The sequence below is a fragment of the Ictidomys tridecemlineatus genome, chromosome 13 (genome assembly GCF_052094955.1).
Source record: "Ictidomys tridecemlineatus isolate mIctTri1 chromosome 13, mIctTri1.hap1, whole genome shotgun sequence".
Taxonomy (NCBI): domain Eukaryota; kingdom Metazoa; phylum Chordata; class Mammalia; order Rodentia; family Sciuridae; genus Ictidomys; species Ictidomys tridecemlineatus.
This window is the reverse complement of record NC_135489.1, coordinates 84,092,099-84,236,277: the sequence shown is the minus strand read 5'-3', so window position 1 is coordinate 84,236,277 and position 144,179 is coordinate 84,092,099. Positions and strand designations below refer to the sequence as shown.

The following is a 144,179-nucleotide window of genomic DNA, read 5'->3' as shown; positions in this document are numbered from 1 at the left end:
TCTCTCCGTGTTTCTGAAGAAAGGGGAGATACCCTGGAGGGCACAAATGCACTTCCTCAACCTCCTGATTTCCCTGGTTTTTAAATTCAAGACAGAAGGGAGGAGCTGGGATCATGTGCCCTGAGAGACACATGCTGCCTCCAGCAAGCACCTCCTTCACCCTTCAAAGTGTGACTATTTCAAAATTTGGGCCATAAATAATTTCTCAGTGATCATGACTCATACTGCATGCTTTCTTCAGCCCTTGGAGCCTCATCATTAGGCTCCTGACCTCCTATGTTAGTTGTATTCTGCCTTGAGCTTCTGGAAGGTGGGGTCTCACTCCTGCTTTATTTTTCATAACACTCAGCATGCAGTGATGGCGTTCTGGTTGTCCTTTACAACATCCCAGCACCCTCTCAACCAGTCTGCCTGCCTCCACTGGGTCCAGGATCATCTTATCTGACCCCTATTCACAACTGAGGTCATCTGAGTGATTTCTCAAAGTGACACAACACAGCAAGCCCCATTTATACTTCTTCGCAGGTGCCCCTCTGACTACAGACATTAACTTTCTTAGAAGGTGCCTTCATCTGCACTCAGACCTAGTCTTTTTCCTTAGTTCACTTTGAATCCCAGGTTCTGATGCACAGGAAGTACTCAACAGGGTGAAAAATAAGTGAATGTCAATTTTCATAACTAGACTTGGATAATTTTCTTGAAATGCTTACAACTTGTCTTAATAGATCTGGTCTCAGTTGATTCTGTCTTCACAGAGGTAGGCATAAGACTTAGATATAAATATTGTCACATGACCTTTGTTTTTTCAGTTGTCTTTCTGGAGCCCAGAGCTACCCTGTCAGTAGGAAATTCAGTCTCTCTCTCCTTAAAAACTCCCCAGTCTTCAAATTTTCCAAGAACCTCAGGGGTTAGTCAGTCTAAAGCAGACTCTTATTCTAAACTTCTGGTGGGAAGCTGGTCAATTATCATGAAGGTTCTAAGCTTGTCACGTGGTATCTGAGTTGAACAATGGTCCTGCTCAATCCTGTATCTGTGAAGCCAGGTATCCCAAGCTTCCAAGGGTGGCCCCATCCTGGACTGGAAAACTGTAGTTCTTTGGTTTCACTTGTTCAGTGAAAATCAGCCCAGTTTCTCCCCCAACCCTTTAATCCCTCCAGGGACTTTTGCAATGATATTCCTCCTAAGAATAGAACAGATAAACTGCTGGGATCCATTCTAATTGTTTCCCTTACCTCTAATTGCAGAGAGAAGGTTGGTGGAGGGTTTTAGCCTCTGCTGTCTGTAGACACCTGAATTTCTTGGGTAATTCTGTCCACTTTCAACTTAAATTATACAAATGATTGGGGCAACTTCTTGTCACACTCCTCTATCCAGGTAAAGAGATGACTATAGGTGTAACATTTATATAACTATGGAACTATTGGAGTTACTTGTAGGTCTGACTGTCTTTCTCCTTTTTTATTGGCATCAGGGATTGAACTCCGGGGCACTCAACCACTGAGCTACATCCCCAGCCCTTTTTAGAGACAGGGTCTTACTGAGTTGCTTAGTGTCTAGCTGTTGCTGAGGCTGGCTTTGAACTCATAAACTTTTTACCTCCGTCTCCTGAGTCACTGAGATTACAGGCCTGTGCCACAGCACCTGACTGGCCCGCCCTTCCTTCCTTCCTTCCTTCCTTCCTTCCTTCCTTCCTTCCTTCCTTCCTTCCTTCCTTCCTTCCTGCCTTCCTTCCTTCCTTCCTTCCTTCCTTCCTTCCTTCCTTCCTTCCTTCCTTCTTTCTTCTCCTTCCTCTCCTTCCTCTCCTTCCTCTCCTTCCCTCCCTCCCTCACTCCTGTACTTCCTTCTTTTTTCCCAGGGCCTTATGCATGCTAGCCAAGTACTCTACCACCAAGCTGTATCTCCAGCCCTTGCTTTTCTAGAAATGGATAAATATATGAACTGTCAGCAGGTTTTCTGATAATAGAAAAGGGGACAATAGGTGGAGCATAGTGACACAGGCTTGTAATCCGGGGCCATTTGGGAGGCTGAGGCAGGAGGATCACAAATTCAAGGCCAGCCTAAGTAATTTAGCAAGACCCTATCTCAAAATAAAAAATGAAAAGAGCTCGGGATGTACCTCTGTGGCAGACTGTTCCTGGGTTCAATCCCCAATACCAGATGGGAAAAAAAATAGGGCATACAGATTTAGAATTTCTGCATCTCCAGTAACTCTCTCAACTGTTCATGAAATTACTCTTTAAAATTAATAGTGATTTCTCCAAATACTTTTATTTTAGGAACAATAACTTATACCATAAAGGCAGGCAGAATTAGGGCAATTGAGCACCTTTTGTCCTAAAGGTCCTTTCCTGATAGGCCAAGGACATCATGAATCTAATAATTTACCATTTTTTTAAAAAGCACATGGCCTACCAATCCAATGAGACAAAAAGAGATTCATTCTGAGGTAAGGATTAGGCATTGCATGGTCACATTTGAGTTGGAGAGCATGACTATGAAAACAATAAATTTCAATTAGATGACAAAGTTAGCCATAGGTCACAATACCAACAGTGTCTTTCTCACTAAGAATTGGTAAAGGCAGACTTAAAATTCACCTTCTGTTTGTTTAAAACAGCTCTCTGGAATCCTTCCTTCAAATGTATCCATCCAATTGAGTTTATATAATCCAGGGCAAACCACCCCCAAATTGAGGCTTAATTTATTGAACTGCAGTGACTCTGAAAATGAAGATCTGCCCCACGTATTTTTTTCCTGGTGCTGAGGATTGAATCCAGGACCTCCTGTATACTGGGTAAGTACTCCACCATTCAGTTACACTCCTAGCCTCCTTCCCACTTTTTAAAAAATGTATAGTTTTAGTTGTAGTTGGACACAATACCTTTATTTTATTTATTTATTGTTATGTGGTGCTAAGGATTGAACCTAGTGCCTCATATGTGCTGGGTGAGTGCTCTATCACTGAGCCACAACCCCAGGCCCTCCTCTCCACTTTTTACTACCTCTGAAACCCAAGTGTGATTTACAAGTGTGCCTTGCAATCAATGGCATCTTGAATTTAATGCAATAAAGTAATTCAATGTCATAATTGAATCCAATGGAAATAATTAAATCAAATATTTTAAAATGTAAATAGATAATCTAGAAATTGTCCAAGCACCCAGGTTCCAGCTCCAGGATCAGGATTTGATCCTATTACTGTGTAGGCAGAGTAAAGCAGAGACCCAGAGAGCAGTGATATTCTTCAAAGGGGGAAAAGCAGTTTGCTGAAGGTAAATATGAAGTGCTATAGTTCTCAAATGTGGGTTCTTCCCCAGAGCCCAGCACTAGCAACAACGGCACTTGTAATTCTCAAGTCATAATGCAAAATTCTCAGGTCTCACCTCTGTGCATGAGTTGGAAAATCAACTCATAGTATAGCTAGCTTAATGAGACATTTAATCAGCATTTATTCAGCATATCTGAATATGGAGGAAACTAGTAACATACTAACATTTCAGCCCAGAGTTAAGATGGTCATAAAAGCTAGGCATGGTGGCCCCTCTTGTAATCACAGCAGCTTGGGAGGCTGAGGCAGAAGTATCACATGTTCAAAAGTAGCCTCAGCAACTTAGTGAGGCCCTCAGCAATTTAGCAATACCATGCCTCAAAATGAAAAAAATCAAAAAGGGGTGGGGATATGGCTCAGTGGTAGAGTATCCCTGGGTTCAATCCCCTAGTACCAGAGGGGGAAAAAAAACTAAAAGGAGGAAGATAATCCATAATCAGTGCAGGCAAGCATTTTAAATTCACTCAGTTCCTAGTTTCTGACTCCATATATGTCAACACAGTCTCTAACTCAAAAGTTTGTTTCCCAAGTGGCTGGAATACAAGGGAAGCATGAACCCATCAGACCAATATGGCATGCTGCCTACCTGTCAATACAGTTCTCACTCTAAGAGTATATATGTTCTTGCTCTCATATTATGTGACTTCTGAGTGTTAGTAACAGCACTGAATCCAACTGGGTTCTAAGCAAATCCAATTGCTGGACCTGGAAAACTAAAAGTTTGTCTCTGCAATTTGGGAATATTATGAAGACACAGCTCAAAAGGGCCCACTACATACCCAAGGCATTTAAATGGACAATTTACCCTGTGAAGAGAAGTGGAGAGTTAAGGGCAATTAGGTCAAGATTGCAAACTGGCATTCCTCAGACCAGATCTGCCCCACAAATGTGGTTTGTTTGGCCCACACACATTGTTTGAAACTTGGGAAATTTCACATACAATTTTGGATTTCTTCCTCTCATAAGAAAGCTAAAGGTTTGACAGTAGGGAGCCCACAAGAAGATGCTTCAGGGCTAGCCTGCACCTAGCCCTGAAGACCAGGGTCCTAAGGTCCTTACTGTCATACTTGGCCAGTGTTTCCTTTGTCATGCCTGCCTAGTGCTGGAACATTTGAGTTTGAGGACCACTGTCCTATAAATCCATTTTTCATGAAAAAGATGATTATGCTAATTTGAATCAAATAAATTACTAAGAAAATTAACTATTTACTTCATATGTTTCTAGCTATTTGTGTGTACATGTGAACAGGGATATAGAGGCAAATTATCTTTCAAAATAGACACAGGTTTGGGATAAAACTTGCCAGTTAGAGTAGAAAGACTAACATAATTGGTCCCTAATCTGCCACCTACTAATGTAAAATTATTCTTGAGCCTCAGTGTTTTATGGGAATAATAATATCTAACACACACAGGACTTATTATGATGCAAAAATTGAATCACATAATATATACTCAAGTTCCTGACCCCACAGAACCTCACAAATATTAGTTGAACTGAATTTTGATAGTTTTATTGACTACATTTTACTTTAGGAATTATTCTTAAGATACACTTGGGAAAAAAATGGAACTTTTGATAGCCTTACATTGTGACGAGATAAAGGAATTGACATTGATTGACTATCAACTATAACTGAGGTATCATGCTTTACATACATTGTCTTATGGAAACCTCACGGCAATACCAAGAATTAGTGCTGACCCTCTTATACACATTAAAATCCCAGGGCTCAAAAACGTCCAGGTATCTTACCCAAAGACAACACAGCAAGTCTTGGTAACCAGGGTCCATCTTACTCCAAAGCTTTTACCTCACATGTAGTTACTTTAATGCTTTTCAAGGGCCTGATTATAAGAATTACTGTCAACTGGTTAAAAACACAAACGCTCTGACTCCTTCCCAACTTTACTCACTTGGAGGAATCTATGGGGAGTTACCTTGGAATCTACATGTTTTATCAGAGCCCAGAAAATTCTTAATAATAGCATGATTGAGAAAGCTAAGACATAGTGGAAGTAAACAAAAGAACTGATTTGTATTATACTCAGTGGAAGAAAGAAGAAATGTATGAAGGAAGGGAGGATGCAAGAAGAGAGGAAGGAGGAGGAAGAATGGAAAGAAGGAAGGGAATGAGGGAGGGAGGGAAGAAGAAGAAAGAAAGTGGGGAGGAAAGTAAGAAAAAAGAGAGAAAAAGACCCTGGGATTAAAGTCTAGAGCATCTGCAGGACCAGGAAAACGCACTTAGTTAGATGGACACTTTTTCTAACTGCAACCAGCCTGTTTACTGCAAACCTACCAAGCCAACCAACAGGAAGCCTAGCTTGACACTGCATAGGAGTAAAGCACTTTGAACTACAGACATCTTGTACACCAAATTACATACTGTGATACACACTGTATTTGAGCTGTTCCACAATACAGAAGCCAATTATTCTTGGCACATACTTCTGTCATGCTATCCAAATCACCATCCCTCACATGTGGAACTGTGCCACATCAAACGCACCGAGTCATAAATTCCTTAAACTCTGAAATGAAAGTCCAAAACTAGGGAAAAAGATAGTTCACTCTGCACAACATGTAGTAGAAAAGATGCATGCTTAACTTGGGGCTGCTGGATCTATTATGAAAAACTGCGACAGCAAAATTCTGCCTGAGCTTTTTTTCAGGGTGTAAACGGAATTCTTCCAAGGTAATTCAGTGTAATCATTGCATCAGCAAATCTTAGTAAAGATATTTTATTTTGGTATTCTTATTTTCTTTTAACAAATACAAGTTATTGTCAAAGGGAATAAATGGGTTTTTTCAACAAACATTTACAACATCACCCTTCCTTGGCCATAGTACTTAAGATGAATTATAGCATGTGTGTATGTTTACACACACATGTATTATGTGTTTGTGTGTGTGGCAGGGGTGAAAATTGGGCATGGGAAGATTAGAAACAGGACTTAGGGCAAAAAGAATAGGTCAGTATCTGGACTTTATCTCCTGGTTTGAAGAGAACCCTGTATTGTGCTTCCCAAAATTCAACCTTAAAAAAAGTTAACAAATTAGGGATTCAGTAAAGTAGTTCCCCCTTATCCAAGATTTTGACTTATGTAGTTTCAGTTACCCATAGTCAACTGTAGTCTGGAAACATTAAATGAAAAATTGTAGAAATAATTCATGTTTTAAGTAACTTTTATTATGGCATATTCTTTTAGTTGTTTCTAATTTATTATTACTTATTGTTCTTAGTCTCTTACTACATCTAATTTATAAACTAAACTTTATCCTAGGAATGTATTTATAGTAAAAGAGTATTGTATATATAGGTCTTGGTACTATCTGTAGTTTTAGGGTCCCACTGGGGGTCTTGGAACATATATTCCATGGCTAAAGGGAGATTACTGTTTGTGTGTGTGTGTGTGTGTGTGTTATGTAAGCATACCTATACTAAAACAAATTTACATAATATAATTTCCTGTGTGTGATAACACTTTTATTTTTCTACTCTATCCCATTTATTCTTTTCTAACAGCTGGTTGTGACCCATGAAGTTGATGCCATATGCATGAATAGGCTGTGACCCTCAGTTGAAAGGCACTGTCCTAAGAAACATTAATCATTCAAAAAAAAATCTTTACTAAACCTTGTATGTGCCATGGGTTATGCTAGTCCTTTGGGTACAGCAGTGAAGAAAGTAAACAAAGTTCCTCCTCTCATGGGTGAAACAGTCATTAAAGAGCAGCAACAACAAAATGTGCTGCACCCTGAGAAGCTCTGGGAAGGAGACCTCACTGGATCGGAAGCATTAAATGGCCCTGCTCCTGGATGCTAAGACAGGGAAAGCCCCATGTAAGAGCAGTCAGGCAGCAGTAAGAGCACTGTGACCTACTCATGCTGAGCACCAGAGGATGCAGGAGCCAGGCAGCATTAACTGGGCTGAATGACCACTGTCCAATCACATGGCCAGATGTATGGGCTGGAACAAGGCTTCCCTTCCTCCCTTTCTTCCACCTTCCCTCCCTCTCTTCCTTCCACCTTCCCTCATTTCCTCCTTTCCTTCCTTCCATGCACACCTATGAATGCCCCACATCACACCTATGGATACAGCAGACAAGAGTCATCCTCACCAGCAAACAAAATATAAATGGAAAAATGGGGCAGTGGTGTGGAACTGATTGTAGGAAACTTCATACACTATATCACTTCTCTTTTATGAATTTAGATTCTGATATTAGCTGATTTGATTAAATCACCTTTTCATTGTTGTTTTAAAGTACTAGGGATAGAACCCAGGGATTTGCACATGTTGGGCATGTGTTAAGTGAGCTACATTCCCAGCTCTTTTATTTTGAGACAGTGTCTCACTAAGTCGCCCAGTTTGGCCTCAAACTTGGAATTCTCCTGCCTGACTCTGGAGTAGCTGGGGCTACAGGGGTTGAAAATATATCAGTAGACTTCTACATTAATTCTACTTCACAAATTTGTTAAAATTAAGGTTCCTTTATTCAATTGGAGGTATGCTATATTATCAGAATAAAACCAATCAACCAAAAAAATCACTTATAAAAATAAAACCCTCATTATTATCTCATGGAGATGGTGTCCTCCCCCCCCCATCCATTAGCCATTGAAGCTCCCAACAACTCAGCTATTTTACCTGTATTATTTATTTGTTTAGTTCTAAGAACTACAAAGCTAAGAGGTACATTCTGTTAGAAAGGATGCCCCAGGATACAACAAAAGCAGATTAACACTGTTAACGTAGAAGATTAATCCCCGAAACAGATGCCCCTGTTTGACTCCTGATTTTTATTATTTGTGTGACCCTGGGTTAGTGTTCAACCTCTCTGTGCCTCAGTTTCCATGACTATAAAATAAGAACAATGGTGTATCCAATCTCACAGATTTATGGTGAGATCACGAAAGTCCTTAAGATAATGTGGCACATGGTCATCACTCAGTAAATGGCATTACTTATCAAGATATTGAGCGTAATTAGGCTACTGTTAACTGTTACTACCATATATGAGGGAATTCTCTCCTCCTTTCCCAGGAAATTACTTTTATATTTGATTTTACATTTCATCTTTTATATTTGATATATCCTTCCCACCCCCACTTTCAATATTCATGTTTTAAGGAAAAAGTGTGGAAGGAAAGAAAGTTTCAAAGATGATATAAAGATTCAAGTCTATTGGTTAAATGAATACTAGACCATAAAGGACTACAAAAAAAATTTTTCAAAGAAGTATATGTTGAGGCAGAAAAAGATTCATGACATTTTGTTAAGCAAAATATAAATGTATGCAAACATCTTGAAGTCTTGGCAGCACAATATCAAGCTGGTATGAATCATTACTAAAATATGGAAATTCCTTTCTCAGATTAATGTGGTATATTATCTTTAGTGGGTGACCATTGTGAACATTTGGGGCATACAAAGACCTCATTTGATTCCTTCTTTATGTCAATCTATGTTCCAAATGAAAGGGTCACTGGGGGGTTGAGGTCTGAGTTCCTGATAGCATGTATATTGTTGTTTACAATTAAGCTATGTGCATGTTATGTTTTCCAAATGTATCATATATACTAAGGAAAGTCTGGTAATTAGGCTACTACATTAACTGTTACTACCATATATAAGTCTGGTGGAACTCCCTGACCTTACTTGTCAAGGTTTACTCCTCAGGAAACCCACACATTTTGCTGAACATTTTTATCATAGCATTTTATAAAGCCACAATCTATGATTACATAAGTAATACTACAATATAGTGTTTTGAGGAAGAATGTTCAAGATATTGTACAGTCAGAGAAAACAAAAAGTAATGATGTTCCGAAAGCTCATCCTTCAGATTTGTACAATGCATATGCTGCATGCAATTTACATTGAATGATGAAGGTGATGAACATGTTTTTGCCTTCTAACCCTGATTTATCGAACTTGTGCCAGCTCAGACTTGCGCAGACAGATTTTTAAAATAACATCCACCAGGAACATGTGCAAACGTGCTCCATGAACATCTAGGTACATGCATTTTACTACCTTTCCTTTCTTTTTCACTCTTGAGTGCTTTTAAGAATCAGCATCATGGCAATAAAAGGAACCCACAACTGCCCAATTATTGAATTCTAAAGCAATGTGTGCTGGAAACACCCCTCCGAGTAAGTTTTAAGAGGGTCAAAGGAAGATGCTCTGCACGTACCACACGGGCACAGGAATTCTGTCGAAAGGAGATACCAACACACAGCTGCTCAGATGATGACTCTGCAGCCAGGCAGAGGTGGGAGAAAGAGAGAGCTGGTCTGACAGGCACAACAGCTGGCAGGGCTGGGGGTGGGGAGTGACAAAGTGTAAAGGCAGGAAAGAACAGGAACAAGAAGGGTTTCACACATGCTGCTGAGATAGACCTATTCCAAGTTTCTATGTTTCAAACACGTTTTTTTTTTTGTTTGTTTGTTTGTTTTGTTTTTAGTTCAAAGAAAACAGCACTTTGCAAGATGAAAGGTTGCTTACGGTACCTAGTTCTAAATAATTAACAGCTGTTGGTAATTATTCAATATAATCATTAGCAACAATAATGGTAAGACTAAATACCAAAAAAAAAAAATACTTTACAGTACACAGTGGCTCTATGTGCCAAATCCTTCATCTGAACTTAATTTCCCTACATTTAGTCCCTATTATTTCTTTGGTTTCCTGGTACCTGTACCCAACATTCTGGGATTCCATTTCTCAACACAGGAGCTATAAAATTCCAAAACTGCTCCCGAGTTGAAATACTCTCACTTATACATGCCAGGTCTTATTTGCAAATTAGTCTACTTTGGAGTCTCAGTGCTACTCATTATTCAATTTATTAGTAGATTAATCTTCCTAGGAAAACTGCATTTGCCAAAATATCCTATGCCCATCTCTGTTCAAACACTGCCTTAAAATTAATGTCCCAAATATCTGTTAGGCCAAGGCTTTGAGGTCTAAATTCCTCCTAAGGTCTCATTCAGATGGACCCTTTGCTACAGGACTGACCCACTTACACATGATTCAACATCTGTGCATCACATTTGGGGTGTCTGCTCCTATTTATCTATTTACATTTTCTATCTCTATGTCCTAATTTAAACCTTACTTTTTCAACGAAGCATTTCCTGTCTAGGCTAATTCTCAAGATCTTTTTTTCTTCTTCCTCTTTTTTTTTTCTTTTTCTTTTTAGTGGTGGTGCTGGGGATTGAATAAAGGGCCTCATACATTCTAGGCAACTGCTTTACCACTGAACTACATCCCAGCTCTTATCTTCCTCCTTGCAGTACCTACATGATTTATTGGTCCTATTATTTATTTGAGAATTACAGAATTGTTGCTGTAGTGGTTATGCCAGCCAGATCTGTATCTTGTCAACTGGTAAATGTTCAAGATTTTTACAGGAGAATTCTTAAATCAGTAGTACCTTATAATCGGCCACGGTGGCAATATTTACACCAGAGGAATGGGAATGGGCAAACATTACAGATCAGGGCTTTTTGGGTTTATTTTGGGGGTAGGTTTGTGGAAGGGAGCAAGGAGGAGAATTGGTGGGCTAATATGCAACAAAATAAAGTTCCTAATCCAACTACACTTCCTACCCTTAAAATACACTTTCAACTCCTTACCACACTCTACTGTATACTTTTATTTTTTTATTTTCCCACATTTTTTGGTGCTTTATAATTGTACATAATGGTGTGATTTGTTGTTACATATTCATACATGCACATAAGATAACAATGTAATTTGGCCAATATCATTTAGGAGTATAAATGATATTGGCCAAATTGGCCCTTTACTTCCCTTTATCCCTACAGTAGAAGTTTAAATATTACCAGAACTAAATAATCCATGGCCTCTCAAGATATTAAATTCTAACAAGAACATGTGTCCACATACACAAAGCAAATTAGAGGCCCTGTAGCAGCTAGCTGTATGTCTTGATCTTTGCGTCCTTCATGGTATCCAGCATAGAGTACAACGAAAAGCATCCAGTTACCTTTACTGCTTTAGCTTCCAGGGTTTTGTGTCATCCTTTAATTTTCAGCCTTCTTCAACTTAATGGCTATTCCTCAATCATCTCACATATTTTTTACCTTTGCAACTTTTCTGAGACTACTTCTCTGCCTTGGCTGGTCCATGCTGATTGAAGCCCTCCATTCACTATTTAGCCTTTGTGGCTTTAGCAAGCCTCCCCTAATATGCATTGCATTTGGATTGTGTGTTGATTTATCTACCTCTGCACTATACAGCAGTGAAATAGAATTAAGGCGCTTCTATTTCACATTCAATCTTTTTGCCAATTTTCCAGATATTCATTTCCCAAAAACCAATAGATGTTGCCTTAGGTCCTATGGCAAAGGCATGATCATACTGATAGTATTATACTTAGTTTCTAAAGAATAATCAACAAAAGGAATTATTTGATTTATGTGTTTATTTAGGCCTTCGCCTATGTCTCAGGGTTTATCTCTAAATTGCACATAGTCTTCCCTCTGTCTTTAGCATTCTAAAATAATTATAAAATTCTTTAGATTCTAAAATCATCTCTAATGCTTTCTTTGAGTTTAACATTTTGTCAGCAAATCATCTTGTGATATTTATTTTCTCTGTCAATTCAGGTGATTCATCGATTAAAAATAATCAACTGCTTTACCACCGAACTTCATCCCAGCTCTTCCTCTTTGTAGTACCTACATGATTTATTGGTCCTATTTGATTTTGTAATACCTACATGATTTATTTGAGAATTAAAGAATTACTGCTGCAGTGGTTAAAATCTAAAACTCTTTTCAGGTTATCTTTAATTTCCTTCTGCAATCTGCTGTTTATACATACTCTTAATACTTTATTTTGTTAAAACCCACAAATTCTTTATTCTTATACTATTGTTTTGCCATCAAACTATTGATTCCAAAATGTATGACCTTTCTAATTCATTTGAAACATCAATTGCTAAGTTTCCTAAGATTTTAATATGGGAGTTCTTAACATTAGCATCAAACCAAACGTTTTGCCTTCATTTCTAAAGCTCTAGTGCATTCCAGACATTATGTCATCTAATATTTACAGATAGGAAATATGCATGCCATTGCAAATCTGGAAACTACTGGATATGCAGGCTCATGTGTCAGATAGACTCTAAGTGACTCATTTTGGAAAAAGCCTGTAGCGAAGCAGTATGGCAAAGCCCCGAGGTTGCTTAAATGTCTGAAGGCCTTGAGTCTAAATTTGGCATTACTGCTCATAAGCTACAAGATCTTAGATAAGTTACTTAAATTCTCTAAGCTTTCTCATCTGTACAATGGAAAAAGGCAGCACTGTTTAATGGACATGGTCTTGTCTTGAATGTACTCTGGTATTTCTAAAACAGTCAATTCATTAATGCATAACCTTTATAACTTTTGGAAAATATAATCAAGAAGGAACAACTTTTCCAGAACCCAGGCTCTGATTTTGCTCTGAAAAGGGTCTATCTTTAACTAAACATTTCTTTCTAGGTCTCTGCTTCCTTATTTATATATTAATCGTGGTTGATTGATGAATCAAACTTCGCTATTTTTCCTTTCCACTTAATTCTAAGAGATGTTTGCCTGCTACAAGAACTAAGTTCAAACGCTGAGGCACAGCCTATAGTACAAACATGTGTAACCAAAGCCACAGTGCTCTCAATGCTTCTAGTGTTGGGTTACAACAGTTATAGGAGGTTGAGCTGTTTTGTTTCCATGGCTCATTAAGCCAGGGTTAGACAGTGTCCATAATCAAATTCAATGCACTTATCCTTGCCTCCTCCTATAAAGTAAGGCCAGACCCTCAGGCAAAGACAGACTTGAAAAAAACGTCTCTTGCAACCCCTATGTCTGTGGTAATTCTGTCCATAAAGGAAATTAACACACCTGAAAAGGATTACATTCTTTTTTTCCTTTTCTCAATGATCCTCTTCCTAAACCTTCCTCTGTCAGCCAACTGCCAGCCCCATTTGATAATTCCCATCCTTCATCAATCTCAGTAGTTTCCTGATACAAATTAGTGTTCAGTGGACCTAAGCCTGATTACAGACATATCCAGACTCTGGGGACTTCTGCGCTTCCTGTTGGGGTGCCTGGAGCAAAGGGCACCTCAACATCACCAGGGCATCTCCACCAACTATAGCCTGGGAGTGTTCCAGGAATGAGAGAGGGAAATTGGGAGACAAAAAGAATGCCAGGGAGGAGGAAGGAGGGAAGGCATTTGTATTTTTGTATTTTGTATTTTCCATCTGGATGGAAAATATTGAAAATCACAGGTAGGATGGGATTGGAGATGGCAGACATTGACAGGAACTCAGGGAGATGGTTCAGAACCCTGGCATCAAGGCACAGGACAAAATGGTGAAGGGAAAGGAAACAGTTGGTCCTTATTGTTGTGACAGCATTAAATTTAAGTCAGGGTGGGTTTTTTTTTTATTTTGTTTTGTTTTGTTTTGTTCTTTTTAATCTTTGGTGGGCCAAGGAGTCTTGCAGGAGGCTCTGTCCCTGCTTAATTGTCCTGACCTCATCAGCATAATAGAGCAACCCAAATATTCATATATTGAGAGCCAGGGGCTCTGAGCCTGTGATGCACCATTCAGGACCCTATCAGATCCCAGGACTCACATTCAGAATCTTTTCCTTTTATGACTATATAAGAAGGTGGGGGGAGAAGAAGAGGGAACAAGGAGGAAGGGAAGAAAGAAGTAAGGAAGAAGTTAAAGATTCCATTTATGAAATGGACAAAGCAAAATTTCAAAAAAAAAGCAAAGACAAAATAAAATGAACAACAAAGGAAAACAAAAATTAGCTAATGTGAGCCAAGTTAGAGATTTACCTGTATCCTTTAAGCAAACACAACCAAAATTCCTACATGGATAATAACTCGTCTTTCACCATCACACTAACCAGGACAGGTTACATGAACATAGTAAATGTACCTTGCAAAACTCCTTCCCCTTTTATTTACTGCATCACAAGAAGTCCATTTAATGTAACCTTTGCTATTTTTCAAGATCAAATGGGATGAAGGAGTGGGTTCTACCTTAATTGTGATTTATGTTTTTGAAGGAGAAGTTGTTTAACATTTTTTCCTTTTCAGAAACAGGTCTTGAAAAAGAGACTCAATGACTACATGTCTTTCTCACGTGGCTGCTTCTCATACCAGTCCATTTGAAATAAGAGTTTTACATAATGCAATTTATTAAATCCACATTTCCTGCCAGAATTTGCTTTATATGCATATGTTCTTTTGTTTTCCTGCTAACATTTCCACAACTCAGAAATAATTCTTTCTGGTATAACTGAAGGATAAGGATATGAAAATCACATCAGCAAAAGATTTTATGGGGTTGGGAAGCTGCCAATCGATGCTGTAAAATAAAGTATGAAGCACAGCTGATATCATCAAGTCTATTCTGTGTGGTTTTAATATTGCTGGGGGGGGGGAGGTGGCAGGGAGTGAAGGCAGAGCTGCCGGAACAATTGGGAGAAGGAAAGAGAATGAAAACATTAGATTAATTATGGAATTTGAAAGCCAGGGCAATTTACACTAAAGAATCGTTTTCAGACTTCTTAACCTCCAAGACATTTTCCAGTCTAGGTAACCTTTTTGAATTACAGCTGGAGATGATGTTCTTGGAGCTGCCTCTCAAAGCTGAAATCATAACACAGGAGCAGTGTCCCTTCCCAAACCCACAACTTTGTCATTTTCTCAGACACACACATACACACACACATTTATATTCTCTCTCTCTCTCTCTCTCTCTCTCTCTCTCTCTCTCTCTCTCTCTCTCTCTCTCTTTCAAGACTCCTCAGTACTGTGCATTTGGGGCTGTGTTGCTTTGTAGCAGCTCCTTTGAAGTGTTTAATTTTCCTCTGGTACTCTATTCATCAACACACATTTAAAGCCTATCAGTTTTAGTTCAGCAATTTCATCCTCAGTGGCTTATATTTTCTCCTGTGGTTAGGGCCTCTGTCCAGCACCTGGGTGGCACAGTTTATTTTATCTGAATTCAAAAAGGTTAGCAAAATTAAATATTATTTTTCTCCCTCCCCTCCCCTCTTACACCCACCACCCGCGATTTAGGCAAAAGAGCCACTGCAGCAAATTGTGAGTGCATGTTTTGTTTGTGTGTGTGTGTGTGTGTGTGTGTGTGTGTGTGTGTGTTTTAAGTTCAGAAAATACACAAAAGAAAGAAGAGTTCCGTTGGAACCATTGCTTCCCCTTTGCTTCTTTCCCTCCCCACCCCCCCACTCGCTAGCACTGGCTTTTAATTTTCAAAAGCACTGATATTGCTTGGTGTGGTTTTGATAGCTGGGGTGCCATTCTCCCTGATGATGACTCTGCTGACATCAATGGCATTCTTATCGTGCCTAGTGCGACATCAAAAACCAGCCCTCAGAGGCTCCTCTTGTTCACAGTGCCTGAGCTCTCAGCAAAATGTGGACCGGATTTAGAAAACTCAAAGGACAGCTCTCTCCTAGCAAGCGCTGAATTCAGCAAGAGAGCCAGCTTCCTGGGCGGCTTGCGGGTTAAGACTTGGTTCCTTAGTGTCCTCTGCTGCAGGGAATCTCTGAAGGAGAAGGGACTGCTAAGTGGAGCAAGGTGCTTCCTCCTTGTCTGACCTTCAAAGATGTGTGTGTCCCTACACCAAGGATAGACACTTGTGGACCCCACTTTCAATCATTTTCTGAATTTAGCCAAAGCCTTTGGTACAAGGTGATTTTCCCTTATGGTGGCCAAGACCCAGTCCTTGAAGTGCTCCTAACTTATTTCCTGGGTCAGAACCAGAACCTAGGTCCAGAAATCAATCCCACATTTACTTTGGACTTCAGCAAGTACATCCTCCCCCTTTTAATAAAGAAAAAAAATAGTTGGCAATGCAAAGAAAATCATTATAGCTGAATAATAATGCTAACAGCCGAATATGAAAACAGTATCACTGAGAAGTAAACATTTTACTCTAAACATCCATGACTTTAAGAAGCCCGATCTCCAAGGCTGAATTTACAAGAGAATCACAAGATACTAAATCCATTATTCACTTCCTACCCAGTGGTTTGGACACAGCTATTAGGGTGATGATGAAACTTTCTCTGCTTGCAGTGGAGACTAACATGGTCCAGATCTACCTGAAACATTTCAGAGATGTCTACAACTCAAATTGAGATGTTTAAGGAGTCAAGGTCATTTGGCATGATGACAGAATGGTACATATGTAGGTAGATTTCATTTGCCTGGTCTTCCACACAAAATTATCCTGGAATCTACTAACCATATTATGATCATCCCTCTAAGATTATTAAATCTCCTGTGGTCAGCTTATTAGGAGAAACTGTTCCAGAGAAAGGTGATTTAACAGTATACAAAAAGGACTGTCATCAATTCCTTTTAAAAATTTTGGAATCAAACATTGAAGGGATACCAGCGTGCATCTTGTTCAACCCTTAACCTTCCTGTGGGAGACTGAGGCCCAGAGGATGTTTTTGTGAAGTATCCAAAGTTACACAGCTCTTAAGTGGCAGGAGTGCCAAACTTAAGCTTTCTCATTCTAACTGGAATGCTCTTTCCACTGTCACATTGCTCAGGATCATTTAAAACCCATGGACAGACCTAAATGTACTTGCCTAAGAAATTTCCATATTTATTTAAACAAAAACAATAGTTATAAATTTCTTGATTAAAGTGGATGTGGGTGAAAATTCAAGGATATTCCTTAACTTCTTTGAGCCTTATTTTCTATAGGTGTTAAATATGAATAATAACTCTGCTGGTTATTGAAAGAATTAAAGATGTTGTTTACTAAGTTATATCACAATACCTGGCACACAGGAGAAACCCCCATAAAGGATAATAATACTGATGAAGTGTGGTGAGCTGTTTCTGTGAACTGTGGTTGCCATTACAAGATGGCACTGATAAGTGCCGTGGCCTGTGATAAACAACTCCTTATTTTGGGAGAGTTGGAACATAGCTGTAAAACACCCTATGAGAAAGGTCCACGTGGCAGTTGTGTATTGGGGCTTGATGTGCTTTATCAAGGCTGAGGCGCTCGGGTGAAGAAGTAGAAGTAGAAGTAGAAGTAGTAGTAGAGGTAGAAGTAGGAGTAGTAGTAGTAGGAGTAGTAGGAGTAGTAGTAGTAGTAAGAGAAGCTTCCAGAGACACAAAATTAAAGGCCTGAATAAACTGTTGAAAGAAGAATCCTGTGTCGTGTCCTCTTTGCTGGCGAGGGGGTAATGGCAATGAAGAGATAAAAAAAAATGAAAATCATAAAATTGTTAAGGCCTGATAAAGTAAAATAGAAAGAACAGATGGAGTTTGGTTTTTTTCCCCCTTGTAACTACAGTTAGATGCTCAGTGCCATTGAAATGAAAAGGGCAATATTTCTTTAAGAATTTTTCTAGTTAGAAGTTAATTATCTAAAATGAATATATGAGCATGAATTTGCACTATGAATTTCCACAAAATAGGGTAGAATTCATTTTACGCTGAGTATCTGATTACAGTTAGATGTCAAGTAGCTACAAAACCCAATTTTGTTCATTATTATTTTTATTTGTTATTTTTAGATATACATAACAGCAGAGTGTATTTTGACATATTGTACAAACCTGGAGTATAACTTATTCTAATTATGATCCCATTCTTGTGGTTGTACATGATGTGGCCTTACCCTGGTTGTGTATTCATATGCAAGAATAGAAAAATTATGCCTGATTAATTCTACTGCCTTTCCTATTTCCCGGCTCCCTTCATTACCCTTTGTCTAATTTAATGGTCCTAATTATGTTCTCAAATGTTTATTAAGGATTATTTTGAAACTGGTCTGTGATAGCTACTTTAAAGGTAAATTATTAAGGGCTGAGCCAGTTGCTCTCTTTTCCCTGAGACAAACTGCCAATGTTCATCTAGGTGACAAGTAGCTTTGTATATAACAAGATAGGAAGCCAATTCAATTGCTTGAACTTAAAAGCAAACCCACATTAAAGACACAAGTGTTTTGGAAAGCCTAGCTGTCCATTTGTGAGACATCACAGCATCCCATAAAGCATATTTTTGCTGTTTACCATATTATGGCAGGATTGAGCTCATTTCATTAATAGCAACATTTATTAATATAAAAATGCTTTTCTCTTCACAGGTCAATAACTTAATATAAAATAACAATATTGTTTAAATGCAGAAACAAATGACTGTCACGTCTATTTAATTAGGTTCACCCAAATTTCATAAGGAAAACCAGAGAGGACTGAGCAAGTTCTAGATTGAATATAAAACAGGGGAACTCAAATGTTGAAAGAAGAGAAAATGAATCACAGAAAGGAATATTCATCTTTATAATTTAGTCCTGAACCAATCAGTTTTGCCTGAGGTGTTGAAGGAATAAAAGCTCCTATTTATAACAGTCTTTAGGTCTTATCTACCTAATAAAGATTTTCACCCAGTCAATATATTAATAAGTTTTAAATGTTTGATATATCTTCTGCTTCTTTCAAGCAAATGGATGAAAAGAGTTTAGTCCTATCTAACACCTCTGAACTATTAAGTAAGGTTACAATGCAGATTCAATCCTGTTGTTTCCTTCCTCAAAATCCTCCTGTAGACATGCTCCATGCACCTAACCAGCGCTCCAGTGGGCAAGGATGTTTCAATGTGAGAAGAGGTACCACTTTCTAGTTCATCCAGCCCAGTGATCAGCCCTTCAGCTTCTATCTGCCCAGAGATGGTGCCTCTTAAAGATAAACAAAAAGTGCTTTAAACATAGGAAAAGCACAGGGCCATCCCATTGGGTTTCTGTTTAAGGCTGATTTCTAATTTGGTTTCATTCTCTTACAGAGCCTTGTATTTTGCCTTCATGGTGCTTAAGGCATTTCAGTCAAACATTTTGTTTAATGTTTCTTTCCTTACTAGAGTGTCAAGTAAGAATTGTGACCATGTTATTCACCTCTGTATTCCTGTCAAAGTGCCCAGTACACAAATAGTTGGTCAATAAAAAATTGTCACCCAAAGCTGTGTTATATCATGTTTAATAGCTGCTGTTTTGCACAGAAGTAATTTTTGAGAGGATATGAAATAACCCCATGTCCTTATGGAAGACACTGCCATGGTTATTTCCAAACAAAATGGGCATGTGGTATTCTAAAACAAAGTTTTACTGGCTCTTAGTGAAATTTAAAGTAACAATAATAAGGCCAAGGCAACACATTTGCCTGCATCAAAGATTTCTGCACATCCCTGTGGAGGATGATGGCTCTTTGGGTTCTTACTATTTTATTATATTAAATGTATGTAGTATGTAGGATCTACTACATGTAAGCATGGCTTTAGAATGTGGTAGTTGATCTGTTGAAAATAGCTTTATTTGGTAAAAAATCAAGAGGTGGTAATTTCATTTGGGGCTCTATAATTTTTTATTTTGAAATTCCAAAGTCTGGGAAGATTAGACTCAGTAGAATTTCCCATCAGAAATCAGACTTGAGGGCTTTTGGGTGATGTGTCTTAGAGGCTCCAATTTACAGTCCTTCTTTCTTCTACTTCCCTATCCTTCATTTTGCCTCTTTTCTTACTTTCCACAGTTAGAAAAAAACTTTATTATTTTCAGTGTGCAATTCTTATAGTGCTTGTTTTCACTATAGGTCCAGTTTACTACCTTCCCCAGTAATACATAACTTATTTTACTTTAAGAGAAAATATTAATAATTAAGTCTTAAAATTGTTATTTGTAGCTTGGCACGGTGGTGCATGCCTGTAACCTCAGTGGCTCAGGAGGCTGAGCCAGCAAGACTGTAAGTAATCTAGTGAGACCCTGTGTCAAAATTTAAAAAAAAAAAGGACTGGGGATGTGGCTCAGTGGTTGAGTGCCCCTGGGCTTAATCCCTGGTACAAAAAAATAAATGAACAAGCAAAAACAAAATCATACAATTGTAATAAGGGGCCTGACACACTTAGAACTCACTCCAGTATTGAAGATAAAACCTTTAAAGATGAAAGTAACTAAGTTTATTAGCATACATCGGACTTCCCAATAGTGTTCCAAGGCATGGGAATCATTAGTGAACCAAAATACCAACTTTCCTCAGTCTTTGCTTCAAGTAGTGGGATGCTAGGTTAGTTGTTTAGTGTTTTCTGTGTCACTGTGGCTTGGCTCCCTTGCTTTGGGAGCTGGTGGAACCTTTAGGATGTAAGATCTAGTGGGAGGTCCTTAGCCCTTAAGACAGATTGTGGGTCCCTGGTCCTTCTATCTTTCTTTTTTGTTTGCTGACTTATGGTGTAAACAGTTTTACTCCAAAAAATGTGCTCCTCACCATTGCTGCCTAGCATTCCTACCAAAGGCCTGAATCGGACAACTTGGTCCTGGATTGGAACCTCCAAAACCATAAGCTAAATAAACTTTTTTTTGAGTTAACTATCTCAGTATTAGATTAATGATAAACTGACCAATACAAGGGAAGACTGAACACAAGCCACATCCTTTATTTATTATTCTTTTCATTAGAAATGTAATTATCAATGTGTGCCATTTTGGAAAGTACTGGCCTAAATAACCTTTGCAATGATTCAACACATCTATAAGTTGAAATTCAGAATATGACATCTCAAAACCATTCATAGAACCTTATTCAATGGTACAATAACTTTTAAAATTTCATATTCCATTACAACACATTTTCAGGTGCAGTTTAAAAAATAGTTAATATAACAGAAACATGCAATTAATGAACACACAAAAATAACACCTGCTTCATCCTTCCTTTGCTATTCCTGTTGCATGTACACATATGAACTCCATGGCATTGATGGCCTATTGGTAATAAAAATATCCATCCACCTGATTGTGAGCAATGGGATTTAATTCCAGCTTGGCTGCAGAGAATTATTACCTGAGGTCAAAATGATATACTAGAAACAAAACCCATAAGAAGTAGACACAATCATCTTGTTGAACATGTTCAGCCTGCTTCAACAATGGTAGCAAGTAGAGACTGGTCTGCTCAAAGGAGCTCTTCCATAGCACAAATATTTTTTTTTTATTTTGCTGAAACTAATATTATAAACAGCGTATGTCAAAACATATGTTGGCATCAAACATTCTGCTCATCCAACTCTGTCATTCAATTCTGTCATTACTTGGAGAATTGAAAAATTCACCTCAAAAATTTTTGTCTGTCTGCCTGTACACACACACACATACAACTATTCACATAAATTTTTAAAAAGTCTGAAACTTTTGTCATGTACATGAAACACAAAAATAAAAAGTTGAGATTTTGCTGTAAGTGTGACACAGTAAAAGAGAACTCCCCTTATTAATATTATCTCTGGCAAGGATTCATGCTTTCTAGCAGGAATAGTAAAAAGGATGCTGATTTTCCAGTGAGGAGACAAATGACTTTGGAAATAAAAAGACCTAGTTTCAAATTCTAGCTTTGCAAACACATGCAAGTGCATCATCCTATTTGAGTCTCAGTTTTCTCATCTGTACCACAATGGAGACCAACAAGTTGTGAACATTCAAAAAGATGATATCCAACACCCACTACAAATAAGGTTCTCAAGCAACAGAAGACCCTGCATTAGTGTACAGCACTACATTAGAGATAATAGAAAAGTGTAATTTAACAATTCTCTGGTCTGATCCATTCTGATTCTGTCAGTGAACCAGATGTGAGTACACAGTCCCTGTGTATGTCCTTCCCAGATCAGCTCTGCCCAACCCATCCCTTGGGCATAATCTACTTTCCCCAGTTTCCTGGTCAGGGAGCCTTAATAAAGCCTTAGTCATCCCTGCATTATTCTTGTCCTCTTTGCCTGTGCATCCTGGAGGTGAAGGGCCTGGTCTGGGCAACCATCTCTGACTCAACAGGAACCATCCAGAAACAAGTAGGATACATGCAGGCTCTGGTTCTGAAGGCACTTGTGGGTGGCTCTGGGAGTATGAGAGCCCGTGGAGCAAACTTTGACCAATGAGAGACATAAAACACATGGGCAGAAAATGTGCTCCCTGTCTCTCCCCCATACGACATGTTCTAAGACACAGTGGTTTTATGTAGTTTCACAGGGTATGCCTCTTGTAACTTAGCAAATAGTGAGTGGTGTTTTCTGTGAACATGTGACAAGCGTATAGTACACTGTCTTTACTTACTCTCTCATCTTCCCCACGGCTAGTCCTCTCACCTTCAATCCACTTTTGCTTTCTTGGGATTGTATCACTCCACCTCCCCCATAAAGTGTTAGCATAAAAGGTATGTCTAGGGAATTCAAGCTAAGAGTGTAAAGTACAGAAAAAATATGAAAGAGAGAGAGAGAGAGAGAGAGAGAGAGAGAGAGAGAGAGAGAGAGAGAGAGAGATCCATAATACTTAACATCAATGATACTGATCTATAATTCCTTGGATTCCTCCAGTAGTGGAAGCTCTTATAGTCACATTACCACCTTATTGACAAAGAATACCAGATAAAATCTGTTAGAACAAGGGGCCTTTGAGGAAAAAACTACCATTCATTTCATTCCACAGGGTCTAATTTCAATTATAACCCAAGATAACACGTTTAGAGCTACTCAATGCTGTCATATAAAGAGGAGGAGAAGGGGGGAGAGGTAGAAGAGAGAGAGAGGAAAGGTAAAAAGGGTAGTATTTCTCTTTGAAAAGTTATGTTCCTTTAAATTTAACAAAAAGGTAACAAGATGTTAAAATGCAACTCTGATAATCTTTCCTCCAGAAACATTTTCACATTTTATAAAAAAGACTGTATATTGAGGTTCTGAAAAAGAAAACACAGTTTTCACATTAAGCATAGATTCTCCTGTCTGGCATTTCTCCTTGTGCTTGTATATAATTATTCATAACTACAGTTTTTTCAAAAGGGGACCCACAGTAGTTGTTCTGACTCATTCCACATTCTATGGCCCTCTCACACAGTGGTGGGCTTCAATGCCAAGACCCCTTGCTACCATCGTCCTCCAACTTACATGTTATACTTTTCTTCTTGTGCCTCATGGCATCAAATGCATGACCTCTAGATTGCAATTCGGGCTCCTTTCATCCTCATTTTCTGTATTTTTATGACTGCTTTTTGCATAGGCACATTTGCTGAGTTGGCGCCTCACAGGTGGTTTGGTTTGTGGCATATTTTAATAGTTATGAAACCATGGGCTCAGATATTAGGTTGCAAGGAGTTACATAATGCATGTGTGACCCAGTGAACCAACAAGAGGATTTTCCTAAGACCCCAAGTGACCCAAGAAACTGACATTCTGAAGGGGCTTCTCTTTCCTGAATGTCCCTTAAAAATGATGTGCTTGTCCTGAAAAGTGCATCCTTACCATGAAGGATGGTGGTCTGTGGAGAGCTGATCTGGTAATCATTCAACTATACTAAGCACATTTATTTCTGTTGCTATTTGGTTGATTTTATTTTGATTTGGTTTGTTTTCTGTTCTTAGCAATCAGGCCATTTTATGAGCACTTTGGCAAGCAGTAATAATAGTTGTTTTCTCTAGGAAATTCTTAACATTTCAAACACAACAATATTATAAACATTATAAATTCAATTAAACATAGTTCCTGGTTCTAGATTAATGGTCATAATCATTCTTCTCTTCTTTTTAGCACTCCTGTTTAATTTACTTGGAAACAAAGAAATAAGTAGGAGGCTTCAGTGATACTGAGTTGAAATTCTGGGCCTAAAAAAAACAGCTCTTTCTTGTCTAGGCTCATTTGTAGGTTACCACTTCTAGAAAAGTCTGCCATTGGCCAGAAGGATAAACTTCAAATAATTTATTATTTATCTCATTATTCTCCACATATATCTCCTATATGCCAGTACTATGCTATGTGAGAGAGATACCATATTGCCAAACTGCAAAATTCCTACCCTAAGATAACTTGCCATAAAATTTTGTTAAAATATACATTTTGGCATTCATTTTCCAAATCCCCATTATAATATGAGGAGGAATAAAAAGAAGTAAATTATATCATTCACGTATTTATGCATTCATTGTCTGTTAATTCAAAAAATATTTATTGAGAATCTACTTAGTGATACAAGATAAAAGATACCAAGGGGTGTCAAGATACCACCTGAACAACATCAATTTCATTGCAAAAATATTGTTTAAATAAAAGCACTACATTAAATAAAAGTTAAATTAGAACAAAATAAAACTTACTAAAAAGGGGCATTCATTTTCTTAATATACCCAGAACATTAACATATTAATACAATGTTGAAGCCTCAAAAGATAACTAATTTAATGAGCTTCTCACTGGGGGTATGTGGGGGGGTGTTGAAAGTAGCCACCAAACAGATGAAAAAGTGATCAACTTTGTTTAAGATTAGATTGGCAAAATATATCATTTGCGAATGTTTGTCTAGGAATACAAGATTTGGGGTTTTTTGTTTTGCTTTGTTTTGTTTTGTTTTTTAGTGCTTGGAATGGAACCTAAGGCCTCACACATATTATACAAGTACTCTACCATTGAGTTGCATCCCCAGTCCATATTCTAGAATTTCTTATGCTACTGATGAACTTGGAATGGATGTAGTGTTTTTTAGGAGACAGTTTGGCAATGAAAGTCTTAAATTCAGTTTCATAGCTAAGAATTCATTCAATGAATATACTCACAAAAAAACACAAAGATGTTCAGGTACAGGGATACTTACAATGTTACTGGTAGTGGTAAAATGTCAGAAAAGATCCATGAGACTACCAACAGAGTTAAATACATTATTGCACACAACACACATCAGATAATAGGAATATGGTAGATCATCATCTCCACAGAAGGTCATAAAAAGAACCCTAAGATACTTTATTAAACTTAAATAAAAGCTTGGTGCAGATTAGTATTTGCAGTACTCTCTCACAGAATATGCAAGAAACTATGAACACCTCACTCTACACAGCCATGACCATGCAATTAGGGTTGGATATCGCCTGTGCCAACCCTAATTGCTTGCTTCCCTCCACTTTCATCTAATAACATTTATTTTAAGTAGCCCTCTCTCTGAGAGATGTGCTGCTCCATATCTTTGAATATTTAGATACAGCTAGAATCAGGAAGAAGCGAGAATCAGTACATTCTCTCAAAGGATTGAGGATCTTAGAAGAGTAATAAGGAGAAGGTAGTGAGATTGGTGTGCCACAACTTGCTCATGACTTACTCAGTTTCAGCAGTAAATGCCCCATAGTACAAGAAATCCCTCAGTCCCAGGGATCAGCAGGTGACCCTGTCTGCCTGAGGTTTCTGCCAAGGCTTATGCAATGACTGTATCATGGAAGAAAGCAGGTGCTTATGTTCCTGCCCATGCCCCAGCTTCCCAGTACCTCTGCCATACAGCCTGATGATTAGGATTTCTAATACTGGTCATTTTCTTGAGCTTGGGTATAGTTTTACAGGAAAAAAGAAACTATTGAGAAAAAACTGAGAGGCAATTTGAATATGAGGAGAGGAAGTCATTTGTGGAGCTAGGAATAATAAATCAAAAACAGTTTTTGAGGCAAAAAATTCATGTTTATGGATGGGGAGAGATAAAGAAATGTTCCTTAGAAAAATTAAAATGGGGTTGGGGGTTGGGTTGTGGCTCCGCGGTACAGTGCTTGCCTAGCATGTGTGAGGTACTAGATTTGATTTTCAGCACCACATAAAAAATAAATAAATAAAAATAAAGGTATTGTGTCTATCTACAACTAAAAAATATTTTTTTTCATTCATTTTTTAAAACTTTAATTTGATATATGCCAACAGAATGCATTACAATTCATATTACACATATACCCAAAGTAGAGTCACATCCTTCATATCTTCATACATGTACTTAGGGTAATGATGACCATCACATTCCACCATCTTTAATATATTTTTTAATTGAAATGTTATCTGTAAATTAGTTAAATTTTAAAAGGGGGTACTTTAAGAGGGTACTTTCACAGTAAAATAAATCAAGTGGATAAGAAGATATAAATCAATGCTCTGTCTGACACTTTACATATGACCTACAATATGCTCTGGTGGGAATAGCTGACGAATGGCAGAAGAATTAAATTATTGCCACTTGCAGGTGTGTGCTGTGTTCTGTACATTTATCTATAATGAGGTTAAAAGAAACGTCCCAAGGAATGTCATTGTTTATAGTGTGCATGGAAGATGGAAGCCAAACACTGGAGTCACATTATTTCACCTTTGTCCCTGAAATTACATAATATTTCAGTCTCAAGAAGAACATTTAGCTGTTGAGCCTGTTCCTCATTGTGTTGGTATTCAAGCCACATCTATGCTACAGTAACCATTTACTGAAAGAAAGCTGAACACATTTCAACCTGATCACATTTTCTAAGACTTTCTTATAGAAAGCAAGCCTCTTATTGTTTACTAGTTATTTAGTCTCTTACCTCTAACATTTATGCCCATTTAGGGGGTGTGGGTGATATTGATGCCCAAAGCAGCAATATATCAGCAGCTACACTGGTTTCTAAAAACCATATTTGTTTTTCTCTGGCTCATTCCTTTTATCATTTAACCAACATTTTCTGGGGAAAAAGTGAGGTTCCAGGGCTTCAAAGATGAATATGACAAGAGTCCTCTTGAGAGTTGAGGAGACAAATAAAATCAACTAATATAATGACACTGTAAAATGAAAAGGGTCTGTGAAAGATCATTGAAGTACAGAGGAGGAAATATTAAACTCTGGAGGAATCAAAAACTTGCTATCTCAAGGGGGAGTAGGTACTTACAGTTTCTGTAAAAGGTGGAAAAGAATTTCAAGGTGGCACAACAATATTAGAATGATACTTATAGAGGTGTGGGTGAGTTGGACTTGGCCAGGATATTGTGAACTGCAGACTGGAAAGAGGGCATGCATGAGAGAGGAGGGACACCCCGGTCAGGTGGGACCACATGAAGGGGAAAATGTGAGAATAAAAGTGCTTGGCCTTATTGAGCATTTATTTTGTGCCAGTTCTTTTATAGCTAACATCTCATACAGTGACCCCCAATAACCTTCTGACAATGTGGGTCCCTCCATCATGAAAATGAGGAAACTGAAGATGAACAAGGTCACACTGGGGCTAGCCACTATTTAAGGCCAGGTATATCTAATACCAAAGGCCCGGGTTACTTTACCACAGGACACTTTTCTAGATGAAGGGTAAAGAAGTTGAAGCTTTACTCTGAAGACATTGCAGACTCTCTGATGGATATCAGTGGGAAAGATATGATCAGAACTGCATTTTAGAAAAAAAAAACTCCTTAGGCAATCATGTGCAGGAGGAGGAACTGGGGGTTTTCTCTAAGAGGACTGTAAGAGGACATTTTTCTTCAAAAAAAATTCAGTATCTACTGAGACACCCAAAAGTTTGAAATGTAAGTTACAAAACCAAGATGACGAATCCTAGAAACTGATCCACCCTAAAGAGGGTAGAGAAGGGGGACTGGAATTGGGATAAACAAATATTACATTTCTAAAACTAAGAAACATTGACCAAAAATTCATGCAGGTGCAGCCCCATGTGTACAGCCAGGCTGGTGAGAAGACAGCCATTCTTAAGGGCAACATCTAGAGTTGCTGGGAGCCATGAAGCAGTTGTAACTTGCATGTGTGTGATTACTGCAGAGGGCTGCACTTCTGTCCACTGATCATCTTGCTTTAAAAGCTTGAGAAGTTGACTGGGCTAAGCACTCTCTTGAGGTGTATGTCTCAATGTGTCTATAAATTTCAGTCAAGTCATATCCTGCAAATTGGGTCTAATTAACAAAGTTAGGAATTGAGGGTGGGGTGCTGTGAAATAGACACACAGGGATGAAAGAGTTAATGTATATCTTGCAAATTTAATGGTAATTATTATGCCTTTGTGGGTTGAAAATGTAAACCCTTATGTACACATTAAATTTTGCACAAATGAAAGTGGTAAAAGAAGAATCAGAGAATAAAAGTTCTTAAACTAAGAACTACTTTATTATAAGTTTGAGTAAAAACAAAAAGACTTAGGACTATTTTTAAGAAAATTAGGGGAAAATGTTTCAGAAAATTTTGCTGCTTGATCTTTTTCAGAATAGCAGTAAAATATCTGTATTCTAGTAGATACAAGCATTTGTATTACAAGATAAAGTAAACCTTTATCATAAAGACATGAGTACATAAAATGGATAGAAAGTAATGTTTCTTGATGTGACATTGTCTTGAAAAGATAACCCACTGTCCCTTGTCATCTTAGGGTCAAGGATGCCGTCATTCTTTTGATACTGGGGATTGAACCCAGGAGCACTTCACCATTGATCTACATTCCCTTTTTATTTTATTTTTTCCATTTTTGAGAGAGAGTCTCACTAAGTTTCTTAGGGGTTCACTAAATTGCTGAGACTGGCCTCAAACTTGCAATCCTCCTGCCTCAGCTTCCACAGCAGCTGGGATTACATGTGCCACTGTGCCAGTTAGGGATGCAGTCATTCTTTGAAGGCTGTCAAGGTGTCTCTTGATTCTGCAGAGTGTTCCACTGAAAGTTAAAATTATATGTGTGACCTAGTCCACTTGTAAAATCAGGAAGAATCCTGCATTTATTAGTAGTGGCCAAAGAAAGAGCTAAAAGCTAAAAATGTGTATTTTACTTGCATGGCAAGAGGAAAGTTACAGAGGTTTTAGGACCATACACAAAAAGAAAAAAACTGGCTGACTAAAAGGCAACGTGTTTAGTGATTTAAAAAAAAAAATCCTAACAAAATATATTTCCTATGAGTTTTTTTAACCAAAGATTCTCAATTAGACATTAATTTCTTTGCATGTATAAAATAAAAAAAACATATTCCAGGGAGTAATTTTTTTTATATCACAGTCTAAATCTTTCAGTTCCTTTTTAAAAAAATCAATATCTTTGTAAAAATAAGTTTTGTTAGCAATTTTCAGGATGTTCAAAACTAGAATTATCTTAAACTGTAGTTTAGGCCACACCTGTGTTTCATGGATAAAGCCCAAAGAGGTGAAATAATTTTTTCCACTGTCACATAGTCTGTAAATAGCAAAGTCAGCACTATAGACAGTTGCAGGACCTTGTTCCTTGGTGCTTTGGATGTTCTAAGGAAGTTCCTGAGAGCCCTATCGTGGACAGCGGATGTAGGCAACATGATGGGGGCTCCAGACCATGCCTCCTCTCCTTGTCTGCTATGTTATGGGGAGTTACATTCTGCACTTCTCTCTGAATAACATTTATTTAAAGAAAGACCTTTTCTGCTACTTGAAAGGTTTAAATGATGACACAGTAGATCATGCTGATGGACAGTATTTGGGCATGTGGAAGAGAACTCTCCTGGTCACTGGTGGGCAGTCTACATGCTCCAGAAGACTAGAAGCATGTCCCACCCATCTCAGTCTTTTCCCTCAGCATCGAACTAAGTGTCTTCTGGCAGGCACTTAAATGATTTTAAATTTAAGGCCCATAAATTCTTTTATCTCCAGGGCTCCCTTCTGCATTTTGAATTATCTCCATGCTGTCTTCCACTGATGCATGTAGTTGATGTACTTAGCCTATATCTCTTAAGGCCAGCCCTGACTTTTTCCGGACCCACCTATTTCCAAATAAAGGACACAGAATTCCCACTTGTTCCCTGTGTTTCTGCACCTACCTTTAAGTTCAGGTAAATAAGTGAATGAGTATTAGGTTGATAGTGACTGCAGGGAAAGATAAAGAGGTTAAAAAAAATAAAAATAGAGACATTACCAGCCAATGGAGGCCCTGATATCTAAGAAAGAAAAATAGGGCCATCCTAGCATTCCACTTATGCTCTGAGAAATTTTCAAGATTGCCTTCTCTCCTCTGTGTACTCTTTTTATCTCATGCTTTCCCACCTGCCAGGAGGCTACAAAACCAGTTTCCTATTTCCCCCATTCCCATTCCCTCCTCTTTTGATACTAATTGCTAATTAGGTCACAGATTTGCAACAGTCACAGATACTGCGAAATATTCTCATGTCAAAGAAAGCTTCAAACTGTAATCTTCAAAATCGAAGTTCTTTACCCAGTTTTGTCCTGAAAAACAACAACAACAAAACCACCTGAATTCAGGCAATTACTGATTAAATGACTAGAATTCTTGCTAAATTTTATCTGAACCTGGAATCACACACACAAAAGTAGTGGTTGTCAAACTGGGTGAGATCTGAGAAAAATATTTCCTATTCATACTTTCATAATTTTACATTTTCAATTCAATGATATCTTTATTTTCACATATTATATATCATACATTTGATTCAACTGGAGTATGAATTCTTATTTTTCCACGTGTACAAATTGCAGAATTACATTGGTTATACAGCCACGTTTATACATACTGCCATACTAGTCAATGATATCTTTACACGTTATGTTTTATCACTTACAAAGACCAAAAATCTCTTGGTTATAATCATTGCAACAAAAAGATCTTGCATAGAAAGTTAGTTTCTCCACCAGAAGCTTCTCAGATTCTATCCTGCAAGCCATTTCTTGGGAAAACCAGTAGAAAAAATTTCCCCACTAAACAAGGGTTCATAATTATTTGATCAGATCACAAAGAATGATCTGGCAGGTGTGGTGATGCACACCTGTAATCCTAGTGACTTGGAAAGTAGAGGCAGGTTTCAAGTTCAAGGCCAACCTAGGTAACGTAGTGAGACCCTGGCTCAAAAGAAATATTTAAAAAGGCTGAGGATGTAGCCCATTGATAGAGACCCCTGACTTCAGTGCCCAATACCACATACATACTCACAAAGGTACACACAATCTGTAAGTAATGGATTATTTGGGGATTAGGTAGGAATATAAAGGAAAATCTATTCCAAAATACCTATTCATGAAAGACTCTCATTAAAAGAGGTTCTATAGAGGCACTAAGTTATTTTCCTTTTTCTCTTTCTTTCTCCTTTCCTTTTGTTTCCTTCCCTTCCTCCTTCCTTCCCTTTCTTTCATAAATACTCAAATGCTTCAGTATCTTTAAATCTTTACTTAAATATAAACTTCAGTCCATTTGCCTGGCTTTTATAGGGCAAGTTCTATTTTGAATTAAACTGGAATGAAATGTCAATATCAATAAATCAATGAAAGGATCTAGCAGAGGTATGGCAGGAACAGAGAAATGGATTTGGCATAGGAATTAAGAGGTTATCCGGTGGGCCTGACCCAGGCTGGACCCCACTTGTACCACTCACCATGCATGTCCTTGAGCAGTTAATGAGGCAAAACTTTCATCCTCCCATCAAAATGAGGTTATCCCTGTCTCTAAGCATAATTATGAAGATTAAGTGATAATATGCAGGTAAAAAGCTTAGACTATGCCTGGAACATGGCAAGTGCTCAATGAATATGGTAACTAATACATTGATGCAAAATATAATTTATATCTCATATAATTACAAACTGATAAAGCAAAGAACATTCCGATATCCTACCTAATTAAGCAGAGGAGTATTCAAACAAGAATTTAATTCATGTGCTGCTAGTGTTGTTTGTAATTATCTTACTCAAATCACATTTTATAAAAATACCTGATGCCCTAACTGACTTGATTCTAGACCTAAATCTTGGGATTAATCATGAATTAGTGGACTTTGAACTTGGGAAAGTTGTGATAGAGTGGAAAGCTAGTAATTCCAAGGTTTGGAGTAGGTTCACTTCTTGTCAGGATGTACAACTCTACCTCTAAAGCTGGTTGTCAAAGCAGAAGAAGGCAGAGGTACTGCAACTCTTCCATGGCCACGTTTTCACTTTAATTCAATTTCAGATGCTAGCCACATGCTCTAAAAATCATAGGTCCAAATAAAGGAAATGTCCCCAGGAATTACTTTATGGCTTATAAAAGAAAAACATCTCCCATGAATTCATTGGTCTAATTTTCTGTTGGGAGAGAGAGAGAGAGAGAGAGAGAGAGAGAGAGAGAGAGAGAGAGAGAGAGAGAGAGAGAGAGAGAGAGAATTCTCTTTTTTTGTCCTAAAGCAGCCAGTTATATAGAAAACCAAGTGTGCTGTGAGTCAGGAGATGTGAGTTCTGGCCACTGACCATCCCTGACCTCTCTGACTATTGAGACTAGCTCCAGTTTCACTTTCTGTTTCTGTAAAAGGGGTCTCTGCTTTGATGGTCAGTGAGATCCTTTCCACCCCTCATAATGGATCATTTCATACTCAAGAACAAGAATTTTCGCCAAAGAACAAGAAGGCCATAAATGGTATGTTCAAAGAAAATAAAATGAGACAGTAAACAAGGGGTGTATGTGTGCTCCAGAAGGAAAAAAAAATCAACCAATTCTAAATCACCAAATTATTCAACAGGACAAAAGATAAGTGATGTTTTGAATATTAATCTTCATATTTCAGCCTTTAAAATAAGCTTCACAGTTAACTGGCTGCATATAATAGGGCTTTGAATATTTTAAGCAAGAATGGATGAGAACTGAAAGTGTACAGAGGTTACATCCAAGTGCCATGGAGTTTTATAAAGTTTGGATTCAAACTTTATAAAGAGCATGGTGCTGATAACGCCAAGATTGAGGGTTCCTTCCTCGTACCGGCCACCAAATGCTGCAGTCTGGCTGGGCACAATTCAGGAGCCACTAGTCAAAAGAAATGAACTTTACTTTTAGAACACACACACCAAACCACACAGCTCCTCAGGAAAAACCTTCAGAGCCCAACTGCCACCAATGGCTTCCCACAAGCCTCTCAACCTCCCCCACTTCTCCTGCTCTTGAGGCTGATTGGCTGGGTCACATGGGCAGAGCAAAAGAAAGTCCCCCAATGAGCAGCTGCGTGGTCTGAAAGGGAGGGGAAACAGCCCAATGAGCATCACTGCAGAGGAGCCAATCAGTTGACAGCTAGAAGTTTGCTGGGGCCGATGTGAGCCAATCATCAGCTGTCAGCTGGAAGTTTGCTGGCAGCTGGAAGTTTGCTGGTGCCCTTTTGGCTGTGGCTCTCAACATCAAAATCTATCTTGTTGCAAATTCAAATCGAGTACATGGATAAGAAAAATGCAGATTTCACGAAAATTGCTTAAAAAGTCACGGACCAATTACATCAAGACACATCAGGCTGGTTAAATGGACTACCCTGGATTATGACTTAAATGGTTTATATATTTAACACAGGTTTTTGGAATTCCCTTTGAGAGACCCTCCTTCCCTCAACAACTTAAAAACTCTTATCTGGAGGATATCTTGGATTAGGGTTACTTTATAGATACCCTTGCCTTTAAAAAAATGTGAATCAAAGTGTTGTTTTTATTGCAGAGTACTTATCCATTAAAGATAAGTTTGAAAATACAGAAAATTAATTCTTTTGTTGTTGTTATTGTTAAAGAAAGTAAAGGATGGATTTAGCCAATAGCATTTTCAGATGCAAAGGTGTATTTGTCAAATGCTTTTTGTGTGCCAGGCACTCTTCTTAACATTCAACTTCATCTTTTTAGTCACCCCCAGTATTATCACATGTTCTGTGGTAATAATGGAAGTGAGGCTCCTGGAGAGCCAGGATTTCCCTGCATGTCTCATTTAGTAAGTGGGGGAGTGGAATTAAGTCCAGGTCTGGGAGCTACAGAGCTTGTGTCCTTTCTAGCCATTCATGCTTTTCATCCTCAATGCTTCCTGGAACTGTGTTAACAGAGAAGTGGGCAAGAAATTTTTACCTCTGATGTATAGATATCATGTTAAAATCATCTCACAAATTAATTTATCAGCTAGAATTATTTAAAATGTACATCTATCTTCCCTATCATTTTTTAAAGTTTTTTTTTGTGATTGTAGATAGACAGAATGTCTTTATTTTATTTGTTATGTGGTGCTGAGGATTGAACCCAGTGCTTCACATGTGCTAGGCAAGCACTCTGCCACTGAGCCACAACCTCAGCCCTCTATCATTTTTTAAGAAATCAAATGAATGAATTTTAAGTGGGAATATATACACCTGCAATGAATGTACAAGTCTTTTCTAGAGACATAAGAAATCTATTGAGCTAAAGTAGAAAGTTACTATTCCATATGCTTAATAAAGGGTATTCCTGAAAAGAGTGCTTGATAGCCATAAAATATATTTAATATATTAAATATGTTACTATATTACTGTTACTACTCTATTAAATATATTTCTATGTTACTATTACTATTATATTCAGTATATCTAACATGTTAAATATATTGAATATTATAAAGCTCTAATAAAAACTGTATGTTTCATTTGAGTGACCCCAAGTCTGGAAAATTATGTAGTTTTTCTAATTAACATAAATATATTTACTCACAGTTAAGACAAACAGGTTTAAAAAAATTTTGAATAATAAGAATATATTATCTATGAAAAATATTTTAAATTGTAAAAAATGTTCTAGATATGAATGGTAGTTACTACAGAAAATGGATGAAAGGTAACACTTTCAAAGCCACCAAAGACAGCCATTTCTTTAAAGTCAGTAAGTGAATTAACTATTTCCTCAAGAAATGGAAGTGGTCTGACTGAACTTTCTTCCAAATCAAATAATGCAGTGCAGGGCAAACAGTTGAATGGTTTTTGGTAATTTTATTTCTAAATTGGATTTGGAATTTCTTTTTTTTAAGATTCAAGAATAGGATAGGACTCAGATTCATAGTATAATAGGACAAGATTAGCTACAGAAAAACTACAGAAAACAATTGCCTGCTGCTTTAAAAATTTACCTTAATAAAATAAACAGCAATGCTGAAAAGAGTGTATTCCAGTTAGAATTACACTTCCCCTGTCTCTCGCCCATATAACTCCAACAGCTAAGAGCATATGACAGTTTCCATGCAAATTTTAAAACTGAGGATCTTTGTAGCTTCGGTTATATATATTCTTTACAATACAACAACAACAACGAAACATCGTGAATTCTATTTGCTGCAGTTGAGGATAGTGGTCAAAAAGTATATTTGAAAAGTAAAAAGAAATACTTACAAAAGTTTTTAGTTGAATTGGAGGAGGCTCTTTTAATAATTCAAGCACTGTCAAAACTCTCAAGTTATTCCTAAGATAGATTCAGGAGTTTACAAATGATAAAGCCATTGTTTTTCAGAGCAACCTACGTTGTTCCTTGAGCTGGACATGGGTATGACTGACTTGGCAGACTTGGAATCCAGGGTGAGTGCCTGACAAGCTCACCTTGAGTGTGACAACCTGATGATGAAGTTTTGACAATTTAACTCTCTACTCTTCATCACTTTTTGAATAAATGGTATTTAGAGTTTCTTATGGTCCTGTTTCTGTCACTACTATCTGTATTTAGTATTATAAAGTAGGAAAAAAGCTCTAAGTTAAGTAACCATGTTTCTTATACTTGGTTCTTATGTTCTTTCCAATGAAGTACAGTTAAATATATTGGATTAGTTTTATTTTCACATAAAATTCTATTATTTGAGTATGTTTTTCTTGACCTTCTAGTCCCCTAGTCTCCATAATTTTTCAGGTAAGAGAACCAAGTATGATTATCTCCCTCAACAGTATTAGGCCATGGTATGGTTTAGATGTGAGGTGTCTCCCAAAAGCTCAAGTGTGACACAATGCAAAGAAGTTTAGAGGTGAAATGATTGGGTTGTGAAAGTCCTGACTTAATCAATACCTTAATCCACTTGACTGGTTGGTAACTGTAGGCAGGGAGGGTATGGCTGAAGGTGGTAGGCAAGGGGGGCATGTCTTTGGGGTATATATTTTGTCCCTGGTAATTAGAGCTCTCTCTCTCTCTCTCTCTCTCTCTCTCTCTCTCTCTCTCTCTCTCTCTCTCTATCTATCTATCTATCTCTATCTCTCCTTCCTGATTACCATGTCCTGAGCTGCTTTCCTCCTCCATACCCTTCCACCTTAATGTTCTGCCTCACCTGGGGCCCAGAGCAATGGAGTTGACCATTTATGGACTGAAACCTCTGAAACTGTGAACGCCAAATAAACTTTTCCTTCTCTACATTGTTCTTGTCAAGCCTTTAATTACAGTTAAGAAAAAGGTGACTAACAGGCCACCAATGCGTGATTTTTTGGTTTGAGGGGATTTTCAAAAGTCTTTCAAACCTAGGGCTACTCATATCATTTTATCTAAATTATGTCCTGTTTTTCTCAGTAGAGGAAAGTCTCTTTACTTGGTGATTTCATCATATCACTAGAGGAGGTAACCCATCTTCAACTATAAAATAATATGTGTTTCCCTAAATGCTGACTTTTACTTTGTTGGTATTTTGGTGACAGTGACTTTAAACTTCATGTTCTACAAATATATACACGATATATATGTTATATAATATATGATATATATAAATATAATTTGTTTATATGTATGTATATATATTATATATATAATTTGTTTATATGTTTGTACAGATACATACACACAATGCACATTTTTAAGAATCAGTTTTACATTAAATATTGGGAAAACAATCTTTCCATTACTTTAAAACTACATGTGATCCACATATGTCAAAGATAGGTCACTACTGATCAAAGGAAAAGGTGACCAGTGGTATGTGTGCTGAGCTTGGGCCTGGGTGTCAGGACATGAACAGAAGATGCCAGACCTGTTTGGTAGTAGTGGTAGTAATTGCAAAACTTGGCAATCATTGGTTCAGAGAAGCTGGTGCTTTAAAGTATTAATTATCCCCTCCCCAATTTTAGTACCATTTTCTCTCAAACTAACACACATACTCAGGCTTAACTAGGCGCAAATGGGAAGAAGTAGGTGGGCAAAGACCAGTAAATCAAAGTGACCACTCTGAATTTGAGTGGAAAACCAATTCCAAACTCAGTCTGAATAAGAGAAAGACGATTCTTCTTAGTTTTGTAGTGGTCTGTGGGAGTCTCCAGGCCTTCTTGTCCATAATGTTAAGACCTTTCACTGGAGGACCAGGTTCTTTCAGGTGCTATCTTCTTTGGAATTTAATTTGTCCTAACATTCCTCCAAGAGCTCTTACAGCACACCACATCACTGTATCCTATTTAACTCAAACCACAGAGAAGTTGGCTGCAGCATCAAACAACACTATTAAAAATACCACAAGGGAACCTTGGAGTAGGAATTCCAGGCACAAGTAAATGCCTAGGGACAAACAGAGGTTGTAAGGAGTTTGGCTGATACTGGGATGGCAATCTAGGAGAATTTGAGAGTCTGGAAAATAGTCCTTAAGATTTGCTTATTGATTCCTAGGCCTGGTTTTCTGTGGTTGTGCAAGTTAGTTAAAAAATGAGAGTTAAGTCTGTCTTTCTCACTCTGACTTGGAATTCTTGTCAATAGATTTGGGACTGTACCCAGAATAGTTGGCAAAATTGTGCAAGAAGAGTCCCTCTCACCCAATACTGGCCTTCACAAAGGAACAACAGACTCATTAACATAGATTTTTTAAAATCTAGATATCTTTATTATGCCATTTAAGCAATTAGTTGGAAGTCTTCTGGCTCAAATATTGACTCCAGAGGTTTACAAATGCAAGTGCAGAAATAAGCAGAGTTGTGGCTTCATAAGAGGCTTCAGGCATTTCAAGTGTGAATGAATGTTTTGGAAATCTAGCAGACTTGATGGTTTAATCCTTATTTAGAATTCTGCCATAGGAGAGGTTCTTCTAATTCAGAGCCATAGATCTAGGGCATGAGATTACACTTGTGGTGGTGGTGGCCTTGGAAGCAGTGGTGGTAATGGAGAAGAAGGATCCTCCTCTGGGTGGGAGAACAGGAAGAAGAGAAGCCAGTGCTTATCTTCCAAGCTCTACAGTAGGAGTATCAGAAACTAAACACATTAATGGAATAAATGGCCTTTAGAAACAACTTAACTTTTTCTCCTTGATGGTCCAACATGCCTCTGGAATATTCTCAGAAGATCCATTCTACTACATATAAGTATTTCTTTTTCCATGAGAGTCTTGGATCATGGGTAAACTGGACTTTTTGTCTTCCACTGTCATAGAATTTTTGCTTCCTATAATATGCTTCATTTTGTAATTTTACATTCAGTACTATTACTATTTGATTCATAAATATCTCCACTCTCTTGTCCCTAAATTGTAGGGACAAAGACCAGGGATAACACTTTTTTATAGTCATCACTGACCCCAAGAGCCGTTCTTGGTGCCTGACATATAAAGGACTCTCAATCAATTATTTTTTTAAAAGAATGTTGTCCAAATGTCAAGTGGAATGGGTCTAGATATATAATACAAAGACAGGAAATTTGTGGATTCACAAATAGCCAACAATTGGTAAAAAATAACCACAACAGAAAGTTGTTTAATTGTATTTGTGAATTTGTAGGTTCAAGTTGTGATTGTAAAGGGAAAATTATAACCAAGGTAATTGATGTCAGGAGAAAACTACAAAATCATCATCATCATCATCATCATCATCATCATCATCATCATTATCAGCATCATCATCACCATCATCTACAAATGGCCTGAAGTAAAACTGGAGCTAGATAAGCTATGAAAAATTATCTACATATAGCGAAAATGATAAAGTTGATACTACAAAGGGTTGAGAAAATGTTTCCAGAGAAAGGGAGCAGTCCATATATACAAACAGGGCAGAGTCCCAAGGAAGTCACTGTATTTCCTATAAGCAAAAGACAAAGTCTCAGGTATCTAGGACTGTGGTGACACTTCAAAATTACAAATTTACACTTTAGCCAACCTGAATCCATGTAAGAATGACATTTATTTGAATGTAATTATTTCTGATCCAAGGAGATGCTACTGTATGCTGAAGAGGGCCCTCTGTCACTTACTATGTTAAGATAAGATGCTGACTTTTGCCAGTAGCTTAAGAATCTGGAATCATTTCCTGGAACTCTCAGGCTGTTTTCAGGAAATGTCCCCAAATAGCTTCAGGTTCAAGGAAATGAAACCCTTCTGGCCAATTCAAAACATGATCACTCTAGTAAAATACAATGTTGTTCAAGTACTACTGGGTGCCCCTCAACAGTTGCTTCAAGAGAATTATACATAAGAACAGTACTCGGCTCAGATCTCACAGTTCTACATTTGGCTTCTATCTGTTGCCTAGAATTTGCTTCCTGGTAATGACTATTTCTAGTCACTAGAGACCATCTGATGTGAAACAATAACTTGATTTCTGAGCTATCTGGCAGGAATGAAATTGCTCTTTATGGTCACTAACAATACTGTATATGGAAGCAGAATGACACAGGCTCTCCTCATTTATCCTCACCCTTTCTTGTGATTAAAGCTTGACACCACTTTCAACTTCTGGAGAGAGACTTTGAGAAGCATAGATGAAGAATAACAGAGGAGACAGAATTTGCCCTTGAGAAATGCTATGGTAAGGAATGAGGAGGCATCATGAAGGGAGACCATGTGGGTATTATAGGCAGTTTTCTGTCATTATAAAAAAAAACCCAAGATAATCATCTTATAAAGAGAAAAGGTTTATTGTGGCTCACAGTTTTGGAGGTTACATTTTATGATCAGTCAGCCCTGACATTGGGGCTTAAGGCGAGGCAACACATTATAGTGGAAGTTCATGGCAGAGCAAAAACACAAAGAAAAATAAAGTAAGAGGAAGACACTGGGGCCACACTATCCGATCACCTTTGAGGGGATGCCCCCAATTTCCTAAAGACCTAGCAGTAGAATACACCTCTTAACATTTCCACCATCTCCCAATAATGCCACTCTGGGTATCAACCTTCATTCCAGATCATGGGGACATTTGAGGTCCAAATTATTGCTATGCAATTAGGAAGCTGGGAAAAATAGGATGAAAAGGATAAAGGGATTTAGACAAGGAATGGGAGTTTTAGAAAATAAGAGAAGGAATGAGAGAAAAGGACAGAAAAACAAGATGCATAGGATATGAGGGAGAGGGGAAAGAATGTCCCTTGAGGGAGACTGTCACATATTGTTTTTAGGGCATGGATTATGAAATATAACCATCAAGATTTTGCATCTTGGTTCTTTCCAGAGTAATTACCGTTGGAAATTTCCTTCACTTGTGAGCCTCAGTTTCTTCTATAAATTGGGAAATACCTTATCTACCCCTTAGAAGGTAGCTATGAGAATTAAATGTGATCATGTGGGCCGAATCCTAGCAGGCAGAGGAAATGTTTCCAGAGAAAGGGAGCAGTCCATATATACAAACTTGGCAATGGTTAGAGTTGTTGTTACTAAGGTTAAGAGAGGGAAGGGAAGGGCAAAGCCAAGAACAAAATAAGGGAATTAGGAAGGAGAGCTTCTCAGACTATGGAAGGGTGCAAAAGAAAGACACAACCTGCTAATTTTAACCTTTATTTCCCATTACAATCCAGATCTCTGCCTCCTGTAGTATGTTTGAATGACATGTGGGGAAGATAAATATGTGTTGAATATGAACACATTGAAAAGGTCTCTTCTTATTAAATTTGCCTGAGACAGTTTGCAAGATAAATGTTCACATTTCCTTAAGAGTTGAAATTATTCCCTAGAAGTGATTGAGATCAAGGCTCCTTGAAGCTAAACCAGTCACCCCCAAAACCATTTGTTTACTTTCCCTTCCCCTTCAGTGTATTGACTAGCTGTTTGATGGAATTAACGAAATTGACTGGTTATTTTTAAATGTGTTAACCCAGCTGTAGGCACTGGGGAAAACAGAGCTCTTAGTGTTCTTGGTGGTGCTTCTTTCCAAGTTTCTCTCCACAACACAAACCACTTCCTTTTACTCGCAGTTGTTTTGCTTCTCTCATTAGTTGCATAGTCCAGGGGCCAGTGTGGAGTGCTGAGGCTGCTCTCAGTCCAAGACCATGAAACAGCCCATCTGAGCATGCACAGCGCCCAGTATTCCATCCCAATTTCTACATAAAGTAGAAGGATAGACCCAGGGGTTTTTCTGCCCCTCCCCCAGCAAAGGAAGAAGAAACATGAAGGGAGGGCAGCTGAGGTGTGAAAAGCTCTCTGGGGTCTATTCTTACATTGGGTGGTGGGTGGGGAAAGAACAAAACCACAACCCAAGTCAGAAGGAAAAACTGGAAGGGACCAAAACAACTTCTCCTGACACTCATCACAGCAGTACTCAGTGCACCTGGCCAGGAGCTGCACCTTCATCAGATCACAGTCTGGCTTTCCACAAAGCTGAGTAAACAGTGTTCTCACTGGCTGGCCAGAAGGAGTTGGGTGAAGGCCCACCTCTACCCGCCACTCTCAGCCTACTCCTAAATGCCTCTTAGAACACACCAGAAGGATTTTTTTTTTTTTTTGCAAAATCATGCCCCTTTGCTGGACCATGCAACTTATTTCAAATATTGGACAGTGATACACATATAGTAATGGCATTGGTTCTCATATTTCCTCATTCTAATTCTAAGAACTGACATTATGGAGAAGACCATTTGTCATTCTTTTCTTCAATTCTTTCAAGTTATTCCCTCCTGTCAAAAGGCCTAAGAAACACATTTTCATACCAGTTCTTTTTCTCATGTAGGAGAAAAAGTTTTCCATATTTACTTTTTTTTTGATACCTGCAACTGAACCCAGGGGGTGCTTAACCACTGAGCCACATCCCCAGCCCTTTTTGTATTTTATTTAGGGACAGAGACTTGCTTAATTGTTTAAGGCCTTGTAAGTTGTTGAGGCTAGCTTTGAATCCCTGATTCTCGTGCCTCAGCCTTAACCAGCTGCTGAAATCACAGGCTTGTGCCACAGCATCCAGAATTCCATCCTAACTTCTACATCAAGTTAATGGTTCTACCTTTTGCTCTTATATGCTGCTTAATTAATCATTTCAAAGAGTCCAAATAATTGCAAAGAACTCAGCTGATCACTCCTGCTGTGAGTCTATTGAACACCTGTAAATCAAGCATGATGGTGTCCCAGAACCATGCCCTAGCACCCCGAAGACAACAAAAGAACTGACATATTATGGGGCAGACTTCTTGAGAATAGAGAGGCATAGATCACAATGTTTAGAATAATTTTACTGGTGTATGCTAGAGATATGTTTGGAGGGCTGTGGTGGCACCCTGTCCCAGACTGGGAAACTGGGCACAGCTTAGATTTTAGGTATCCTGTCACACAAAAAATTGGATTAAGTAAACCAGAGGATCATGAGAGAAAGTGAGTTCTAGATGAGGAGAGAACAAGCCAAGGAAGACAACTGTGAATCATGCTGCATGGGATGGAAGAAGGTTGCTACTGACAGAGCCATGAGGCAACTGGAAAGGAGATTTATAACTGGGTGGAGCCTTTGGCTCCATTCCAAAGAGGCTGGATTCTGTTTTGTGCTACAGGGAGGTACAGAAGGTTTTAAGCTGGAGAGTTACCTGTTCAGAGTTAAGAAGTAAGGTGGATACAGGCCATTCAATGAATGAGGTTCTCAATTTTTTTTCATTTATAGTAAGAAATACACAGTTCATGGCAAAAATGTGTGCATGCACATTTGTGTATCAATAATTTTATAAAACAATACTGATCCTTGATATTATAGGTATGGCTTTATACTTTTGTTATTTTTTATTCAATTCCATATCATTTAAAAAAATAAAATGCTAAATAAAACTGACAATTTCAAAACACTATTTCAGGCAACACTCCTGCAATTCAGGTGAAGTGGTGAGCACTTGAACTAGGGAAGTGCTGGTAGGAAGAGTAGAGATTTCAGAAATATTTTGAAAACAAAAATTTTGAAAGATGGATTCAATGGAGAGGTGCATGATTTTCAAGTTTCAGGGTGAGATATAAGTAACCGAGATAGGAAAAACAGATTTACCACAGAGCATTTGAGTCTAGTTTTGGACATATCAGAATTGCAGGCAATCCAGGAGCATTGGTCTTTTTGCATGAGTGAATCTGAAAATCAGGGAAGAAGTCCAACTAGAGATGGAGTTTTAGGAATTGTCTGTGAAATACTGGAAAATGCAACTATTGAAGGACATCCAAGCATCTAGAGTGAGAAAAGTGTTGAATCCAAAAGAACCTTCTAGAATACTCATGTTTAAGGAGGGAAAGGGAGAAAAAGACAGGCTGTGAAGGATAGTGAGGAGTATTTAGAGCAGTAAGTGTCTGGAATCTCCTGGGACAGAACAAGTACCAACAAAACTTTGTTGAATAAAATTTACTGAGGATAGAGTTTAGGAGGGAGGCTTCTGACGAGGAGTGTGTGGCACACAGGAGCTCCTGGTGACTGTGCCCCGAACAGCTGAGGTGCTGGTGTGTATGAGAAAGTCCTACCACAGTGGGCTAAGGAGTGAGGTGGGCTGAGGAGGGTGGGACAAAGAACCGGCACCAGGATCAGTAAAGAGCCTGCACCTGGACTTGGCTGTCCTGCATTATTTTTTAGACTGAGAGAGAGAGGAAGAAGCCAGAGTGAAAGGAGATTGCAGATGTGTTGTGTGGGTGTGGGGAAGCAGCCAGGACCTGGAGGACCTGGAAGGAAGAAAATAAAGGGCACAGACGGGGAGTTAGCTTAGAGCAGCCATGAGAAGGCACTAGACAGAGGGGAAGGGAGGCAATGGATGTCAGTAAGAGGACACAGGGACCAGGGAAGTCCATGCCTTGATGCTGACTTTCTTCACAGAGCAACAAGTAAAGTCATGTGTTGAGAAGCTACTCAGTTGGAAAGGAGGGTGGAGGGAGGAGGTTTGGAATAAGCACCAAGGGGACTTGAGAGGGGCAGAGTGAGGACAAAGGGTCACGTGCACCACCGAGGGTCTTCTTGGAATTCCAGCTTGAGATGGTGAAAGATTCCCACCCCCCTCCCCAGGAGTTTAGATGAGTAAGTGGAGAAGGCAGAGTGCAGAACTAAAAGAGAGTAGAGTTTCTGAGATGAATAATAAGAACAGCTTGGCAAGGAATCAGAGACAGACAGGGCAGGCAAGAAAAGTAGATTAGGAAATGGCTTGTTTGCTCAAAGAAATAGAGATCCCCATACTAGGGCATTGCCTTCAAAAAAATGCCTCCATTTCCCACTTTCTTCTGGCTCACTTAGGGCAGTTAATGAGGTATAAGCAGGTTTATGTGGGATTTTGGGAAACTATTCCAGAAGGAGGGGTGTGCTCTTTCTCTCTTCCTCTGCCTTGCTCCTGGCAACCTAGATGTGAAGGCTATGACTCTTGCAGCCATTTTTGTCCACAGGAAAAGAACCCATTATCTAGAGATGGTGAAGAGTTATCTGGAAGAAGCTTAGGTCCCTGGTGGTCTTAGAACAGCCATACCAGCCCTGGATTGCTGATTCTGAGTTTCTTTTATAAGAAAGGGAATTAAAATTCTGCCCTGATTAAAGCATATTTTTTAAAAAATTAAAATTTTTAAAAAGTATTTTTCTTGTGTATATTTAAGCTATACAACTGATTTTTAAAAAATATATATTTTTAGTTGTAGTAGTAGTATTATATAATTGTTATTGCTATCACAACAACACTGTTCGTGGGCAAGTGAAAAGAATGTGTACTGGGTATAAAAACACCACCAAACACATAATTAAGATGGAAATCTAGTTAAACAGCTAAAGAGAGAGGATTTAAAGAAACAAGACTTGGCTAATACTTCTTCCTCCAATTCTTGCTCCAGGCAACATGAATAGAAGCAGAAGACTGGACTCTGGGATGCTAATAACTCCCTTAACAAGCAGTAGTAATTGGGATCATGGAGCCAGGCTGATGGAAGAGAGAGGGGAAGATCTCCGGATTTAAGAAGTTTAGCAAGAGGAAAACTTTTTTTAAAAAAATCCACATTTTAATTCCAATCATAGTTAGAGATGTCTGGCACCAACAGCAAGAAGGAAAGGAGTATTGATTTTTCTTGTGAGTTGCTCCTCTACTTGGTTCTCCTAACTCAAAAGAGATAATTGACTTTGAATAGTAGCTCTTGTGTTGAATTTTTATCAAGTTTTCATTATGTTCTTGGTATGTGTTCTTGAAAGTCCACAGCTCTCTTATTTTGTTTATAGTTACTGGCCTAATGATCTTCCATCTTAGAGACACGCTAGAGGAAGAAGACTGCTTTCTAATTATTTAACCCTTCTCTGTAGGTTTTGAGATTGGCTTCTGTATCTTAGCAAGGAAAATAATAGAGATCTCCAAGTGAAAGGAGAAGTGCAAACAGGCATCAACAAATACTCACTCCAGCTAAGTATGGGCTCCAGTTGAGCTGGAAAAGGTCTCCCAGCTCTGAGTCACTTGCGAAGTTGAGTCCTTGAATGTGTTTCTATCCCTAATATTTTGTTGCTCTGGGCAACCATCAAGTCCACATGATGACTTCTGCCAACTGGAGAGGATGACTAGCCAGGGGAGTCCGAATTTCCTTTTAACTCTTTGTTGAACAAACTCAAAATAAAAAATGGTGTCAAGGATACCCCCTGAAGATCCATACTGGGAAAGGTGGAATTCATTGACTTGGCATATCTTTCATTCACTTCTTAAGGGAATATAAACAAAGGCAATTAATTAGAAGCATGCATTTAAAAATAAGGAAATATTATGAAATAGCTAGTTAGATCCTCATTTAATCTAACATCCCCTTTTTACAGATGAATAATCAAGTTAAATTACTGACCAGAAGTTACAGAAGGTGACAGTGGCAGAGTTGGGATTATAGCTCTGGTCTCTAAAACCTGAGGTCATTACTCTTGCTATGACTTCCAGAAACCTGGTGGTAGATGCAAAATAAAAAAAAAAACTGTTAACAATCACAAGTGATTGCCTCACTTTTGTAATAGTAAATGATCATGGCTGGAAAGGACCAGTTTGCTAGAATACAAGAAGCCACTAAAGAGATCTGCAGCTGAGTCTCCAACCATCAGGGCTCCATTACAGTCTGGCCAGGGGTCTGAAGAGTGCTTAAGGCCCTTCAGAAATACCAGGTTTTCTGGGACTTGCATTGCTTATTATACAAGTTTGATCTCCATCTCAGAATTCTAACGACATTTCTTCTCTTGGCCCAGTCTGGGACTAACTAATATATTTTATTTCCTTTTCATATGTACAATTATATCAAGTTCTTGGGGGTGGGCCTACAACTTATTTATTTTTATTTTCCTGGCACCTGGAACACAAGACTAAAGATGTTTTTATGGATTGGTTGATGACAAATCAATATTAATTTTATTAGCTCTAAAAGTGTACAATCAGCTTATCTAGAGATTTAATTATCCAAGGATTTATACTTCTGAAAACCAGTAAGAAGATGAAGAGAATTCAGAAGAGCCAAGCAAGTGCATTTAAAATGTATTCACTATGTGCTTTCAGGATCCTATGGCTCTATTTCAGAGATGGATTGACTGCAAATTCTGCTTTTATTTTGAATTATTAACTTTCATTTGGTGCTCACAGCAATGGTTTGGAAATATAGTTGTCTAAGAAGAAAACAGCATTAAGTCAGAAAAGACAACAATAAGGCTGGGCCAAGTGACCTCTGGACAATATTGATTAAATGTTCCCACCAAATTCATGCCTTACCAAGATGATGCTAGTAAGAGGTGGGCTTTAAAAGGTGTCTAAGCCATAGTGTCCTTGGGAATGGAATGAGGCACCTCTCACAAAGCTTACAGAGGGAGTTTTTCTCTCTCCCTTCTCCTTGCTGCTATGTGAGAATGTATAAAGAAGCCCTCATGTAATCAAGATCATGTGCCTTGATTTTGGACTTCCCAGCCTTCAGAATTTTGGGAAAATAACTTTCTGTTCTTTATAAATTACCCAATATGTGGCATTGTATTATGGTCAGACAAAAGAGAACAAGACAATATGGGAGGGTCAGATGAGAATTTAAAGTAGGACAAGATTTAGGGAACTTACAAAATTTTTCTCTTTTTTTTAAAGTTCTACAGTGATGGAGATAAAACCTAGGGCCTTGCCCATCATAGGCAAGTGTTCTACTACTGAAAACCAGTAAGTAGGTGGAGAGAATCCAGAAGAGCCAAGCCTGATGATGTTTACTATTGGGACAAAAAGATCCTTCATAGATCATTATTAGTTCCTAAGCACATCTGTAAATGACAGAAAAGTAGAGAAGCAGATGTTCATAATGATGACCAGAGCCACCAAAAATGATTTTTATTCCACTTGATGTGCTCTTTCAGGAGGTTAATAATGAGCCTTTCAAACATTTTCTTCCCAAATGGTTAAAATGATAATAAGTCTTAGTTTTCCAGAATATTCAATATATGAGAAAGTTTTCCTAAGAGAAATGTAGGTAATCTAGGTACTCAGAAAAACTAGTTTAAAATTTGACATTGAAATCTATTTATCCATTTACACACACACACACACACACACACACACACACACACTATTATAAGGTATCATATATTGTCAGAAGCACTTTACATCCATTCAGCAAAGTCAGACAACAGTTAGTAAAGCCTACACATTTGTTCTTTTATCTTTTGAAGCCATCTCTTTCTTGTATCCCTACTATTTAGATGTTTTGCTAGTGTAGCGCCTCTATTACACCATGCTTAGACATTGCTATTATCCTTACTGTTCTCTGACCCTCTAATATTTTTTTTCCTTTCACTGTCTGGAATTTTTAAAAGTCCCCAGGTGATTCTAATGAACAGACAAGTTTCTGAATCACTACCCTAAGTGCTTAGCGCACCATTCATTTGACCTTTAATTATACCCTAGCATAGAACTAACTCCTTTAATAGCAGACATCCTGGGTCTGTAATTCTGAGCTTAGCTGCTCCTAAAAAAGTAGTTGCTTTTTAATAAAATATTCACTGTTAGTGAAAAGTACAGTTCCCTTCATTTCTATTTCCCTCCCATTGACTTAACAACTACTTTGGAGCCCTTAACGCACAATCTTCCAGAAGACCTTCTGTGTGGGCTTTGGCTCTCCAGCAGACATGTGCTTTTCTCAGGTGCCAACTGATGCTTACGCACAAACAGAGATGGTGGGTGGGGGTGGCTTTCTTCATTTTTCTTTTTCTTTTAGGGTACCACCTAAGGGGATGTGTCACATGTCTACCTTTCATTGAAGGTCTGACTTGAAAGCAGATTGGGCTATATTTTGTACAAAGGCATTTTAAACATGCAGGTGTGACTGCCCAAAATAACAACAATACTTTGAACTTTAACAGAACCTTTCATCCAATGATATCAAAACTTTGCAGCTTATTAAAGCCTTAGGAAGCTGGTGGACAAAATATCCAATTGATACATTAGTGAAGATTTTCTGCATTAACTGGGTTGGTGAGGTTTTTTTTTTCCAAGTGCCTAAACAATGAGAAATGTAAGCAGACAAAAAATCCATGATTTGTGTGGACCCTATCACCAACTCATGATATTTAATTTTAAAAACCTCCAAGAAAAACTAATTCTCATCTTTTTAAATTTTTGCTGAGTTTCAGAGTTACCAGTTCCTACATACTTATTTGTGTCCTTCACCTGGTAATACTTCTCCCTCCTTAGTCTGAGGAAGCATTGGCTCTACGTTGTGTTATAAAGTTCATTGGACTTTACCTGTTCACAAAGAACTCTCATCTAATTGACTTTTAAATGAACAATACATCATACAAAAATGTTGAATTCTTCTGAGGTTATGAGAGTTCAAACCTCTAGCTTTGTACTATATTTATTGGGAAAAATTACTAATTTAATCACTTTATGTTTTCCTACTTTTGGCTTCTTTGACTCTTTCTCTTTATGAATAATTGCTGGGAGCTCAAGATAACCAAGATTCAAAGTAGGAAATGGGATGCATTCCTGTTTCCTCTTATTTAAAATCTGTTGTAAAGTAAATCGTTATGGGCAAAATGTGTGAGGAGTGTTTATAAGACTATGTTTTTTTTCTTTGTCCTAGTATATTAGCTTTTTGAAAAAATCTTGCTTCATTTCCATGGTTTCTTTGATGTCTTGTTTTGACCAGCTGTGGAGCTTTCTGTGGCTATCCATTTACATCATTTTAAAAAATGGTACATAAATGAAACTCAAACAAAATAAACAATACTTTCACATTGTTTCAAAATCAAACATGTTCCTAAGGAATCTGATTTGTGGCAGGTGGAGAACAAAACCTTCCAGAGGGAGGGCTGTTAAATGAGTCTTAATTGCTTGCACATGAAAATATAATGACTAAGATTGTGTGCACAATTAGGAATTTAAACATGTAGGAAAGAACTGGCCACAGAAACAGGCAGACATTTTGTGCACACATAGATAGTTTCTTATGAACACAGAGAGTAAGGAACAAGTTAATAAAGTAAAATGACTTTGAGAGAAATGCAGCTGTTTACACCATTGTTACTTATGTTGAGCTTCTCGTTCTAAAGGTAATCCATTTCCCTCTAAAATTCACTAGAGGAAATGTCATAGTGTATTCAAGAATACATTTATTCAAGAATTGTTTTTTTTTAATTCCTACCATGTGCCAGATGCTAGGCTTGTTGCTTATCCTTCTCATTTAATCCTTACACAGCTTTCCAAGATAGGTCTGCTATTATCTTCAGTATGTAGGTAAGAAATAAAGGCTCAGAGAAAATTTCCCCAGTGTCAAATGGCTAATAATGGCACAGCTAGGATTCTCTGTATTGATTTAATGAAGCCAAAACCTATCCTATTACAATGTCTACCTTCTTTCCTGGGAAAAGACATATACTTTAAAAAAAATGAATCCCAAAGATGGCCATACTTTCAGTTTTGCATGAATAATGTCTTCTTTGTGTTGGGTGATATGGTGTAATGAGGTTGGTGGAGAGGCCAGATTTAACCAGGACAGGGAACAGCTCTGACACTGTTGAAGATGTGCTAAGTAAGGCATGGTTGGTTCCTGGTGAGGCAAATTGCTAGGCTTAGGGTATATGATATCTGAACTGGAATAGGGGCTGAAATGATGGACTTAGGCCAGTACCTGCTACAGGCTCAGCAGCTTCCAAGGTTTGGACAGAATGTGGGGTGGTGAGTATGTTGGTTGGGAAGAAGCATCCAGCAGATCTGCACCAGAGTGGCTCTACAGGAATCAGCTGTGGGATCCATGAAGTTCTACCTGACCGATTCTGCCAGGATGTGTGACACTCAGCCTAGCTCTTCAGTACCTGGTTTTGGGCTCTCCTGATCACAATGACACTAACTATACAAGTGAGTAAGTTGTGCAGTATTCTACAGTGAGCTTCCATTGATCTTGGAGGATTTAATTCCATCTCCTCCCACAGAATAAGATGCGTTTTCGAGGTGACCTCAAATTCTCTCTCTGATAATTCTCCTTGCTGGGATGGAGGTGGAACTGGTGCTAAGGTACTTTTAATAAATGCCAGTGTGTGCATATTTGTGTCTAAAAGTTCATATAATGGACCTTCAATGGAATTTAGAAATCCAACTTATACTAGAGTCCACTCACACATTATTCTCAGAAAACTGAGAGGACTGAAAATACTCTTAATTCCAAATTATTCTGTATCCCTAAAAGTAAAACCAATTAATGAGTGACTCAATCAATGATAGTCCATCTAGATTACTATTAAGCAAAGATAATAAGAATGCAAATTATTCCTTGTTTTGGTTCCTACACTTAAAGTAAGCCAGAAGTCACAGATCATGGTCCCCTGTAGAGAACTAAAGCATAAAGAAGACATCAATAAATTTTTGAAAAAAGTTAGTCAAATAACTTTTGTACTGGGCTCCCAGGGATACATTAATAAATAGGTGACATTCCATATCCCTAAGAAATTGAGTATTTTGGTTCCTACACTTGAGAGTAAGCCAGAAGTCACAGATCATGGTCCCCTGTAGAGAACTAAAGCATAAAGAAGACATCAATAAATTTTTGAAAAAAGTTAGTCAAATAACTTTTGTACTGGGCTCCCAGGGATACATTAATAAATAGGTGACATTCCATATCCCTAAGAAATTGAGTATAATAAAGAAAAGTTTACTGAGAAATAAATAACCAAAATAAATAGTGCATTCAAGCCAAGCCTCTTATCTCACTATTATTAATATTCATTTTTTTTGAAAATTAGCATATCTTTCCCCTAAGAGTATCATAATTTCCTTTAGGAAGTTACTTAATGTCTTCATTGGATAATCTTAACTACTGCAGAGCTAACAATGACCAAGTGCTTACTATGTGTCATGCTTCTTGCTTCATCTTTCATAAATGTTATCTCTACATCAATAATTATTGTTATGTCCACTTAAAAACTGAGGACCTTGAGGCTCCAGAAGGTCAAATGAATTGTTGAGGAGAAATATCTATAAGCAGCAGAACTAGAATATGAATCCACAAATCTGACCCCAAAACTCAGGCTCTTATTACCACATTATTCTATAGTATGGTGGAAGTGAAGCCAGATGCCCTGTTAATCTTTTAGCCAAGGATCAAGACCAAACTAGACCAATTTGATCCCTTCTTTGCAATTTCATTATTAAAGAACAACAGAGAATCTAAGAACAGTTGCAGGGACCTCACTATCTTGCATTTGCCACAGGATTTTCCCCCATGATTTTTGGCTTTTTAGCACTGTCAAAATATATCAATTCCTTCAAATTTTATCCTTCAGTTCCCCACAAATTCCAGGAAATAAGGAATTCTTCTAAGGTATTTTTTCACTAATTTTTTTTGTGTGTGTGTGTGTAAGTTAGTAGAGCTGCTTCTTGTCTTACAACCAAGGGCTCATTGTTGATACACAGTTCTCTAAAGGGAGGTTATAAGCCAGCCCACAGGATAATTGTATAGATTCCTCAAAGAATAAAATGCTACAGCCTTGGTCCAAAAATAATTCAATAGATTCACTGAGAAATAATGGCATAACAAGATGCCAGGTAAATTTCCACTGTTGTCCTCTATCTGGAAACCTTGAGGACTCTTAGGCCCTACTAAGCCAGTGACCTCAGTCACCATGGCCTTCTCCTTTAAATCCATCCACCACTGTGAAGGGGTTCCACTAAATGGCACCTGGTGGAAAGAGATCTCCCAGAGATGATCACACTGATCAGAATACAGACAAAGCCATCAAAGTGACCCTTGGGACAACTTATGGATATGCTTTTTCCATATGTTTCCATGACTAAAGTATTTAGGACTTCCTATCTTGGAATTATCTTCAGAGTCCAAGTTCTACTTTCAACACTTCAAACTTTTCTTACCCAGTGGGAGTGGCTTCAATTCTAGACTTAGCCTCATCTAGGTTAGGTTGGTGATATGTCTGGTGAACAGGGATAATAATCATATTGGAAATAATATTTCTAGATAAAAGTAAAATTTAAAAAAATAGTTGTTTATGGACTTTATTTTATTCATTTATTTATATGCATTGCTTAGAATTGAACACACAAGTGAGGCAAGCACTCTTCCACTGAATCACAATGTCTGCCTGCAAAAGTAAAGTTTATAAGTAAACCAGATATATTTTTCTTTTTCTTGGAGAGCTTGTAAAATGTCACTAAAGCAATTCCCAAATGTGTTCAGCAATGGCAGCAATACTCAAACAAAGTGGATAGTTTCCAAAGATGACTACTTTGAGGATCAACAATAACTAAGTAACATAATCCTACTGATAGTTTATGATGATTTCCCACATACCTTTTGGTAAGCCTTAACATCTACCATTTATCAGACCTTGCTAAATTTGTCAACATGAATTAGCTGATGTAATCCCTTAAGATTAGTGAAATATTATTCACTCCACTTCAACAAAAAAGATTCAAGATGTGCGAGTAACTTGTCCAAGGTTACACACAAAGTGGGTGAGTGACAGTCAGCCAGGAAACAATGTCTGTTCAGATTTTCACAATTCTGATACCTACTCCTCCTCTTCTGCTTAGGTTTTGACCGATAGAAGGAACAAACATACCATAACTATCAAGACTTGGAATTTTTTTTCAAAATAGAATGAAGAAAGGAAGGAAGGAAACCAAGCCTAGCACAGTCAAAGCATGGTCAGTGACATCAGAGGTACCTTATAGACCTTACCTGTTCCTCAGGTCTGAAGTCTAAGTTCCATGACCAGTCTTTTTTTCCTCCTTGACTATTTGGGAAACATTTCTTCTTTTACTGTTCTTGCTTTTCCTTCTAATGCTGCTAAAGTTCTCCTAAGACCTTGTAGTGGTTCCCCAGGTCCCTTCTTCTCTCTAAGCTAAATAACATTGTGAGTACCTTCTTGTATCTCTAGAAAAAGAGAATTCACCCTGTCTCAATTTGTCCTCCCTCTCTTCTTTCCTCCCCTCCTTACTTTATTCATGTAATAATTCACTTATGAACTCCCTATTCTTTAGTTAAAGCTCTTTGTCATTCATTTGAGCACATTTTACCACTTTAAGTTTCAGAAATCTCAAGGGTAATGGTACTTTCTAATGCTCAGAAGTGTTTTATACCTGATTGGGTCTTCTTACCCTAAGTACAATCCTTCATCCATGAGGGGTGAATGAATAAAAGAGCAAACCCAGGAGGACACATAGAAATGGAGATTTCCATGTGGACAAAATTTAGTGTGTAATATGCAAACATCCAAAATATGTTCAGAAAACCACTGCCATACCCCTCATCTGTTTTGCCAGGCATGTTAGAAATACTTCCACAAGGCCAACAGTACTGCAGTAAGAATCATAAAAGAGAAGGTGGCATACTAAAAAGTACTGGATACTTAGACATCAGAAATATCTGTAGAAAGAGCATTTGAGGAATAGAGAGTTGGGAGTTCTATGGAAATGGTAGCCAAAAAGGCAGTGGATGGCAAGACTCTGAGCATGCCTTCCCACAAGGAGAACATGAGATCCCCATTGGACAGAGCCATGTGCAAACAAAGGCTGGTACTAATGAGTGGTCCTGGAGCTAGGTGAGCAGCAAAGCTCAAACTTGGCTTCTCCCCAGTCCTGAAATTCTCCATCTGCCTCACTTCTCACACAGACCTGGGACCCTGGCTGGTTGATACTCTGGCCCTGAGCACTCAGGTCACAACATGAAAAGAACAGCAAAGACTGATGAGTGCCTGAAGGACTCTATGCCCCAGGCCGGAGTTCTTCACTTCACTAATAGAACTGATTTCTTAGGGGTTCCCAAAGGGATTCTCTGCATCAATAGATCTTTTCCCTCTCTAAGTCCTACCCCCCATCCATATATGTTCAGCAATAGATGGCATAGATTTATTCTACTCTCAAAACAAAAAAAGAAAATAAAGAAAGGGAAAAGGAAAGAAGCAGGGTTGCTGGGGTGGGGATGGGGGTGGGGAAGGTCCAACATCCCCAGGGAATAACTTTTTATGGGGCATTAGATACAACAGCTTGCAAAGATTTGTGTGTCTATGTCAATAAATTTAGGGGGAGAAATTACTTAACATTCTGTGAGCTAAGCTTAATCTACACTTAGTATTTCATTAGCTATATTTCTTTGATCAAGTTATTTTACTTCTCTAACCTATTTTCTCATCTATAAAGCAGAAATAGTAACAGTGTCTATCTCTTCTGATTTCTATATTTTTTTTAAAAAAGATGACATGTCTACAGTGTTTAGTTCATATCAAATGTCAGTAAATGTTAGTTTTTGTTAGTATTAGTAATATATTCAACTGATTTTAAAAGCATTTTTGAGATAGTAAAAGAAAGCATACCATGAGTGAACTCTATTTCTTTGCAGAGATAAAATAATTCAGTGTAACATTTAAACAGTAAAATTTGGGAAATTAGCCCCAAAGGAATTTTCAGTTGGCCCACCACAGTCATTGTATTTCTGACTATGCCTAGAATAGTTTCAAGGCTCACATGGGTAAGAAGCACTTAATGGATAAAGGGAGTGACTGAAGAATTCTGCTTTTGTTGTTTATTTTCTTTTTTGCTTTTTTTTTCAGGTGACTTGGTACTGTGTTTACAAAGACAAAAAAAATACAGTTACCAAACATAACATTTCCCTAAATCACTCCTACCCCCATTCACAAACGTGGACACGAGGCTTCATTTTCTTCTAGGAGTGGAGCAGTGCTCTAATTAAAATCTTGTATACATTTTGAGAGATAATAGAGATGATGACCCTAATGATGACGACCGTGATGACTGGGGTGCCAGATAATAAGATCACCTTGTATTTCTTTCTACCAGTTGCTGGAGCACTTGTCACCCATTATCTCATGTATCCTAGACTGCGCCATTTGTTAGGTGGGGGCATGGGTGTCACTATATGCGGTTTTCAGAGAGGCAGAAATTTTCCAACAAATTACTGGCAACTCAATGACAACACTGTGCACAGACAGCATTCTCACCTGCTGCACTCAATATCTTTTATTCTCCCAAATTTGGCCCACCCCATTTTCCACCTGGCATCACTGGTTAATAATCCAGATTCTGAATCTTATCTCAAGAATTCTATTCTGCAATGTTTGGGAACCAGTCTTTCTGTGTTGGTTTTTAAATATCCCTTCGGGATTCCTTGGATCGGGCAGGTTTGAGAAGTTTTGCCCTTTCTAAAACTCAGGGAAATAAGGAAGGGATACTGGGCAGAGTGGACTTTGGTGGTGACATTTAGATTCTCTGAAAACATGGTAGCTTTTCTGACCAGTTGGAGAATAACAGAAGGGTCCCGCCATAGATTCAATAATCAGTAGAGTGCTGCTCTATCCAAGAAATATTATTTGGAAATATAGTTCATGCTCAATTCTGGCACCTTAATATTGAAATATAATTAGACAATTTCTCAGCAGAACCTCTTTTAGGTCATAAGAGGTTGATAACTGAATCCTGAGAAATACTTAAATATCATTCACCAGATTCTGTGCAAAAGGGTATTATCTGCCCTTGCCAATCACTAATCAACATCTAAACCTGTCTTAAATTGAATCCAATGTCCATAATATATTTCTTAAAATGAAAACCTTTTTCTATATTATTAAATATTTTTCATAAATAAATCAGTTTTGGAATGATATTTTTTAATACCTAAATAGAATTCTGATATTATTTAACATTTGGGTTGTTTAAAATATTTTATATATATTCATGATACTGTGATTGACATCTGTATATATGATCTCACTATTTACTTCTTCCTCATTCTCCAATCTAATCAACTCCTAAATATTTTTAATTGTTTCTCAAAAAAGAGTTATGAATCTACACCCACACCTCTCTTCTGACGCTACCACCCCAGGTTAGAGCCATATTACAATGCCTATGCTGTTTCCAGATGTGGTCACTCTAAAAGGCCTATTTCTTTCCCTGCTTAAAATTGATTGATGGGGCTAGATGTATACTCCCTTAGTAAAGTGCTTGCCTAACCTGTAGAAGGCCTTGGATTTGAACCCCAGGTTCATACAAATAAATATATAAATAAATAGTATTGATAGATGATTTTCCATTGCCCATAAAAGGAAGTCCACTATTCTCGGTATAGGACTCCAATGAGATTGCTTTAATCTAATTTTGGAGGCTTATCTTTAGTTGCTTCTATACACTTTTAACTCCATTTGTCCTTTTTTGTTCCCAATAGGCTGATCATGATTCCACATCTCACACTTATTGGTTCTGCTTCGAGGTAATCTTCACCTTACCACATGAAGAATACCATATTCTTAGAAGTTTAGCAGAGAGCTCTTCCTAGGTAGAACCATTCATCTTGCCTTCAAATACATATTATTTGAAGAACCTTCAATGATGATATTAGCAAGTATTAAGTATTTATAATTTCTTCTCCCCTAGATTGTGAATTCTTTAAAGCCAGAGTCACTTTTACTCCAACACACCTAATTTGTTACATAACTTATATAAGGTGCTTATCAAACATCTTTTGACCAGATGGATAATGTCACTAATAATATAGTTACATTAATAATGATAACTAATATTTTATGAATATATCCTGGGTACCAAGCATTATGTTGAACACTGACTTAGAATTTACTGGTGATAAAAACAAAACTTAGTGAATTTAAGTAAATCAACCAAAATTACACAGGTGGTCATAGGCAAGCTGAATTCAAGTTAAATGGCTGGACTAAATGTTTTTGCTGTGATAACAAAACAAACATTTAGTACCATTCATTTATTTCAACTAAAGTTATAAGAAAGTATCCAAACCAGATATTTGAGCAATTGAGATAGACTTATTTTCTCCATAATTATGCTATATCAATTGTTTTCACTGCTCTTAACACCATATAAAACTTTCATCAATTCCCAGTCAAAAAGTCACTTGTCAGATCTGGTCTTTTTCTATACTAATAGGGAAAACTTTACTTATCAAAATAAAAGCAGAGAAAGGCAAAAGAAGTTATAAAATAAGTTGTATTAGTAAGGAAGAAAATAGACCTTTACTGATCCAACAGATAATAGGTTTAACTAATAAATAGTCACACACTATGCATTTAAGCAACTATGCATTTTTTTCTCCAGAAAACTCTTTTTCATGTGGAATTTTTATAAAAGTAAACTTTATTTTAAAATTTTGAAATACCTGACAGTCATTAGTTGTATTAAGTATGAAAGTAAAACAAGTAAGACTCCAAAGAAGTCAATTTATAATCATACACAGCTACAATCTTGATTTTTTAAAATTAAAGTTATTAAACATGATGTATCATCAGCATTTTTCAAGTCATCCTAACAAATCTTACTGAGCACTCATTCTTTACATTTTTTAAAGCATTGTCACAATCTTTGCTCTTACTAAAGCAGAAATAAAAAGGACTACAGGAAGGGAGTGGGAGTTCAGGGGGATGGGAGTAGGAAAGACAGTAGAATGAGTTGACATAACTTTTATATGTTCCTATATGAATACATGATCAGAATTCATAACTCCACATCATATACAAGAATGGAAAGTTAGACTACATGTTTGCATGATATGTTAAAATACATTCTATTGTCAGTATAACTAAAAAGAATTAAAAAAATTAAAAAAGGACTACAGGAGGCATCCAGTGCCTGTGAATGACTGAAAGGGAGATGGGCTATGTGGCCTTCTGTCCTTACATATCGACTTAACATGGTTAGTGTTTTCTCAAGACTTGTGCATTTCTCTCACATAGGTCCCATCTTCCTTCTTTATGTGGCTTTTGCTCCAATTTATAATCTCAGATAAAGGTACACATATATATTTTTATTTTGTATATGATGTATTATGTTATATATAGTGTTTGTTACAGATACAAAGACTTACAGGCAGATCTAAATAAGTGTTAGCATCATTACTGTCACCATGACATACTTAGTTTCTTTTCCTTAAGCTCAGTATTAAATGATTAGTTCAGATAATAAGAAAATAACTATTCCTGTTGAATGTCTGTGTTATGGTTTTCACCTCTTATTTAATCTTAGAGATTATTTGTGTTTTAGATCAATAACAAACACAGTTACATTTCTTCTCATGTTTTAACTGACTAATATTTGGATAGTTTTCTTTTTAATACTCTGCTTTACAGATTGACAAAATTCTTTTGTAATAAACTCAGTTTTTTAATAGAGCCATGAGTTTTCAGGGTTAAAAAATATGAAGTGGAACAGAGACTTAAATGCATATTCTTTTCCTGCCTGAAACTACTTTTGTGGTATTTTATGCTCCTCATGGCATTGTGTGTCACCCTCTACAGTAGAGGAAAGGCAATTGCACTAATTGTATTGCCTGGGTATAAGAACTTGTATTTCTCCAAAGTCCTAAGTCCAAAGCCTTAGGCTACCCATTTTTCTGCCTCTAGGATAATCAGTGAATATAATTAAAATAACTATAACCATAAACACATATCCAAGAGAAATTGGGAGAATATTTTTTCTAATTTTCAAGTCCATGTACAAAAAAACGAATGCTACATCTATTACTCAGAAATTAATATTTTTAAATATTTCTTTTACTTTCCTGAAAAACAAAATTCTAAGAGTCTGAAGACTATCTTATTCTGGTGGGTTATTTTATTTTATAAGGGTGTAAGAAGGGGAAATGGAACCATATATTTATTTTCAGAGCTACCACCAAGTAGATTTTTGACTCACTAGATTTCAGTCTTCACATCTTCCAAAGAAAGAAATTTAAATAGCTTTTCTCTGAGTTACATTCATGCATGAAAATCCCCAAATTAAAGATGATTAAATAAAGAGGATTAAAATATGGAAATTCAGAAACATACTGAAAGTAATACTGTGAAGACATGACAAGGTTTTATGAGATAGTTGTAGAATTCTTTTCTTACTGTTATTTAAAAATGAAATGCTTGCTGCTGGACATGGTGGCTAATGTCTGTAATTCCAGTGACTCTGAAGGCTGAGGCAGGAAGATCTAAAGTTCAAAACTAGACTCAGGAATTTTGCACCCTATCTCAAATGTATTAAATAAATTAATTAATTAATTAAAAAGGACTGGGGCTATAGCTTAGTGGTAAAGTACTAAAATGCCCCTAGGTTCAGTTTCCAGTTCCACCCTCCAAAACAAAACCCCAAATAAATGATCAAAAGGACGGACCCTGCGCCTCTTAACAAGACCTTACTCCAAAAACAGGGTGTCATCCCCATACAGGCGTGGCTGGGGCATCTCTGACTCTCTGCTGCCCTCTCATGTTTCAACAGTCTTTATCTCTGGCAAGTACTGCCTGCTGAAGACCAATGCAGGTGAGGCTTTCTCTAAGTAACTGAGGGATTACTGCAAAGATCCAGTCATTACTGTGCAAAAGTAAAGTCATTAATAGAATATGCCAGAAAAGCCAATGAACTTTAGTTAGCCTCTGTTACTTCCACTCTTCCTGTTTTTGAATTACCTTAAAGAACAAAAAGTATCACACATGGGGCAGGATTGTAAAAAGAAAGGCTTATACTTCCCACCACCTTCCCACCACCTGGTGAACTTTCTAAAACTTATCTCCTTGAACTCTTGCAACCACCCTGAGAACTAAGTACATACAACTCCATTTTTCAAATTGGAAAATAAAGTGAAAGAGAGAGACAGGTTTCATATCAGGATCTGAATGCCACACATCAGCTTTTTGTTATATCACACTGAAGAATAAAATAGCTCATGGGCTGGGGTTGTGGCTCAGTGGTAGAGTGCTTGCCTAGCATGTGTGAGGCACTGGGTTCAATTCTCAGCACTGCATATAGATAACAAATAAAATAAAGATCCATCAACAATTAATAAATTTTTTAAAAAACAGATCTTCAGTAGTAAATCTTTTTTTTTTAAAAATACTATTTTAGAAGCCCTATTTTAAAGAATTATTAGGTCACTTTAGATCTATATAATTACCTCTCATAAGTAAAAATAAAAACTGGCAGGTATCTGACATGTTTTAACTCTAATGGTATGAAGTAGAACTTCTCTGTGTTTAATATTTATCAAAGTAACAACAAAAACAACAAAAAAACCTGGTCCTGGCATGATGGCACACACCTGAAATTCCAGCGATTTGAAAAGATGAGGCAGGTGGATCACAAGTTGGAGTCCAACCTCAGCAATTTAGTGGGGCCCTAAGCAACTTAGCAAGATATTTTCTCAAATTAAAAAATAAAAATAAAAAGGACTGGGGATGACATTCAGTTGTGAAGTGCTTCTGGGTTCAATCCCCAGTACCAATAAATAATCAAACTTGAAGTGGGTAGAAAGGTATTATATGTTCTATGGGACTAATTTTCAGGAAATATTATATGACATAGAAGTTCTTAATTATTTTTTACAGTTAAATAATTGGTTTATGGAAGAGTTATAGTGAATTATTTTTTTCCTTCAAAAAACTGGCTCTCAAAAGTAAGTTTTTAGACTCTGAAGAATAATCTTATCATCTCAATAAATAATGCACTAACATCTATGACAGTGATGAGGGGAAAGGACACAAATTAGGACAATAGAAGGTGTCATTTGGACAGGTCCAAAGCAAGTGTGTCCCTGTGGGCCATTTTGGGGGATCCACACACATTACTCTTATGATTCTGCATCCTTGTCTTTCTCTCATTCTTCCCTTTTCTTTTTAATTTCTGTCCTGTTCTTTTCACTGTCCCTCATGATGGGCTGAATGAGTATGGGCACCTCAAATTCACATTGACATCCTAATCCCCAACATGGTAATAGTTGAAGGTAGGGCTTTGGGGAGATAATCAGGTCATGAGCGTGAAATTAGCACCCTTTTAAAGGAATCTACCCGCTTGCCCCCTTTCGACCCTGTGAGGATATAATAAGAAAAACAGATCTGCAACCTGTCCTTCCCCAGAACTCAAACACATTGACAAGTTGATCTCAGCCTCTAACACCATAAAAAATAAATTTATGTAATTTATAAATTTATGAGGATAATCTCTGGTACTTTTTATAGAGTCTTAACTGACACCCCTAGTTTTATGAACAGAGTAGATCAGAGAAACCAAAACAACAAAACAAAATTTATTAAGATGTATTGAGTGCTGACACTGTTGGGCACCATGCTAAGGTAAAAGTGAACACATTAATTCATGGGTAAAGTGAACACATTAATTCACGGCACCTACCAACGGTGATCTTACTGCATAAAGTGGGATCACTATTTTATAGATGGAGAAACCAAGGTAGAGAAAGGTATGCAACCTGCTCAGGGCCATACAGCTGTCATGATAGAGAACAATTTGAGTTCTGGACAGGCAGCCCACAATTTTAATCACATCTCTGTAGATCTATGAAGGACTCCTGCAGGGGAGCCTTGAGCTTGTTCAATATAGCCCTTTGGGCTAGTGAGGAAATGAATTTAGACAACCCTGTTCCTCCAGATTTTCAGCAAAATTTCAAAGATGGCTGCCTTGATCTAATAGGTTGCCTTGCTGACTTAAAAATACAACAACAACAAAACATCCACTTTTCTCATCTCCTCAGTACTACTACAGAGATATAGTGAGCTTCTAACAGGAGGAAATAAGCCTGGAGGGAAGAAACACATAAGTAATACCTTTTATTATCTGAAGTCTAACTAGTGTCAAAGACTCAACCACAATTACTTTATTGTTTAGGTTTTAAGGACTCAATTTTTCAGAATGGGATGACAGACAGGAACTTTTCACTGCTCTTGCCATCATCCCCTCACACTCCAGACCCTCTTCCCACCTTGGTTTGCAATATTTGGACAAGAAAAAAGACTTCCGTTCACTAGCCAGGCAATTTCCTGTTGGGCTTTGTGAGGAGTCCAGCTGCCAAGCAGTTAATGACAGATAATTTCTCTCCCTTCCTACATGGGATGTTTCTGTAGTCCTCAGGTCAGGAGTTATTGGGTACAAATGAGGCCCCATTAGCCTTAATTTCCCAATTCCATTGTCTCTTATTTCCCTCTCCAGGGCTTCATTCAATATTATGTAAAAGTTTCTGGGAGCTTCTATGGGGTTTCTCACCTATGTGTAAGATCATGTCTCTGAGTGCAGCTGGTCATCTGCCAAGGTGGTTTGCAGCTGCTCTGTCCACTGAACACCCAAACATCTTGTGCAGGACACAAAGGAGTTCTACTAGTGCCTAAAGCTGTTCTTCTGGGAAGATGCTGCCCCATCTGTGAGGCAAGTTCATATGCAACCTCAAACTAAAACAAAACAAACAAACAAATGCCAAGAGACCAAAATAGCACACATTGTACTCAAACCAAAATGTCAGTCTTGCTTATTGCAAAAGTGGGTGGGAGGAAGGTAGCTCCTGTTCACAGGGGTACCTGTAATTCCTGGAATAGGGCTGGAGACCAGGTTCAATATGGTTTTTGTTCCTAAAATAACTTATTCTGGTACTTAGAAATTCTTTACGGTTGGTCTCTTGGTCAATGTCAAGAACAAAATTGGTAAACCATATGTATACTATGAAATGAATATATATATACACACTATGAAATGACAATGGAAAGTCATTACCAACAAGATTTGTAAAGTGAAACACGGAAAAAAACAAAAAATGTAATAGTCATTGAAATACAAGTGCTATTTGGTATACTTTCAGATAAGAAGATAACATTAACTACTGTTTCAGAATCAACTCTTATGTGGTGACTACAAAGGCAACCACTTGACTGGACATGACAAAGTTAAATTTAAAGCAATTTGTATTCACTAAAAATTTAATAAGAAGCTTCTTATTAAGGGTTGGGGTTCTAAGAAGACACTTGAGTCAAGATGAAGTATTGGTCTAGTTTGGAGAGTATGTTAATTTTCTTTTGGTAATAATTTTAGAAATCATAGGTTTTCTTTTCCAGGCAATTATTTCAATGAATCAATTGGGGTTTTGAGAAATGATTAAATGAGGTTCAATTTGGTTTCAGGTTCAGCAAAATGAGATCATTCATTCTATTTTTGGTTCAGTTCAGGTCAAGTCTCCTGGTTAAATCAGACCAATAAGCATTGGGATAATATATTTTTTTTTTTTTAAATTGAAAATAACAAGTTTAATCTTTTAAAAAACATAAACATATCTTTCAAAGTTCTTCTTCCTTTTGTATCCTTATCTACAATGAATGAGAATTGTCATTATTTAACATCCCCACCACCATTTATATTCTCAGTTTTCTGGATTTTGGCTATTCTGGTAAATTTACAGCTGTATCTAATTATTATTTTAATTCATATTTGCCCAGTGAGAGATAATGTGGTACATCTTTTCATATGAATATTTGCCATCTATGAGTATTCTTTGTTGAGATGTGTATAAAGCTCTTCAGCTGATTTTTTTAAGCCAGGTTGTGTTTTTTATGATTAAGTATTAAGAGTTCTTTGTATATAATGAATAAATTTTATTAGATATGTGTCTCATAAATAATCTTTTCCTTTACATTTTGTTTCATTTTCTTCCTCGGAGTACATTTTTTTAATTTAACAATGTACAGATTGCCAATTATTTGTGCCTTTACTATTGTATTTATAAATTCATTTTCATACCTAAGTTTGTCTAGTTTTTCTCTTATTTGTTTTATAATTTTGCATTGTATATTTAAGTCTGTAATAGGTTGTAAGTTAATTCTTGTGAAGGGTTAAGAGCTTTGTCAAGACTCACTAATTTTGCATGGCCATGTCCCACTGTTTCAGCATCATTTGTCAAGATTTCCTGCTTTTTGCCTGTCCTCCTCTGTCAACAGCCATTTCACTTTACTTATTTAATTCTGGTCTTTCTGTCCACATCATTTTTTTTTTTTTTTTTTATCTTTGGATTAAATCTTTTTTTTTTTTTAATTTTTTTTTTATTGGTTGTTCACAACATTACAAAGCTCTTGACATATCATATTTCATACATTAGATTGAAGTGGGTTATGAACTCCCAATTTTACCCCAAATGCAGATTGCAGAATCACATCGGTTATACATCCACAGTTTTACATAATGCCCAATTAGTAATTGTTGTATTTTGCTACCTTTCCTATCCCGTACTATCCCCCCTCCCCTCCCCTCCCTTCTTCTCTCTCTACCCCATCTACTGTAATTCATTACTCTCCTTGTTTATTTTCCCATTCCCCTCACAACCTCTTATATGTAATTTTGTATAGCAATGAGGGTCTCCCTTCATTTCCATGCAATTTCCCTTTTCTCTCCCTTTCCCTCCCATCTCATGACTCTGTTAAATGTTAGTCTTTTCTTCCTGCTCTTCCTCCTTGCTCTTCATGGTTGCTCTCATTATATCAAAGAAGACATTTGGTATTTGTTTTTTAGGGATTGGCTAGCTTCACTAAGCATAATCTGCTCTAGTGCCATCCATTTCCCTGCAAATTCTATGATTTTGTCATTTTTTATTGCTGCATAGTACTCCATTGTGTAAAGATGCCACATTTTTTTTATCCATTCATCTATTGAAGGGCATCTGGGTTGGTTCCACAGTCTAGCTATTGTGAATTGTGCTGCTATGAACATCGATGTGGCAGTATCCCTGTAGTATGCTCTTTTAAGGTCTTCAGGGAATAGTCCGAGAAGGGCAATAGCAGGGTCAAATGGTGGTTCCATTCCCAGCTTTCCCAGGAATCTCCAAACTGCTTTCCAAATTGGCCGCACCAATTTGCAGTCCCACCAGCAATGTACAAGAGTACCCTTTTCTCCACATCCTCGCCAGCATTTGTTGTTGTTTGACTTCATAGTGGCTGCCAATCTTACTGGAGTGAGATGGTATCTTAGGGTGGTTTTGATTTGCATTTCTCTGACTGCTAGAGATGGTGAGCATTTTTTCATGTACTTGTTGATTGATTGTATGTCCTCCTCTGAGAAGTGTCTGTTCAGATCCTTGGCCCATTTGTTGATTGGGTTATTTGTTATCTTATTGTCTAATTTTTTGAGTTCTTTGTATACTCTGGATATTAGGGCTCTATCTGAAGTGTGAGGAGTAAAAATTTGTTCCCAGGATGTAGGCTCCCTATTTACCTCTCTTATTGTTTCTCTTGCTGAGAAAAAACTTTTTAGTTTAAGTAAGTCCCATTTGTTGATTCTTGTTATTAACTCTTGTGCTATGGGTGTTCTATTAAGGAATTTGGAGCCCGACCCCACAATATGTAGATTGGAGCCAACTTTTTCTTCTATCAGACGCAGAGTCTCTGATTTGATATCAAGCTCCTTGATCCATTTTGAGTTAACTTTAGTGCATGGCGAGAGGAAGGGATTCAGTTTCATTTTGTTGCATATGGATTTCCAGTTTTCCCAACACCATTTGTTGAAGATGCTATCCTTCCTCCATTGCATGCTTTTAGCCCCTTTATCAAATATAAGATAATTGTAACTTTGTGGATTAGTCTCTGTGTCCTCTATTCTATACCATTGGTCCACTCGCCTGTTTTGGTACCAGTACCATGCTGTTTTTGTCACTATTGCTCTGTAATATAGTTTGAAATCTGGTATCGCTATACCGCCTGATTCACACTTCCTGCTTAAAATTGCTTTTGCTATTCTGGGTCTTTTATTTTTCCATATGAATTTCATGATTGCTTTATCTATTTCTACAAGAAATGCCATTGGGATTTTGATTGGCATTGCATTAAACCTATAGAGAACTTTTGGTAATATCGCCATTTTGATAATGTTAGTTCTGCCTATCCATGAACAGGGTATATTTTTCCATCTTCTAAGATCTTCTTCTACTTCTCTTTTTAGGGTTCTGTAGTTTTCATTGTATAAATCTTTCACCTCTTTTGTTAGGTTGATTCCCAAGTATTTTATTTTTTTGGAGGATATTGTGAATGGGGTAGTTTTCCTCATTTCCGTTTCAGAGGTTTTGTCGCTGATATACAGAAATGCCTTTGATTTATGCGTGTTGATTTTATATCCTGCCACTTTGCTGAATTCATTTATTAGTTCTAGTAGTTTCTTTGTAGACCCTTTTGGGTCTTCTAAGTATAGTATCATGTCATCTGCAAATAGTGATAATTTAAGTTCTTCTTTTCCTATTTTTATGCCTTTAATTTCTTTCGTCTGTCTAATTGCTCTGGCCAGTGTTTCGAGAACTATATTGAATAGAAGTGGTGATAGAGGGCATCCCTGTCTTGTTCCAGATTTTAGAGGGAATGCCTTCAACTTTTGTCCATTCAGAATGATGCTAGCCTGAGGCTTAGCATAGATAGCTTTTACAATGTCAAGGTACGTTCCTGTTATCCCTAGTTTTTCAAGTGTTTTGAACATAAAGGGATGCTGTACTTTGTCGAATGCTTTCTCTGCGTCTATTGAGATGATCATATGGTTCTTATCTTTAAGTCTATTGATGTGGTGAATAACATTTATTGATTTCCGTATATTGAACCAGCCTTGCATACCAGGGATGAATCCTACTTGATCATGGTGCACAATTTTTTTGATGTGTTTTTGTATTCGATTCGCCAGAATTTTATTGAGGATTTTTGCATCTAGGTTCATTAGAGATATTGGTCTGTAGTTTTCTTTCTTTGAGGAGTCTTTGTCTGGTTTCGGAATCAGGGTGATGTTGGCCTCATAGAATGAATTTGGAAGAGCTCCCTCTTTTTCTATTTCCTGAAATAACTTGAAAAGTATTGGTATTAATTCTTCTTTAAAGGTTTTGTAAAACTCTGCTGTATACCCATCCGGTCCTGGGCTTTTCTTGGTAGGTAGTCTTTTGATGGCTTCTTCAATTTCATCCATTGATATTGGTCTGTTCAAATTGTGTGTATCCTCCTGACTCAGTCTGGGCAAATCATATGACTTAAGAAATTTATCGATGTCTTCACTATCTTCTATTTTATTGGAATATAGGTTTTCAAAATAATTTCTAATTGTCTTCTGTATTTCTGTAGCATCTGTTGTGATATTGCCTTTTTCATCCCGTATGTTAGTAATTTGAGTTCTCTCTCTTCTTCTCTTTGTTAGCATGGCTAAAGGTCTGTCGATCTTATTTATTTTTTCAAAGAACCAACTTTTAGTTTTGTTAATTTTTTCAATAGTTTCTTTTGTTTCAATTTCATTAATTTCCGCTCTGATTTTAATTATTTCTTGCCTTCTGCTACATTTGCTGTTGTTTTGCTCTTCCTTTTCTAGGGCTTTGAGATGAAGTGTGAGCTCATTTATTTGTTGGTTTTTTCTTTTTTTGAGGAATGACCACCAGGCGATGAATTTTCCTCTTAAAACTGCTTTCATTGTGTCCCATAGATTCCGATATGTTGTGTCTGTATTTTCATTTATCTCTAAGAATTTTTTGATTTCCTCCTTTATGTCTTCTGTAACCCATTGATCATTCAGTAACATATTGTTCATTTTCCATGCGATGTAGGATTTTTCCTTCCTTCTTTTATCATTGATTTCCAGTTTCATTCCATTATGATCAGATAAAATGCATGGTATTATCTCCACCGCTTTATATTTACTGAGGGTTGCCCTGTGGCATAATATATGGTCTATTTTTGAGAAGGATCCATGTGCTGCTGAGAAAAATGTATATCCATTTGATGATGGTTGATATATTCTATATATGTCAGTTAAGTCTAGGTTATTGATTGTGGTATTGAGTTCTATAGTTTCCTTGTTCAACTTTTGTTTGGAGGATCTGTCCAATGGTGAGAGAGGTGTGTTGAAGTCACCCATAATTATTGTGTTGTGGTCTATTTGATTCTTGAACTTGAGGAGAATTTGTTTTATGAATGTCGCAGCGCCATTATTTGGTGCATAAATATTGATAATTGTTATGTCTTGTTGGTGAATGGTTCCTTTTAACAGTATATAATGTCCTTCTTTATCCCTTTTGATTAACTTAGTCTTGAAGTCGATTTTATTCGATATGAGGATGGCCACCCCTGCTTGCTTACGAGGACCGTGTGCGTGGTATATTTTTTCCCATCCTTTCACCTTCAGCCTGTGTATGTCTTTTCCAATCAGATGTGTCTCCTGGAGGCAGCATATTGTTGGATTTGTTTTTTTAATCCATGATATCAGCCTATGTCGCTTTATTGGAGAGTTTAAGCCATTAACATTCAGAGTTACTATTGATATATGGTTTGTACTTCCATCCATGTTTGATTATTTATCGTTTTTTTTTTTAAAAAAAAAAAATTAGTTTGTTTTTCCATGATTATTTTTCCCCCTCGCCCTCTGTCTTTACCGAGGCACTTCCCTCTGATGGTTTTGGTTATTGTTTTTCATTTCTTCCTCGTGTAGTGTTTTGCTCAAAATGCTTTGCAATGCTGGTTTTCTGGCTGCAAATTCTTTTAACTTTTGTTTATCATGAAAGATTTTTATTTCGTTGTCATACCTGAAGCTTAATTTTGCTGGATACAGAATTCTTGGTTGGCATCCATTGTCTTTCAGTGTTTGAAATACATTGTTCCATGACCTTCTTGCTTTCAGTGTCTGTGATGAAAAATCCGTTGTTAACCTTATTGGTTTACCCCTGAATGTAATCTGTCTCCTTTCTCTTGTAGCTTTTAATATTTTCTCTTTGTTCTGTATATTGGATATCTTCATAACAATGTGTCTTGGCGTTGGTCTACTGTGATTTTGTGTGCTCGGTGTCCTGTATGCATCTTCAATTTGTATATCTGTTTCCTTTTTTATTTCTGGAAAGTTTTCTGTAATTATTTCATTCAGCAGGTTACTCATTCCCTTGGTTTGAATCTCTGTACCTTCTTCTATCCCGATGACTCGTAAGTTTGGCTTTTTTATGTTATCCCATAACTCTTGGATGTTTTTCTCGTGATTTTTTACCAGCCTTTCTGAGTTGGCTAGACTCTTTTCAAGATGAAATAATTTGTCTTCATTATCTGACGTTCTGGTTTCTACTTGCTCCACTCTGTTAGTGATACTCTCAATTGAGTTTTTAATTTGGTTTATAGTTTCCTTCATTTCCAAGATTATGGTTTGATTCTTTTTTATAATCTCTATCTCCTGATAAAGGTGCTTAACTTCTTCTTTTATCTGTTTGTGTAATACATTCTCAATGTGTTCTTTTGCTGCTTGAATTTGCTGTCTCGTATCCTCTTTAAGGTTCCATTCCATCTGTCTAAGGTGTTCCTTGAGTTCTTTATATGACCATTTTTCTGATGACTCTAGGTCCTCCTGAATATTTAGGCTGTCCTGCATTGTTTGTACTCCTTTTCTTCCTTGCTTTTTGAAGCTGCTCATGTTACTTCTTGTTCTGTTTGAATGCTGAGTTACTGTTTACTCCTATAAATTTATTTGATGCTTGGGAGGAAAGGTATTAGAAGGGAATGGAAAAAGTCACTAAAGAGAATGAGAGTAAGCAGGTAGAATTCAAGGAAGGGGGGATAAGATAATTGAAAAGAAATGAAAAGACAAAAGAAGAAAAAAATAGGAAATAAAAAAAGAAAAAAAAATTTTTTAAATAATAAAAAAAAAATTAAAATTGGAAGAAAAAAAATTTTAAAAAAAATTGTAAAAAAAAAAAGTAAAAAAAATTAAAAAAACAAGAAAAATGAAACTGAAAGAAAACCCCAAATCAAAATTAAAAAAACAACATCAACAACAACAATAACGACAACAAAAAACAAGAACAACAACAACAAAAAAACTAATAAATGCAGTCTTAGAGTTTGATTAACTTCTCTTCCAGTAGGTGGCGCTGTGACCATTAGGCCAAGTTTCTCCTATCAATACCCGGAAACCAATCACTGTGCAGCAGCTCCTCCTCCCAGACTGGGCGAGTCTCCAATCCTGGGTGCCTAGGGCGTCCTCTTGTGTCTAGTCACTTCCCCACTTTTCCTCTAGCCAGGCCCCTCTCACGGGTGCTGCTCACCACAATACTGGGTACACACCAGGTCTGCTGCTCCCGGGAGCCCTGTTGTCATGAATGACTGGGCACACTCTTCCAGTTTGCCATTCCCTCAGACCCTAAGTTTGTAGAGCTTGGGGCTGAGAATCCTCAGCGAATTTTACTGCCCCTCCGGTAGCCACACCCCCGGTAGCTGGTGCAAGAGACCTCAGCTGTCTGCACTGGTGGGAGCGGTAGTCCCGCGCCGGCGGGTCCCGCGCTACCTCTAATTCCCTCGGTCTGGCTACCGTGCTCACGGGAGAGCTGGGAGAGGCCCTTACAGGAGAGCTGAGATTGGCCCTTAAGGTTTCCCCGATGTGTGGAGAGGGAAGGCTAGCGAATTACACACCTGTAGCCGCAGGTTTCAATGAAGTTATCTCCTCCGCCGCAGTCTGATGACGTCAGTTGTCTGCCATGGTGGTATCTCTTGCAAATGGCGACAGTTTGTTTCCCTTTGCCGGGTGACCAATGCAACGGGTGGGTCCTTACTGTCTCTCCCAAGCCCCGTTTCAAACCTGTGGCCACTACCTATGAAGGCTCGGTTGGCATTTACCTCCGTAGGATCAGAAGGGCTGACCGGTTGTTTCAGCCGGATGGATTAGTGCTGAGTCACAGCTGTTTGTCTGCGGGAAGCAGGCGAATGGGAGCTTGAATTCAGCCGATCCAGGTTCAGTGTGTGTTCTGAGAGGCCCAGACTGCTCGTTCCAGATCCACGTCAGCTCAGCATTGCCTAGTGATCCTGAGCAAACAGAGTTAGGCTGTTTACGACTCCCTATGCCTGCACAGCTGAAGAGGTCAGAGACTTGATCTCTCCGCGCCCGCCGCCATGTTGGAATCGGATAATATATTTTTATGCCTTTTCTTTCCCTCATCCTTTCTTCTACTTTTCTTTCCCAAACATTTGTGGACCTGAGAACAAATGTGACTCCATTTTTTAAAAATAAATAAATAACACAGTTTCTACCTCAAGGCCTGTCCTAAGGAAGGGGGCCTGACCCTTGTCCTTGGATAAACCCACAGAGCACTCCTAAGCACATACCCACCCTGCTGAGTTGTTTGTAAATAACAGGAGAGGTCTGACTCAGTTGGGCTAGGTGGGGACCCATGGTAACCCCCCTAGAAACCTCCAATCAGCATGAGACAGTGAAAATACTTGGACTGCCAGATGACCCCCAAGTAGTTTATGGTGCTTGATAACATGTTGGGAAACCATGTAGTTTAGCACGTACACCCCTCATGGCTTAAACCAATCAGTTCAAAGGAATGCCCCTCTTGTACTAGCCAGTCACCCTTACCCAACTTGCTCCCGCCAGTGAATGTGCTAATCAATGCTAAGATTTGTTGTCTGATTTTCCCGAGATATGGAATGATTTGCTGTGTGATGTTGTGACACATAGAGTATCCCCCCAAAACCTATAAAATCTCACTGAATAAAGGACAGGGACTCACTCCCTGGGACCGCTGCATGGGGATCAGTTGTGAATCCAGGCTCCAGCTTGCAATAAAGACTCTTGTGTGATTGCAACAGATTCGGCTCCTGGGGTCTCATGAATCTGGCATAACAGACCCTTTTCTCATCACACTGAACTTTTCTGTATTGTGTAATAACATGTTCTCTCCCCTCACAAGTTGTATTTATACTCAGCAACCCAAGTTCCCATAAGAACTACTGGAATAGTAATATGTTCCTTCCAGCACAAAACACATATTTCTCTTATTTATACTTTTACTTTCATTAAATTAGACTACCATATATGAAGATGAAGCAGATAACCAAGCCTGGAACAAAAATAGCAGATATTCTGAGGGTAACTCTGTCTCCCACAACACAAATGCCTAGAGCAAAGCTGAAATGAGTTCCAATATAAAGTCAAGTGGTTAAGAATGGGGTACATTAGAACAGGTTTTCCAAGGAACAGCTTAAATGGAAAAATTGTAAGACCAATGATAGTGAGGATAACATAAAGAAGAAAAAAATTATTTCTTTGACATTTTAGAATTGGAGTATAGAATCAGCATTACTGTGATGTTGAGTATTGAAAGATATATATTCTTCCTGGACACAAAAAGAATAAGTCCGAAGATCTCTCTTACCTGTTATGGTTGCTTTGTTGATGGATGGTTGGTTGCACATTGGTGTTCTTCTGACAAAGAGAGAAAAATACAAAGCAGTAAGTATGTGGTCCTTGTTGATTTGAGTAGGTGCTGAGTCGTTTTAGATATGAAATTTTAATTTTAAGAATTTTTTTAAGTTAGGAGATGCAGATTTCCTTCAGTCAATTCTTGGGGATCCTTTTACTATATCTCAAATCATACGTATGAAATTTTTAAGAAAGTTAAGTCTCACGGTGATAGACATTGGGGAAGATTATGATGTTCATGTCACAGGAACATGATGAAAGTGGAAATTCTTATTAATTGACTATATTCAATTAAGCTAGGGTTTACAGAGCTAACACAGACTTTCTGAATTTAGAAAAGTAGTCAAATTATCACTGTTTTCCTTAAAACAGTGCTAAGAATCTTTGATTTTGACATAAAGCCTCATGATTGTTCATACATTATCAGAAGTGCATGATTCTTTCTAAAGTATCTTAGAGAAGGTATTTAAATTTTTTTCCTATTTTCTTACATTGAGAAACATTTCTGGTACAAGTGTTAGAGAGGTATATTGACAAGGTGTATAAACATATGCTATAGAGATTTTAGAACTATTGTAAACCTAAGGTATTTAAATAGATTCCATCTAGTATTCTTTCCTATTTTTTTAACAGATGTTTGCCAGGTTCCACCAGATGATTATAAACACCCTTAGGTTAAAAACAAAACAAAACAAAACAAAAAAACAAATATATATATATATATATATATATATATATATATATATATATATATATAAAGATTAACTCATATTCCCTTCAAAGCCCAGCGTGAGCACACACATACACACATACACACAACCTCAACTATTTTACAGATATCCCTAAATGTACCTATTTTTAAAGTGTTTTTAAAGATGGCAACAAGTTAAAAGCTATCAATTATATATATCAACAAGTTAAAAGCTATCAATCTATCTGGTATTAAATAAGTGCTCAATAAATTATGTTGAAAAGAACATCATTTATGGATTGTCCAAAGTTTTTTGGAATAGAATTTTATAAAATCGTTATTTATAATTGATAGCTTTTAACTTGTTGCCATCTTTAAAAACACTTTAAAACACATTAAGGGATATCTGTAAAATAGTTGAGGGTGTGTTGTGTGTGTGTGTGTGTGTGTGTGTGTGTGTGTTTCTTCTAGTGGCTACACTTACTTAATAAGCATTAAGTGTCTGTCACACGCTATACTAAATGAGCACTTTAAATGAATTATCTCACTTAACCCTGAAAAAATGCCTCAAGGCTGGTAGAATCATTGTTCTCATTTTACCAGTGAGAAAAACAAATCTTTGGGAAGTTGAAAATCTGTTCCAAGCCAGCAGAGATTTGAATCAAGGTAATGTGACTCTAGGCTGCACTCTACTCTGTCTTAGCTTGGGATGCTTTTGTGGAAGCCAAATGGATAACCATACAGATGTGCAGTTGGCAGTAGATTCTCTAATGCTGAAGATGACGACTATCCTAGCAGGTCTGGGGGAAGCTTACAGAAAGCCCTTTGGTGTTTTGTAATTTCTCGCTCGTTCTATTCAGTGTCTGGCTCTGGGTCATTGCTCTTAAGTTTATTGGTGTCAGCTTGGGATTGAATTTTTGTGTTTGATTGAAAATACACCATGATTCACTTCTGATTTATTTTAGTTTTTTTAAATTATGAAAATAAAAGTCAGGGCTGGGATATAGCTCAGTGGTAGAACAATTGCTTAGCATGTGTAAGGCTCTGGGATGATCCCCAGCACCATATAGAAGTGAGAGAAAGAGAAGAAATTAAAAATATAAATTTGAACTTGATAAATGTTTTATTTAAAAAGGTCAATATTTTAAACTGCTGCTTTGAAATAGCTCTGTTTTCTATACTAGTAGTTACCTTCTTGCTGAGAGTTTGTTATTCAGATGAGTTTGGGGATATTCAGGATGATATAGTTATAGACTAGAGTTTATTCAAATGACTTAAACATTGATGTCTGAGAATGTTTTTTACTTCTTGTTCTGTGAAAATTTTTAAAACATTGACTTTTTGTCTGGGAAAATATAAATAAACATTTATCCTTTTCTATAGTTTTGGAAAACCAAATGGTTGACTTGCTACTAATTCTCATTTTATCAATCTTACTACTGACACTTGGGAACTTGACATCTTGATAAGTAACAAGCAGAAAATATTAATCACTGGATTCATGGTAACTTGACAGATTATTTTTAAAAAGAATGAGTCACAATTTATTCTTGGAATAAAAAAAGTCTAAAGGGCACAAAAGAGCAAGAAGATCACAAGAAACCATTAGTGGGCTAACACTAGAGCTCTTGGATGAGTTCTTCCTAGACACCAACACTAAAGCAAATAAAAAAAAAAACAACAAAAACAAAAAAACAAGTTCTTAGATGAGTTCTTCCTAGACTCCTTTCCTAAAGCAAATAAAAAGGTAGTCTGTGAAAGGCAGCACAGGTCTTCTTCAAATTCCAACAGTGAGCTTGGAAACATTTTAGTGGCACAGGGAGTGAAGGGCAATTAAATCCTGATTCTTTCAGAGTCATGCCATGTACCAGTGGCATCCTCTTTGCTAATACCAAGCACAACAGAGTCCAGCTGTGTGGAGATTGAATTCTACTATTCCGACACCCCAGGAAGCTGACTTGGTTTGAATTAATAAAGGAGGTACAAATCTGCATTGACTAAAAAGGAGACCATACACTGGCTTTCACTTAGAGTCTACCAGATGATATTGTAATTCAATGTCTCCATGGGCATTGCATAGTTAGTCAAAGCAGGTGTAAGTTCAGGTGTTACCTATGATTTTTCACTCCCTCCTTTCCATTTTAATATATTCTGTGCCTGTAAATCAGTTGAGAACCTCTGTCTTGTATAGAATAGGCCTGAGGACATTTCTTTGAAGATAGAAGGGCCAGTGTGATACCTTCACACCTGTTTGATTAAGTGTCTATTATATTAAATGCTTGCACTCAGGTGACCACATCCAAAGGAAATTTACAGGGCATTAATTTCTTGTTTGCCTTTTAGAGACAAGACCTCGATTTCTTACTGAAATTTGAGACTGCAAGTTTTAGTGGCAACCAATAATTTTATTTTTCCTTCAGAGATAAAAATTTTTAGAAGGTTAAGTTTGTACCCATAACCTACTGAATAGCAAAGGTCTCAGGGCTATTGAGGTCAGCCTGATGTTTTACAACTTATGACCATGTTGTATAGACAACACAACTGGAGATAAATGATTTCTTCATGGCACACCCTCAGGCTTTAAATGCTGAATGGCCACTTTACACTTTCAGTCAACAAGCATTTGCAGAGATTTAGAAATGAAGTGTCCCCCAAAAGTTCATGTGTGAGAAAATGCAAATGAGGTTAAATGAGAGCTGTAACCTAATTAGTAACTTAAACCACTGAAATGGATTAACTGGGTGGTAACTGAAGGCAGGTAGGATGTGGCTAGCGAAGACTGGTCACTGGGAGTGTGCCTTTGGGGTTTATATTTTGTCTCTGGTAAATGAAGCTCTTTGGCTCTCTCTGCTTCCTGTTGGCCATGTTCTGAGCTGCTTTCTTCCTCCACATCCTTCTACCATGATGTTCTGCCTCATCTTGGTCCCAGAGCTCTGTGGTCAGCCATCTGTGGACTGAGACCTCTAAGACCATCAGTGAGCCCCAAATAAATTTTCCCTCTTCCATAGTTTGTGTCAGGTATTTTGGTCACAGCAATGAAAAATCTGACTAAAACAGAGGAATTATTCTGTGTTCTGATAGGCACTGGGAATATGAATGTGAACCAGCCACACCCCTGCTCTTGGGGAACTGACATTGCTGAGGATCAACCAGGTGATCAGGCAAGTAGGGCACAGGGAGAAATGTGCTTGAATAACAGGATGCAACCAGGCAGAGTTGGAAAGACATGCCAGCCAGCTAGGGCTGGTCACTGTGGGTCTATATCTGGCAGTGTGAAGGACAGTGCCCCCAAAGCAATTATATTTAAACTGTGATGAGAAGAATGAACCAGTTAGTCAAGTGGAAAAGAAGAAAGAGAAGGTAAATGTTCAAGCTGAGGGAAAGACAATCGGCCCAAGGTTCTAGGTTCCATGTCAATTATTTGTGTTGTGGAAGTTCCACTAATTTTTTTTTTTTAGAAAACCTTTCTCTATCACAGGAAGTACTTGCCTAATGGCCATAGCTTCTTGTTAATCAGGGAAATGTGGATTGTAGAGGTAAACTATGTTATTATGGAGTGGAAAAGTTCAGTTTTTTCATGTTCTTTAAGAAGTAGTTATCGAGTATAAAATAATATAGACTCAGATATACCATAATACCTAATAAGTTTCTACTCACTGTTCTCTTAATATTGATTTGATTTTTTTGTTTTGTTTTGGAAAATTCTTCCAGGCTGATAATCTTAACTTAACTTTATTATAAATAATACTTTAAAAAATAATAGATATTAGAATAATAGTTTATCAGTTTCTCATTTAATTTTGCAAAATTTACTTCCTTATTTTTGATTTTTTAGATTTATCAGGATCCTCCAATTAAAAAAAAATTGTAGTTGTAGATAGACAGAACATCTTTATTTTATTTGTTTTTTTTTTTATTTTTATGTGGTGCTGAGGATCGAACCCAGTGCTTCATGCAAGCTAGGCAAGTGCTCTGTCACTGAGCTATAGCCCCAGTTCCAAAATCCCCCAATTTTAAATCATTTTCCATTTCAAGTTTCCCTCTCCCAAACACTTCTATTGTTATTACATCAATCTCAATTTTATTAATTGCTTCATGAATGCTGCTGCTCAGAGAGTCAATGACAGCAGGAGAATCAAAGATCTTTGTTGAGATCTGGTGTTTTTCCAGTTAATTGTTGTCTTAGAATTAACAGTATGACTTTGAGATATCATTAAGGTGTGATGAGATTATTTGCCTGTGGCTAATTTATGAAATAAGCCAAAACTATAAAGTTACTTTGAGTATAAATAACTGGCTAGAAGACAAATCACGCCAGGTAATTTCTGACAGAATCACCATATTGATTTGTCATACTGTTTCATTCCTGATGTTAGAATCACCACTACACTGTATTTATAGTGAATTAGCAGGGTATCATCTTATGTCTTGTTAATGTCCATGGTTAGATAGCTTGGCAGTGAGAAATTTAATATTTTGTCTTGAGTTCAATTCAAATTGAGATGACATTCTTTAAAAGCTCAGCAAAAAAGAGGGAATAAAGAATAACTTACTTGCTAGGCGCTCGGTCTTGCAAATTAGTTAATGCAGCAAAATTGTTTCATACAGTTCGCAGGCAGGCTAAGACCTACAACAAAAAGAAATTCTTGAGATGTCTTTAACTGAGGTCATCTTAAATGCAATTAAGAATGGTTTGTTAAGAGGAAATCTGATAATGCTTAAAACTTAATTTCATATACCACTAAAGAATCTACTAGCACTTAGTAAGGCTTGTATGCATCCATGTGAAATCCACAGAGATCACACTGTCAAAATTTTCCAAAAATCCCTTTTCATTATCTACAAATGTGGTCATAGCAGCAGCAGTCTCCATAGCATTCCTGTATTCCCAAGTCACTAACACAATATCCCAAGCAAACATGTATGTTGCATCTTATGCATATATGAAATAGTGTAGTATAAAATACTAATGAAGCTTACTTTAAGGATAAAAATAAAAATTATTCCAAAACTCTCTTTAAGAATTTACCAAGAGGGCTGGGGTTGTGGCTCTGTGGTAGAGTGCTTGCCTAGAATGTATGAGGCACTGGTTTCGATCCTCAACACTACATAAAAGTAAATAAATTAAATAAAGGCATTGTGTCCATCTACAACTAAAAAGAAAAAAGAAAGAAAGAAAGAAAGAAAAAAGAATTCACCAAGAGTTCCATAATTTGCAGTCAGTAAACTAAGTAAATCTTAGATTGCTTTTCAGCTTTACCATGTGTCTGTACCAGCTAGTGCACAGATGGTCTTTTCCTTGGTTAAGACTGTGAATGACAAGAAGTCCCCAAGAAGGTATTTTCTCACATAAAATGCAACAGCTCTCTCTCTCTCTCTCTCTCTCTCTCTCTCTCTCTCTATATATATATATATATATATATATATATATATATATATATATACACACACACACACACACACACACACACACACACATACTTCCTGGAACAGAGAAAATACTCAATAAAATGGCATCATATGAAGAATACCTAGATGAAATATATCTACACATATGACAAGGCAGGAAAACGATGCCACCACCTCTGATAGCCCCCTTTCCTAATTCCAATCAGATTAGAAGGTGGCCAAGGAATGGAAGTGAGCCTAGGAGAGAAAAGTTGCATGAATCTACTGCCCCTGGCTTTTTCCTAGAATGGGCTCATTTCCTCAGGGTGGATCCTCAATTAGGTAGAATTATAGGTGTTCTGGATGTGAACCAGAATGCTAAATTTATCTAAAATGTGTTTTGCTAAGTACTAGGGTATTGCACAACAAACCAGGCTGCCTGAATCTGTTCAGTATTAATGTGTGAACCTGAACAAGTTATGTAAGCCTCTCCTTACCTCAGTTTTCTTAAATACAAACTGTAACTTATATTTACCTCACAGGATTGGAGTGTGAATTAGAAGAAATGACAGGTTAGGTGTCAAGAAAAAGCATTCAGTGTGGGTGAGTTTATCTGGGGTAGCATTTCACTTGATTAATGATTTGGCACACACACAGGGAATTTATTTAGTGACTTAGGAGTGGTACTACAAGGGGCCCTCCAAATTCTATTGCTCTAAGGGCTCCAGAATTGTCTCCAGAGTTTTTTTTTTTTCATCTGGCATGGATCTAGAGTCAGTTTATATTTTTTTCCAAGACTAAAACATTTCAGACTTCAAAAAACAAAAACTTGACATTAATTTATGTTGGTCAAAGAAAGTTTGTGCATTGGGATAGTGACCTACAGCATTTCCCCTGAAGGAATCTGTGGTGCTTCCTAAGGAGCCAACCATGATTAACTCAGTCACTGGAAAATCCTGGCTCATTACCACACATAAACAACCCACAGCTCTGAAAGGTCACACTGCCTATGACAGAATATTCAAATAGCTAACTGCTGACATCAGACTACGATGTCTTTCAACAGGCATGGAATCTTGACTGATGCAGAAATAAATTGGATAAATGATCCACTGTCATTAAATCATGCAGACTTGATTTATATTTTAAGAAGTGAATACTGAACACATTTGAAAAGCATTTTAAATAAGATTATTGCACCAGCTAATTGATCCCTTTTCTAGGCAAAAATTTTAATTTCAGAATTCTGATGATTTTATCATAATATGCTATTGTAAATTCACTGCATTTGACAACTGGTAAATAGAAATAATATTGTAGGTAAATCATATTCCATGCTCATTTGAGAGGAAAGTAATTCATGAAAGGAAACATTAGTTCATAAAAAAAATATTTTCTGTAGAGAAATTTTCCTGTGTTATAATAATAAATATATTAAACTGGATTAATTTTTTGGATTTTAAGTTTTTTATGTATTTGTTTTGAATAAATCATACATTTGCTTGCTGTAGACTTTAAGTAGAAACATAATTATCCTGCAAAAAGTCTCATCTCAATAATTAAGCCAAAATCAAAATTATTGTTATTTATGCGATAGATGAACATGGAAAGGGATACTTCAGTGGCATTAAAATATTCATATCCTTCTATTTCTTAAACTGTTCATTATTATTATGATGATCATTTATGCTCTATATAATCACTAGATATATTGTTTCATATGTATGAACTATCTCAAAACAAACAAAAAATAAAAATGGAAGAAAAAGTTCCCCTATCCCAGTCCCTCCTTCAGGCATCCACTTGCCAGTCCCTGAGACTGACTTTGAGGTTGTGTCTTACAGTTTGCTTTTACAAACACTGCTGTAGTAAATAGCCCTGAGGATACATCATTCCCTGTGTGTGCAAGTCTTAAGTCATTGTGGCTTTCTCTCTCTCTCTCTCTCTCTCTCTCTCTCTCTCTCTCTCTCTCTCTCTCTCCCTCTCTCTCTCTCTCTCGTAGGACAAGCAGTATTTTATAAATTTTTAGATTAAGTGTTAATTATTATCCTTAGCCAAAGTATAAATAAAAGTTTCAGACAGATCTTTTAAGGGGTGCTTCCTGGGGAATCTTTATCCTAAATATCACTGGGTTTGTCTTTGCAGAACACAAAGAGGTAGGTAACTGTTGCTGGGGAGAAGAAATGGAAATAGTTTTACTGGAGCCCCTGAGTTAAGGTTCCGTTATTTTTTGCTTTTTTTCCAGGGCTGCTCTCCCCATTATTTCAGCTTTGTAAGAGATGTAGTCAGAGCTTTATTGCCCCTATAATTTTCTTCCCTTCTTAATGTTGTTAACCAAAGAAATCCCTGAGGTTTCTTCCACATGGCTCAGTTGCAGAAAATTAAGGTCACTGCTTTCTCTTCTTCTCCTACAAGTACAATGTAACAGAACAAGATCAAAAATACCTCCGGTATGATGAGAAACATACACACCTTAGGAAAGAAATATTGATGGTACTATAGAAAAATTGTGGACAGAGATGATCCGTACACTGGCCTGTGGGGTGGGATGTTATTTATATAGAGTTCTCAAACTTCTTTATGTGCTCTTAAACATCTATTGATCAGTACCAAAATTGACAGAAAAAAATATGGACTTCATGAATCAGTAATGAACAGCCTCAAGGAGAGTTTTGAGGATTGTTTTTCAATTCATGTACACTTTATGCCACTAGGTGGCGGTAAAACACAGACTGAGATTCTTGTGGGGTGGGTGTATCCTGTGTGAAATGAAAGTATTCCTGATCCAGGTTTTAACTTCAGAAGAAATGCTGGAGTCAACCTAGAATTATGTACAAGATAAAAAGTTTATTTTGATAGAAAAGGAAATCTCTTTCGACTTATGTTTTTGTTGAACCATATGAAATTGTTTTGGTTATGTCAAAAAGTTATTGACAATTTCCTATGAATGACTGTAAGAGTTCAGATATCTGGAAAGATGCTAGTTACCATTTATATTAATGAAGTTCAAGGAAATGCTGGGTGAATAAAAGCACCTGAAAAGAGACCACTCTTTTCTTCCATTGCTTCACAGAGAGGGCCTGGTGGGTCCAGGAAACTTGGGGACTGTGATGAGATCATAAAAATCTCTTAGGGGTGAAATATTTTTAAAAATATTGGTAATGTCCTACTACTATTATTAATGTTCTACAGTATTAATAACTACTATATTGTTTCCTAAAAGTATTATTGGTGCTGTATTTTAGTTAGAGAAGGCAAAAAATGTGGGTATTCCTGCCTAGTCTTCATGGGTTGGGCATGTCTCTCTAGACTGACTGATGTGAGGCACTCCACAGGGAGTCAGGATAATGTTTTGGTGGGGGTTTCCTGTCATTTGCTTCATCAAAGATTCCACTTCTTTCAATACTACAGACTTTCAGATGAGAATTCCAAGAGACTTAGAGTTTTACAAGGTTGTCATAATTGCAAACAGTGAAATTAGAGGGCCAGTGACCGCTGATTCCAGTATTCAGCAGTGTTGTGCCTCCTTGGTGCTCTTGGGCCTCCAGGAACTCTGGCCAAGTTGTTATCCTTGTGGGAAAAAAAGGGCAGTAGGGTCATTCTCAACACTCAAGTCTCTGTGCCAAATGAAATACTCATACCAAAACAGAATTTCAGTTTTGAAATTGAAGTATACAAACAAATTAAATTTGAAACTTTTTCTGGGGCTCAAAGAGATTCTGAAATTATATGGAAAAGTCTAAGCCACCAGAGGTAGAAGACAGTTCAGGTTGACCCCTAGCCAAAACTTTACTCTAACAGTGTTCTTCACATTAGAATAAAACATAGAGGGATTTGTAAGATCCTTCCTGAAAATTAGGCCTAACCAAGATGTTCTAGGTTCAGCTCCATCCAACAAAATGGGATATATATTTTTGTGACTTCCTAAATTCTCTTGTAATTTAGTATTTAATTCTTTTCAAAACCCAAAAGGCCATAATTTAGAAATAATAGGGGAGGATCCTTTCATGTTTCGGGGGTGCACTCAGGCCTAAAGAAATGGGTTTTCAAGAAGATGAAGATGAGATGAATTGGAGGAAGGTCCTTGACCATTTTGGACAATAGTGGCCTGTTTTTAAGATCATAAGGAAAGTCGTAACACCCAGAAAAAACAAACCTAAATGGATAGAAAGTAAGAAAGAAAATGAGAGCAGTAGTTGTTTGGGGATTGTGCATTGTGTGAAATTTTCTTCCTTTTGTTTATATTAATTTTTCTAAAGTTTGTATGCAGAAACATTTTGAGAGCAATGTGGCTCTCCCTGCAAATTTTATTTTATTTTTAATAGTCTTTAGTTATATATGGACACAATACCTTTATTTATTTATCTTTATGTGGTTCTGAGGATCAAACCCAGTGCCTCCCCATGCTAGGCAAGTGCTCTACCTTGGAGCTACAACCTCAGGCCTCACTGCAAATTTTCACCAAAATTTAGTGTGAAATTATGAATTCAAAATATAGTAGAAAGAGGGTATGATTCTTTGGCCTACTTGATGAGACATTTTCCTGAGCAAGTTGGCTAAAATCAGTCATGGTATAGCAGAACAAATAATGTTGGCATAACTTCAAGCAATGTAAATATATTCCATTTTTAGAATTATAATATTTAACATTAAGTGGTAAGTGCTCTGCCCTGTATTACACACTCTTTTTCTGAGGAGATGGCAATTAAGTCAACAATATATGCCAGTTGGGCCCTACATAGCTTAAGAAAAGGCCAGGCAGGCACTAACTGGGCTTTTAGTCTTACCTGCTTCTGCAACGATACCCCATCAGTGCTAAAACTGCTCAGTATTAAAAAGCCTTTTCTTACTTATATTTTAGTACAGCTTCCAAGATTTAATACTCCAGGAAAAATCCATTTATGAAAACTGTGGTGAAGCCACTTAAAAAGAATTCAAAGCCCCTGGGGCAACGACCACCTTCTGCAAGGTGAATGAGTCCCTCAGTTGATGATAAGTAAAATCTCATTAAGTATATTTCAGATTATTTTTAGGCATCAGATATATCTGAATATTACAAAGAGTTAGTTTATATTCAACGTTTTAGTATCAAGGGTATTAATCATTGTAAAATAACATTTATGGCTAAATGATGTTTTGTATATAAAATATGTATAAACGTCCCAATATAGAGAAATTTGAGTAGTTGTTTTGGAGATTATAGGTACACTATAGATGTCTAATCATGTAAAAGGCTAGACTTCTTTAGAATTTAACTGAAGGCAGGAGCCAAGTTAAATTTATTAATCTGTTAGAGATTAGTAAATATTACTTGAAATAAGAAGCCAAGATATTACATACAGATTTTTTTTCCATTTTTTACAACATACTTAGATTTATTTTTCTTACAATAATATCTAGAGATTTTAGTTTTAGCTAGCTACCTGAGTAAACTCATGATGGGATAACTGGTTCTAAATTTAGTGATGGTTGTTTATATTGTTTTACCTGATTTTGCCTGTTCATCTATCTCTCAGTTCTTAGTTATACAATTATAAATTCTCAATAGGAATTAATTACAAACTGTTTCATTAAAAGTTTGCTATCACAAATATGATTAAAATGTAACAGTGTAAATTTTTTGACACCGAAATACAAGCACTAGAAAGAATTCATGATCTGCAAAAAAAGGACTTGAGCATATGGAATGGATGATGATCATCATCTGTTCTTAATTGCCCGCATTATTATTTTTTAGTTTTCAATGGACCTTTATTGTATTTATTTATGTGTGGTGCTTAGAATTTAACCCAGTGCCTCACATATGCCGGGCAAGTGCTCTACCACTGAGATATGACCCCAGCCCACCTACATTAATTTTTAAAATCACCATTAGACATTTTATTTATAAATTAATTACAATTGTGGTCTAAATTATTTTAGAAATTTAAAAAAAAATTAAAACTGCAAAATCATATTGTTCTAACATTATTATTATTCATTTAAAAAATTATACCTAAGATTACATTTAGAAAGAAAAGAGCAATTTCATCTCTATACAATTAAACCAGTTTTAATTAAAATTTAATAAACATTAAAATTTTTAGAATTCTTGTGAATATTTAGCATGACCAGTATTATTTTAATCTTTTAACATCTTATGAGGTGGGTACTCCTGCAATTATAATTTAACATAGGAGGAAGTAAGACTTGGAAAAGTTCAGTGCCTTCCTCAAAGTCATTCAGAAAAGTTAAATGAATTGCTCAAGGTGCTACATCTATTTCTGACCTACCAATAGTTATAATTTGTATAACTTCTCAGCACTGCTTGTATTTCAACATTTAAACATTTTTTTCAGTCAGTATTGATTTTAAATCTGCTTCATGACCCAGTTTAAATAAGTTTCATCCTATTTGTCCCTAGTTATCTACATCAGGGGCTGTCAACTTCTCTTACACACAGTAAAAATACTGTGGCCTTTGAAAAATAAAAATTCTTAGACTTCCAGATTATTTAAAATCCATAGGCATGCAAGCCTGGGCATCGGGATGAGTACTCTAAGTGAGTCTAGCTTGCATCTAGGGTTGAGAATCACTACAGTACACTTCAAATCATCTCATCACCTTCTTGCATCTATGTCATGTGATCAAAGTATTTTCATGATTTGTATGCTGTGAAACAAACACAGATCACTGGGCTAAATCTTTGTGCCAATGACACATGTATAAAGGAGTAAATAAGGTATCAGGTTGAACTGTATTATTGAATTTCAAGCAATGATCATGTACCTCATTTTATTAAACGCAATTTAATCCACAATATAGCCTTCTGCTTCTAATGCCTATATCAGTTAAGAAATATGGGCCTATTTATATTCTCTATCTCTAGGGTAATTTGTTATTTGAAGCAAAGACAATCTTTGGGTCTACCATAGTTTAAAGAAAACAGATCTCTAGGGCCAAAGTCACATTTTCTAGCATAGCCTATGAATTACTTGGATGAACCACACTATTTGTATTTATAATTTCATTTACTTTAAAACTAAATCGAGCAACAGATCAAATCCTCCCAAATCAATTTCCAAATCTGTGAGAAGTCGGCCTGCTCACCGAGGTATGCTTACCTGAGCAAAAGGAGTCACAATCAAGTCATCTCCATGTCTGAAAAATAAACCAAATCCCATGTTAGAAGTCATCGACAACTCTATGACTAGTTTTAATCAATATTCCATGTTAAGTTCCAATGTTAAGTTTCATAAATCCCCATAGAGAATTACAATAATTCCATCCTTATTCTTCAGCACATGTTCCTTTCAGGCACTGGGTTGAAAATGCATCTTCTTGGATTTTGAACCATTATCCAGCTACTTAGGTGAAAAGAGGGACTCCGTCATCCATCAGTGTCACTGTTGCCTTTTAGGGCTAACAGGGTACACCATGGTAGAAACAGTTCCAGTGCTGGGGCCTGGGTTTTACTCTTGCCTCTTAGTATAATTATTAGTCAGGGAAGCTGTTGAAGGAACCAGCAGCCTCAGTAGCTTTTGTGAGAGGACCCTGGCCCATGTATTTGAAAATGATTAGCGTTGCATGTTCTGCATCATCCTCTGGAAGTGTTGGACAAGCCAGGAACTATAGATGACATGGGACTGCATCATATACTAATAAAACCCCATGAAACTTTTCAACTGACTCATGTCTCAGCCACCATAGTTACAGGGGAATGTTACCCCATGTGTGCTGTTGCTATAGCAACCTCAGCCACACCAGGCCTCTGATATAGGAGCAAGGTGTCAGCATGACGTGACTTGGAGGGATAGAGAAAGTCAAGAAAAGTTGTGCAATGTTCTACTTAGAAGAAAGTGAGAAACTTGGGCCTGCAATTCTTTCTTGGTATTTCCTAGCATAAATAGTTCAACAGCAGCACGTGCCTATCTTCATGGGTTATTTCTTGATCTAGACAGCCAAAGCTCTTGAATCTAGTGTAAGCAGTTATTCTGCACAGAAAGCTTCCTGAACATTACTTTCACTGAAAATAATGCAACTGTCCTGTCTGTTTGCTCATGCACAATCTGAAAAGAACCAGAGTGACCTAAAACAACACTTAGGAAATGTGGTACAGCATAAAGAGCATGGGGAGAATTTTCGCCATGGATCATCAATGGCAAAGAGACTAATTGCTGTGGTCACCATCAAATTACACAGAGCTCTTGAAAGTCAAAATGTGGAAAATAGAAGAAAAAAACGGAAAAACACTTCAAAAGAGGCATGTGTCATTTTCCTTTCCATTGGTTCCAGAATCACATTTTCAAGGGACATCTGTTATTTTTTTATTCATAAAATCCTACGTGCTATGAAGTTTGGACATCAAGTTTTACCATCATTTTATAGAGGAAGCAACAGAGGTTCAAAGGGATCAGAAGGTCTAGAAGCAAATAAATGGTAGCTCCAGGATGTCAGTCCAAAATGGTCTTCTGAAGCCAAACCCAGAAAGGCTCTGTCCTAGAAGAATGGCCCAGAGTGAAGTAGGCTGGTGTACTGAAGCGGTAAGAAAGCCAGTGTCCCAGAGGCAGCTGGCAAAAGGAGACAAAGCCAAAGAGGCAGAGGAATCATCTGAGTGAGGAAGAATATGACACATTCGAGGAGCTACAATGCATAGCTGAGCGATTCTAGAAAATGCATTGCAGGGTAGGAAATGCAAGAAGAGTGGCAGGTGGTGAGCCAGGCTGCAGATCACTAAGCCCTTGTACATGTAAGAAAAGCCTTGGATTTTACTTTCTGATGGGAGTGAGAGTTGGGAATTCTGACCCTGCCATGTTCTAAGTATATACACTTGTGCAAGTTATTAAACTTCTCTTTCTCTTGGTCTCTTCATCTGTAAAATGGAGATGATAGTCCATACATAATGTTATTTGAGGATTAAGTGACTGATGTTCAGGTATTCAGAATGTGCTTAGCCTAAAATTCGATAAATTTAGTAGTCTATATATAATTAGTAATAGTAAATATTATTCATATTCCAATGGCTTTTTCTTTCTTATGCAGTTAGGAAATTTAAAAGACTCAGAAAACTGATACTTAGTTAAGAACTTTTAAGCCATTATGACAGATTTATAAGGGACTTAGAGTTTTGAAGGAGCAAAACTGAAAGCAGAGTAGGCAGCTTCAAGAGTGGAGGAGATGAGGACCTGAGTCAAATCAATGGTAACCGAAAGAGGAAAAGTGACAACATTATGGGCTTTGTAAAAGAACTTTAAGGAAAATTTGAGACATACAAAACTAAGGGGGATGCTATTATGGTAGGTACATTTTATGTACAATGTCACCAACTATCACACAATGATTCTGGTAAGTGGTATATTCTCATCTTACAGATGAGAAAAACTGAGGCTCAACCTGGTTAAAAGACTAAACCCAAAGTCACACAGGTAAGAATACTCAGCCACACTTGCTCCTTATGATTTTACTAGTTCACTCCTATAGGACAGATTAAAAATAAGAACCTACAATAGGTAAAAAAAAAAATAGGAAAATAGTACAGTAATCTAGTAAAAGAAAAAAAAGTGAAAACTACAAGGCAAAACTCAAAACGATGTCCAGGGTTGGACAACTGCATTTCTTCATTGGTCCATCATTCTGACCTTGCTGTCTGAGGGTTGATGACAGGCACAATTTAGGGTTGCAATTCCGCCTATGTACTCACTTTGAAATAGTAACCTAACTCTTACAGAGCAACTGAGAAATACTTGCAGAGGCTCCAGATTTTTCCGAAAGCATGAGTATGAGATCCAGAGCTAAGCATTTTACCATTTGACATACACAAATACACACACACACACACACACACACACACACACAAATATCCATTCAAAGCCAATTGTTTTTATAAGTAGTGAACAAAATAATAAATTTAGTGTGTATTAGTTTTTCTTTGTTAGCAAAAGGCAAAGACTATTTCAACAAATTTACATACATTCAAGACACTTTAGTAGTTTCTATAAGAAAAAGTGTTATTTAAAAAGCATGATTCTGGGCTGGGGTTTTGGCTCAGCAGTAGAACACTCGCCTTGCACATGGGAGGCCTTGAGTTCAATCCTCAACACCACATAAAAATAAATACACCACATAAAAATAAATAAATAAAGGTATAAAAAATAAAAAGCATGATACCATGACAGGAAATATATTACACAATGAGAAAATTACATGTGAAGTGTCTCCTTGATTTGGCAATTGAAGAGCTTTCAATTTGCTTCAACACGTGGCCATACTGAAGGCAGTTCAGATACCCAGAACAAAAATAATATGAAATCCAGATATTGTCCCAAGCTACAATCTTTTCTTTCATTTTATTCTGTATAATTTCCTGACCATAAAGTTAATTTTCTAAGAGCTAAGTCATATGGATCAAGGCACATAATCATTCTTAAATTAATCCATGTTAATAAGTCCTTTAGTTTGGAAGTGCATCCCAGTGGATTTGAACTAGTCTAAAGGATTGCATGTTTGTTAAAACACTTAATTTTTTCTTTCAATCAATTTCATTATGAAACTTTGTAAAAGGTATATTTAGAATATACAATATTTAACATAATTTATCCAACTTCCTTTCTTTTCCTGTCAAAGTATAAAGAAAGACAGTTGTAATTTTAGTAGAGATATGTCATTTTTAAAAATTGCCCAGAAATTTTTTCTGCCGAATATTTCAAGTTTGTCTCATTTCAGTAATAATAAATGAGATTCCCAGCATTTCAGTGGCAGACATCTTCTATAAAGATATTTTATCCATTTCTTCTCAAAAGTATATAAGACTTAATTTGTCTTTGGATATATACCTAATATATAATTCAAAAATCTTTGTCTGTCTTCAACTCAACATGAAAATAACCTTTTCCAGACTATTTTCAAATATAATGATGTAGGTAATATATGTTTTTATTTGTGGATAGAAGAAAATAAATATAATATGAAATGTATCTTTTAATTGTGTACTGAACTTTGCATATATAATTAAAAGAGATTTGGCACTTAAGATTAACAAAAGATTAATTTTGTTACATATGATTGGCTTAAAGTAAATGTGGGTTTATGGTTTTGTTTGTTTGTTTTGTCTTTTTGTTTTGAGACATCTATGTTATCCAGGCTAGTCTCAAACTCCTGGGATCAAGCAACCCTCCTGAGCAGCTGTGACTACAGTGTGCACCACCAGACACAAAACAAAACAAAATGAACAAAAAGCCCTTGAAAGAAAGTGATTCTGCAATTGGCACTTGAACAACTTTCTCAACAAAGAAGTTTTTTAAAATACTGAAAAGAGTTAGGAGGGTGTATAATATTATGCAATCAATTGGGGTTTTCTGAGATGGGAAAAGACAGAGACTCTAACAAATTAAGAAGTTTAACTCATAGTTAGTAGTGCCTGGAGACTTGAAATTGTAACTACTGGTGTCATAAATTTAAGGGAGAATTATTCAATATCACCTTTTCTTTAAGTAAAAAAAACTTCAACAAACTTAAATCATCTGAGATCTATTTTAAAGGGAAGCTAATTTTAGATTTCAGATAAATTTCTTTTCAGAACTGCATGGGACACAGGTGGGAAGACATTGGGGGCTGATAGTACTCAGGAGAAATCTACTTTTTGACATTTTATATATATACATATATATGTATACACACACACACACACACACACACACACACACACACACACGCATGTGGAGACCAAGAAGATTGGGACCCAGGTAATAGTCACAGCGAAGGTTAAGTGCAGAGACTTCCAGAACAGATATGATAAGTCACTGGAGGTCACTGTGGAGACAGTGTCACAATGGCCTTGAGTGTTGTCATGTGGAAGGAGGTGCCACATGTTCAGTCACTGAGCTGGCTGTGATGGGTAGGCTTGCCTACACCTGCCCCACCTCTGATCTCAAAGAGAGGCCTTGCTAGGTCCTGAGTCAGGGCTACCAGAGGCAGAGGCTCAATTGTTGACTCTTGTTTTCAAAACAGGAATGACAAGAGTTAAAAACTCCCATTCTTTGTGCCTTTGCCATCCTTTCCCTATTTCTTGTTCTTTCCATAACAAGAAGTTGGAAACACAGACAAGAAGCTGAAACAGATAGAGAGAAAGAGAAAAGCCAGGTGGGAGGTGACAGCCTGTAATTCCAGTGACTTGGGAAGCTGAGGCAGGAGGGCTGCAAGTTTGAGGCCAGCCTCAACAAATTAGAAAGGTCGTAAGCAATGTAGTATAAACCTTGTCTTGGAAATAAAAAGGACTGGGAATCTGCTCAGAAGTTAAACCAATGGGTTCAATTCAGAGAGAGAGAGAGAGAGAGAGAGAGAGAGAGAGAGAGAGAGAGAGAGAGAGAGAGAGAAAGAGATCTAAAAGCAAACCTTCTTATGGAAGCCTTGTTGGGATCCATATACTATTCAAGTATAGTATTAAATTTGGAAAAGTACACTGCCATCATAAAAGAATAAGTTTAACCAAAACCAGCACCTGGAATTATATATATATATAATTTGAAATAGATTTATATATAAACAAATCTTTGAAATAGATTTTTATGTATATAAATCTATTTCAAATTGTGAAACTCAGGGACACCTTTCTTCTTGTTGGCTTCAGCACTAGGAGCCTTTATAATATCTTATTATTTTTTATTGCTTAAAACAATTTCACTATACTGCTTTTAAGAATTCAGAGTATAAACATTCAATGAAAGTATAAATAGTAGTGGTAATAATTACAAAAATTAGTTATCATAAACAACAGTGATAGCTAATATCTATTGAGTTATTACTATATGCAAAACATGTTACAATAATAATCTATTCTTTTTTTTCATAGATGAGAAGACAGAGGCCTAAGAAAGACACAAAAAAGACATGTCCATGAAGTGATAGGACCAGGATCCAAATCTGTGTCATGTGACTTTGGGGCCAGGATCCAAATCTTTGTCATGTGCTATGTAATTCTCCAGCTAGAACACATTTATCAATGCCTAAACATCATCCAAAACAATGCTTAATCTTTGATATATTTTTTGTGTATCATGAGACAATATCAAAAAGACAACAAATAGAAGAATTATACATGAATGCAAAAAATAATGTCAAAACAACAAAATCAAGCTAATCAAACAACATATTATCAATGACTAATAAAGCAAAACAAACTTAGTCTACCTAATGATTTTCATATCCTACAACCCTAAAATAAAATAATAATTTTTTTCCATCCAGGTGTAAAGTTTTGGCTGACAATTCAATAACATATGTGCATAATCAGAGTGTGATAAGATCATGTTAGTCATATGTAACAAAGACCTCTGAGGATAGTGTACAGATAACAAAACATTCTAATGTAAATGTCTACAAGTAAATTTATGTATGCATATTTTGTATATATGTGTATATGTAATCCTAAGGAAATTTTCTTTTAAAAGAAAATTCTTTTTTAAAATTTTAATTCTTTGCTTTCTGTTATTCAAATGACAGGGAAAAGTACCATTGGGAGGAAAAAAATGGTATAACCACTATGGAAAGCAGTAAGAGATTTCTCAAAAAACTTAGAATGAAACCACCATTTGACCCAGCTATCTCATTCCTCAGTTTATACCCAAAAGACTTAAAATCAGCATAATACAGTAATGCAGCCATGTCAATGTTTATAGCAGCTCAATTCACAATATCTAAACTATGGAACCAAACTAGGTGTCCTTCAATAGATGAATGGGAAAAGAAAATGGGATATATATATATCCAGGACCAGAAAGTCAAATAAAGTATTATTGTATATATGTATAATTTTTTTCAATGCAATATTACTCAGCTTTAAAAAAAGAATGAAATTATGGCATTTGCCAGTAAATAGATAAAGTTGGAGAATACTATAAGCGTAATAAGCCAATCCCTCCAAAACAAAACACATATTCTCTAATATGTGGATGCTAATTGACAATAAGGGGGCAGGTCACTAGAGAATAGAGTTACCTTAGATTAGTAGATGGAAGTGAAAGGGGGGAAGGGAGGGGAGATGGGGAAAGAAAGATAGTAGAAGGAAACAGAAATTATTAATTTATGCATATATGTGACTACATGACTAATGTGATTCTACCCATGTACATTCAGAAAAATGAGAAATTATATCCCATCTATATATATCATATCAAAGTGGACAAATGCATTCTACTGTCATGTATAACTAATTTTTAAAAAATTTAAAAAATTAAAAACAAAACAAAACAAAAAACACTTTCATCTTTACTAGCCTTAAGAGAATTTACTATATCATTTTGCCTATTCTAATCAATGAGAAAATCCTTCAGAGAACACCTGTAAACATTACATTCTAATTGATATTTTACTGGATTAAAAATATCAGTTTAGGGGGCTGGGGATGTGGCTCAAGCGGTAGCACGCTTGCCTGGCATGCTTGCGGCCAGGGTTCATTGGATCCTCAGCACCACATACAAACAAAGATGTTGTGCCCGCCTAAAACTAAAAAATAAATATTAAAAATTCTCTCTCTCTCTCTCTCTCTCTCTCTCTCTCTCTCTCTCTCTCTCTCTCTCTCTCTTTTAAAAAAAATATCAGTTTAGGGGCTGGCGCTTGCCTAGAATGTGTGAGGCACTGGGTTCAATCTTCAGCATCACATAAAAATAAACAAATAAAATAAAAGTATTCTGTCCATCTACAACTATACTTTTTTTAAAATCACTTTAGAAAATACTATAATCTTAGATGTTTAGAATTCTAAATTTCTTCTTTTTTCCTTCTGGTACCAGGAATTGAACCTAAAGGAACTTAAACACTGAACCACATCCCCATATCCCCAACCCTTTTTATTTTGAAGCAAGTTCTTGCTAAATTGCTTAGGGCCTTGCTAAGTTGCTGACAAGGGCTTTCAACTCATGATCCTTCTTCCTCAGCCTCCCAAGCCACTGGGATTACAGGTATGTGCCACTGTGCCCAGCTAATCTTGTTACCACCTGCTTAACACTTATTAACATTTTAATAATTAACAAATCACTTAATAGCAAGAAAGCAAATAACCCATTAAAAATGAACATAAGAACAGAGTAAACATTTCTTAGAATAAGACATACCAATGGCCAATAAATATATGAAAAGGTGCTTAACATAAGTAATCACCAGGGAAATGCAAATTTAAATCAAAATGAGCAATCATGTCTCACCCAAAAAAATAGCTTTAATCAAAAAAGCCAAGGATAAAAAATGTTGACAAAGATGTGAACAAAACACTGTACACAGTTGGTGGGAATGTGAATTCGTGCGGCAGTTCTGGAAGGTACTATGGAGGTTCACCAAAATTAAAAATAGGACCATCGTATGATCCATTTCTGGGTTTATAAGCCAAGAAAATGAAATCAATGTATCAAAAAGTATCTGGACTACTGTTTTATTAGAGCACTATTCACAATAGCCAACACAGAATCAGCCTAAGTGTCAACCAACAGATGAGTGGATAAAGAAAATGTGGTCTCTATACACAATTAAATAGCACTCTCACTTAAGAAGGAAAGAAATTGTGCCAGTTTGAAAACAATGATGCAGAAATGAGCCTAAAGTACATTATGCTTAGTTAAATAAGCCAGGAACAGAAAGTCAAATAAGGTGTTATTGCACATATGAATGTAGATCTATTAAAAAAAAAAAGAAATCTTGGAGAGAGTAGAATGTTGGTTACCAGAAGCTGAAAAATGGGGTTGGGAGATGTTGGTTGAAGGGTACGGATATACAGTTAGGAGGAATACATTTAAGAGACTTATAAGGTAGGCTATAATTAAGAATAATGCCAAGCATATTTGTAAATTGCTGAGAATAGATTTTAGATGTTCTCATCACAGAAAGTATAAGTGAATTGATGGACATATTATGAGTTTGATTTAATAATTCCATAATGTATACAAATATTATAACATTATATTCTACATCACACATACACACACACACTACACAGACACATATTATTTGTCAATTAAAAACTAAATAAAACAACAACAGATTAAAACCTAGAACTGATCATTGATCAAAAAAGTTCTTAAAACAAAGATCCATAATTTTTGACTCACTCATGCTCATCCCTGTTAATATTATGCACTGATGATATAGCAAATGAAATTAGAGGTATTATGCATCATAAGCAAAAAATTCTCTCATCTGCAATGGAATCTCTTTATGTGCTACAAGAAAAAAAAATACTTAGAAAATACATGAGGCCAATAAATGACTTTCAATTTGTTAAGTCATGTGACAGTACAAAAGATAATCTGTTTAAAATTATGTATCAAAATTTTTTTCTGATTTGAGTAATTTAAAAAGTGCTTAACACATGCTTGTAAACATGTTCATTAAGTACATTGAATTATTTTCTTTGATTAAAAACTAGTGCAATAGGGCCTGGGGTTGTGGCTTAGTGGTGGAGCACTTGCCTAAACTGTGTAAGGCACTGGGCTGGATTTTCAGCACCATATATAAACAAACAAACAAAACAGTGTAATAGGGGGATTTTCCAGGAGTGCTGATGTCACAAATGACCATCAGCTGTTTTCAGTACTAGGCTGAGTCTTATTTCCACAGAGGGGAAGAAGGAAGGTGGAAAAGGTTGAGTTCACAGAGAAGGACTTTCACCTCACTTTGTGTTCTAGAAACAGGCTCTTCTTTCACTGTTGATCTTATTTTACAGGCCTGTTTCTAATGTCAGAGTCCCTGCCCTCTTGATTCTTCTCCAGCATGGGTTCCTAGGAGGAAGATTTATGGGAGTGCATGCAACTGTTTTAAAGGACAGTATGTGCTAGATTTTAGCAGATTAAAAGGAACAGTCTAATCAAATAGAGAGGAGAGCATTATGTTTGATATGAACCTACTATGTATCAGGCATGGATCTCCACCAATGGGCAATATCTAATTTCAAAGATTTTGCATTACAAGGTACTCATATTCCCATGCCAAGGCAAGGAACCAGGCTCTGAGAACTTAGGCAATTCATCACAGTCATGCCATTGGCAAGTGGCAGGGATCAGTAGTTTCCAAATGCCATTCTGAGATCTGGGACTTACCTAACAAAATGTTTATTGGTTCTTGTCAAAGTGAGATTAAATATGGGCCATGAAGTGAAATGTTAAAAAAGCCAAGCACACTTCTTAGGAAAATAATTTTATTATGAGATTATGCATTTTCTTTTAAAAAATGATGATGTGTATCAGTGGAAATTTTCTTGTTAGTATCCTTTGTCTGACAAAGTACAAATTTAGCAACCCTAAGTCGGTCTTCCAGGTGTTTTTTTTTTTTTTTTTTTGACATTTTATAGATCATGAACTCTCAAGGCATGGAAATACGCAATATAACTACATTTAACTCAGGCTTTAAAATACTGTTTTGTTTTGACCATGATACCTTCTGGATGCTCATGTGGATTTAGACTATTCTGAAGCCCCACAGATATTTCTAGACTCCAAGAAAGTGCTGTCAATACTTTTTGGGCCACTGTTTTCTTCTTCAACAAATCTATGCTTTGTCAAAAAAATCGACACTTTAATTTTAGCCCATCCATTCAAAATGTCAAAACATTCAGATCTCCTTTTTGTGATGTTTTTAAAACACAAGAATAAAAATTTAAAATATGTATTCAGGTTTTTTTTCTTAATTTTTATATTTTTGGTACTGAGAACTGATCTCAAGCCTACTCTACCATTGAGCTATATGCCCAATCCTTTTTATTTTTTATTTTCAGACAGGGTCTTGCTAAGTTGCTGACACTGGCCTCAAACTTTTGATTCTCCTGCCTCAGCCCCCTAAGTAGTTGGGTTGATAGTTCTGTGTCCCTATGCTTAGCTGGTATTTTTATTTTATTAGTTCAAAAATTTAAAAAAATGTTTAAATTGTATTTTACTATTCATGGAACTCCTGGAGTGTTTGATTTTCTACTGGGGATAGAAATTAGGGCATGGGCAAGTGAGGCAAGCACTCTACCACTAAGCTCAGTCCACTTCTATTTTTCATTTTTTGATTCACAATAAAATGACTTAGTGACTGAATGAAGAATAGCTTTGCAGAATAATAGTAATTAAAAAAAAGACTAAAAGGAAAAAAGATGGTTGGTATTAAGCAGGTACTCCGGTAGCCAATGATCTTAGAATACTGTGTCAGTAGACTTCTTGAGATCTAGGAGCTGGTGGTAGCCTGCACATTAGCACTCCATAATGACAATGACAATGGTGGCCGCTTGGCAGGAATGAAGAAAAAGAGCAGGCTAATTTGATTATTATCAAAAAATAAAATATTTTGGCTACCTGGGATCCTAACAGAATTAGGAACAGTATATACTCTTTACTCTAGAACTTGTCAAAAAATTCATGAGTTTTAACATATTTTTTTTTCTTTTTTAACAAAATTTCTCTTCACACAGAGATTTTGTTTAGTTCCAGTCCTAAGGACATGAAACAACAACCTGATGCAGAGGTTCTCCAACTTTCTTAGTCCTTAACAACTCAGTAATTTTTTATAACACTCCATTGGCCCAAACAAATAACAGTCAGGATTATTAAGTAGTTCAGACCAAACAATTAAATGAGGTGTTATCTCAACAATGTAGCACCTATTGAGCACTATGCATCTTATCACTTTGAAATGAGATTGGGTTCTGCCTTTCTCATATCTGGTTCCACATCAATTTTTGCTCAGTACCTGCTTTTCATCTAGCAACCACTGAAAATCCAGTTTTGCAAACATATGAGGTAACAGAAAGGAATGGCATGATCTAAACTGCCATTATTTGCTTTCCAGGTGATTGAGGATTGACGGATGTTTCTGTTTCCCTTGAATATTTCAAATATCCCTTTTGCCTCTGTGAGTTCCCTCTGGTTACCCCAGAAGATATTTAGGGAACCCTGGCCCTCGTCCCTTTATTCCTACCCACCTCAGTTGGGAAGACTCAGGAACTGGAGAAAGATGATTTACCCCTGATACCATTTTGTATTTAGTTAATGGACGATGGCTTTCAAGTGGCAAATCGGTTTGCTTTTGAAATGTTTATTCATATAATAAGTTTCTAGGACTGTTAGAAACTTTTAACATACATCTAGGAAGACTAACCATGTCTTATTATTTTTTAGTTTTGGAGATACCCTAATAGGATCAAGGAAAAGTCATGTAAACTGTCAATATGAATTGACAACAGGCTGTCCTTCTGCCTTTGCAAGTTCAAGACTAGCAGCACCCTTCTTTTCAGTAGCCCAGGTAGTGGGAATGAAGGACTGGAACCTAAAACCTGCACTTGAAATCCGGGATGGAGGGGCACTTGTTAATTACTAAGGACAGGGTGGCATTCTGAGATATGGCAGGGGATAGTGCCCATTAGGTAAGAGCATGCCCACATGGGGCAGTGTGCAGCCTGATCAGTGAGGTCTAGAGAATTATAGATATATGGGAACAAGTTTAAACTAGACTACCAAGTGTGCCCAGATTTTTTGGTATACTAAGTCCACTCATCTCTTTCTTAGCACCCTTTTCACATTCACCTCCACCCCATATTCTGTGTGTAGGTAAAGCACGTAAGCATGAGTAAAGGGCTCTCTGGGTTAACTTTGCATTCTGTATGTTAGTGTTTATTCAGCAGGTGATGGGGGATAAGGATCAATTATTCAGGTGAATTGATTTTTTTTTATTATTTGACAAGCAGCTGATATTCAATAAAGTAATAGCTTTATGACTAAATGCTATTTGTCTTATCACTGTTAATTATCCTTTAATCCTTACAATCTATCATATCTTCACATGTTTTCACATACAGAAGCACTATATTATTGGATGATGGGTAACAATAGAGGTAACTGTTATTTGAAAGATAATTTTAAACATATTTTGAAGAAATATATGAGAAAAAAAACATAATTATCTGTTTACTTTAAAATTTCCATCATGTTTCTTCATGACATCACTGAGGCAAGTTTTTTAAATCTATTTTCTACTGTTATAAAATCTTTTTGAACTACTAAGAGTAGTTCAAATTTGCTTTTTATGTATTTTTTTACTCAGGTTAATACTTAAGATTTTCTCCTTATTTTTATTAAAAATTAAGTTGCTACTGTGTCATCTGCATTCAACAAACTGTGTGGTAGTCTGAGAGTAGAAGCTCCCAGGAACTTCTCTTCCACTTTAAACAAGTGATTCCTTAAGATCCATGTGTTTGCTGAGTGGGTTGCATTTTTGTCTTATAACCTCTCTGACTACTTTGAGCTTGACCAAATTTCACAGCACTAAGTGGTTCATTTGGCCTAATTAATTTGGTTTTGCTATAGTAGTTCACAGCACTTTATTCCCAATGGTAGTATCAAAATATATTCTTTTAGAATTGATAATAATATTTATTGTGTTCTTAAGCAAGATTAAAATCACTGGACTTTGGATCTCTTGCCTGCAAGTGACATAATAATGTCCCCATTGAAAGAACTGTGAGTACCTCATATGAAACAGCTGGTATGAAAATATCTGGGAAAGCTAAGGGTAGAACATGCAATGTGAGTTATGATTATCGTTACTAATATTATTGGTCTTTTATCTCCACATGCCTCAACTGTTTTCTAGAATGGTTTATAGAAGACAAAGTCACAAAATCCAGTCTACTAGTAAGAGATTATTTTCCTAGTCACTTTTTCAATAAATTAAACAATTACATTCCAAATTACTGAACATTTAAAAGTTTCCTAAAGCATTTCATTCATATAGATAATCACAAACTTCCACTGGTACTGTTTGTGCCTGAAATTTCTCAGGAATTTTCTCATTAGAAAGCTCAACTAGGCCAATAAATATAAACTCATCAAGCACAGTTGAATTATGGTTGTTTGACAATCTTCACAGAATTCCGAATGAGATAAGGTAAGGAAACAAGCTTACATATAGCTACAGGAGAGTCCAGTAAAGAGAAGGCATATCCTTTATGTGTAGATGGCCTGGGATGATTCAGATTTATACTGAATTGGTAATTATTTATTCTCCTTCTCTTTCTTCCCACAGAAACTCCATCTCCTTGGTAGAAAGAATGTGCTCTGTGTGTCAGTGAGTGTAAAAGGAAAATCTTATATGTAAATATACCAAGGGAATGGGAAAACTGAGCACGTTCTAGATGTTATTTTTCTGTAATACAGAATTGCATCATGGCCTGATTAAACCAGTCACTCCTACAATGAGGCTAAGCTAATAAAGAAACTCTTGTATTGGTCTAGCATAAGACCAGGTCATCCCTTTCAGTGGGCTTTGAAAATAAAGGTCCTACTTAAATATGAAATCTTATAGTCCTTTTATAAAATGTGTGTATATACTTAATCCTTATTAACTTGGGTAAAGGGTGTGAAGGAATTATCTACACAAGCTGGTATTAAAAGATCAATTTTCTCCAATTTTAAAAAACAGAACACATAACTACATAAAGTCCACTAATTCATTGTGAGGTTTTTTTTTTCCAAAATTGTCTTGCCTTTGATAAAGTTAGATTAGATGGTTTCCATTCAAAATCATTATTGTGATCTATGGGAATGTTCAGTGTTCCTCTGGTCATCTTCATTATGTTATTCTTTTTGATCTTCATGATGATTTTCAAACGTGTTCCTTATCCCTCTCTTCTTTGGTTTTTAATGGTTATACCTTCTATGATTGCAAAAGTAGAGATCATTAGCCATTAACTCTCTAAACATTCATTCATCTCTAGATTTATGTTTTCCCCTTTCACTTGATTCTTTTTTTGTTCGTCTTAAAGAATACAGTATTACTTTTCCAGAGATAATCTCTTAACTTGAACTGAGAATCATATTTTTTCAGCAATGACAACTCCACTTTTTAACCTCTTTTTCCTTAAATTTTAATCTCTATTTTCATTTATCTCAAGTGTCCCAAATTAAAAAAAAAAAAACAAAAAAAAAACAAGAAACGGTTCCCCTTAAAATTAACTATTCCTCAAGCAATCTTATTCTCTCCCTCATTAACCTTCTCAAAGATACATGTAATTGCTCAGATCTCAACTTTCAATTCACTCCTCAACATAGTGGGTTTTTAATTCCATTACCTGACTAAGAATGCTTCACTCAACTGTCATCCAAAGACCTAGTAATCAGAGGTAGTAACTGGTTCTTCTAAGTTCTCTTGGTCCTGTGGACTACTATTTCTGCTCTTTGTCCTTGGGCCTAATGGTTGTCTTGTTCCCCTATGCTCATCCAATAAAGGCCAAATCTATTACTTATTACCTGCCATCATGTTGTCTACTCTCTATTCTTTGTTCCTCACATCAACATCACCATTTTACTCATTCAGGGTAAAAACTTTAACAATCCCTTTGATTCTCCTTCCCCAGGTGGCTACTCCCCAACACACATGCATGCACACACTTCTGTAAACCTTTTCCCTCTTGCATCTGGACCAATCTCTTTTCTCCACTGCAGTTCCTTGATCTAGGTCTTCATCAAATTTACTCTGCTTTGTTTCTGTTAATGGTGACAGAAATCACTTCCCTATGTCTACTTCCCTGTGCCAAGATTCCACAATAGAGTGATTGGAATGCATGGAAACAAAAATATAATCAGGACAAACCTGAGCTAAGAACCTCCATGGCTCTTGGCTCCCATATACTGCATTTGAATCTTTCTATCTTGCCACATTTTGCTCCCTACACCAAGCAGACTGTCACTCCTTAATTGAGTCATTTTCCATGCCTCATATTTTGCAAATATTGTTCCTTGTCTGTTATTTTCTGCACTGTTCCCTTGGGCAGAAAATCCCCCTTCTCTTTTTTGTGCTTTTGTAGTGATCTCTAAATACCTCAAGGATGCTATGCTCCAAATTTTATATCAATGAACTAAAATTCCAGATCTCCACTCCCCACTCCAGAATAGGAACTTTAAATATATCAGAAGTCTCAAGAAGTGTTTTCATTATTGGTGAATTAATAGACAATAATCCTGAATTTCAAACCTATGAAAGTGGGATAAGAATCGCACAGAGATAGGGCCAATGAGAAAAGAAAGTTGTTTGGAAATAAAGAGTGGACAATAATAATACAAATGCTAAAAACTAATAACTAAAAGTAAACACCTAATAATAACTAGAGGTTATAATGAAGAGTAGAACACAACTTCATTTCTAGAATTCCACTTAGACCACCTGCAATACTTGGATGATCTATTAGGATACCGAGAATAACACAGGCCCTTAGGGGCCTCATAGAGTCTAATTCCTATAAGATGAATTATAACCCATTATGAGTTTTTGAGATGATGTTTTGAGAAGATGGTGAGTGTACCTGGACGGTTGTCTAGATCCAGAAGAGGAAAGTGGAGATCAGTTGTATACATAGAGAAAGTTACCAAATATGACAATGCAGAACATACATAGCACATAAATAGTACATAAAAATAAGAATGGAATGTGCTACAAAAATGAGCTGAAAATAGTATAAGATGTGCAGTTTAAAGTATTTTCCATTGTGTGCCATGTCTTCACTGATATTCAAGTCTGTCTAATGTTTTATGGGCTTGCCTCTAGTGATTAATCTTTAAAAATTGGCTTAATTTAAGCCACATCTCCAAAAACATCTCTAACGTGATCTGACAAACCAGTGTTAGCCTCTCTATATATACATCACTTGAGATTCATTCACAGGGATTTTCTGACTTTAAAGTCTTTCAAAATATTAGAAAGTACTCATTGTGGCAGGACAGCAAAAAAACAGGTCCTACATAAATATAAAGCTGATGTTTAAATGTAAGTGTCTATTAAAAATGCAATTCTCACTTTTCCCAATGTGTTTCTGGGAAAATAAATGTGTCAAGAGTGACAGAGTACTCAACTTGAATCTACCATTCATTTTCAGTTTGCATGATTTTACTCATTCTTCCTGTTTTAGAGAAGAGTGATGCAGTTGAACAAACGCTTTGGTATTATTACATCATCAACTGTGGAAATAAATTGGGTTGATTTCTTCATTTCTGCCCCTTCCTGTACTCACATATCACTGGCAATGGAGGAATTCCGGGACATAGACTTTGGAGAGAGGTCATAATCGCTGTCAGATCGATACTGGAAGGACTCCCGGCATTGACTGTGGACAAAATTTGCTTGGAGAATTAGCCCAGACCCTGGGCTGGTCATGGGATCCAAGGGACTCCGTCCCGCAGATGTGCCATTGTCTACATCAAAACTGTGAATGAAAGAAAAGGAATTATGTTGTGGTAAACACTAACATGTTGATATTTTACCAAAACATTTAGCTTCAATTAAGGAATTTAGAATAGGAAAATTTATAGTTGCTTCCTGCTTGTGAAAAATGATAATATTAAAATAAATGAAAGTAAACATAAATAAGAAACGTGCACGAACACACAAACATACCCCCACACACCCCCACTGGCTTCACATTCTGATTTTCTAACTTCTGATCAGACACAAAAGACTGATCATTCTAAACTCAATTTCAGCTAAAAAGAAACAATTATTTAAAAACAGCTCTTCTAATGCAGAATCAGAATTATTTGTTGAAAACAGCAAATACATAAAAATTCACTAAACCTTTGAGTTCAACTCAACAAGTGCCTGTTATATGCCTATTATTATTACTCCTCCAAACCCGAGCTTCTTTCTCTACCCAATAAACATATCCAGCAACTAATTTCCATTATATCCCCTATCCTTCCATTCCCGATTTATTACAGGCATTTTAAATCCAGTATTCAACTCCCACCTACATTGTTATAAGAGCGTTTCTCTTGGTCTCCTGAACCCATCTTCCAATCTGTACCAAGAGTGACTCTCCTTAAAATGCAAATCTGACCACACCCTTCTTCTGTTTAAATAATTCAATAATTCACTATTACCTTTAAGTTGAAGCCCAAACATCTTTACTAGACTACAAGTCTTCACTGTCTGCTGTCAGTTGCAATTACTTATCTTCACAACCTCAACTGGCAACTCTCTGCCTCAAGTGTATTCTGCACTCATTGGAGCAGCACATCCTAGGCCAGGCTAGCCCTGCCTGGCTTCTGATTTTTCCTGCCTAACGGTTGCTCATCCTTAAGGACTCAGACTTTAACCTCAGCTTGATACCTCAGAAATTCATGAGATGCTGTTCTCTATGATCTCAAGACACTTCTCCATTCGTAATGACAGAATTTGCAATGAACTGAGTATGTTCACCATCTGATCTCCATTCCTAGTCAGTGAGCTTTCTGAAGATGGAGACTCAGAATATTCTTAGAGCTTCACAGGGCACTGTTAGGTAGAGGTGAGTAGGGTGAAATGACAATGAAGTGTAACTAAAAAGCCCAGGGAGCATTTTCTGACAGGATAGGAACCTGGCCATAGAGACCTGGTATGTCAAAACCTCCCCCAGCCTTAACAAATTACACCCATTTAAGAAAAAATAAGAGCTTCTGGACCATGTCATCATTATCTCTTGTAACCAGGTCTCCAGTCCCCTCTCTTATCACCAAAACTATGTCACAACCTCCACTCACCCTGATAGCCAAAGCAGCAAGACACTCAAAGTAACCTTAGTGGGGACTTTTCAAAAGGTAGTATGACCAATTAAGGGGGCATAAAACAGAGACAAAAACCTATGGTCAATATTTCCTTAAAAACTCCAACTCTGTGAGTACCATACCATCCTCTCTGCAGGAGTTCCTGTACAGTGTCCTCACTTCTCAGTCTCTTTGGTAAACTTTTGCTGGCTACTCTGTGTTTTACTGGAATTATTTCTAGCAACATTAAAAGGACTGTAGTGTCTGTCCATCTCCACATGGCAGGCCCCAGGCCTGTAACAGTACTTCAAAAATTGCCCTTTAATGGGCTGAGAGTGTAGCTCAGTGGTAGAGCTCAGCCTAGTTTGTATGAGGCCCCAAGTTCAAAACTCAGCACCACAAAACAGAAGAATGAAACAACAGCTAAGTGGTTTGAATGAATGATTGGTGCTATGTTTAATAATATCGATTTTTAGAGTTGGAGGGAAAAAGAACCATACATACACATATTTTTTAAAATTATAAAACTCATAAGCTGTATGCACTTTCCACAAAGAGCTTTTCTAAGTGAAATATCAAGAAGTGTCAAAATGAAGTCAACTCTTGTGTGTTCATAAGATAGTTAGAAATAATCCAGGAGGCGTGTGATTTTAAAAAACTGTTAATGAATAAGTGAAGTTTATTATATGATAAATAAACACATGCATTTAGGTTTAGATATCATCAACATTTCTCCCAAGAGTGTTATCCAAACTAGTAAGCAGTGAATTTTAAAATGTTCTTTGTTTTCTTCATTGGAGTTATTAATAGTGTTATGACCCAAAGACTGGAAGCCAAACCTGAAGAATAAAGTAGGGCTTATATGTTTCATGAATCACCTGCAAATCTATGATAAAAGAATCCTGCTTCCAAATCAACCCATCAAGTAGAAGACGTGGAAAAAAATTCACAGTGTAGCTTAACCAATCAAAAATATGTTTTCCAACTTAAAATTTTCTTATGAATGTGTCTCCTTATAAATGGATTATTTATTTGGTCCCTCAGACAATAAGAATTATTATCTAGTTGAACGGAGTCATTTTATAGACAAGGATACCAGGTCCTAAAATAGTTATTTTCAAGTTACTGAGCTAACCGGATTTAATCATCTATCATTCCTGACATTCCTTCAGCTCCATTGTATAATTACATACACCACAACTATGTGTCAGTAACTGTGATATCAAAAAAGGTACATCTGATTCACTTGGATAGGCTAGGCACTGGTATATGTGGTATGGCAACCCCGAGGAAAGCCAGAGTGGAACAGGATCTCTAATCCTTGAATTCAAGCCATATTAGGAGATCTCAGGCAAGCTCTTCCCCAATGTGTGTAATTAAATAAGCAGTCAGTGAACATCAACCATGAGCACTTGGAGACACAGAAATAAAGGTAGGAAGGTTAATTCACTGGGATATCTGAGATATCTCCAAAAATGAGCCATATATAAAGAGGGCTTTGAAGGCATGCAATATATAGTTGGAAGATGTTAAAGACTTTTGAACAGGGAGAGGAGAAGAGTGCACTTCCCTCCTATAAAGATGCATAGGTAGTTCATGCTGAAACCTGAGGACCTAAGAATGAGTGCTCAAATGAAAGCTGTGTGTGCTGATTTCTCATTAGCATTAAGATGATCCTTCTGCTATAAAATCTAAAAGGAAACACACTCTCTTCATTTTGCATGAATGGAAGTATAGGAGACATAGGAGAATAATTTTGGTTAAGTTTTTCTTAATTCAATTGAGTAAATACCAAGTAGCCCCCAAATTCTGTAATTTTTAAAATTTTAATATTTTTTTCAATTCAATTAAGCAACTGAATTACAAGGACACCCTACTTACATTTGGGCAAAATATTGCTAAATATATTAAAACATTTAACATTTTTGCCATAAAATTACCACTTACCAATTAAAACCAAAATATTTATTAGTAGGGCAGAAAAAGGCCTGTGATAGGAGATATTCTAGGGCATCAGATTTTTTTTAGTAGGTTGTAATATAATAATTTGTCCACTAGATGGAGATAATATTCTTTCTGTTTTTTTGGAGGGGTGTCGTTGGGGGAGATTCAGGACATTGAGATGATTTTCTTGAGTAAGGAAATCCATCTTAAATAAACTAAATTTCATCTTACTAAAAGATTCATAAAAAACAACCTATTAAATATCATCCCAAAATAAAATCTCACCATCTACAGAAATATTTATCTGAGAAATATTAGTATTAGCTTAACATTGAGAATGATCTAAAATGGTCACAGGTATTATTAGATTCTTACTTTTAAAACTCAAACAGACATAACTGATTTTTTCTAACAAATCACTAAAAATTTATTATCTTGAGACAAAGTAACATAAGTACCATGAATGCTTTGGATAACACTCTATGATAACACAAATTTTCTCAGAATAAATTTTTTTAAGTGGTAGGACCAGAGTCTGATGTTATTATCATGGTAAATTTCCACTTAATTAAAGGATCCTATGATTAAAATAAATAATCAAGAAAAAGGAATATTACTGAGAATCCCTAGTATGAAGCATTATTGAATGTTAGTATTGGTATAAGGACATTTTTAAAAATACTTTTTGAGATGTTGATAGACCTTTATTTTATTCATTTACATGTGGTGCTGAGAATCGAACCCAGTGCCTCACACATGCTAGGCAAGAGCTCTACCACTGAGCCACAACCCCAGCCCTATTGTAAGGACGTTTATATTACAAAAGATGCATCAACTTTTGCAGTTTGTCCTATGTCCTTAGAATAACAATGGAATAAATACAGATATACAAAACACAACACTTCTCAGCTAGACAATAAAGTCCAGTGAGCTCAAAAGACATGAAGCAATTAGAGAAAAAAACCTCAAACATATGGCATCTGTATTAAATAGTATATAAATCATAAAATACTACCAGGCATGAATTAGGCAATCAAAGTGTGATTTAGACAATTAACATAAAGAGAGTTTGATAAGTTAAAGGGTGTGCATTTTTCAAGAGCAGGTAGAATTGGGGTGGTGGTGGAGAATATCCAGTCGAAGTGAAGTAGCTAAAGCAAACCAAAAAGGATGGCTGAGGCATGTGTGTAAAACAGAAAAAAGAATGTCTGGCTCCATTTGTGGGTTGGTGTTAAAGAATGGTGGGGACCTATACAAAAAATTGCCATGTTTTGGTTCAATATAATAGGGTCAGCTGGGTGTGTTTATGGAAATTAGGCTAGGGAGTGTCAGAAGCTTATATAAAGAAATACACATGCTAGCTTCTAACACTGATATCTCATAGGAGTGAGATGGAGAAGGCTATTTACTTTTCAGCTACAAATTTTATATTGTTTAATTTGTTAAGATAAACCTTATTATTTTTGCAACTAAAGGGAGAGTATAAAAGAACAGAGTAGAATATCACAAAATAGAAAATAAATAAATAGACCAAAGGGGGAATCCCTTGCTTCCCCTAGAAGAAAACACTCCTTTGTTAAATCTTTCAAATATTAGAACTAGCAAGCTTGCTTTGGGAGAGGTTATTTTGGATTTAAAAAAAAAGATAGGACTTTTTCACTCAGTAGATAGTCAATTAATTGAGCATTACACTACTTATTATTTGCTTAACTTTTGGAAAGAGAGTCTAATTTAACTGAGAGTTAATTTCATGCCGCAAATAGAGATGCCTTTAAATAAGCTACTTATTTTTGTAACATAACTTTATAAACAGTTCACATCATGGTAATATTAATTGCCGCAGTCTAGCTTGACACAATTCGGAGCCACTTGTCAAAAGAAACTAACTTTATTTTTAGAACTACAAACGCCAAACAAAACAGCTCCTCAGGGAAAGAACCCTCAGAGACCAACTGCCACCACCGGCTTCCACAAGCCTCTCACCCCCACACCAGCCTCTCAACCTCCCACAATCCTCCTGCTCTTGAGGCCAATTGGCTGGGTTGCGTGGGCAGAGCCAAAGAAGTCCCCCAATGAGCAGCTCCGTGGAGGAGCCAATCAGCTAGATGTTGCTGGGGCCGCTGTGAGCCAATCATCAGCTGGCAGTCTGAAGGGCCGGGAAACAGCCCAATGAACATCATCGCAGAGGAGCCAATCAGCTAGATGTTGCTGGGGCCGCTGTGAGCCAATCATCAGCCGGCAGCTGGAAGTTTGCTGGCAGCTGGATCATCAGCCGGCAGCTGGAAGTTTGCTGGCAGCTGGAAGTTTGCTGGAGCCCCTTTGGCTGTGGCTCTCAACAATTAATAAAACAAGAAGTAAATGAGAGGTAAGGTAGCCCTAACTCTAGTTGCTATTACCAAAGAGATCAAGAAGTTATGAATTTCCCAGTAACAATAATAATGAAAACTTGGAGCAGTTTTCATGTGCAAAATACTATGCTTTGTCTGTATTATCTCACTGAGTCCTTATGATATAACACTCTGAAGTACAGGCACTATATTTTTTGTATGGTCAATGAAGAATCTGAGGCCTAGAGACTTGGCTCAAGGTTAAGTAATGTGTTCAGGACCATCAATCTCCTAGATGGGTTTTAAACTCAACTGTAGGATTCCAGGGCCTGGGAAAATGGACATTGTATTTATGTCTTTATTACAGTCTCCTATTAACTGTTAAAAAACACTAGCTTCCTTATCTGGATAGGACTTCCAGTCTTAATTCTTTAAACTTAACATTTTGATTAACTTAAAGGGCATGCATACCAAGGCTAATTCTGGTACTAGATGTCCACATTAGCCAACACCATGGACTTGCTACATCTCTAATTCTTCCAATTTTGAACACAATAGTAGTATGCAAAAACAGTCTCTGTCATAACCTATTTGATAGGTTCCTTTACAGAGTTTGAGATTTAATCTGGAATTGAGGATCAGTGGATCCTTGAAAAGTCTTAGCAAATGGAACTAAGTAAGATGCTCTACTGTCCTTCATGTTTGCGTCCTTCAATGTGATGAAGATCCTTAAAAAAGCTGACTTTTACCAGGAGGCAGTTTTAGAGAGGCAATGATGCAACTGCATTGGTCCCCTATGTGGACAAATCTGTTGTACTTGAAGCTCTTGAAGGCTGTGGGTGCTTTGCATTCTTCTTCTATGAAACCACCTTCCCACAAGAAATAAGCAGAAATCAGAAAAACTGACCAATAAAACCCCTCTCAGCTCTTCTTGCTGTTCCATTTCAGTGGACTAACTGGATGTTAATACAGTTTCAATGTACTTTCTAGCCAGCTTCTTTGCTCCCATATTTCATGTCTACTGACCTTGTTATAATTTCTCTGTTCAGGGTCATTTTTCATCTTTTTGGCCTGATGCTAGCCCTTGAATTGCTCGTCTAAACATTTTACATCTCTTCTTAACCATAATTTAGTCTCTTTCTGAGAGTCAGGGTCCTGTTACTATCCTGTGTAAATCACTCGCCTCATCTACTCTAGCTTTCAGGACCTTGTACTAACACTGATGGCCAGTTTGGAACCTGGGATGAGATACACTGAGAATCCCAGTGGAGTAGTTGCTAGAATCTGCTATCCACAGAAGTTCCTATGAGGAAAAAAATCTATGAAGGATTCCCACAGGAAAGATCAGGCTGAATGTTGCTGGGAACCTGGGAGCTTCCACTAATGCCAGCAGCATATGACAGCTGCTTTTGCTGGTTGGTGTTAAGAACAAGGGTATGTTAACAATATAGGTCCTATTGCTCCCTGTTAGAAGGTGGGGAGATATCACAATGTTCCTATTCAAACATTCACTTGAGAGTTAGAAATGCAGAGTTAAATTTCAAATCTTGGTCTACTATTTTTTAATTGCATATTCTTGGGCAAATGACTATACCTTTCTAAGCTTCCATTTTTCAGACAAAGATAATTACACACTTAGCTCTGGGGCCATTATATGGGTTAGAAGAGAAAATGTTTGGAAAGCATTTACGACATTGCCTGGTAGCCAGCACATTCCAAATATTTAGCAGCTCTATTTTAGTTTTATTACTCTTTATCTTCCTAAGTGATCTCCTATCTAGGTCATTTTCCTTACCCGATTATTTTTACCTAGACACTTGGCTTTGGGAGGAATCTAAATGGAGAGGTGAGAGAGGAAAGGAACTGAGGTCAAAATTATGTGGATCAACCCCAGCAATCAATGAGGTGACAGATGCTGGAGCTAGATTGCACATAGAACTTCAACTGCTTTGACGTCTCCACCCTATTTCATACTTCCAATGTGATAACATCTGGGGAAAGGGTGGAGACTGTTGATTTTTCTCTAGATATTCCTCACTGAGGAAAAAGAACAATTTCCTGGTAGGAAATGTAGACGGCTTGGAGGTCCCAAAGCCTCGGGTGGGGCAGTAGCTGAACATAATGGGCAGAAACAGCACTTTAAACCTCAGTCTCCAGATACAGGATGTACTTGGAGGACCTGGGACCACAAATGAAGTGCTGTTTATTTTCCTAGACCAGGTCTCCCATGTGAATGTTAGCCCATGCTGTTGGCCATACAATATGGTAACTCATGTTGTTGGCCATACAATGGACTCCATGTTGGCGCTTTGCCATTCAGGGAGGAAAAAGCTTTGTCCCCAAGCTTAATGGAAGTATACCTAAAAATGAATGACTATTTTAAAGTATTTTCTCTGCATAATAGTAAATAATTTACCAATTGTTATCAATATCACAAGGTTATGACTTTGACATTAATTTCTAATTAATGTCAATCACATTTGCTCATTTAAAATTTCTCTGTAGGTCAAATGGCTTCTCTGAAGTAAAAATAAGTATAGTTTCTCAAAATTCACTCTTTTGATATGTACTTTCCTGTGATATAGATATAAAACTGTAGAAAATAGCATTTTACTATGATTGTCACAGAAAACAATCTTTCTCAAAAACTTCACACAAATTTTAATAGTATATCCTGAGATGGTCTTTAGTTACTCAGCCAGATTATGTATTTAAATGATACTATGCATGTTAGTTTGCATAATATTTATATTTGCATGGAGGACAGACATTTAAGAGCAGGAACTATATTTTCCCCATTTTTCACAGGATTTTATAAATGAAAACTTAGCACAAATAATATGAGCTTACTTATGAGAATAAGGATACATGCTTATTTGTAAGTAAAAATTTCAGGTACTCTCCATAAATAAACATTTGTCTCTAGCTTGTGAATTCCCGCTCAAGTAACACAGACAGTAAAGAGATTCTAGTTAAAAATGATGGCCTGAGTATGATGTCTGAGATATTGCCTCACACTTATTAGGATGGGCATTATTCAAAATAATAAAGTATCAGCAATATTGTGAAGAATTTACAACCCTTGTCCACTATTAGTAGAACTACAGAAGGATACACTTATTATGGAAAACAGTATGGAGATTCCTCAAAAACTTAAAAATAGGAAAATCATATGACCTCTTAACCCAATTTCTGGGTATTTATCAAAAAGAGCTGATAACATGTCAGAGAGATAACTGCAGTCCTGTGTTCACTGAAGCATTATTTACAATAACCAAGATAAGAAAAAAAATCTAAATGCCCATTGATGGATGAATGTGAAAAGAAAATGTGATATATACATAAAGATAAATATTCTTTAGCCTTAAATAAGAAGGGGATCCTTTCACATGCTACCAGATGGATGAAATTTGAGGATATTATAAGTCAGTCACAGAAGGACAAATACTGCATGATTCCACTTATAGGAAATGTTTAAACTGATTTATAGAAGTAGAAAGCAGAATGGTAGTTTCTCGGGTCTGAAGGCGGTAGAAACTAGGAATTGCTACTCAATGCCTATCAAGTGCTAGTTATGCAGATAAAAAAGGTATAGAGATCTGTTATGCAATACTGTGCTTAGTAACAATAATCTCAGTGGTAGAACATTTGCCTGGCACTGGGTTTGATTCTCAATGTCACATATAAATAAATGAATAAAATCAAGGTCCATCAACAACTTAAATTTTTTTAAAAAAGATATCACAGCTGAAAGAGGAATCAGGAAAAATATCCCATTTACAATAGCCTAAAATTAAAAAAAAAAACACCTTGGGAATCAAACTAACAAAAGAGGTGAAAGACTTCTCAAATGAAAACTACAGAACACTAAAGAAAGAAATTGAAGATCTTAGAAGATGGAAAGATCTTTCATGTTCTTGGATAAACAGAATTAATTTTGTCAAAATTGCCATATTACCAAAAACACTATAAAAATTTAATGCAATTCCTATTAAAATTCCAATGTCATTCTTCATAGAAACAGAAATGCAATCATAAAATCACTTGAAAAAATAAGGGGCCCAGAATTGCCAAAATAAAATCCTTAGTGATAAAGTGAAGCAGGAAGCATCACAATACCAGACCTTAAATTATTCTACAGTATGGTATTGACACAAAAACAGACATGGAGACCAATGCAACTGAATAGAAGACACAGAGACAAACACACACACACACACACACACACACACACACTCACACACACACACACACACACATATATATATATATATATATATATATATATATATATATATAATTATGTCATATTAGAGAAAGTTGTCATGAACATACATTGGAGAAAAGAAAGCCTAATTAACAAATGGTGCAGGTAAAACTGAAAATCCATATGTAGTAGCATAAAAACTTAACCCCTCTCATACTGCACAAAACTCAACTCAAAGTGGATCAAAAACCTAGGCATTAGGCCAGAGACCATACACCTATTATTTCTACTAGAAGAAAATGTAGGCCTAACTCTCCATCTTGTTGGCTTAGGAACCAACTTCCTTAACAAGACTCCTAAAGTGGAAGAAGTAAAATCAAGAATCAATAAATGGGATGGTATCAAACTAAAAGCTTCTTTACAGTAAAGAACAATAAGAATGTAAAGAGAGACCTTATAGAATGGGAGAAAAGCTTTGCCATTTGCACCTCAGATAGATCACTAATCTCCAGGATATACAAAGAACTCAAAAACTTAACACTTCCAAAACACAAATAACCAGTCAATAAATGGGCAAAGAAACTTAATAGGCACTTCACAGAAGAATAAATATGAATAGTCAACAAATACATGAAAAATACTCAACATCACTAGCAATTAGAGAAATATAAATTAAAACTACACTGAGAAATATTCAGTTGTGTATAAATGCCACATATTTTTTATCCATTCATCTATTGAAGGACATCTAGGTTGGTTCCATAGTCTAGCTATTGTGAATTGTGCTACTATAAACATTTATGTGGCTGTGTCCCTGTAGTATGTTCTTTTTAGGTCTTTTGGGTATAGTCCGAGAAGGGGAATAGCTGGGTCAAATGGTGGTTCCATTCCCAGCTTTCCAAGGAATCTCCATACTGCTTTCCAAATTGGCTGCACCAATTTGCAGTCTCACCAGCAATGTATGAGTGTACCTTTTTCCCCCGGCATCCTTGCCAGCATTTATTGTTGTTTGACTTCATAATGGCTGTCATTCTTATTGGAGTGAGATGGTATCTTAGAGTAGTTTTAATTTGCGTTTCTCTGATTGCTAGAGATGGTGAGCATTTTTTAGTGTATTTGTTGATTGATTGTATGTCCTCTTCTGAGAAGTGTCTGTTCAGGTTCTTGGCCCATTTGTTGATTGGGTTGTTATTTTTTTGTTGTTTAACTTTTTGAGTTCTTTGTATACTCTAGAGATTAGAGCTATATGTGATGTGTGAGGGGTAAAAAATTGGCATTTGCAGGGAAATGGATGGCATTAGAGCAGATTATGCTAAATGAAGTTAGCCAATCCCTAAAAAACAAATGCCAAATGTCTTCTCTGATATAAGGGAGGGGACTCAAAATGGGGTAGGGAGGAAGAGCATGAGAAGAAGATTACCACTAAATAGTGAAGAGAGGTGGGAGGGAAAAGGAGGGAGAAGGATATTTGCATGGAAGATGGAAGGAGACCCTCATCATTATACAGAATACATGTATGATGTTGTGAGGAGAAATAAAAAAGAAGTGTGTCGCATTAGATTGGGTAGAGAGATGTGATGGGAGGGGAGGGGAGGGGAAGGGGAGATAGGAAGGGCAGCAGAATAAAATAGACATTATTATTGCCTTATGTATATAGGTGACTGTATAACCAATGTGATTCTGCAACCTGTACAATCAGAAAAATGAGAAATTATACCCCATTTGATTCAAATGTATGAATTGTCAAGATCATTGTACTGTCATGTGTAACTAATTTTAAAAAAATTAAAAAAAAATAAATGAGGACAGTAAAAAAAAAAACTACACTGAGATTCCATCTCACTCCAATGAGAACTCCAATTATCAAGAATACAAGTAACAATAAATGTTGTTATTTATTGATGTAAATCAATAAATTGTGGAGATGTAGGGAAAAAAGTTTCACTTATACATTGCTCGTAGGACTGCAAATTGGTGCAACCAGTCTATAAAGCAGGTGGGAAAATCCTCAAAAAATTTGAATTGGAACCATCATTTGACCTGGTTATCCCACTCCTCAGCATATACCCAAAGGATTTAAAATCAGCATACTATACTGACACAGCCACATCAATGTTTATATCTGCTAGATTCACAGTAGCCATGGTATGGAAGCAACCAACCTGCCTTTCGACAGATGAATAGACAAAGAAAATGTGGTGTATACACACAATGTAATATTACATAGCCATAAAGAAGATTGAAATTATGGCATTTTCTACTAAATGTATGGAACTGGAGACTGTTATGCTAAGTAAAATAAGCTAATTGCAAAAAACCCAAAGGCCGAATATTTTCACTTTTATGTGGATGCTAACACACAGTGGTGGGTGGGCAGTAGAGAAGAACAGAAGTTCACTGGATTGGATAAAGGGGAATGAAGGGAAGGGAGAAGAAATGTGAACAGGAAGGACAATAGAATGAGTTGGACATAATTTTTCTATGTTCTTATATGAATACACGACTGGTGAAACTCTACACCATGTACAACCACAAGATGGGATCCTAATTAGGACAAGTTATACTCCATATTATATGTATCAAAATACATTCTATTGTCATGTACATCTAAAAAGAACAAATTTTATTTTTTTAAATAAAAAATATTATTTATAAAAAACAATGAGATCAGATGGACCTAACCCAGACTAATGAGGGCATATGGCATTGAAATTCTAAAAGCAAAACCTGCATTGACAAGGTGAGTTCCAAATTTGTAGCACTTATCTAGAAATAATGAAGCATTCAAGTCATACATATGTGTATATATATATATATATATATACATACATACATACATACATATATACATACATATATGTTTTTCCTTTTTCCAACAAGAACATGTGGAGTGCTGATAGTGAAAAGTGGGAAGTGTCTATCTCTGTCATTGATAGGCCTTGACTTAGCTGATAATTTCATTCAGGCTTCACTGTGATAGGGGATGAAACAAGCAAGCATGGGCTTCTTTTCTTTCATCCTGATATCATTTGTTGTTCTCAGCTAAGAGTACAGAGGTCACAGCATAAGGGCACAGCTCTCCAGGCTGGACTGGCCCTGGGAGTCAGATGCAGTCCCTCAAGGACTAATCTATTGTACTTTCCTTGTGCTGCTTACAACAGCTTACTACCAATCTTTTCCTTTCCAGCCACTTCTAAGGGGTTGTATTTCCAAAATGCAGTTTTCCTCTAACTTACTCCATCAAGCTAAAGCTTAAAGAAGAAAGGTATATGGTTAACAAAGTGGGGCAGAAAATGTTTCTGTATTTATTTATACTTCCTGAGCAACTAAATTTGCTTTAATAAGTCCACATTGGAATACCAATATTTTAATAGAGTGCTTCCCATTCCTTCCCAGCATCGTCCCCTCCACCATAGTTATTCACTATACTGCAGAGTGGTCCTGCGAAATGAGAATGAGATCTCTGCAAGTCCCTGCTCACCATCTCCCTATGGCATCCTATTTTATTCAGAGTAAACACTGTGTCCTCAGAAATTAAGGCCCTCATTGATGTGGACTCCTAGATTGTCTCTGATCTCATCTTGCACCTGTACCTCTTCCTCTTGCTCACTCTTCTTCAGACTCTGTCCCTTTCTAGTCTTTAAACAGGTGTACAAGGGGCTTTCTCAGGGCCTTTGCCCCTGCACTTTTCTTTGGCTGGAATATTCTTTTCCCCAAATATCAGCTCAATGTCACCTTCATAGTAAGACACTCCCACACTGTCCTATATACAGTTGTTATCCCTAGTCCCTGAGCCTTATACAACCTTCCTTCCTTTTTATTTTTTCCCACAATGTTTATTAGGCATTGATAAACTTTATCTTGTTTACCTATTTTATTAGCTTAATCTCCCCATTAGAATATAAGCTCCATCAGAAATGTTTATCTACTTTCTTCATTAAGTTTTTCCTAGCACCTATAATAATGTCTCTCGTGTAGTAATTGCTCAATAAATATTTGTCTTATGAATGCACAAATATCTTTAGATGCAGCACCACCTAATAGCCCCTGGTTATCTTTTACCATGGTTATATATATGGCTTTACTTCAAATGAACCTCATTATTATTTTTTTTTTTTTGCAGTTTGGTCAGGAATTGCTCATTTATTTAAAGAAAGAGTTCTAACCACTAATGACCTTGATCAGTCTGGATAGACACTTAGAAGTCTGGAATCTTAAGAAGGCATGTTAATAGGGATTATTTTAAATATCTTCCTGTTTGTCCAACAATCATCCCACATTCAGAGGTGAGATGCAGTAAGAGGTGGGATCCACGTTTTGTGATACATGAAAGTGCACAGATTTGGGAGTCTGTTTTGAGAAAAATAATACAAAAATTTCTTACCTTTTCAGGTTTTAAAAAAAACCTATGTGTAGCTGCTAGTATCCTTCAATTGTATTCTCATTTGCATTCCTGGCTATTACGTATTTGAACTTAGAAGAAATTAATTTTTAAAAGGTTGAATTAAATATGAATTATTAAGTTATAAATCCTTTGTGAAAATCCTTATCATTAAATATCATAGATTAAGTAAGTCTTCTAAGATGACTGTTGAAGGCAAAAACTACAATAGTTTTACAAGAATTGACTTTAAAAATAAAATCTAAATCTGATTCTTTTCCACTAATGGATATGAAAACTTATACACCATATTTTTCTCTGGGTCTGGACTCTCCCTCAAACAGGACAGGAAACCATTCCCTAGCTGCCCTACTATTAAATCTATTTTGGAGAAGTGATATTACTCAGTTTCCAACCTCAATGATCCAAACACATGGGTTTTTCACTTTAAAGGGGGTAGAAGAGAATAGAAAGGGGATCCAGAGAGTTGTAAGTCCTGAATTACCATTTCTTCACTTTTACCAAGGTAAAAAAATATACAAATATTATCCTATAATTGTCACCATCACTCTCTTCTGCCATCATTTTAAAATACATTACAGGAAATAAAAAAGGAGGTGTAGATGCTCGTGCTAGAGTGCCTATACCTCCTTGTCTTGTGGGAACACTGATATTAGCTTTCCCTTGTAATTTATTATATTTGGTGAATTATACATAAACTTATATTGTAAAGATATAAAGACATTGAAAGATGGCCTACCAAAAAGGTTCTGTGATCTATTACAACAATGATTTTGAAGAGTTAAAAAATATTTTCATGTTTTCTTGAAATTGTTTTGTATACAGTTCTTATTCAAGACAAAATGATCTTGGAAAAGCAAAGCATCAATAATCAGGACCATGAATGTGGCAAATTTTGCATGCTGTCTGCCAAATTCCATTCTCTGCTTATTCCCAGGCATACAGGAAGTTTTTGTTTCTATGCCGTCCTTGCAATTAGATTTGGTCACGTGACTGGATATGAGAAGAAATACTGCGGGCTACTTTTGGCATTGGCCCATAACTCCTCCCACATGGTTGTCACTGTGCTCCTTCTCTTGATAGCTAGATGATATAGATGCTGAGGTATGAAGAATGGTGGAAACATGAGAATTCTTTGTCCCTATCTGAGACCAAGGAAGGGACCTGCCTTATTCTCTGAAACACCACACTAGAAAATTACTTGATGAAGAATGAATATATTTTTAAGTCATTTGAAGTTTATACATTAGCACAATCACATTCAATGACTTCTACCAAAACAAATTAACCTGGCAGCACTGAAGGTAGATTTAACTTTCAGTCATTGCACATTCAATCACCCTCTGGTCTGAATGAAACCAACTCTCTCTTCATGTCTACCATTTTATTATTTATTATTTTTCCTTTTTTTCTTTATTTTCCTTGGTTATATCTATTTTCATTGAGACATTTCTCATTATCTAAGAACTGCATAAGAATGGTGAGAATATAAGTTTGAAAACATTACATAGAGTTGTGGTTGTTCTGTAGAGCAAAAGCCTGTCCAGTTTTATTCTCCCTTGATGACAATCTAACATGAAAGTGATGGATAAATCTGTCTCCGTATTTTAGAAGAGGACCAGAATTATCAACACAGGATTTGGATTCATGATTCACTTGAGCCAAAGGGGTTTCAGAAGTATCTGATTTAATAGGCTTGCCATATTTATAATGCAATTCCAGAAGAAAAAAAAATACATCTTGAATGTGCATATTTCTGGGTGAAAATCCATAGAAAAATTATAGAAGTATTTCATAGTTTACCCAAATCTAGAATAGAACTACTCTTTATTGTTGCATCACTCATTTGCAATGAAAGCAGAGTTGATTTGATTTTTTTACTGGGCATACTGCTGTTGAATCAGATGCCTATGGACTTAATGCATAAACTAATTGTCCTTATATAGCTAAATGAGCCTCTCTAGAGAAAAAGGTACAAGTTACTTGGGGCATTCTCTTGGCTATCGGTCTCCTGAAATAATGGAGGGACATTGAATTTGAGCTCTCTCTTTCTAAGCTTCAGTGCATGTCTGGTAAAAGAAACATTTTATAGCTACCTTAGAGATCAAAGACAAATATTCAATGTATCCTGAAGGTGATGAATCACATCACAAAAAGAGCGATTTACCCATTCTGCAAATGTTCATCAACTACACACCATTGCCAGACTTGAAAGAGGAATGACGTTCATTGAGAAGACATAGGAGCGCAGCAGTTTTACTGAGCTTTTGCTCTTAAGCTAACATTGGATTTTTTTTTCCCCTCTTGGGATGACAACATTTATGCAGAATCTATTCATAAATCCTATTGAGTTTCCAAGTTCATAGCCAAGATAAATGCACAGCTGTTTTCTAAAAACATCTGCCCTCTAATCATCTCAAGTTGAGAGCAATGTCCACAATGACCCTCATGGCTTTGACATTAACTATGTTTTCAGAGGAAATCAAATTAGGTTTTACTTCCTCAGCCATTAAAGTTCCTCTCATTTTTATGCAATGACATCTCTCAAATATTTGGATACATTCAACCATTCTGTGACAATTCAGCTATTTTCTGGATAGATTATAAAATTAAACTGTGTGTATTTTTTATTTTTACTTCATTTGTGAATTTGTTCTGTATAATCTGGGCTCTCATTTTATGTCCCACCTATACTCCTTCTAAAAAATGACTTATGCTTTCAAAATGAGGAGTTCAAAATAGTACACAGAACTCTAAGTTCAGTGTAAACAAGGCCATCTGTGAGAGACAGCCTTTCAACCCAATAAAAATTTCTCTAATAGGCAATGGATTATTATATTATTCATGCCAGAGTCCTCAGATTTAGTGTTTCCAACAGCAATTGTAATTGTTTTGATTCCTGGACTGTAACATATTTAGTTTTTCACTGAATCACCATAATATAAATATGTAAATTAAATGAACCCCTACCTCTCACCTGATTATATATCATAAATCCCATTGGTGGATAACTTAATTGTAAATGTGATCCCCTTTATAGAAAATGTGTTATAAAATAAATTCTATTTTTTCATACACCAAACTAAATTTTAAAATTATAGATGTCAGTTTTTTAAACTTAGGTTGTGGAAAATGAACAAATGTGATTAGATATTTTGCTGATCTGTAAAATTTAATTTTTACCATTTTGAAAATAGATCTTTAAAGTTTCAGATTGAACCAGGCTCCGTAGCACATTTATTTTATTATTATTTCTATCATTTCAATTGCACCAGCTATTTGGGAGGCTGAGCAGGAGGATTGCAAGATAAAGGCCAATCTGGAAAACTGAGCAAGACACTGTCTCAAGATAAATAAATAAATAAATAAATAAATAAATAAATAAATAAATAAATAAATAAATAAAAATTAAAAAGGGCTGGGGATGTAGCTCAGTAGTAGAGTGCCTCTTGATTCAATCCCAAATTACTGATGAAAAAAAAGTTGAATTATAGAGCAGATGGCTGTTTTTCAGGAAATACAAATAGAAGGCTTAATGAGCATTTACTGTAGGTATCACCTTTGCTTTTTTCACATCATTAAAATGCTTTACAATATTAAAATGTGATTGTTGCACTATTTTTTCTCTGTAAAATTTGAAACTGAATTTTAAATTTGATAAGAGGGGAAAAAATCCAAATCATGTCTGTGCTTAATCTGGTCCTTGATTCCACATCATATTCTTCAACGTAATTATGAGTCTGAATACTATATATGCCACTAATTCCTCTAATGTACTTGGCCCATCAGACCACATGGAGATAATCTGTCCAGGAGCCTGGGAGCTTTTCCATTTGCCATATCCGAGGGCTTTATCTTTACTTCTCGTGGTCTGTCACTCAAACTCATATCTCCTGAGTGTCTACCAAAGACCTTCCCTCCACATGCCTCTAACAGTGCCCTGAATTTATTTTATTATTATTTCCATCATTTTAATTGCACCTATTTATGAGGCGCAGTATAGCATTTCAATACATGTATGCAATATATCCCACAATGTATATAAAGCCAGTTTACAGTCATCATTCAATGGAATTTGCGCGGCCGAAATAGCTGATTCTCTTTTTCTTTTTTAAAAAAATTATTTATTTTAATTATATGTGTGTGTGTGTGTGTGTGTGTATATTATATGACAGTAGAATGCATCTTGATTCATTATACTGTTATAGTTAAAGCTTCATCACAGGGTTTCATATACTGACTTCTAGATCACTCACGTATAATCAAATCAAGCCTTTATTGAAGCACACTGGTGGCGGCTGACCAGAACATAAAGCTGTTCCCCTGATCAGCCCTGCACAATTGCAAGGGCACTCCTTATAAGCCTGAAAACCGCAAAAGGGATGTTCAGGGGGTCTAGCCAATGCAAGCAAGCCAGGTTACAGAAGCAGGACAGTACAGTCAAGCAGAGGGAAGCCTAACCAATCACATTTAGCCCAGTCACCCCAGTTACAGAAACAGAGCCCTTTACCCTAGTTACAGACACAATGCCCCATTAGATAGTTTTGTGTTCTTAAAGGTTTCTTTTCTTTTTTATTATTAGTTGTGCAAAACATTACAAAGCTCTTGACATATCATATTTCATACATTTGATTCAAGCAGATTATGAACTCCCATTTTTACCCCATATACAGATTGCAGATTCACATCGGTTCCACATTCACTTTTTTACACACTGCCATACTAGTGTCTATTGTATTCTGCTTCCCTTCCTATCCTCTACTATGCACCATCCCCTCCCATCTTCTCTCTCTATGCCATCTAAAGGTTTCTATAGCAAAAGGAAAAGAACATCTTGCTCCAGTCATGACTCTTCTACTTGGCATGGTTGTTTTAAAGAGGATGAAGTCATAAAACAAAATGGAGTCACATTTTCTCCTACTATCACATTCCCCACTGGTTTTAGTAGGTTTGATGTCGATCTTGCACATCATTAGGCCTCAGTTGTTTTTTTTTTTTTCCATCTTTATGTGTCTAAGGGACTGTACTGGGCTCGTAAGACCATAACTCTGACCTCACCTATATTCTTGTGTATATGGATTAGGAGGGTTTTTAAGAGGCAGGGTCCTACAGTAATACCAATCAGGAGAAGGACTAGGGGCTCAACTACGGCCGAAATGATGGTAGTCAACCAAGGGGACCATAAAAATAGGTTTTAGAACAAATTGCCTGAAGTTTCTAGTGTTTCCTCTCTTATCTTTAACCTGTTTCTCACAAGCGCCAAACTGTCCTTTATTATCCCAGAATGGTTTGCAGAGAAACAAGTTTCTCCTGGAGCCATACAAAGTCCTCCTTGTTTCAGAAAGAGACCATCTAGACATTATCTGTTCTGTAAAACTATTTCTGTCAGAGAGTCTAGTGAAACCTCTAGTTTGGAGATTGACCTTTCTAGTTTTCCTAGATCTATATCTATTTGACAGCTGAGGGACTTCACAAACCAGCCAGGAGGGGAACTAAAATGGGGGCAGCCAGTCTATGTTGATAAATCAGTGGGGCCTGGCCTTTTAATAAGTCCAGGTGTTCTTTTCCCTTTACTCCATCAAAATAGTAGGTTACATCATTCAGAGTTATTGACAGGTTGGAGATTTAGTCAAGGAGTTCAAAGTGAGACTTGGGAAGCACAATTATTGGTGAACAGGGAGTTGTCCCACTTATAAGTTGGGTTGTGGAAGCAAGTGTCTCCTTATGGAAGATCACCCAGGGTGATCTTGGGAGTAGTTTCCCAGGTACATCTTCCTGAGCTAGACATATTGGCGAACATCTATGTTGATCATCATTTTTTTCTCTAATATTAGGGACCTCCTACTGCTGTAAGGGAAAAGGGCGATGACCGTTCTTGCTACTTACAGCTGAAAAGGGACAATGTGCAGTGGATAAGCAGTTTGGAGTCCCATCTTAGAAACTGAATGGGTCAAGAAGTCCATGGTAAAAATCTGGCTCAGGAGCAACAGGATGTAAATTCACCTGGGGTAGGCACTTCTATGAGAGAAACAAAAAGACATGAGTGCTGAAATAAGAGTAATACAAAATAGCAGTTGTAGCATCTGGAACCTGTCCATGAATATCTTGAAAATGACAGAAATTAATAATTGTTTACCAGGAGGCAGAAGACCTGAGAAAATGTCCCCCATAACAAGGCCTAACAAAGCCTAATAAGGCACTTTTTTTGGGGGGGTGGGGGGACATAAATCTTTAACGTCAGAATTTTCAGGAATGTAGACACAACATTTAGTTAAATTATTGTTAATGTCATCTGATTTTTGTAAAAATACCTTTTTGGCATAACCTCTGTGTTCAGTAAAGATCCTTTGTTACTTAGGATTAGATAATTATATTAATAAACACTGATTATATCTTCCTGTGTAGGAGGTTAGAAAGATTTGTAGGCCTTAAACTGATTAAAAACTTCTGGCAGTTTTTATTGATAGTGGACCTCTACTCTCGCCTGTATTGTTTTAAGAAAACAGAAAGGGGGAACTGTGGTGAGCCGCCTCTGCCGCTTATGCAGATTATGGTCGCCATTACAAGACGGCGTTGGCTCCGCTGTGGTATGTGACAAACAACTCCTTATTTGGGAGAGTTGGGGCATGGTTTTTCAGCACCCTATGAGAAAGTTCCACTTGCAGCTTCGCATTGGGGCTTGAGATGCTATATTAAGGCTGGAAGGGGCATCCGAGGGATAAGTAGAAGAAATATCAAGGGCCTGAATAAACCGCTAAAAGAAGATTCCCGAGTTGCGACTTCCTTGCGGGCAAGGGGTCGCGACAGCTTCTTGGGGTTTTCTTTTCTTTTTCTGTGATGTCTCTGAATAAGTAAAATTAAACTATTAACATCAAATGTGATTTAGTTTTTTAATATATATTTGTTGATAAAATATTAACTTCAAATAAAATTCTCTCTGGTTTATCTCTTACCAATTTAATTGACAGGGTCCCAGACACAGAACCTAAGAGGGTAGAAGAAATCCCCTGCTCCCCCAATGTTGCATCTGGATTGAACCTGTAACCTACTTTAGCCAGCCGAGTGTGGCCAGTGACTCTGTGCCTGGACTGTGCTGGATGCTCACAGAGGGGGTGACTGCTCTTGTGCCCTTGAGACTCTGGAGCCACCCTGGAAGCAGGCCAAATCTTGCCCACTGCCTGTTGTTGTGAATAAAGTGTCATCGTGGCCGGCCATGACCATCTTCTTGCACTGTCTGTGGCTATGTCACAACAAGAGAGATAGAAACGTGGGTGACAAGACCACATGGCCTACAAAGCTCAAATAGTTGGTTCTTGACAGGTAAGTTTGACAACTCCTGATTTGAAAAGTCGGTCTACCTGCTAGAGAGACTCCACAGAGAGGCCTTAGGACTACAGAGGGAAAGAGGCACAGCATTTCCCTGGTGATCAGCCCTGTTGCCATTGAATCACTAACAGGAGGGATCCCAAGGGGGACCAGCAGAGTTCTCTGACTAGTCCCACAAAACCCATGGAACTCAGAACAATGAAATGGTGTCAGTATGTCACTATGTCTTGGGCAATTAATTGCACAGCAGTGGATAACGGGGTGTCTTTTGGGGAGAAGGAGGACTAGAAATGGAGCCCACATGCTAGGCAAGCCCTCAACCAAGGAGTTGCACCCACAGCCTATAGTGGATAACTGGAAGATACTCACAAACTCTCTCTCACACACACACACACACACACACACACACACACACACCCACTGGGCTGTGACCTTGAACTTGGAACAGAAAGTCAGCCCATCCCTGAAATCAGGTGCCAGGCCACAGTGGCATTGAAGCTGTCCACCATGATGGCATAACGGATCGCAGTTTTTCTAGAGAAATATCACTCATCATGAAACCAGCTACGGAACCACAAGACTTCTGTTTCCTTCACCTCGTATGTCACCCCTGCTCTCTGCAGCAGTTGACCACACGTGGAGCTTGTGGGTTTGGGGCCTTTTTAAAGTGAATCTTATCAATATGAACACCCTAAAGACTGGGATGCTTCCCCAGGGTGAGCCCTCTCACTCCTCTTCACATAGAAGGTCCCCTCGGGTGTTCTTGCAGATCCGTGATTTTACTCTGGGTTTCTAGGATATCTTAAGGAAAGGTGCCCGTCATCTCAAAATGACCATTTTTCTGAAGACATGGTGCACTAGGGATCTAGCCCACGTTCTTAGTGGTATTTTCACTGAAAAATCCATCCGATTATGTCCTTTCTTCAGGGACAGCACAAATCAAAACAAGTGCCATTGGTCACAGTTCCTCAGTCACATCTGGAGAACAGGCTCCGTGGAGGGCCCTCCTTCCCCTGCAGTGGAAGGTCCTGTGGTTATTTGGGCTCCCTGTCCCCATTAAAGGCTCTCTCTCCCCCGTCTCAGGTGGCATGCCCCAAAGATGCCCACGCCCTGGGACCTGGAACCTGGAATGTGTTCTTTTGGATGGCAGAAGAGACTCGGTAAGTGTAACTGGGGCAGGGACTTGAAAATAGGGAGATTGTCCTGGATCATCCAGGCAAGTCCAGTCAATTGTGTGGACCCACAAAAGCACAGAACGGTCCCTGGCTAGAGGCCTGGAGAGGGAAGGAGGGGAGGTCAGTCTGTTCAGGCTGCTATAGCAGAACAATGGAAAGGTATTTCTCACAGTTCTGGAAGCTGAGAAATCTAAGAACAAGGTGTCAGCACGTTCCACATCAGGTGAGAATCTGCTTCCTGATTCAAAGATGGCGCCATCTCACTGACTCTTCTCATGACGGAAGAGACCAGGGCGCTCTGGGGCTTTCTCTTATGTGGACACTGATCCCACCTCTGGGCCTCCACCCTCCACCTGAAGACCTCCCAAAGCCTCCACCTGCTCAAACTCTCATGCTGGGGGTTAGATTTCAATACCTGAATTTGGGGGTGGGGGAGATACATTCAGGCCACAGCAGGTGGCTTCAGAGAACAAGGATGCCAGTGACATCATGGGTTTTAGGATTCAGGATGGCACTGAGGAGGGAGCCAAGATAGGCCCCTGATTGCAGCCAGAGCTGGGATCAGGGGACCTCACATGCACTTTCCAGCCATGCTGATCAGACATGCAAAGATCAATCAGCACTTCTTCCGGGTAATCAGACTCCCCATCCCTTTGTGGGGACATCCTCTCCTTCCAAGAAAAGCCAGGACTTCATGATGATTCAGGAAGCCCCCTTGTTCCTGGTTTGCATACAGTTATCTCTAAGAATTAATGAGTTTGTTGAGAAAAGATACAAAAGTAGTCCCGACCTCTCCTTTCCCAGGACACCCACATTTGAAGTGCCGGTCCACACTGACCTGCTCACCAAGCTGTTCACCATTCTGGAAGTTTCCACTCTATGCTGTGTATAAAGGCTTCAGCATTTGATCCATGGAGTGGTGGCTACACTATGGTCTAAGGAAAGGGCCCTTGTTCATGGACTGAGAGCTGATTCCTACGGCTCACAGGTGCTGTTGCCCAGATCACTGAAGGGTATTCAGCATAACCCAAGCCTGGTCTGCTGGTGTCTGAGCACCCAGAAGAACTGTGACCAAAAGGAGATGCATTCTCCCTGTCCTCCTAGCCCTCTGCCTTCTTGATTTCCTACCCACTGCCTCCCACACAGCTCGGCCACCACGTGCTGCCCCGTGAGCCCTGCAGCAGGTGCCTTTACCCTCCACAGTGTGTCTTCCTCTCTCCTTTCCTCCTCTCTGTTGCCCCAAGAATCTGGGCAGAGCACAGGACCACATGGTCTGAGGAAAGCCAGGACCCAGCAAGGCACACATGTGGATCATCTTTCCTCATCACATCCCATTGGTAAGGGTTCTCCAGAAACACAGAACCGAGAGGATGTACAGAGAGAAAGGAGTGAGTGCTGACGACCCGACTGCTCTATTAAGGAGAAGTCCCAAAATCTGCTGCCTCGGAGCCATAGGAGACCCAGAGAAACCTGTGGTGGTGTTTAGCTCAAGTCAAAGGCCTAGAACCAAGGGTGCTGGTGAGGTGGACCTCAGTCCAAGGGTGGAAAGAGGAAATGCAGCATCTCCACTCAGAAAAGAAGGCGGGAAAGAAAGGAGCAGAATCCCTCGGCCTTTTCTCCCCTTTCTCCATTGAGGCCTCAATTCCCAATGGAGAATGAAGTGAGGTCCCCACCCAGGAGGCCCATCTGCTTTGCTTAGTCTATGAGTCAAATTGTAATATCACCCAGAAACACCCTCAAGACATGCCCAGAATGTTTCAGCTAGGCACCCCTCGCCCACACAGAGCGACACATGGATTTAACCATAGGTGAGGTCACTTCCTGGATAGAGAAGCCGTCCAGGTAGCTCTCCTGCCGTGTTTTACATTTACTTAACAGCTGCTCTCAGGCTAATCCTGAGCTGCAGATTCCAAGTACACTATTCCCACTCCTTATAATGGCCCAGCAAAAGGTCCCCAAGTACTAAGGCAGAGGAAAAAATAGAGGATGGAGGGTGGTGGGGTGCAGGCCCAGGGGCACCACCGCTCTGCAGTCTCCTGCTGTGTAGGTTTTCCCAGCCTCAGTTCCTGTGCCTGTGAATGGAGGTAGCAGTACCTGCTATGAGTATCTGCATGGGGACTTTGAGAAGCCAATGGACTATGGGAGCCAGGGGTCTCTGTCCTTGCACTGCACAAAGTCTCCATAACCCTTGCCCCACCTAAGAGCAAGCTCCAGGAGCAAGAGAGCCAGGGCTAAATTCCCTTGCACCAGGACCCCCAGACAATTGCCTCAGGAGCAGTATGCCCTGCACCATGTGCTCATTAGCTCCTGTTCTAGGTGCTGGCCAGGTGTGGTGGTGCATACTTGCAGGCCCAGCTATCTGGGGCTGCTGAGGCCCAGGAAGGGGGATTGGGAGGAGCCCCAGGAGGAGGCAGGCAAAGCACCCATCACACAGGACAGGCACTAAAGACCCTTCCCACCAGCAGAAGCCCCAGGACACCCTGTGCAGCTGCCCACTCCCACCCCCTTGCCAGGCCTTTGCTGCACCATCTGTGGGATCCACTCCAGGGTCAGGGTGGAAGGCAAGGTGTGCCGGTGAGGTGTGTCCAGTTACATACCTGTTTCAATGAAGCCCTTGGATGCGGCTTTGAATTGAGCCAGGTGCTGGGCAGAAAGATTCCCAAGCACCACTTTGTTGGTTTCTTCCAAACCCATATTTGTGACGTAAATTTCAGACACCACACGAACAAATGGGACAGTACAGTAAGCCTCTGTCCTCACTGCCAGCTTCAAATGGCAAAGGGCACCTGTGGTGTCATCTGTAGCCCATACTCAAAGGCATTTATAATGTATTGCTTTTTAGAACAGTTTTTTGTTGTTTATTCTTTTATTTCAAAACTGTGCCTTATCATGCTCATTCTGACCTTCATTGGTTTTTAAGTTTTTCAATTAGTTATGCATGACAGTAGAAGGCACTTTGACACATCACACACAAGTGGAGTATAACTTCTCACTTTTCTGGTTGCATGTGGTGCAGAATCCCACCCGCTCTGCAGTTACATATGCATGTAGGGTAATGATGTCCAATTCATTCTACTGTCCTTTCTACCCCATGCCCTCTTCCTTCCCTCACGCCCTTCTACTTAGTCTAAAGTAACTCTCTTCTTCCGTAGTCCCCCCTCATTATGAATTAGCATCTGCATACCAGAGGAAAGAAACATTCAGCCTCTGTTTTGGGGGGGGTCAGCTTATCTCGCTTAGCATGATATTCTCCAGCTCCACCCATTTACCAACAAGTGCCATCATTTAGAACAGTTTTGAGTACACAGGAAAATTGCAAAGATAGTACAGGTAGTCCCCACACCCAGCACCCGATTTCCCCTGTACCAACATCTTAGTGTAATACATTTGTTACAACAAACCAGTTGATATTGGTACTGTTAACCAAAGCCCAAGTTTATTCAGACTTACTGCTTTCCCCTTCTGTCTGTGAAGGATTCTATCCAGGACCCCATGTGACATCTGTCATCTTGTCACCTCAGCCCTGTCCTGGCCATGATAATTTCTCAGACTTGCCTGTTTCTGATGGCTGAGGAGCCTGGGAAGGAGGTTGGTGGAATGACCCTCCAGCAGCTGGGTGCCCCACTGGACTGGGGCAATAGGTAGCAGACAGTGCTACCACAGGCCCCCCTGGGCAGGCCGGGTCTGGTAGGCTCCCGATACTCAGGGAAAGTGGAGGGAAGTCCTGTCTAGGAAGAAGGAGAGCAGCAGGGTTCAGACCTCATCCTGCCCAGCAGGGGAGCCCAGGAACACAATCCCCACCCAGCTAAGAAAGGACTTCTGGCTGGGCTTCTACTCCTGCCTGGGCTGATTATGCCCCACTACCAGGGACACTGGGCATGGCAACATGACTGCCTAGGGCCCCCCATGCTCTGATTACCTGCAATGGGCAGCCAGCTCTCCCAGGCCAGGAAGCCAGAGACATTCAGACCCAAGGAAAGAACCCAAACCCCTAGGCCACCAAAGGTCAGCCCTGGGGATTCTGAGAAGTCTGACAACCCAGCTCCTCCTGTCCCTACATCCTCAATGCTGGGCAAGCACCTCCTTGCCTGCTGGGCTTTCCTCGCTCCCACCCTCACCCTCTTCCACTTGAGCTGAAGCTGAGCCCAGCTGGCTGGCCCCGGCCCTGGAGCCTGCACCCTGACCCCTGAGTGTCCTGGCAGCTGGCCATGGTTTGTGTAGCAGCTGCTTCTCCAGGAAGGTTTTGCACCAGCAGGCCCTGGATGACAGTTCCTCTGGGAGGAAGCCTGTGGGTCCAGGCAGGGTCCTGGCTCCCAGAAGCCCACACTGTGGACATATGGAGCCCTGACCTGGCCCTGACTGCTTGCCCATACCAGGGACAGTCACTCTCTTCCAGTAAAGGGGAGCTGAAGAGGGCATCTGGCTCCTGGCAAAGCCCTGCTCTGACCACCCAGATATGAAGCCTGGGGAAGAAACTCATGGATCAAAGGAGAATCTTCAATGGGTCTCCAAGCCTTTCTCTTATCTGTGGAGTGACCAGGAGCAGAACATTAGATTCTGAGTTGGCATGCCACCCCAGCCCAGCTGTCCCTCCAGGCTGCAGCTCTGCCCTGGTTGGTCCTGGAGCTATGTCTGTCCAGCCATTCAGGGGTTCTGACCAGGGGCATGCAGGGCACATGCTCCTCTGTGAAAAATGGCCCCTGACCAAACCTATCCTTGGGAAGCAGCCCACGCCCTGCCACTAAATCCTCTTATGTTAAGTTATGTGCTTGTCTTTTTAGGGACCATGTCTGCTTTGGGCAGATGTAAGCTCCTTAATGACGATGACCACTGTGGCCATTTTTCAGGCATGCCCCCCCCACACACCCTAGCCCTTGGTGGACACCAGCTGAGCCATGTGGTTCCCATACTTGGATTGCAAGTTGACATCCTTGACAACAGGTGACCCTGTTGGCCTTCTGGATGACAGGGTCAGGTGCAGGGATGAGGCTCAACCACAGCTTCAGTCCACACCTTTGACAACTGAGCTGCTGTAGGATGCCCAGGGCCAGGTGCTGGGCTCAGCTCTGGGGTCCTGCAGGACACTAGGCAGGCCACTGACCCCAGAGGGGGAGTTCAGGCTCAGCCAGCTCGCGTGCACAGTCACAGAGTGACTGGTCTCCACTCTGCCTGGCTTAGGGGCATGAGCCTCTAGCCCAGCTACCTAGGAGCCTGAGCTGGGAGGCTCGCTGGAGCCCAGGAGTTTGGGATCCACCTGGGTGATGCAGTGAGGTGCTTGCCCTCCTCCATCAGCCCCACCTCCAACTAAAAGTTGCCAGACTTGCAAGGCCAGCTTCCACTGCCCTGGTCCTCTTACCCAACTGGGCACTCCTGGAGGCAGAGGCCACAGAGAGGGGTGCCCAGGTCAGTCAGCTACTAGCTGGGCACATGTGGGCCCCTCCATCTGCCCCAGGGCCCTCTGAATCAGGGTCCCTTGCCCACCAGTGGATGGTAAACTTTGGGCAGGACACGTGAGTCCCCCTCCCCCTTGTGTGCCAGCAAGGTGCAGGAAAAACTGGTGCCTGAGAGCCTTCCATTAGCAGTGACTGCGGAAGATCCACAACCTGCCTGGGTCATCCGCCCCTGCTGTGGCAGGACAGAGTGGCTTGGGCTGGCAGGGCAGGGACACCATGAATAAGGAGGGGTCAGAGAGCTCAGGAGGGGCAAAGATGGAGGTGGGGAGGGAGAAAAGGAGCTGCTCAGTGCCCAGTCCAGAGCCAGGCCACCCTCTCCACATGCCCAGGGTCGGATTTCTTCCCTAAGATACTCCGATACTCCTAACATGCAGTTCCACAGAATGTAGTCTCGGGGGAAATAGGTCATTGTGGTTAAAATTGAAGAAAAGGCACAGAGAGAGGGGTGTCCTTGCCTTCTGGGTGTGTCCTTGGGGCCTGGGGGGATGAGGGAAGGTGTGTCTACAGGCACAAAACCAGAGGTGGCTACAACCACAGGAAAGCTAGAGGCCCGAGCACACTCCCCTTCTCAGGAGGAGCCACATGCTGCCACCTTGATCTTGAGTTTCCTCCATTGTCCAAGCTGCCCATCTGAGGTGTGTGGCAAAGGAGGCCCCAGGACACTAGCATGGCCCACAGGAAAAGGGAGTGTGGGGTTTTGAGGGGCATTGTGGAGGGTTTGTACCACCAACCCACTCTCACCTGGAAGCACAGGCTTTTGTGATGGAAGGGGAAACTAAGGCACTGAAGGCCAAGTAGTGGGTTTCTGCAGGAGTCATTCCCCTGACCCCACCACTGTTGGAGGCCTTGCCCTGCCTCCCAGCTGTCCAAGGAAGCTGTTCCCACCTTACTGGGAGGGGCAGAGTTCCAGAATCACCAAGTGCCCCACAGTGAAGAGGAACCTGGTCTGACCAGGGGTGGAGACCCTAGACCATGGGCAGCCAGCGAGAGGGCCTGATGGGTGGGTTGGCCAGGGGGCTTCCTGGAGAAGGGTGCTCCAGGAGGCTGGGGTGGCAGAAAGGAGGAGCTGGGTGAGCCGGGTCACAGCTGCTGGCACGGGAGTGGCCACTGGAGAGGCCTTCCAATGACTACTGGTACCTGGACGTCCGAGCCCATGATGGCAGCAGGAGGACAGCACAGCGCCATCTCTTCTCCATTGATTGATAGGGCCCATGGCCCCTCTGCCCTGCTCCCTCTGTGGGTATGGGATGGCCTGCAGTCCTGCGACAGCCATTCCACCTGCCTAGCGAAGGCCTGAGGCCCCTCGTTGGCCATAATCACAGGCATATTATCCATGCCCAGCTTCAGTGGAGAACACCGGGACCATGAGCTGCAGCCTGGAAGAGGAGTGAAGCCCTTGGACATCAGTGCCTTCGCAGGAGCCTGGACACAATGGGGCCTCTGCTCCCCACAGAGCCACATCCGCCTGAAGCTTTTCCTCCATGTTCCATTCATAGAGGTCTTCACTGAGAAGTCATGATTTGAAGCCAACACAGTGAACCTATTGTTCCTGCTCTTCCTGGCCTAGCCTGGCCCCCAGGGCCTTCTACATTCCACTCACTTCCCCTCCTGAAGCCTTGCCTGCATCCCAGCTACAAATCCAGCACAGAACTTGCCTGGGCCAGCATCAGGGCAGCACTGGACCCCTGGGAACCAACCTGCTGCCCTGCTGCATAGTTGCCCTCCAAACTGGGTGCAGCAAAAACTCAGCTCCAGGGAGAGCAGGGCCCGGAGGAGCAGGGCCTGGGGAAGCAGGGCCTAAGGCATCAGGGCTCGAAGGGAGCAGAAGCTAGGAGAGCAGGGCCTGGGGGAGAAGGATTAGGGGGTGCAGGGCCCAGGAGAGCAGGGCCCAGGGTGAGCAGGGCCCAGGGGAGCAGGGTCAAAAGGAGCAGGGACAGGAGCAGCAGGGACCATGGGAAGCAGGGACTAAGGGAGCAGGGCCAAGGGGGAGCAGGGCCAAGGGGGAGCAAGACCAGTGGGAGCAAGGTCAGAGGGAGCAGGACCAGGGGTAGCAGGGCTCAGGGGAAGCAGGGCCCAGGAGAAGGATGGCCCAGGGGAGCAGGGAGAAGGGAAGCTGGGCCCAAAAGAATAGGGCCAGGGGAACAGGGCCATGGGGAGCAGGGCCAGGGGATTAGGGCCAGAAAAGCAGGGCCCATGGGGATCAGGACCAGGTGGAGCAGGGCCCAAGAAGAGCAGAACCAGGGAATTAGGGCCAGGAGGAGCAGGGCACATGGGGAGCAGGGCCAGAGGGAGCAGGGCCCAGGGGACCAGGGCCAAGGGGAACAGGGCCAGGGGGAGCAGGGCCAGGGAGATCAGGGCCAGGAGAGCAGGACCAGGGGGAAGAGGGTCAGGAGGAGCAGGGTCAGAGGAAAAAGGGCCAGGGGGAGAAGGGCGCAGGATGAGCAGTACCGGGGAAGCAGAGCTTGGAAGAGGAGGCCCAGAGGGAGAAGGGCCCATGGGGAGCACTGTCAGGGGGAGCAGGGCACGGGGGAGCAGGGGTAGGGAGAGCAGGGTTAGGGGGAAGAGGGCCCAAGGGAGCAGGGCCAGGGGGAGCAGGGCCCAGGGGAGCAGGCCCAGCAGGAGCAGGGCCCAAGGGGTTCATGGCCAGAGGGAGTAGGGCCCAAGGGGTTCATGGCCAGAGGGAGTAGGGCCCAGGGGAGCAGGAACAGAGGGAGCAGGGCCCAGGGGAGCAGTAGCAGGTGGAAAGGGCCAGGGGGAGTAGGGCCAGGGGAACAGGGGCAAGGGGGAGCAGGGCCAGGGGGAGCAGTGCCAGGGGAAAAGGGCTAGGGGAAGCCAGGTCAGAGAGAGCAGGGACCAGAGGGAGCAGGGCCCAGGGGGAACAGGGCCCAGGGCAGCAGGGTCAGGGAGATCAGAGCCAGGAGTGAAGGGCCAGGAAGAGTAGGGCCATGGGGAAAAGGGCCAGGGAGAGAAGGGTGCAGGGAGAGAAGTACCAGGGGGTGCTGGGCCTGGGGGAGCAAGCCCAGAAAGAGCAGGGACCATGGGGAGCATGACCAGGGGGAGGAGGGCACGGGTGAGCAGGGGTAGGAGGAGCAGGGGTAGGGGGAGCAGGTGTAGGGGAGGAGGGCCCAGGAGAGGAGGGCCAGTGGGAGCAGGGCCCAGGGGAGCAGGGACAGCTGGAGCTGGGCCAGGTGGAAAAGGGCCAGGGGGAGAAGGGTGCAGGGAGTGCAGTACCAGGGGGAGAAGGGCTCAGAGGAGCACACCCAGAAGGAGTAGGGCCCATGGGGAGCATGGCCAGGGGGAGCTGGGCACAGAGGAGCAGGGGGAGGGGGAGCAGAGGGAGGGAGAGCAGGGCCTGGGGGAGCAGGCCCAGCAGGAGCAGGGCCCTGAGGGAGCATGGCTAGAGGGAGCAGGGCCCAAGGGAGCAGGATCAGAGGGAGCAGGGCCCAGGAGAGCAGGGCCAGGATGAAAGTGCCAGAGGGAGTAGGACCAGGGGGAACAGGGCTAGGGGGAGTAGGGCAAACAGGAGCAGGGCCAAGGGGAACAGAGGCCAGGGGGAGTAGTGCAAGGGGGAGTGAGGAGCACGGAAACAGGACCAGAGGTTGCAGGGCCCAGGGAGATCAGGACCCAGGGAGAGCAAGGCCCAGGAGGAACAGGGCCTGGAGGAACAGAACAAGGGAGAGCAAGGCTTGAGGGAGCAGGGCCAGTGGGGAAGCAGGATGAGAGGGAGCAGGGCCCGGGAGGGCCCAGGAGAGCAGGGCCACGGAGAGCAGGGCCAGGGGATATGGGCCAGGGGAAACAGGGCCAGAGGGAGTAGGGACCAGAGGGAGCAGGACCCAGGGGGAACAGGGCCCAGGGTAGCAGGGCCAGGGAAATCAGGGCCAGGGGAGCAGGACAAAGGGGAGTGGGTCCCAGAGTAGTAGGACCCAGGGGAACGAAGCCATGGGGGAGCAGAGTACAGGGGGAATGAAGCACAGGGGGGAGCAAGGCCCAGGGGAGAAGGGCCAGGATGAGCAGGGCCAGGAGGAGCAGATCCAGGAGGAGCAGGGCCTGGGGGAGCAGGACCAGATGGAGCAGGGCCAAAAGAGAGCAGGACACAGGGACAATGGGGCCCTGGGGAGCAGGATGAGGTGGAGCAGGGCCCAAAGAGCAGGACAAGGGGCAAGGGGCCCAGGGAGCAGGGCCAGGGAGAGCAGGGCCAAGGGGGAGTAGGACGAGGTGAAGAGGAAAAGAGGGAGCAGCAAAAGAGGGAACAGGGACTAGGAGAGCAGGGCTAGGAGGAACAGGGCCCACGGGAGCAGGGCCAAGTGGAAGAGGGACAGAGGAAGCAGGGCCAGGGGAAAAAGGTCAGGGGAAGGAGGCCCAGGGGAAGCAGGGCCAGGGGGAGGAGGGTCCGGGGGAGCTGGGTACATGGGAGCAGGAACAGGTGGAGCAGGGCCAGGGGAAAAAGAGCCAGGGGGAGAACAGCCCAGAGAGTGCAAAACCAGGGGGAGCAGGGCTCAGGGGATCAGGCCCAGGGAGAGTAGGGGGAGGGGAAGGAGGATCCAGGGAAGCAGGCTCTGCAGGAGTAGAGCCCAGAGGGGACATGGCCGGGGGAGCAGGGCCTAGGCGAGCAAGGGTAGGGGGAGCAGGGCCCAGGGAAAGCAGGGCCTGGGGATCAAGGGTAGGGGAAGCAGGGCCTAGGGGTTCCAGGGCCTGGGGGAGCAGGACCAGAGGGAGCAGGGCCCAGGGAAGCAGGGCCAGGGGGATTAGGGCCAGTGGGAACAGGGGCAAGAGAGAGCATGGGTCAGGGGGGGTGGAGCCCAGGGGGAGTCTGGCACAGAAGAGCAGGGCCAGGAGGAGCAAGGCAGTGGGGGGACAAGACCAGAGGGAGAATGGCCCAGGGGAGCAGGGCCAGGGGGAGCAAACCACAGGGGAAGCAGGGCCCTGGGGAGCAGGGCCAGGGGGAGAAGGACCTAGCAGGAGTACGACCCAGGGGAGAAAGGCCAGTGATTGCAGGTCCCAGGGGAGCAAGGCACAGGGGAGCAGAGCCAGAGGGAGCAGAGCCAGGAGAAAAAGGCCAGGGGGAGCAGGGCCCAGGGGGAGCTGTGCCTAGGTGGAGCGGAGCCCAGGGAGAGCAAGCCAGGGGGAACAGGGCCAAGGGAAGCAGGACCAGAGAGAGAAGGGCCCAGGGGAGCAAGACCCAGGTGAGCAGAGCCAGGAGGAATAGGTCCAGGGGGAGGAGGGCCAGAGGGAGTGGGTCCTGGGGAAGTAGGACAAGGGGGAGCAGGGCCAAGTGAGAACAGGGCTCTGGGTGAGTGGAGACCATGGAGGAGCAGGGCCCAGGAGAGCAGGGCCAGATTGAACAGAGCCCTGGGGGAATAGGACCAGAGGAAGAACAGCCCAGGGGAGCAGGGCCAGGTAGAACAGGACCGTGGGAGAAGGGCACACAAGGAGTAGGGCCCAGGGGAGCAGGGCCAGTGAGTGCAGGGCACAGGGGAGCAGAGCCAGAGGGAGCAGAGCCAGGAGAAAAAGGCCAGGGTGAGCAGGGCCCAGGGGGAGCTGTGCCTAGGGGGAGCGGAGAACAGGGTGAGCAGAACCAGGGGGAGCAGGGCCAAGGGAGCAGGGCCAGGGTGAGCAGGGCCCAGTGGGAGCAAGCCTTAGTGGGAGCTGGGCATAGGGGAACCAGGGCCCAGGAGGAGCAGAACCAGGGGAAGCAAGGCCCAGGGATGCAGTACTGGGGTTGTAGGGCCAAGGGGAGCAGGGCCAGGGAAAGAAGGGCCCTGGAGGTGCAGGATAAGTTGGAGCAAGGCCAAGGGAGAAGAGGACCAGAGAGAGCAGGGCCAAGGAGAGCAGGGCTAGAAGGAGCAGAGCCCATAGAAAGTAGGGCCAGAGGGAGCAGGGCAAGGGGAGCAGGGCCAGGGAGTGCAGGGCCAGGGAGAACAGGGCCAGGGAGAGCAGAGCCAGGGAGAGTAGAGCCAGGAGAAAAGGGCCAGGGGGAGCAGGCCAGGGGGAGAAAGGGCCAGGGGGAGAAGGGCCAAGGGAGTGAAGCGCCCAGGAGGAGTGAAGCACAGGTGGGAACAGGGTCCAGAGAACGGGGCCCAGGAGAGCAGGTCCAGGTTCAGCAGGGCCCAGGGAGAGCAGGACACAGGGGGAGCAGGGCCCGGGGAAGCGGGCGCAGGAGAAGCAGGGAAAGGGGGAGAAGAGCCAGGGGGAGCAGGGACAGGGAGTGTAGGACGCAGGTGGACTGGGGCTCACTGGAGCAGGGCCAGGGAGAACAAGTTCCAGAGTAGTATCACGCAGTGGAGAAGCACCAGGAGGAACAGAGCCAGAGGGAGAAGGGCCAGGGAGAGCATGGCCAGGGGGAGAAGGACCCAGGGAAAGCAGTGGCAGGGGAAGCAGTGCCTCCAGGATCAGGCCCAGGGGAAGCAGGGCCAAGGGGAGGAGGGCCAGGGGAAGCAGGGCCCAGTGAAGCAGAACCAGGTGGAGCAGGGTACAGGGGGAGCAGGGACCAGGGGGAGTGGGGGCCAGGGGGGACCAGGGCCCAGGAGGAGCAGAAATAGGGGAAGCAGGGCCTAGGGGAGCAAGAATGGGGGGACTAGGGCCCAGTGGAGCAGGGCCATGAGGAGCAGGGCCCGGGGGGGAGCAAGACCAGTTGGAGCAGTGCCCAGGGAAAGGAAGACCATGGGGTGCAGGACAGAGGATATAAGGGCTAGGGGGAGCATATGCTGCAGGTGTTAGGCCAGGGGGAGCAGGACCAGGGAAGCAATGTGTATGGAGAGAAGGACCAGGGGGAGCAGGGCCCAGGGGGAGTGAGGCACAGGAATCCAGGGCAATGGGGGAGTAGAACCAGGAGTAGCAGTGTCCAGGGAGTAGGGTCATGGGGAGCAGGGCCAGAGGGAACAGGGCCCAGAGAAGCAGGACCAAGGAGAGTGGAGCCAAGGGGGAGCACGACTCAGAGGGAGAGGAGCCCAGGGGGAAGTATGGCCCTGGAGAGCAGGGCCAGGAGTAGCAGGGCCCAGGAGAAGCAGGGATCAGGGCAAGCAGGGCCCAAGATAGCATGGCCCATGTGGAGCAAGAGCATGGGGAGAAGGGCCCAGGGGGAGCAAGGCCCTGAATGAGCAAGGCACAGGGGAACAGGGCCCAGGTGAGCAGGGCCAGGGGGAGGAGGGCCCATGGGGAGTAGTGCCATGGGGAGTAGGGCCCAGGAAAGCAGGACCAGAGGGAGCAAGGCCCAGAGAGCAGGGCCCAGGGGGAAAACGGCCAGGGGGAGCAGGGCTAGAGGAAGTGGGGCCAAGAGGGAGCAGGTCCTAGGGGGACCTGGGGCCAGAAAGAGCAGAAGCAGGGAGAGAAGGGCCCAGGGAACAGGACTGGGGATAGTAGGACCCACGGAAACAGGGCCAGGGAGAGCAGGGCCCAGGGAAAGGAGAACCAGGGGGAGCAAGACTCAGCAAAGCAGGGCTAGGGGGAGCAGAGGCCACAGGGAGTAGAACCAGGGCAAGCAGGGCAGGGGAGCAGGGAACATGGGGAGCAGGACCAGGGAGAGCAGGGCTCAGAGGAGCAGGCCCAAGGGGAGTGGGGACAAGGGAGTAGGGAATATGGGGAGCAGATCCAGGGGGAGCAGGCCCAGTGGGAGTATGGCCCAGGGGAAGTATGGCCAAGGGTAGCAGGGCCCAGAGGAACAGGGCCAGGGAGAGCAAGTCATGGGAGCAGGGCAGGGGGAGCAGGGCCCAGGGAAGCAGGAACATGGGAAGCAGGAATCAGTGGTAGCAAAGCCCAGGGGGAGCGGGACACAGGAAAACTGATGCCCAGGCAGAGAAGAACCAGGGAGAGCAGGGCCCAGAGGAGCAGGGTCTGGGGGAGAAAGTCAGGGGAGCAAGTCAGGGGAGCAGGGCATGGGGAGCAGGGCCCATGGAAGCAGGAACATGGGAAGCAGGACTCAGGGGTAGCAAGGCCAAGGGGAAGCAGGACACAGGAAAACCGATGCCCAGGCAGAGAAGAATCAGAAAGATTAGGGCACAGGGGAGCAGGACCAGGGGGAAGCAGGGCCCTGGGGAGCAGGGCCAGGAAATGCAGGGCCCGGGGAAGCAAGACCAGAGGGAGCAGGGCCAAGAGGAGCAGAACCAGGAGGAAAAAGGTAGTGGGAGCTGGGCCAGAGGGAAGCAAGACCAGGGGGAGCAGAGCCAAGGGGGAGCAGGTTTTATGGGGAATGGATCCCAAGTGGGGAGCAAGGCCCAGAAGAGCAGGGCCAAGTGGAGCAGGGCCCAGGAGGGAATAGGACCAGAGGGAGAACAGCCCAGGGGAGCAGGGCCAGGCGGAGCAGGACACAGGGGGAGCAAGGCCTAGGGGAGCAGGGACAGGGGGAGAAGAGTAGGGTGCAGGGAGCAGGGCCAGGGACAGCAGGTCCCAGGGGAGCATATACCAGGGAAGCAGGGACAGGGAGAGAAGGGGCCAGGAGAAGCAGGGAACAGAGAGCAGGGAGGCCTACGGGGAACAGAGCCAGGGGATTATGGCAGGGGGAGCAGGGCCCGTGGGGAGCAGGGCCATGGTTATCAGGACCAAGTGGAGCAGAGCCCAAGGAGAACAGGACCAGGGAATTAGGGCCAGGGGGAGCAGGGCCCATGGGGAGCTGTGCGAGGGGTAACAGGGCCTGGAAAGTAGGACCAGAGAAGCAGGGCTCAGGGGAGTAGGGCCTAGGGGTGTAGGGCCAGGGGAAACATGGACAGGGGGAGCAGGGCCAGAAGGAACTGGGCCAAGGGACGCAGCACCAGGGGGAGCAGGGACAAGGGGTGCAGGGCCCAGAGGGAGCTGGGCCCAAGGGGGAGCAGGACCCAAGGGAGTATGGCCGGGAAGAGGAGGGCCCAGGGGGAGCAGGACCACAGGGAGCACAGCCCAGGGGAGCACAGCCAGGGGAGAACAGTCCCCAGGGGAGTGGGGCGCAGGGGGAGGAGGTCCAGTTACAACAGGGCCCAGGAAAGCAGGCCTAGAGGGAGCAGAGACCACAGGGAGTTGGGCCAGGGGTAGCAAGGCCAGGGGAGCAGGGCCCATGGGGAGCAGGACAAGGAGGAGCAGGGCGTACTAGGAGCAGGGCCCGGGTGAGCAGAACGAGAGGGAGCAGGACCAGACAACAGGGTGAAGGAGGAGCAGGGCCCAGGGAATCAGGGTCAGGAGGAGCAGGGCTCCGGGGGAGCAGGAACAGAGTGAGCAGGGCCCAGGGAAGTAAGTTCCAGGGAAGAAGGGCCAGGGGAAACAGGGCCATGGGGAGCATGGCCAGAGAAAGTGGGGCCCAGACAAGCAGGACCAGGGGGAACAGGGCCAAGGAGGAACAGAACTCAGGGGGAGAGGAGCCCAGGGGGGAGCAGGGCCCAGGAGGACAGGGCAATGAGGAGCATGGACTGGGGGGGGGCAGGACCAGAGGAAAAACAGTCCAGGGGAACCGGGCCAGGGGGAGAAGGACACATCGGGATTAGGGACCAGGGGAGCAGGGCCAGGGGAATTAGGGACCAGGGGAGCAGGGCCAGGGGAAGCAGGGCCCAGGAGAGGAGGGCCCATGGGAGCAGGACTCGGGGGAGTAGTGCCTAGGGGAGAAGGGCCAGGAGGATCAGGGCCCAGGAGGAGCCAGACCAGGTGGAGCATGGCCCAAGAAGAGGAGGCCTACGGGGAACAGGACCCAGGAGATCCAGGCTAGGAGGAGAAGAGCTCACAGGAAATAGGGCCGGGGGAGCAATGTCAGGGGAGCACGGTCCATGGGGAGAAGGACCATGGCGAACAGGGCCGAAAGGAAGCAGGGCCCAGGGGAGCAGGGCACAGGGAAACCAGTGCAGGAGAAGTAGAACCATGGGGAGGAGGGCCCAGGGAGCATGGCTGGGGGGAGCTGGATCCAGGGGAGCATGGTCAGGAGAATAAGGGCCCAGAAATGCAGGACAAGGGGGAGCATGGCTCAGGGGCAGCAAGGCACAGGGAAACCAGGTCTCATAAGGAGCAGAACCCGGGGGGGGGGGTAGGGATCAGGGTGCATGGCCAAGAGGGATCAGGGCCAGGGGAGTAAGGCCAGGAGGAGCAGGGCCGAGGAATGCAGGACCAGTGGTAGCAGAGCCCAGTGGAAGCGGGGCCCAGGGGAGCTTGACACAGGGAAACCAGGTCCCAGGGGGAACAGAACCCAGGGTAGCAGGGATCAGGGAGCAAGCCAAGGGGGACCAGGGCCAGGGGAGCAGGGCCAGGAGGAGCAGGAAAACAGGAAAACAGGACCATGGGGAGCAGGACACATGGGTGCAGGGCTCAGGGGAGTAGGTAAGGGGGAACAGTACACAGTGGGAGCAGGGCCCAGGGTAGTAGGACCAGGGAGAGAAGATACCAGAGGAGCAAGGCCCATGGAAGCAGAGCCAGGGGAGCAGATCGAGAGAGAAAAGGGCCAGAGGGAGCAGGGCCAGGGAGAGAAGGGCCCAGGGTGAGCAGTACCAGGGGGAGCAGGGCCCAGGGAAGCAGGCCCAGGAGAAGCAGGGAAAGGGGGAGCAGGGCCTATGGGTCAGGACTCAGGGGATGAGGACCAAGGGGAGTAGGGCCATGGTTATCAGGACCAGGTGGAGCAGGTCCCATGGAGAGCAGGAAAGGGGATTAGAGCCAGTGGGAGGAGGTCACAAGGAAAGGTATTAGGGCCACAGGGAGCAGAGCCCATGGGGAGCAGTGCCATGGGGAGCAGGGACCAAGAAAGCAAGACCAGAGGGAGCATAGCCTAGAGAAACAGGACCCAGGGGAGTAGGGCCACAGGGGAGCAGGTTCCATGGAGCTGGGAAAGGAGGGATTAGGGCCCAGGGGACAGGACTAGGGGGAGTTGGGCCCAGGGAAACAGGGACAGGGGAGCAGGGCTGGGGAGGAGAAGGAACAGGTGGAGCAGGGCCCAGTGAAAGGTAAACCAAGGGGGAACAGGGCCCAGGATAGGTGGGCTGGGGTAGCAGGGCTGACAGGGAGCAGGGCCAAATAAAGCAGGTCCCAGAGGAGCAGTGTCCAGGGAATCAGAGCCAGGGGGAGCAGAGTCATGGAGGAAAGGGCCAGTTGGAGCAAACCAGGGGACAATGGCCCAGTGAGAGCAGCACCAAGGGGAGCAGGTCCCAAGGAGCAGGCCCATAGATTCAGGGAAAGGGGGAGCAGGGACAGGGGTATCAGGGAAAGGAGAAACAGGAAACATGGGGAGAAGGGCCCACGGGAGCAGGGCCCATGGGGAGCAAGACCAGCGGGAACAGAGCCCAGGGGGATAAGGGCCTAGGGGGATCAGGGCGCAAAAGAGCAGAAGCGATGGGGAGAAGGGCCCAGCAGAACAGGCCCAGGGGAAGCAGCGATCAGTAGACAAGGGCCCAGGGGAGCAAGGCCCAGGAACGAATAGCCAGAAAATTAGGGCCAGGAAGAGCAGGGCCCACAGGGAGCAGGGCCAGGGGGAGCAGGGCCCAGGAAAGAAAGACCAGAGGAATCATGGCCCAGGGGAGCAGAGTCAGGGGGAACAGGATCAAGGGGGAACAGCACCGAGAGGGAGTGAAGCATAGACGGGAGCAGGGCCCAGAGGAGCAGGGCACAGGGGGGAGCAGGATAAGAGGAAACATGGCCCAGAGGTGTAGGGCCGGGGGTGGGGGGCGGTGGGGAGCACAGCACAGGGCATTAAGAACCAGGGACCAGGGCCAGGGGTAACAGGGCCCGGTGAACAGGGCCCATGAGGAGCAAGACCAGGGGAGCAAGGCCCAAGGGAAGAAGGGTCCATGGAGAGTAGGGCACATGGAAGCAGGGCCCTGGAGGACCATGGCCCAGGGGAGCAGGGCCAGAAAAAGCAGGACCCAGAATAGCAGGGACAGGGCGAGCAGGGCCAGGGGATTAGGGCCAGGAAGAGCAGGGCCCATGGGGAGAAGGGCCAGGAGAAGGAGGACACAGGGGTTGCTGGGCACAGGGGTGCACGGCCAGGGGGACAAATACTCAGGGTGAGCAGGGCCCAGGGTAGCAGGGACAGGGCGAGGAGGTCCTAGAGGAGCAGGGTCCAGGGGAGCAGAACCAGAGAAAGTAGAGCCATGGATACAAGAGCCAGGGGGAGCAGGGTCAGAGGAGAAGGGCCCAGGGAGAGAAGTACCAAGGGGAGCAGGGCCTGGGGAAGCAGGCCCAGGAGAAGCAGGGAAAGGGGGAGCAGGGCCAGGGGGAACAGGGCCCATAAGAAGTAGAGTAAGGGGTTAAGGGACTGGGGGAGCAGGGCCCAGGGGGAGAAGGGATCAGAAGGAGCAGGGCTCAGAAGAGCAGGGCTCAGCAGGAGCAGGGCCCAGCAGAGCAGGCCCAGGAGAAGCAGGCCCAGGAGAGCAGGGCCCAAGGGAGAAGGGCCTGAGGGAGCAAGTCCCAGGAAAGCAGGACCAGAAGGAGCAGTGCCTAGGTGAGCAGGGCCCAGGGGAGCAGGGCTAGGGGGAACACAGCCAGAGGGAGCAGGGCCAAATGGAGCAGGGTCCAGTGAAGCAGGACCAGAAGGAGAAGGGTAAAATGGGAGCAGGGCACAGATGGGGCAGAGCCTAGGGGGAAGCAGGGCCAAGGGGAGCAGAGCCAGGAGAATCAGGGCCTAGGGGGAGCAGGACCAGAGGGAGAATGGCGTAGGGGAGTTGGGCCAGGGTATAGCATGGCCCAGGGGAGCAGGGCCCAGGGGAGCAGGGCCAAGGGGAGCCAGACACAGGAGTAGCAGGCCCCATGGAGTAGGGTCAGGGAGAGAAGGTGCCAGGGGAGCAGGGCGCAGGGGAGGAGAGCTAGAGGGAGCAGTGCCTAGGAAAGCAGAACCAGAGGGAGCAGGGGCCAGTGAGAGCAGGGCCCATGGAAGTAATGCCAGGGGGAGCAGCACCCAGGGAAGCAGGACCAGAGAAAGCAGGCCGCAAGAAGGAACAGGGCCCAGGGGAGCAGGGCCAGGGGAACAGGGCCAGAGGAGCAGGGTGCTATGAAGCAGGACCAGAGGGTACAGGACCCAGGGTGTGCAGGTCCCAGGGGGAGTGGAGCACAAGGAGGAGCAGGGCCCAGGGGAGCAGGGCCAGAGGGGAGCAGGGCCCAGTGAAGCAGGCATAGAGGGAGTAGGGCCTAGGGGAGCAGGGCCAGAGGGAGTGGGGTCTGGTGAAGCAGGACCAGGTGGAGCAGGACCCCGGGGAAGCAGGACCAGAGAGAGTATGGCCCAGGGGAGCAGAGCACATGGGAGCAGGGCTATGGGGAGCAGGACACAGGGGTTTCAGGGCCCAGGGCAGCAGGACACAGTGGTTGCAGGGCCCAGGGGAGCAGGGCTAGGGGAGGCA

At 40.1% G+C, this 144,179-nt stretch overlaps 1 pseudogene; it reads right to left on the bottom strand.

Annotated features, from left to right (window-relative positions):
• Window positions 1-72,188: 72,188 nt before the first annotated feature.
• LOC144369720 (3',5'-cyclic-AMP phosphodiesterase 4D-like) lies at window positions 72,189-140,650 on the bottom strand (annotated as a pseudogene).
• Between the last annotated feature and the right edge of the window lie 3,529 nt (window positions 140,651-144,179).